The following is a 142531-nucleotide window of genomic DNA, read 5'->3' as shown; positions in this document are numbered from 1 at the left end:
CCCACCCCCCCCCCCCCCCACCCCCCCCCCCCCCCACCCCCCCCCCCCCCCACCCCCCCCCCCCCCCACCCCCCCCCCCCCCCACCCCCCCCCCCCCCCACCCCCCCCCCCCCCCACCCCCCCCCCCCCCCACCCCCCCCCCCCCCCACCCCCCCCCCCCCCCACCCCCCCCCCCCCCCACCCCCCCCCCCCCCCACCCCCCCCCCCCCCCACCCCCCCCCCCCCCCACCCCCCCCCCCCCCCACCCCCCCCCCCCCCCACCCCCCCCCCCCCCCACCCCCCCCCCCCCCCACCCCCCCCCCCCCCCACCCCCCCCCCCCCCCACCCCCCCCCCCCCCCACCCCCCCCCCCCCCCACCCCCCCCCCCCCCCACCCCCCCCCCCCCCCACCCCCCCCCCCCCCCACCCCCCCCCCCCCCCACCCCCCCCCCCCCCCACCCCCCCCCCCCCCCACCCCCCCCCCCCCCCACCCCCCCCCCCCCCCACCCCCCCCCCCCCCCACCCCCCCCCCCCCCCACCCCCCCCCCCCCCCACCCCCCCCCCCCCCCACCCCCCCCCCCCCCCACCCCCCCCCCCCCCCACCCCCCCCCCCCCCCACCCCCCCCCCCCCCCACCCCCCCCCCCCCCCACCCCCCCCCCCCCCCACCCCCCCCCCCCCCCACCCCCCCCCCCCCCCACCCCCCCCCCCCCCCACCCCCCCCCCCCCCCACCCCCCCCCCCCCCCACCCCCCCCCCCCCCCACCCCCCCCCCCCCCCACCCCCCCCCCCCCCCACCCCCCCCCCCCCCCACCCCCCCCCCCCCCCACCCCCCCCCCCCCCCACCCCCCCCCCCCCCCACCCCCCCCCCCCCCCACCCCCCCCCCCCCCCACCCCCCCCCCCCCCCACCCCCCCCCCCCCCCACCCCCCCCCCCCCCCACCCCCCCCCCCCCCCACCCCCCCCCCCCCCCACCCCCCCCCCCCCCCACCCCCCCCCCCCCCCACCCCCCCCCCCCCCCACCCCCCCCCCCCCCCACCCCCCCCCCCCCCCACCCCCCCCCCCCCCCACCCCCCCCCCCCCCCACCCCCCCCCCCCCCCACCCCCCCCCCCCCCCACCCCCCCCCCCCCCCACCCCCCCCCCCCCCCACCCCCCCCCCCCCCCACCCCCCCCCCCCCCCACCCCCCCCCCCCCCCACCCCCCCCCCCCCCCACCCCCCCCCCCCCCCACCCCCCCCCCCCCCCACCCCCCCCCCCCCCCACCCCCCCCCCCCCCCACCCCCCCCCCCCCCCACCCCCCCCCCCCCCCACCCCCCCCCCCCCCCACCCCCCCCCCCCCCCACCCCCCCCCCCCCCCACCCCCCCCCCCCCCCACCCCCCCCCCCCCCCACCCCCCCCCCCCCCCACCCCCCCCCCCCCCCACCCCCCCCCCCCCCCACCCCCCCCCCCCCCCACCCCCCCCCCCCCCCACCCCCCCCCCCCCCCACCCCCCCCCCCCCCCACCCCCCCCCCCCCCCACCCCCCCCCCCCCCCACCCCCCCCCCCCCCCACCCCCCCCCCCCCCCACCCCCCCCCCCCCCCACCCCCCCCCCCCCCCACCCCCCCCCCCCCCCACCCCCCCCCCCCCCCACCCCCCCCCCCCCCCACCCCCCCCCCCCCCCACCCCCCCCCCCCCCCACCCCCCCCCCCCCCCACCCCCCCCCCCCCCCACCCCCCCCCCCCCCCACCCCCCCCCCCCCCCACCCCCCCCCCCCCCCACCCCCCCCCCCCCCCACCCCCCCCCCCCCCCACCCCCCCCCCCCCCCACCCCCCCCCCCCCCCACCCCCCCCCCCCCCCACCCCCCCCCCCCCCCACCCCCCCCCCCCCCCACCCCCCCCCCCCCCCACCCCCCCCCCCCCCCACCCCCCCCCCCCCCCACCCCCCCCCCCCCCCACCCCCCCCCCCCCCCACCCCCCCCCCCCCCCACCCCCCCCCCCCCCCACCCCCCCCCCCCCCCACCCCCCCCCCCCCCCACCCCCCCCCCCCCCCACCCCCCCCCCCCCCCACCCCCCCCCCCCCCCACCCCCCCCCCCCCCCACCCCCCCCCCCCCCCACCCCCCCCCCCCCCCACCCCCCCCCCCCCCCACCCCCCCCCCCCCCCACCCCCCCCCCCCCCCACCCCCCCCCCCCCCCACCCCCCCCCCCCCCCACCCCCCCCCCCCCCCACCCCCCCCCCCCCCCACCCCCCCCCCCCCCCACCCCCCCCCCCCCCCACCCCCCCCCCCCCCCACCCCCCCCCCCCCCCACCCCCCCCCCCCCCCACCCCCCCCCCCCCCCACCCCCCCCCCCCCCCACCCCCCCCCCCCCCCACCCCCCCCCCCCCCCACCCCCCCCCCCCCCCACCCCCCCCCCCCCCCACCCCCCCCCCCCCCCACCCCCCCCCCCCCCCACCCCCCCCCCCCCCCACCCCCCCCCCCCCCCACCCCCCCCCCCCCCCACCCCCCCCCCCCCCCACCCCCCCCCCCCCCCACCCCCCCCCCCCCCCACCCCCCCCCCCCCCCACCCCCCCCCCCCCCCACCCCCCCCCCCCCCCACCCCCCCCCCCCCCCACCCCCCCCCCCCCCCACCCCCCCCCCCCCCCACCCCCCCCCCCCCCCACCCCCCCCCCCCCCCACCCCCCCCCCCCCCCACCCCCCCCCCCCCCCACCCCCCCCCCCCCCCACCCCCCCCCCCCCCCACCCCCCCCCCCCCCCACCCCCCCCCCCCCCCACCCCCCCCCCCCCCCACCCCCCCCCCCCCCCACCCCCCCCCCCCCCCACCCCCCCCCCCCCCCACCCCCCCCCCCCCCCACCCCCCCCCCCCCCCACCCCCCCCCCCCCCCACCCCCCCCCCCCCCCACCCCCCCCCCCCCCCACCCCCCCCCCCCCCCACCCCCCCCCCCCCCCACCCCCCCCCCCCCCCACCCCCCCCCCCCCCCACCCCCCCCCCCCCCCACCCCCCCCCCCCCCCACCCCCCCCCCCCCCCACCCCCCCCCCCCCCCACCCCCCCCCCCCCCCACCCCCCCCCCCCCCCACCCCCCCCCCCCCCCACCCCCCCCCCCCCCCACCCCCCCCCCCCCCCACCCCCCCCCCCCCCCACCCCCCCCCCCCCCCACCCCCCCCCCCCCCCACCCCCCCCCCCCCCCACCCCCCCCCCCCCCCACCCCCCCCCCCCCCCACCCCCCCCCCCCCCCACCCCCCCCCCCCCCCACCCCCCCCCCCCCCCACCCCCCCCCCCCCCCACCCCCCCCCCCCCCCACCCCCCCCCCCCCCCACCCCCCCCCCCCCCCACCCCCCCCCCCCCCCACCCCCCCCCCCCCCCACCCCCCCCCCCCCCCACCCCCCCCCCCCCCCACCCCCCCCCCCCCCCACCCCCCCCCCCCCCCACCCCCCCCCCCCCCCACCCCCCCCCCCCCCCACCCCCCCCCCCCCCCACCCCCCCCCCCCCCCACCCCCCCCCCCCCCCACCCCCCCCCCCCCCCACCCCCCCCCCCCCCCACCCCCCCCCCCCCCCACCCCCCCCCCCCCCCACCCCCCCCCCCCCCCACCCCCCCCCCCCCCCACCCCCCCCCCCCCCCACCCCCCCCCCCCCCCACCCCCCCCCCCCCCCACCCCCCCCCCCCCCCACCCCCCCCCCCCCCCACCCCCCCCCCCCCCCACCCCCCCCCCCCCCCACCCCCCCCCCCCCCCACCCCCCCCCCCCCCCACCCCCCCCCCCCCCCACCCCCCCCCCCCCCCACCCCCCCCCCCCCCCACCCCCCCCCCCCCCCACCCCCCCCCCCCCCCACCCCCCCCCCCCCCCACCCCCCCCCCCCCCCACCCCCCCCCCCCCCCACCCCCCCCCCCCCCCACCCCCCCCCCCCCCCACCCCCCCCCCCCCCCACCCCCCCCCCCCCCCACCCCCCCCCCCCCCCACCCCCCCCCCCCCCCACCCCCCCCCCCCCCCACCCCCCCCCCCCCCCACCCCCCCCCCCCCCCACCCCCCCCCCCCCCCACCCCCCCCCCCCCCCACCCCCCCCCCCCCCCACCCCCCCCCCCCCCCACCCCCCCCCCCCCCCACCCCCCCCCCCCCCCACCCCCCCCCCCCCCCACCCCCCCCCCCCCCCACCCCCCCCCCCCCCCACCCCCCCCCCCCCCCACCCCCCCCCCCCCCCACCCCCCCCCCCCCCCACCCCCCCCCCCCCCCACCCCCCCCCCCCCCCACCCCCCCCCCCCCCCACCCCCCCCCCCCCCCACCCCCCCCCCCCCCCACCCCCCCCCCCCCCCACCCCCCCCCCCCCCCACCCCCCCCCCCCCCCACCCCCCCCCCCCCCCACCCCCCCCCCCCCCCACCCCCCCCCCCCCCCACCCCCCCCCCCCCCCACCCCCCCCCCCCCCCACCCCCCCCCCCCCCCACCCCCCCCCCCCCCCACCCCCCCCCCCCCCCACCCCCCCCCCCCCCCACCCCCCCCCCCCCCCACCCCCCCCCCCCCCCACCCCCCCCCCCCCCCACCCCCCCCCCCCCCCACCCCCCCCCCCCCCCACCCCCCCCCCCCCCCACCCCCCCCCCCCCCCACCCCCCCCCCCCCCCACCCCCCCCCCCCCCCACCCCCCCCCCCCCCCACCCCCCCCCCCCCCCACCCCCCCCCCCCCCCACCCCCCCCCCCCCCCACCCCCCCCCCCCCCCACCCCCCCCCCCCCCCACCCCCCCCCCCCCCCACCCCCCCCCCCCCCCACCCCCCCCCCCCCCCACCCCCCCCCCCCCCCACCCCCCCCCCCCCCCACCCCCCCCCCCCCCCACCCCCCCCCCCCCCCACCCCCCCCCCCCCCCACCCCCCCCCCCCCCCACCCCCCCCCCCCCCCACCCCCCCCCCCCCCCACCCCCCCCCCCCCCCACCCCCCCCCCCCCCCACCCCCCCCCCCCCCCACCCCCCCCCCCCCCCACCCCCCCCCCCCCCCACCCCCCCCCCCCCCCACCCCCCCCCCCCCCCACCCCCCCCCCCCCCCACCCCCCCCCCCCCCCACCCCCCCCCCCCCCCACCCCCCCCCCCCCCCACCCCCCCCCCCCCCCACCCCCCCCCCCCCCCACCCCCCCCCCCCCCCACCCCCCCCCCCCCCCACCCCCCCCCCCCCCCACCCCCCCCCCCCCCCACCCCCCCCCCCCCCCACCCCCCCCCCCCCCCACCCCCCCCCCCCCCCACCCCCCCCCCCCCCCACCCCCCCCCCCCCCCACCCCCCCCCCCCCCCACCCCCCCCCCCCCCCACCCCCCCCCCCCCCCACCCCCCCCCCCCCCCACCCCCCCCCCCCCCCACCCCCCCCCCCCCCCACCCCCCCCCCCCCCCACCCCCCCCCCCCCCCACCCCCCCCCCCCCCCACCCCCCCCCCCCCCCACCCCCCCCCCCCCCCACCCCCCCCCCCCCCCACCCCCCCCCCCCCCCACCCCCCCCCCCCCCCACCCCCCCCCCCCCCCACCCCCCCCCCCCCCCACCCCCCCCCCCCCCCACCCCCCCCCCCCCCCACCCCCCCCCCCCCCCACCCCCCCCCCCCCCCACCCCCCCCCCCCCCCACCCCCCCCCCCCCCCACCCCCCCCCCCCCCCACCCCCCCCCCCCCCCACCCCCCCCCCCCCCCACCCCCCCCCCCCCCCACCCCCCCCCCCCCCCACCCCCCCCCCCCCCCACCCCCCCCCCCCCCCACCCCCCCCCCCCCCCACCCCCCCCCCCCCCCACCCCCCCCCCCCCCCACCCCCCCCCCCCCCCACCCCCCCCCCCCCCCACCCCCCCCCCCCCCCACCCCCCCCCCCCCCCACCCCCCCCCCCCCCCACCCCCCCCCCCCCCCACCCCCCCCCCCCCCCACCCCCCCCCCCCCCCACCCCCCCCCCCCCCCACCCCCCCCCCCCCCCACCCCCCCCCCCCCCCACCCCCCCCCCCCCCCACCCCCCCCCCCCCCCACCCCCCCCCCCCCCCACCCCCCCCCCCCCCCACCCCCCCCCCCCCCCACCCCCCCCCCCCCCCACCCCCCCCCCCCCCCACCCCCCCCCCCCCCCACCCCCCCCCCCCCCCACCCCCCCCCCCCCCCACCCCCCCCCCCCCCCACCCCCCCCCCCCCCCACCCCCCCCCCCCCCCACCCCCCCCCCCCCCCACCCCCCCCCCCCCCCACCCCCCCCCCCCCCCACCCCCCCCCCCCCCCACCCCCCCCCCCCCCCACCCCCCCCCCCCCCCACCCCCCCCCCCCCCCACCCCCCCCCCCCCCCACCCCCCCCCCCCCCCACCCCCCCCCCCCCCCACCCCCCCCCCCCCCCACCCCCCCCCCCCCCCACCCCCCCCCCCCCCCACCCCCCCCCCCCCCCACCCCCCCCCCCCCCCACCCCCCCCCCCCCCCACCCCCCCCCCCCCCCACCCCCCCCCCCCCCCACCCCCCCCCCCCCCCACCCCCCCCCCCCCCCACCCCCCCCCCCCCCCACCCCCCCCCCCCCCCACCCCCCCCCCCCCCCACCCCCCCCCCCCCCCACCCCCCCCCCCCCCCACCCCCCCCCCCCCCCACCCCCCCCCCCCCCCACCCCCCCCCCCCCCCACCCCCCCCCCCCCCCACCCCCCCCCCCCCCCACCCCCCCCCCCCCCCACCCCCCCCCCCCCCCACCCCCCCCCCCCCCCACCCCCCCCCCCCCCCACCCCCCCCCCCCCCCACCCCCCCCCCCCCCCACCCCCCCCCCCCCCCACCCCCCCCCCCCCCCACCCCCCCCCCCCCCCACCCCCCCCCCCCCCCACCCCCCCCCCCCCCCACCCCCCCCCCCCCCCACCCCCCCCCCCCCCCACCCCCCCCCCCCCCCACCCCCCCCCCCCCCCACCCCCCCCCCCCCCCACCCCCCCCCCCCCCCACCCCCCCCCCCCCCCACCCCCCCCCCCCCCCACCCCCCCCCCCCCCCACCCCCCCCCCCCCCCACCCCCCCCCCCCCCCACCCCCCCCCCCCCCCACCCCCCCCCCCCCCCACCCCCCCCCCCCCCCACCCCCCCCCCCCCCCACCCCCCCCCCCCCCCACCCCCCCCCCCCCCCACCCCCCCCCCCCCCCACCCCCCCCCCCCCCCACCCCCCCCCCCCCCCACCCCCCCCCCCCCCCACCCCCCCCCCCCCCCACCCCCCCCCCCCCCCACCCCCCCCCCCCCCCACCCCCCCCCCCCCCCACCCCCCCCCCCCCCCACCCCCCCCCCCCCCCACCCCCCCCCCCCCCCACCCCCCCCCCCCCCCACCCCCCCCCCCCCCCACCCCCCCCCCCCCCCACCCCCCCCCCCCCCCACCCCCCCCCCCCCCCACCCCCCCCCCCCCCCACCCCCCCCCCCCCCCACCCCCCCCCCCCCCCACCCCCCCCCCCCCCCACCCCCCCCCCCCCCCACCCCCCCCCCCCCCCACCCCCCCCCCCCCCCACCCCCCCCCCCCCCCACCCCCCCCCCCCCCCACCCCCCCCCCCCCCCACCCCCCCCCCCCCCCACCCCCCCCCCCCCCCACCCCCCCCCCCCCCCACCCCCCCCCCCCCCCACCCCCCCCCCCCCCCACCCCCCCCCCCCCCCACCCCCCCCCCCCCCCACCCCCCCCCCCCCCCACCCCCCCCCCCCCCCACCCCCCCCCCCCCCCACCCCCCCCCCCCCCCACCCCCCCCCCCCCCCACCCCCCCCCCCCCCCACCCCCCCCCCCCCCCACCCCCCCCCCCCCCCACCCCCCCCCCCCCCCACCCCCCCCCCCCCCCACCCCCCCCCCCCCCCACCCCCCCCCCCCCCCACCCCCCCCCCCCCCCACCCCCCCCCCCCCCCACCCCCCCCCCCCCCCACCCCCCCCCCCCCCCACCCCCCCCCCCCCCCACCCCCCCCCCCCCCCACCCCCCCCCCCCCCCACCCCCCCCCCCCCCCACCCCCCCCCCCCCCCACCCCCCCCCCCCCCCACCCCCCCCCCCCCCCACCCCCCCCCCCCCCCACCCCCCCCCCCCCCCACCCCCCCCCCCCCCCACCCCCCCCCCCCCCCACCCCCCCCCCCCCCCACCCCCCCCCCCCCCCACCCCCCCCCCCCCCCACCCCCCCCCCCCCCCACCCCCCCCCCCCCCCACCCCCCCCCCCCCCCACCCCCCCCCCCCCCCACCCCCCCCCCCCCCCACCCCCCCCCCCCCCCACCCCCCCCCCCCCCCACCCCCCCCCCCCCCCACCCCCCCCCCCCCCCACCCCCCCCCCCCCCCACCCCCCCCCCCCCCCACCCCCCCCCCCCCCCACCCCCCCCCCCCCCCACCCCCCCCCCCCCCCACCCCCCCCCCCCCCCACCCCCCCCCCCCCCCACCCCCCCCCCCCCCCACCCCCCCCCCCCCCCACCCCCCCCCCCCCCCACCCCCCCCCCCCCCCACCCCCCCCCCCCCCCACCCCCCCCCCCCCCCACCCCCCCCCCCCCCCACCCCCCCCCCCCCCCACCCCCCCCCCCCCCCACCCCCCCCCCCCCCCACCCCCCCCCCCCCCCACCCCCCCCCCCCCCCACCCCCCCCCCCCCCCACCCCCCCCCCCCCCCACCCCCCCCCCCCCCCACCCCCCCCCCCCCCCACCCCCCCCCCCCCCCACCCCCCCCCCCCCCCACCCCCCCCCCCCCCCACCCCCCCCCCCCCCCACCCCCCCCCCCCCCCACCCCCCCCCCCCCCCACCCCCCCCCCCCCCCACCCCCCCCCCCCCCCACCCCCCCCCCCCCCCACCCCCCCCCCCCCCCACCCCCCCCCCCCCCCACCCCCCCCCCCCCCCACCCCCCCCCCCCCCCACCCCCCCCCCCCCCCACCCCCCCCCCCCCCCACCCCCCCCCCCCCCCACCCCCCCCCCCCCCCACCCCCCCCCCCCCCCACCCCCCCCCCCCCCCACCCCCCCCCCCCCCCACCCCCCCCCCCCCCCACCCCCCCCCCCCCCCACCCCCCCCCCCCCCCACCCCCCCCCCCCCCCACCCCCCCCCCCCCCCACCCCCCCCCCCCCCCACCCCCCCCCCCCCCCACCCCCCCCCCCCCCCACCCCCCCCCCCCCCCACCCCCCCCCCCCCCCACCCCCCCCCCCCCCCACCCCCCCCCCCCCCCACCCCCCCCCCCCCCCACCCCCCCCCCCCCCCACCCCCCCCCCCCCCCACCCCCCCCCCCCCCCACCCCCCCCCCCCCCCACCCCCCCCCCCCCCCACCCCCCCCCCCCCCCACCCCCCCCCCCCCCCACCCCCCCCCCCCCCCACCCCCCCCCCCCCCCACCCCCCCCCCCCCCCACCCCCCCCCCCCCCCACCCCCCCCCCCCCCCACCCCCCCCCCCCCCCACCCCCCCCCCCCCCCACCCCCCCCCCCCCCCACCCCCCCCCCCCCCCACCCCCCCCCCCCCCCACCCCCCCCCCCCCCCACCCCCCCCCCCCCCCACCCCCCCCCCCCCCCACCCCCCCCCCCCCCCACCCCCCCCCCCCCCCACCCCCCCCCCCCCCCACCCCCCCCCCCCCCCACCCCCCCCCCCCCCCACCCCCCCCCCCCCCCACCCCCCCCCCCCCCCACCCCCCCCCCCCCCCACCCCCCCCCCCCCCCACCCCCCCCCCCCCCCACCCCCCCCCCCCCCCACCCCCCCCCCCCCCCACCCCCCCCCCCCCCCACCCCCCCCCCCCCCCACCCCCCCCCCCCCCCACCCCCCCCCCCCCCCACCCCCCCCCCCCCCCACCCCCCCCCCCCCCCACCCCCCCCCCCCCCCACCCCCCCCCCCCCCCACCCCCCCCCCCCCCCACCCCCCCCCCCCCCCACCCCCCCCCCCCCCCACCCCCCCCCCCCCCCACCCCCCCCCCCCCCCACCCCCCCCCCCCCCCACCCCCCCCCCCCCCCACCCCCCCCCCCCCCCACCCCCCCCCCCCCCCACCCCCCCCCCCCCCCACCCCCCCCCCCCCCCACCCCCCCCCCCCCCCACCCCCCCCCCCCCCCACCCCCCCCCCCCCCCACCCCCCCCCCCCCCCACCCCCCCCCCCCCCCACCCCCCCCCCCCCCCACCCCCCCCCCCCCCCACCCCCCCCCCCCCCCACCCCCCCCCCCCCCCACCCCCCCCCCCCCCCACCCCCCCCCCCCCCCACCCCCCCCCCCCCCCACCCCCCCCCCCCCCCACCCCCCCCCCCCCCCACCCCCCCCCCCCCCCACCCCCCCCCCCCCCCACCCCCCCCCCCCCCCACCCCCCCCCCCCCCCACCCCCCCCCCCCCCCACCCCCCCCCCCCCCCACCCCCCCCCCCCCCCACCCCCCCCCCCCCCCACCCCCCCCCCCCCCCACCCCCCCCCCCCCCCACCCCCCCCCCCCCCCACCCCCCCCCCCCCCCACCCCCCCCCCCCCCCACCCCCCCCCCCCCCCACCCCCCCCCCCCCCCACCCCCCCCCCCCCCCACCCCCCCCCCCCCCCACCCCCCCCCCCCCCCACCCCCCCCCCCCCCCACCCCCCCCCCCCCCCACCCCCCCCCCCCCCCACCCCCCCCCCCCCCCACCCCCCCCCCCCCCCACCCCCCCCCCCCCCCACCCCCCCCCCCCCCCACCCCCCCCCCCCCCCACCCCCCCCCCCCCCCACCCCCCCCCCCCCCCACCCCCCCCCCCCCCCACCCCCCCCCCCCCCCACCCCCCCCCCCCCCCACCCCCCCCCCCCCCCACCCCCCCCCCCCCCCACCCCCCCCCCCCCCCACCCCCCCCCCCCCCCACCCCCCCCCCCCCCCACCCCCCCCCCCCCCCACCCCCCCCCCCCCCCACCCCCCCCCCCCCCCACCCCCCCCCCCCCCCACCCCCCCCCCCCCCCACCCCCCCCCCCCCCCACCCCCCCCCCCCCCCACCCCCCCCCCCCCCCACCCCCCCCCCCCCCCACCCCCCCCCCCCCCCACCCCCCCCCCCCCCCACCCCCCCCCCCCCCCACCCCCCCCCCCCCCCACCCCCCCCCCCCCCCACCCCCCCCCCCCCCCACCCCCCCCCCCCCCCACCCCCCCCCCCCCCCACCCCCCCCCCCCCCCACCCCCCCCCCCCCCCACCCCCCCCCCCCCCCACCCCCCCCCCCCCCCACCCCCCCCCCCCCCCACCCCCCCCCCCCCCCACCCCCCCCCCCCCCCACCCCCCCCCCCCCCCACCCCCCCCCCCCCCCACCCCCCCCCCCCCCCACCCCCCCCCCCCCCCACCCCCCCCCCCCCCCACCCCCCCCCCCCCCCACCCCCCCCCCCCCCCACCCCCCCCCCCCCCCACCCCCCCCCCCCCCCACCCCCCCCCCCCCCCACCCCCCCCCCCCCCCACCCCCCCCCCCCCCCACCCCCCCCCCCCCCCACCCCCCCCCCCCCCCACCCCCCCCCCCCCCCACCCCCCCCCCCCCCCACCCCCCCCCCCCCCCACCCCCCCCCCCCCCCACCCCCCCCCCCCCCCACCCCCCCCCCCCCCCACCCCCCCCCCCCCCCACCCCCCCCCCCCCCCACCCCCCCCCCCCCCCACCCCCCCCCCCCCCCACCCCCCCCCCCCCCCACCCCCCCCCCCCCCCACCCCCCCCCCCCCCCACCCCCCCCCCCCCCCACCCCCCCCCCCCCCCACCCCCCCCCCCCCCCACCCCCCCCCCCCCCCACCCCCCCCCCCCCCCACCCCCCCCCCCCCCCACCCCCCCCCCCCCCCACCCCCCCCCCCCCCCACCCCCCCCCCCCCCCACCCCCCCCCCCCCCCACCCCCCCCCCCCCCCACCCCCCCCCCCCCCCACCCCCCCCCCCCCCCACCCCCCCCCCCCCCCACCCCCCCCCCCCCCCACCCCCCCCCCCCCCCACCCCCCCCCCCCCCCACCCCCCCCCCCCCCCACCCCCCCCCCCCCCCACCCCCCCCCCCCCCCACCCCCCCCCCCCCCCACCCCCCCCCCCCCCCACCCCCCCCCCCCCCCACCCCCCCCCCCCCCCACCCCCCCCCCCCCCCACCCCCCCCCCCCCCCACCCCCCCCCCCCCCCACCCCCCCCCCCCCCCACCCCCCCCCCCCCCCACCCCCCCCCCCCCCCACCCCCCCCCCCCCCCACCCCCCCCCCCCCCCACCCCCCCCCCCCCCCACCCCCCCCCCCCCCCACCCCCCCCCCCCCCCACCCCCCCCCCCCCCCACCCCCCCCCCCCCCCACCCCCCCCCCCCCCCACCCCCCCCCCCCCCCACCCCCCCCCCCCCCCACCCCCCCCCCCCCCCACCCCCCCCCCCCCCCACCCCCCCCCCCCCCCACCCCCCCCCCCCCCCACCCCCCCCCCCCCCCACCCCCCCCCCCCCCCACCCCCCCCCCCCCCCACCCCCCCCCCCCCCCACCCCCCCCCCCCCCCACCCCCCCCCCCCCCCACCCCCCCCCCCCCCCACCCCCCCCCCCCCCCACCCCCCCCCCCCCCCACCCCCCCCCCCCCCCACCCCCCCCCCCCCCCACCCCCCCCCCCCCCCACCCCCCCCCCCCCCCACCCCCCCCCCCCCCCACCCCCCCCCCCCCCCACCCCCCCCCCCCCCCACCCCCCCCCCCCCCCACCCCCCCCCCCCCCCACCCCCCCCCCCCCCCACCCCCCCCCCCCCCCACCCCCCCCCCCCCCCACCCCCCCCCCCCCCCACCCCCCCCCCCCCCCACCCCCCCCCCCCCCCACCCCCCCCCCCCCCCACCCCCCCCCCCCCCCACCCCCCCCCCCCCCCACCCCCCCCCCCCCCCACCCCCCCCCCCCCCCACCCCCCCCCCCCCCCACCCCCCCCCCCCCCCACCCCCCCCCCCCCCCACCCCCCCCCCCCCCCACCCCCCCCCCCCCCCACCCCCCCCCCCCCCCACCCCCCCCCCCCCCCACCCCCCCCCCCCCCCACCCCCCCCCCCCCCCACCCCCCCCCCCCCCCACCCCCCCCCCCCCCCACCCCCCCCCCCCCCCACCCCCCCCCCCCCCCACCCCCCCCCCCCCCCACCCCCCCCCCCCCCCACCCCCCCCCCCCCCCACCCCCCCCCCCCCCCACCCCCCCCCCCCCCCACCCCCCCCCCCCCCCACCCCCCCCCCCCCCCACCCCCCCCCCCCCCCACCCCCCCCCCCCCCCACCCCCCCCCCCCCCCACCCCCCCCCCCCCCCACCCCCCCCCCCCCCCACCCCCCCCCCCCCCCACCCCCCCCCCCCCCCACCCCCCCCCCCCCCCACCCCCCCCCCCCCCCACCCCCCCCCCCCCCCACCCCCCCCCCCCCCCACCCCCCCCCCCCCCCACCCCCCCCCCCCCCCACCCCCCCCCCCCCCCACCCCCCCCCCCCCCCACCCCCCCCCCCCCCCACCCCCCCCCCCCCCCACCCCCCCCCCCCCCCACCCCCCCCCCCCCCCACCCCCCCCCCCCCCCACCCCCCCCCCCCCCCACCCCCCCCCCCCCCCACCCCCCCCCCCCCCCACCCCCCCCCCCCCCCACCCAGCCTTATATTTCGCACTTCAGCAAAACCTCTACTACGTCTTATTTTCAGGGGATGTCTTATATTCGGGGAAACAGGGTAGTATATCCCAGGCTTTGGGGGGGGGGCAGTGGCCAGGGTGCCCCCAGGCAGCCGGTGCCCAGATCAGAACCCCTCCCTTGCACGCACCCCCCACTACACTCCTGCAAACCACCTCTGTTGACCACCACACCATCCTGCCTGTATAGATTTTTGAAGACGTTGCTGAGGCATTGGCCGTTGGAGATTTGAAGAAGAGGAGTTTGGATTTATACCTTGCTTTTCGCAACTGTAAGGAGACTTCAAGCCGCTGACAAACTCCTCCCCTTCCTTTCCCCACAACAGACACGTGGTGAGATAGGTGGGACTGAAAGAGTTCTGAGAGAACTCAGAACAGGCCCAAGCACCACAGCACCAAGTTAAGAACATGAGAACATAAGAACTAGCCTGCTGGATCAGACCGGAGTCCATCTAGTCCAGCTCTCTGCTACTCGCAGTGGCCCACCAGGTGCCTTTGGGAGCTCACGTGCAGGAGGTGAAAGCAATGGCCTGCTGCTGCTGCGGCTGCTGCTCCCGAGCACCTGGTCTGCTAAGGCATTTGCAATCTCAGATCAAGGAGGATCAAGATTGGTAGCCATAGATCGACTTCTCCTCCATCAATCTGTCCAAGCCCCTTTTAAAGCTATCCGGGTGAGTGGCCATCACCACCTCCTGTGGCAGCACATTCCAAACACCAATCACACGTTGTGTGAAGAAGTGTTTCCTTTTATTAGTCCTAATTCTTCCCCCCAGCATTTTCAATGGGTGCCCCTTACTTCTGTGTTCTTACTTCTGTGACTGAAAGTAAGTAGCGGCAGCCATTTTGTGGCTGGCTTTACCTCCTGTAGCAGCCATGGGTGGGCTGTGCCCACCACGCTGTGTCAGACTCCCAAAGGTGCCTTCAGGGTCAAAAAGTCGGGGAACCCCTGCCTGAGGGAAGATCTTGTTGCAGTGTTCTCCGAGCCTCTGTGAGATGTTCTGTTTCGCCTTTAATTGCGCCTGTAATTTTGAGCCACCACTAGCCAGGTTTAACGGGCTTTCCCTTTTGCTCTCTCCCCTCCGCCGTCGCCTTCCCACAGCAACTCTTCATGTCCGCCGGCAGCTCCGGCCCTTCATTGAGCGACCCCCCGTCCGGAGAGACCGCCGAGGACCGCGCCCTGCTCGAGAAGGCCGGGCTGGCTGAGGAAGAGCCGACACCAACAGAGGAAGGCAGCAAGGACTGCGTCGTCTGCCAGAACCAGGCGGTCAACTGGGTGCTGCTCCCGTGCCGCCACACCTGCTTGTGCGACAAATGCGTGATGTATTTCCAGCAGTGCCCGATGTGCCGGCAGTTTGTCAAGGAGTCCTTCCCGCTGAGCGGCCAGACGGAGTGAGGACGAGAAGAACCCTGCGGCGTAGAGCGGGAGATAGAGCTTTCTTCCGGGATTCTGGGATATTTTCCGAGGCATTCTCCTCTCTTGTCCCCTTCCACCCGAAATGGTGGTCCTTCGGTTGGCCAGGAGCTAAACAGCCTTCCCCCGAAAGGCGCATTCTGCAGCCTATGGAAGCCATGCAAAAGAGTCGCTGTTGCAGTCGCGGTGTGTTCAGCCCCATACCCAGGGGGACCGCTACACCCACTGGGATTTATACATACATGCGGCCACGCAGCAGTCTGCCCGAGTCATTCCTATTTCGACCCAGTGATGCAGAGACTGTCGTTCCAATGAACAAATGAGAAGCCGTGGAATGCTCTTATTTATTTATTTTGTAAAAAATGCAAAAGCGTGACCCGGGCGTAAGCTCACATTCCGGTTGAAGCACGGCGCGTTGCGAAATGGGGAGAAACGCAAGAGGGGGAGAATTAATATATATGAAGATTTTATTTGCAGCCCTTCAAGCAAGTCTCTGATCTTCTTGGGTCTTGGGCAGAGGTGGGATCCAGCAGGTTCTCACAGGTTCCCAAGAGTAGGTTACTAATTATTTGCGTGTGCCGAGAGGGGGTTACTAATGGGTGATTTTGCCACGTGATTTTTGCCTTAGTTACGCCCCTCCTCTCAGCAGTAGTGCGCAGAACTTGAAGCAGTCTAGCAGGAGGTGCACCGGCGTGCGAGGCAGCCTGCGCCTGCTTGCATTCATTTCCCGCCCAAGGACCGGCGCAGCGGCTGCGTCCTTGTCACAGCCTTGCCCAGGAATGCCCCGCCCCCGGAATGCCTGGCCACGGCCCCGTTGTGCCCCACTCAGCCCCATTGGCGCTACGCCTCAGTTTGAATCCCACCACCATGGGAACCTGTTACGAAAATTTTTGGATCCCACCACTGGCCGGGTGACAATTGGAATTCGCTGGGGAGGGGAGAGAGGAGCGCATTTATTTACATCGTATACAGTCTGCCTTTCTCACTTGGACTCAAGGCGGATGACCCACGGTGAGTCGATACCATTGACAGGAGGAGATATTCAAGAAACAATAGGATTTGGGCTGTAGAGACAATTGGAAATCTAAAAAGCAGCGTTGAAGCATGGCAAAAGTCTTCACACAACACATTAAATGATGCCAAAAAAAATCACACAATAGCATCCTGGTTTCAGTTGGCTAAACGCTGTAGTATAGACCGCAGACCCATATAATCTCAGTTGCTTTGTGGATAATTTGGTACAGTGCAAATACACCCTGAGGACATCTGCGGATGAGAAAGGGTGGGAAATAAATTGAATTGGATAAATAAAAGTTAATTTGGGTCCACTTTTACCGAGCAGACAAAGGGAGTAAGCTTCAGTGGAGCCTAGAAACAGATCAGTAGCAGAGGTGGGATCCAGCAGGTTCTCACAGGTTCCCGAGAGTAGGTTACTAATTATTTGTGTGTGCCGAGAGAGGGTTACTAATGGGTGATTTTGCCACATGATTTTTGCCTTAGTTACGCCCCTCCTCTCAGCAGTAGCGCGCAGAACTTGAAGCAGTCTAGCAGGAGGTGCACCGGCGTGCGTGGCAGCCTGCACCTGCGTGCATTCGTTTCCCGCCCAAGGACCGGCACAGCGGCTGCGTCCTTGCCACAGCCCCGCCCAGGAATGCCCCGCCCCCGGAATGCCCGGCCACGCCCCCGTCGTGCCCCGCCCAGCCCCATTGGTGCTACGCCACAGTTTGAATCCCACCACCATGGGAACCTGTTACTACAATTTTTGGATCCCACCACTGATCAGTAGCCAGTGAAGTTGTTCTGCAACAGGTGGTGTATGAGAAATATAGGTTTGAGGCCCAGGCTAGCCGTGACTTTTAGGAAGGGCGGGGGCGACCCTACTGGGGTTTCCCTGCTTTAACTCGCATTTCCTGCAGTTACATGGGTGCTGCAGGAAACTACTTTTGAATTTCCTAATCATTTATGGACCAAAGTGTGGGGCCAGAAAGGGTTTCACCCCTGCCCCCCAACCGGTGACATCGTCCTGACCTGAAATACCCCCGAGTGTGTTATTTTCTTCCTTGGAACATTTATATCCCACCAGAGGTGGGATCCAGCAGGTTCTCACAGGTTCCGGAGAGTAGGTTACTAATTATTTGTGTGTGCCGAGAGGGGGTTACTAATTGATGATTTTGCCACGTAATTTTTGCCTTAGTTACGCCCCTCCTCTCAGCAGTAGCGCGCAGAACTTGAAGCACTCTAGCAGGAGGTGCACCGGCGTGCGTGGCAGCCTGCGCCTGCGTGCATTTGTTTCCCGCTCAAGGACCGGCACAGCAGCTGCGTCCTTGCCACAGCCCCGCCCAGGAATGCCCGGCCCCCGGAATGCCCGGCCACGCCCCCGTTGTGCCCCGCCCAGCCCCATTGGCGCTACGCCACAGTTTGAATCCCACCACCATGGGAACCTGTTACTAAAATTTTTGGATCCCACCACTGTATCCCACCTTTCCTTGTGGCTCAAGGCAGCTTGCAATAGTAGAAAACAAGTTCAGTTTCAACGCAAAAATAAGACAGCAGGCCCCAAATGTATCGCCCACTCCCTCCTTAGAAGATGCCTGCCATTCAACCTCCTCCGTTCCATGTGAAAAACCCCAGCAGGGCTTGCTGAAGATCTCTGCTGTGCTGGAGCCACCGTGGGAAAGTGCTCTAGGTAATGCTAGATGGGCTACCCTAAATGGTGGGATGGCCAATGGATGGCGGCCTGAAGACCACAGTTGGCACAGAGGGGCATATGTGTCAGGATGGAGTTGGACATCAATAGTTGGGGCTTAGGTGCAAGGACTCACACCTGCCTGTGATGAGGGGGCGGGGGAAGTATCTTCACCTCTGATATGTTAATGGTTCTTTCCTGTTCTTTCATTTTTCTTGGATGCTTGAAACCGTAGCTAAACTAGGAGCGACCCTGGTGACTTCCCAGCAGGTGGCTGAAAATTATCCCTGCGTTGTCCTCGAGATGCTCCACTCCCAAACATCTTTCTTTCCATTGTGTCGTTCTCACATTTCGTGGGAAACGGGGAGGTGGGTTTTATGGCAGGAATTCTAGGGGATAAATGTAACCGTACTTCCATAGCCCAGCAGAACTGGGTTAATGTCAGGTCTTCAGACCGAAGTCAATAAACGGACTCTGGATTCTTTTATTGGACAGCTAGAACTGGCTTTAGTCAATAAAATGTTCTGATCAAGAATCCAGAGTCCGTTTATTGACTTCAGTCTGAAGACCTGACAATATGGCAGGAGACGGTCCTAAAATAATAGTCACCCCATCAGCAAGGGGAAGAAGAGTGAGTTTTGGATTTATAACCCACCCCCCTTTCTCTCCTGCAGGGGCTTACAATCTCCTTGCCCTTCCCCCCTCACAACAAACACCCTGTGAGGTAGGTGGGACTGAGAGAGCTCCGAGAAGCTGTGACTAGCCCAAGGTCACCCAGCTGGCGTGTGTGGGAGTGTACAGGCTAATCTGAATTCCCCAGATAAGCCTCCACGGCTCAGGCAGCAGAGCTGGGAATCAAACCCGGTTCCTCCAGATTAGATACACGAGCTCTTAACCTCCTACGCCACTGCTGCTCCTCACCCGACTTGTTTCAAAAAGCCACAACTAGTTTTGATATCGTGCGTCTGTGAATCAGGAATGGGTCTCCAAAGACTCAGAGCCCAACGAGAGACTTTGGAGGTGAGAGCTGTAAAAAAATTTAATGATTTATTAAGCTGCAGTAGAGCAGTAGGCCTCTGGCCGAGGGAGACGCAGAGGATACAACTGAGGCGCTTCGTTTTATAGCAGTTTGTACATTCGGGAGCACCCAATTGTGTGGACAGGAAGGGGTGGCGTGATGCCATGAGTCCCTCTGGCTTGAAATTGTGACATAAGAAGAAGTGTTTGGATTTATACCCCCCACACACCCTTTTCTCTCCTGTAAGGAGACTCAAAGGGGTTTACAATCTCCTTTCCTATCCCCCACACCCCACAACAAACACCTTATGAGGTAGGAGGGGCTGAGAGAGCTCCAAAGAGCTGTGACTAGCCGAAGGTCACCCAGCGGGTAATGGCATGTGTTGGAGTGCACAGGCTAATCTAGTCTAGAGAGGGCACTGTGACAGGCGACTCCTGCAAACACTGAGCGACGACCTGGTTTCCCAGGACGGAAGGGTCCCCTAAGCGAGGCTTCGACAATGCTCTTAGTTTCAGCCTAAGTGGTAGAATTGCTCACAATGGGAGCAGAAGTGGCGTAGGAGGTTAAGAGCTCGTGTATCTAATCTGGAGGTACCGGGTTTGATTCCCCGCTCTGCCGCCTGAGCTGTGGAGGCTTATCTGGGGAATTCAGATTAGCCTGGGCACTCCCACGCACGCCAGCTGGGTGACCTTGGGCTAGTCACAGCTTCTCGTAGCTCTCTCAGCCCCACCCACCTCACAGGGTGTTTGTTGTGAGGGGGGAAGGGCAAGGAAATTGTAAGCCCCTTTGAGTCTCCTTACAGGAGAGAAAGGGGGGATATAAATCCAAACTCCTCCTCCTCCTCCTCCTCCTCCTCCTCCTCCTCCTCCTCCTCCTTCTTCTTCTTCTTCTTCTTCTTCTGTGTACACCAGACCTGCTTTTTGGCACTTCTCTCGAAGCCGGCAAATGCAGAATTCCCCTTCCCTCCGGCTGCAGCATGTTCACAAGTCATCAATTCCGCCGTCTGCCACTTCGCCGCCACCTCTGGAGCACCATCTGTGCCAGGAACATCTCGGCAAAGAAAAGCCCGGCCTCCCCAAAAGGCAGCAGCCAAGCCTGCGTGGCAGATAACTCCCGCGTTGCTGGCGAGGCCCCTTTCGTATTGGCTCAGTTAGGGGCGCATCGTTTTGAAAGCCAAAAACACATCTGTGTGTCGTACTTCAACTCCAGCGTGAGGGGGAACCCTCCGCTTGGACACACAGGCACCGTGCTCAGAGCGCCATTTTCACAAGGACCTCAGTGAGGTAGGCCGGGCGGAGAAACAGCAAATGGTCTGACATCGTCTTGCGCAATCTGTGGCACAGTGGAGGATTCGAACCCGGGTCTCCCAGATATGACACACCAACCCGTCCGCGACGTGGTGACCGTGAACACCGTGTTGGCAGTGACCCCCTTTCTTGGCGCCTGCTAGGTGTTTTGAGGAAGGGGGGCAGGACTTCTGATAGCCCTCTGAAGACCAAATTGGCTGTACAGATTAAAACAATATTTTTTTCAGCAGGAGGCAATACCATAGCATTTTGCATTATTCTCTCTCCAATCCAATCCCAAACCTTTATCAGGCATTAAATATCTTCTCTCCAAAGAGAACCGTAGTATATGTACAATTTCTCTCACAGTAACGTTACGAAAGCATTTCCAAAAGAGAATATTACATAACATTTAAGATACATGAAGATAAATACAAAATACGTGACATTTGAAACGTGGTTATAAAACATAACACATAAAATACAAAGCACATAACATTTAAAATTTGGTTATAAACTAAGGTGACCAGATGATCACCTTTGTGAACTGGGAAGGGCGGGTAGGCGGCCGGCCGCACGCACGGCCTTCTGTCACAGGGCGGGAAACGGGAGTGCCCCAGAAGGCAGTGCGCTCCTGTGGCTGCACGCGCGGGAGGCTGCCGCACTGCCTTGCGCCCCAGAAGGCAGTGCGGCAGCCTTCCAAAAATCGGGACACTTGAAAAAACCTGCGGGACGCGGGACAAATTGTTTTAAGGTGGGACTGTCCCGCCCAAAGTGGGACGTCTGGTCAGCCTATTATAAACATGTTGTGTACCTATCCTATTAAAACTTACAATAATAGGCAGTGTATAAGGCATTAAGGCAACAGAAATACATAGAATAAGTGTATTTCAGAATTTGAATTCTGGTTCTTAAAGCTCTGGCTAGGAATTCAGCCACTCCTCCTTCCCACTGTTTTTAAAACATTAATCCTCTTACAACTGTGGACTTCCTTTGTATGTTTGGCTCCACTTCCTGTGGCCACCATTTTGTGATTGACCCCTCCACCACCACCACCACCACCCTGTGGCTCCCCTTTTCAGGTTGCACTCTGCACTAGAATTCCAAAGTGCCCATGGATTTGAGAACATTGGGACCAGAGGTGGGATCCAGCAGGTTCTCAGCAGTTCCCGAGAGTGGGTTACTAATTATTTGTGTGTGCCGAGAGGGGGTTACTAATTGGGTCTGGTTTTCCGTTAGAAATTCCATTCGGTCCAAAAATCATAAAGTCCTGTCGTTTCCTATGTGGCTGGTTAGCGAAGGTAGAAAACGGGATCATTCTCCCTGTTGGGCTGTTTTAAAAACATGTTTTAGAAATATGGTCAAGTTCCTTGTTTAAGGAAAGTATCCTTCTTTTGATTTCGAGAAACAAAATTAAGTATTTGAAAGTATTAAGTATTTGACAGGTAGTCAATTAGAGGAGAAGTGGTTGTTTCTGTTGGCATCACAGGGCGATCGGTCAGCGCCTGGGTTGGGTTGGTCGCTGGATCCAGTGGGGCTTTCCTAGCAGATCTAAAGATCCATCACAAGTCCAGTGATTCTGGTCTCCATCCACTAGATGGCGATGCTCTCCAACTAGACATGGAATTTCTGGCGTTTTAAGTAACTGCGCTTTCCCCAACAGATGCGGTTTATGCTCCACAATGGCCCTTCCGGCACAAATATTTTAAAACGTTTCGAGGCAGGAAATAAAACGTTTGTGTGACCTGCAGCCAGTTACTCGGTTTCATCCTAAACAACTTTACATGGTTGCGAGGCTAAAATGAAGAACCGTGGCATTTTTAGAACTTGGCAGCTTAACTCCTATTTCTCGTGCCCATTGGGGTCCCGCTTTGGATCAGCCACACAAAGAGAAGGGGTGAAGACCTCCTTCGGTACCGTTCCCCAGACCCCAAAGAGACTTGCTACTATCTCAAGGGTCTTCAACCTTTTCGGGCCCAAGAGCGATCCTGGAATTGCAACACAGCGTGGTGGGGGTTCTAGAAATGTTCGGCTGTCCTCCATCATGGACAGAGCCTTTTTGTTTCTGGCCCCAGCCTGGTGGAACAATCTTGTCGATTCTGCACAGCAAACGTATGACAGGTTGCAGTCGTAAAGGAACCCGTTTCCCTTTTTCCAGTTCACGAGAGTGCCGAAAAGAAGAAGAGTTCATATTTACATCCCCCCTTTCTCTCCTGTAAGGAGACTCAAAGGGGCTTACAAACTCATTTCCCTTCCCCCCTCACAACAAACACCCTGTGAAGTACCCTGTTTCCCCAAAAATAAGCGTCTTATATTAATTTTTGCTCCCAAAGATGCGCTATGTCTTATTTTCAGGAGATGTCTTATTTTTCCGCTCCACCGCTGCATGCTCTGGTCGACGGGCACGCTTCCAAACAAAAACTTTGCTGCGTCTTACTTTCAGGGGATGCTTTATATTTAGCACTTCAGCAAAACCTCTACTACGTCTTATTTTCAGGGGATGTCTTATTTTCGGGGAAACAGGGTAGATGGGGCCGAGAGAGCTCAGAAGAACTGTGACTAGCCCATGGTCACCCAGCTGGCATGTGTTGGAGTACACAAGCTGATCTGGTTCACCAGATAAGCCTCCACAGCTCAAGTGGTACAGCAGGGAATCAAACTTGGTTCTCCAGATTAGAGTGCACCTGCTCTTAACCACTACACCACGCTGGCTCACAGAGACACTGATCTCTTTTTTAACTTCCTGCAACGCATGCGTAACTCCGCAGGCATACAGAAATGAACTCCTGCGCTCATGCGGATCGCCCCACAATAAGATCAGCATCTGTGTAACTGCGCATGTGCATCTGTGTAACTGCACATGTGCTTTAGCGATTTTTGAAAATCCTGCGTCGAGTGAAATGAAACGGGGCAGACTCATTTTGGGGGTGGGACCTGGGCCAAGTCTCCCCCTCCCAAAACGGTTTATATAGCTTCCTACAGCCGTTGCATTTGCCCCGTGCGGAATTCACCTCTGTCGATTGAGCCCTATGGGACTTAGTTCCACTCTCCTTTACATCTTGGGTCTCTTTGACACCAATTGAGCCCAATGGGACTTAATTCCCTGCTCTCCTTTACATCTTGGGTCTCTTTGACACCAATGAGGCCCACCATTCCCACCCCCCGGAGGGTTTTTTACTGAAGGTTTTAATGTTGGACGCCGACAAATTTGTACGGCACGCTGTATTTTAATAGGTTTTAGTATCTTATGATTTATGGAGCCTGTAATTTATTTATCATTTGTTTTTTGTTACGTGCTCCATCTGTTTGTTGTTGTATTTTGCTGTTCACCGCCCAGAGCCCTTCAGGGGAGGGGCGGTGTATAAAATTAATAATAAATAAAAAAAATAAATTTTTGCTAGGCCTGTAAAACGAAGATGTTCCACCAGGCCCATGGTTGAGGCGACCGTGGTTACCTCATGGTTGACTTCCCTAACCCTATCCTTTTAATGTGATTTTTATGTGATTTTTCTCGTTGATGGTGGTTTCGTCCCTCCCTCCCGGGTTGGTCATCCTGAAACTTTAAAATATCACCAAATGTCTATAGAGCAGTGATGGCGAACCTTTTCAAGACCGAGTGCCCAAATTGCAACCCAAAACCCACTTATTTATCGCAAAGTGCCAACACGGCAATTTAACCTGAGGTTTTAATTCAGATAAAAAAAGTTGGCTCTGAGGCGCATGTTACTTGGGAGTAAGCTTGGTGAAGCAACTGTGCAACGCTTCGAATGGATGAATCACGACCCTAGGAGGGTTTACTCAGAAGCAAGCCCCATTGCCAGCAACCGAGCTTACTCCCAGGTAAAGGATCATGCCCAGGCCAGCCTAGGGGTGTGTGGGGTGTGTGTGATTTTCCGCCCCCCCCCTATTGTTGAACTCTGTGCACGCGTGCCCACAGAAAGGGCTCTGAGTGCCACCTCTGGCACCCGTGCCATAGGTTCGCCACCACGGCTATAGCATCAATCAGGATCCATTAATGGGATCTTAAACTGTTTCTTGTATTTTAACTGATAGTATATTTTTTGTATGGTCAGCTGCCTTGACCCTGCTCTTGGCCAGAGTGGGGCAGGATATAAATCCAATATAAACAAAAATGAAAACTTAAAATGGCCGTCGCAGGAGGCGGAGCCAAGCACAAAATGACTGCAGCAGCAAGGGCAGCAAACCGCAAAATGGCAGGGAGTGAGGGGATGCATAATTATAACAGTCACCGTGCTTAATTCTAACAGTAAACCTTCCAGGATTTCAGGCGGAAGCTTAATTTGACAGGGCGCCTTTGAAAAGGAGCATACCGTTTAAAAATAGTGTTTTCCTGCAGGCACGCAGCTTATTTTCGGTCACACAGTGAAGACGCTTGTCATAAGACATCTTTTAAAAATAAAATCTACACAGCTAATCAGATCCTCAATGGGCGCCGTTCCGAAAACACGAGGGCGGCACTTGAACGCCTTCAAACCGGCAAAATCGGCCTCTGTGGGATTGAGAAGGCAGCCCCGTGGGATCCACATGAAAACTACGCCGATACATTACAATGTCCTAGGCTGCTGGGTGAGGCTCGAGTTGCAATGAAAGGCCAGCAACCAGCTAAAGAACTGGCAGTTGTGGCATTAAACAAAATTAAATAACAACAACAGCAGCAGCAACAACTTGAAACATCGGTCAAATTCAGAAGGCAGTCCTGCTGGGATCTGCACAAATACTACGCCATTACAACTTCCTAGGCCTCTGGGTGAGGCTCGGATTGTAATGAAGGCCAACAACCAGCTAAAGATCTGGCAGCTGTGGCATTAAACAAAATTAAATAACAACAACAGCAGCAACAACAACTTGAAACATCGGTCAAATTCAGAAGGCAGGCCTGCCGGGATCTGCACAAATACTACACCGATACATTACAACTTCCTAGGCCTCTGGGTGAGGCTCGGATTGTAATGAAGGCCAACAACCAGCTAAAGATCCGGCAGCTGTGAAATCTACCGTAATAGTAATAATAATCGTCGTTATCGCCATTATTGTGTTGTACAGGTTAAGAGCAGCCGACTCTCATCTGGAGAACCGGGTTTGCTTCCCCACTCCTCCCCAGGAGCGGCGGATTCTTATCTGGTGAACTGGATTCGCTTCTCCACTCCTCCACGTGAAGCCTGCTGACCTTGGGTCAGTCCCAGTTCTCTCCGAACTCTCTCAGCCCCACCTGCCGCACAAGGTGTCTGTTGTGGGGAGAGGGAGGGAAGGAGTTTGTAAGCTCCTTTGAGTCTCCTTACAGGAGAGAAATATAAATCCAAACTGTTATTATTATTTAATTGTTGTTATCTCCACCTGTCAATTACAAAAGCCCACACTGATTGGATATTCTACGCCAATGCATTGCGACATCCTCGGTGTTTGGGAAACCCCTGATGTGTATGAAAGCCAACCCCAGCTGAAGATCCAGCCGCTGCGATTTCACAAAATAATATAAAATAAATAAGTCAGCGTCAACTGCCATTTGGTTGACCTGGAACACAGGTGTCAAACTCGCGCCCCTCCAGATGTTATGGACTACAATTCTCATCAGTCCTTCCCAACATGCGCATTGGCTATACTGGCAAGGGCTGATGGGAATTGTAGTTCATGAACATCTGGAGGGCCGTGAGTTTGACACCTGTGACCTAGAACCTCTGCATTAGTTAACGTTTTTACCACTGTTTTAGGTCGCTTTTGACCGAGACCGATCTTTCGGTTCATTGAGCATTTTGGTAACTTTTGATGATGATCTGCGTGCATTGTGTATTATTTATTTATCTACCAAATGTAATATGTTGCCCACCCCCAAGGGCTCTGGGCAGCGTATGCGATACATTAAGACTTTACAAACGAAACCAATAACAACTAACATCAAACCACGAATACAAAATAAAAACAATTGAAGTTATAGCAGAAAGGCAAGCGACAAATCTCGTAAACCGTTGCCTCAGGAGGGGGGCCTTGATCTCTGGGGCTATCAAAATAAAACCTGAGACCCCCCCACCCATTCCAGTAAGGACTAGCTGAGTGTGACTTTCAAGTGAACAGGCTCAGTCTTTTTCCAGATTGGCGGTCCAACGCCTGGTCAGAGTGCAGCCAGGACACTTCTCGGCCCCTTGCCAACCTCCAGGGGGTGCCCGGAGATCTCTAGGAAAGGCTGCTGATGCAAGTGACCGGGATCTGGGGTGGCCTCTAGGGAAGGGTGGGGGTCAAACAGGCTGGGGGACCAGATGCGGACCCTTGAGGCCCCCACCCTTTCACTCCCGATCTGGCCCCGTGAGCCCACTGACTATAGGCTTGCCAGTCCATGGAGAAGGAAAAAACCCTACACACTTCTGGGCTGGCAAGGGGGGGCTGCAGGCTGTTGGGGTGAGGCAGCCCGTACTGGTGGTGCCAATCTGAACTGGCAAGCAGCTCCTTCCCCCCTCCCAATTGCCAATCCGACCTGACCAGCCACTCTCCCCCCGCCCCGCGACACAATCTGTGCGCTTGCTCCCCCCCCCCCCACTCCGCAGCGCCACTGCCCACCCCCAGCGTCGATCTGGGCTGGCCACCAGCCCCTGCCCCCCCCTTGCAGGACCTCCCCCCAGCCGAGTCACCCTGATGCCATCTCCAGCCCTGGCAGCAAATGAGTCCCCCCCCCCCGCCCCTTGGCGGCAGCAGCTGCAGCTCCGGCCCCCCGCCCCCCCGGAGAGACCCCGGTCTCTGGGGCTGCCGGGGCGGCGGGGCTGAGTCAGCGGCGGAGGAATGCGCGGAGGAGGGCGGGCCTGGGGAAGGCAGGAGCAGGCACCGTGACGTCAGGGGCTGCCGGGCTCCTCCGGGGGCGCCTCCTGCTCGCTCGCTCGCTCGCTCGCCCCGCCAGCCGGCCGCTGCCCTCCCTGCCAGCCCGACGGCGCGGCCGGACGCAGCGGGGGCGCCGCCGGCTCGCCATGGCCCGGCCCGGGAACCGCCGCCTCGGCCGCCGGGGGGGAGGCAGGCCAGGGCGCGGCAGAGGACCCCCCCTTGCAGGCACTGCTGCTGGGGGGGGGGTTGGCAGGACCCCTTTGGGACTGTGCTGGGGTCCCCGTGGCCAGGAACTGCACAAGTGGGGAGGACCCTCTCGAATCCTGGGGGGCTTTTAGGGTCAGTGCCGGGGGGTCTTTGGAGGAACCCCCTTTCGGACTGTGCTTCTGCGGTCCCCGTTTCGAACTGCTGGGGGGTATTTTTTTGGGGGGGGGTCCCCTCTTCGCTGCGTTGGGGCATTGGGAGGACCCCTCTCGAGGCTCCTGGGGGGGGCTTTGGGAACCACCCCTTTCCCGAGGCAATGCCGAAGTGCTAGGAGGAGCACCTTTCGGTTGCTCCTGAGGTCCCCTTTCGGGCTGTGCTTTGGGGTCCCCTTTCGAGAACTGCTGGGGGGGTATTTGGGAGGCCCCTGTCCAGGCTCCTGGGGCCCAGGGTCCCCTTGCAGGTCGCAGGGTCTTTCGGACTGTGCTGGGCAGCAGGACCCCAGCCTCGGAGCTGCGCGGAGGATGGCGGTTGCGGGTGCCTTTCATTACTGAGCGGAGGAGGGGTCTTTGGGGGGAACCCCTTTCGCCCCCAGTGGGAGGGGAAAGCGAAGGAGAGGAGCTTGCTAGGGGAGGGTGGGGGTCCTGTTCCTGTGTCATAGACGACCCCCCAGACTCCCCAGTTTTGGGGGAGATCCACCGAGTCTCCTGGGCCCTTAGCCCTGAAAGGACCCCACCCCCACCCCTCCCGCGGGCAAGACGTCCCCAGATACCGGGGTGGGGGGGGGGGGGGGGCGAGACTTGGGCTGCCTCGTTGCAGCCATTCACAACCGGGGCGAAGCTGGCTGGAAACTCCCAACCGCAGGCAGAGACACGCGGGTGCGCCTCCAGACACACGCGCACGTGTGTCTCGATGCACGCCCGCCCGCCGTCGGAGTTTGCACGAAACTCATACGCGTGTCGCGTGTGAATCCTCTGCGGTGGTCGGGGGAGGGAGGGATCGCTGAGTGTCTTTTTAACCCTTTGGGACCCTCTTAGGCGGGAGGGGGGCTGCAAAAGGCTCCCTGTATTGCAGGCAAACTATATTGAGGGGGGGGGGGCGCCTGGCAGAGTTTATTTGGGTCCCTCGCTTGCCGGGGGGCCTGATTCGAGGGGGGGGGGTTTGTTTGCAGGATGCCTGGGAGATGCTCAGATTCCGGGGCTGCAGATGGACCCCCCCACTGTGTTTGTGGGGGGGGGGGAAGTGATGGAGAGGGGACCGCCACTCTTGGCGCTGGGTTGCACGAAGCTCTGGTCAGCTGGGAGTCTCAACTGGTCCAGCTGCAGTTCAGCCCCGCCCCTTCGCCAAGCGCGCCCACCCCCCTGTGCTGAATAATCCACCGCATCCCCTCGCCTTCCCCCCCCCCGCACACACAGGTACGTTCCTGCCAGAGAATCTGCCTGGAATGTACAATCGGCCCAAGCAAGCCTCTGCACCAGGTGTGTGTGTGTGAGATGGGGGGAGGGCGTCAGGCTGAACCCCAAACCCACTCTGTCCTCCTGCCTGCGGGGCGGGCTGCGTTGGTGGAGCATCCCTCCTTCCCCCTCCTCTTCCTCCTCCGTGAGCTTACCCCCGATCCCCCCCTCCCTTGAGAAAAAAGCTACCGCACCCCACCCCGTTATCCCCAGACCCCAAGCTGCCCCTCTCTGCCGGGCGAAGAAGGAGCCAGCCGTGCTTTCCTGTGTCCTGCTGAATCATAGCAGTTGCTTTGCGGGAGTGTGTTACGGGGCGCATCATCGCAGCCACACATTCTTTTCTCCCTCCCTCCCCACACAGTTGTGAACCGGGTTTTTTTCCGCTTGCGCCAAGAGGAATGCTGCGGCTGCTGAGAGCGGACGACCCAAGGCGCGGCTGGGCTGAAAGAACCAGGCGAGGAAGAGGAGGAAGAAGAAGAAGAAACGGCAGAGATAAGTCTCCCTCTCTCTCTCTCCCCACCCCCCCTCTCTCTCTGTGTCTCTCTCATGCGCGCGCACAGACGCAGACACTCTTCCAACCTTTGCCGTGCCTTGTGGAGAAGCAGAGCCCTCTCGGTAGGCGCACACACAGCCATGGCCTCTCTTGGCGGCTGAGTGTCGTCATCTCGGGGAGGGATTCGCCAGGAGCCCCCCATACCCCCGCCCGAGGGTGTCCAAAAGCAGAGAAACCCCCCCCCAAACGCCATCCTCCCGGCCTCCCCGAAACCTCTCCGGGTCACGCCAACAGCCTGCCAAGGAATCATCGTGAAGCTTTGCAGCGGGGACTTTGGGAAGGTTTTTTTTAAGCCCCTACACACACACACACTCTTGAAGACACGTACAGATCCCCCCCACCCACACCCTAAATTTCCACCGGACGCCGGACGATGATGTTTCGAGACCAGGTCGGGGTGCTGGCCGGCTGGTTCAAGGGCTGGAACGAGTGCGAACAGACTGTTGCGTTGCTGTCCCTGTTGAAGAGGGTCACCCGGAGTCAGGCTCGCTTCCTCCAACTCTGCTTGGAACATTCCTTGGCCGATTGCACCGAATTGCACATTCTCGAAAATGAAGCCAACAGCCCTGGTAAGTCTCTCTCTCTCTCTCTCTCTCTCTCCCTTGTTCCCCCCACCCCATGCTGCATGCTGCAATATTCCCAGGTCCAAGTCTCTGGGGACATTTGGGCTCCCGAAAGAGGACATGGGGGCTGCCCTGAATCTTGCTTCTCCCCTGACCCCATTGTCGAAAGACAATGGGGTCAGGAATCCAGAACCCATTCTCTTTGGGGAGGAATTCAACAAGCTGACGACCCAGACACTGGTTAGGTCCCCCCCTCCAAAAAAAACCCTCTTCCACCCTGTAAGCTCCAAGGCTGGTATTTCTCTATGCCTCTTCCTCCCCTACAGCTGTCTGTCACATAAGTATGTCAGGTCACGTAGAGTCTGGGTTTTCTCCGGCTTCCTTTTGGGGCTCCGTGGTTCGTGCCAGCGTTGGGGCGGGCGGGCGGGAATGCCAGCCACCTTGCCCCGGCGTGTGGGTGGTGGGATTCTTTTCCCCACCCCCTTTGGGTGACGTGAGGTTTGAGCATGAGGGGCTGCAGTTCTGGGGGTTGGTGCTCCCCCCCCCCCACCTTAAGGCCGCTCCGAACGTGTGTGTTTTCGCAAGGAAAGTGTGTGTTTTGTGCATGTGCACAGCGGAGTGTGCAAACTCTCTGGAAAGGCCGTTTTGGGAAACTCCGGGGAAATCTCGCAGCGGATGCTCGGAATCCTTGTGAACGGGCGGTCTCGAAAATGCTTTGCTTTAATGCATAATTCACTATATACATGTTGAATAGACAGATTTTGGTCTGGCGAGGGGGGTATTTTTCTCTGCCCGGTTCCTGTCAGTGGATTCATTCCTGGCTCATAGCGTAAGAAAAATCCCAGGCATTTGGTCCCCCAGGAACTGAAAAAGAATTGCACGTAGGAATTTTGTACGCTTTTATCTTTGCACGTGGCTGACGCCTAAAGTTAGGATGCCGGCCCCCCTGCTCTGCTTCGGGTGTTGAGAAAAATATTTTGTAGTTCTTAGCACGTATAGCTCATGTGTTTCTTCTCGTGTTCCATGTTGGCATTCCTTGCTACAGCCCTAGAAGGCAGGACACTATTTCCCCCTCGTTGTATCAGCAGGGGCGCAAAGTTTGAGAGGCACTGACTTGCGGAAAGATTTGTTTGGTTTGCCAGTGAAATATTGCTTGAAAATGAAGGCTTCACAGTTTGTCCTCTCGAGCGTTTGTGTGTCTTGACCGGTCAGCATGTTTCACGCAGAAAAAAAAATGTAACACAATGCTCTTCAGTCTCCGTGCCAGCCATACAGAGATCCGAGAGAGAGATTTTCAGTTTTCCGAAGACTGGTTTCTGCTGGGTGGCTCAGCTACGGATCAGGTTCAGATTATGAACTTACAAAGGGGTTGCGGGTAGGTGGTAGCTCAGAGGTTTAATGTATTATACACCTATTTCAAATATTCGTATTTTATTAGATTGATACCCCTCCCTGACCAAGTTTGAGACCGGGGCAGCTAACAATTCAAAAAACATCAACCATTAAATACACCAGTTAATTAAAAACTCCATCACAAATTTCCACATTTGGGGCTACCATTATTACATTGAAATTCTAGTTCCCAGCATGACCAACCCAGGAGGGAGGAACATACAGTAAAACCAAAAACCAAGGTTTTGGTATATAGTATTGTAACCTAGCATATAATGAATATCTTTATTTTATTGTATTAGAAGAAGAAGAGTTTGGATGTATACCTCATCTTTATCCCCTGTAAGGAGACTCAAGGTGGCTTACAAGCTCCTTTCTCTTCCCCCTGCCCCACAACAGACAGCTTGTGAGGTAGGTGGGGCTGAGAGTGTTCTGAGAGAACTATGACTGGCCCAAGGTCACCCAGCAGGAACGTAGGAGTACAGAAACTCATCCGGTTCACCAGATAAGCCTCTGCCACTCAGGTGGAGGAGTGGGGAATCAAACCCTGTTCTCCAGACTAGAATCCACCTGCTCTTAACCACTACACCACAGTAGATTGATACACTTCCCCGCCCCGACCAAGGTCGAGACCAGGGCAGCTAACAATACAAAAAATATCAACAGTGCAATACATAAATTAATTAAAAACCCTTAAAATTATTACATTAAAACCAGAAACCGAGGATTTAGTGTATAATATTATAACTTAGCATATAATAAATATCATTATTTTATTAGATTGATACCCCTCCCTGACCAAGGTTGAGGCGTAGGAGGTTAAGAGCTCGTGTATCTAATCTGGAGGGACCGGGTTTGATTCCCCGCTCTGCCGCCTGAGCTGTGGAGGCTTATCTGGGGAATTCAGATTAGCCTGTGCACTCCCACACACGCCAGCTGGGTGACCTTGGGCTAGTCACAGCTTCTCGGAGCTCTCTCAGCCCCACCTACCTCACAGGGTGTTTGTTGTGAGGGGGGAAGGGCAAGGAGATTGTCAGCTCCTTTGAGTCTCCTGCAGGAGAGAAAGGGGGGATAGAAATCCAAACTCTTCTTCTAACAATACAAAAAAAATCAACACTTCAATACATAAATTAATTTAAAACCCCATCGATCAAATTTCCCCCATTTGGTGCTACTGTTCTTACATTAAAATTCTCATTCCCAGTGTGACCAACCCAGGAAGGAGGAACATAAACCAAAAGCAGAAACCCAACCGTAATCAAGTATAGAATCAAATAATATCGTCAATAACATGAAAGATATAAGTGGGGTAGGGGTAGAGAGACCAGAAATATGAGGTAACCGTTGTTGCCTCAACCATAGGCCGGGGGGGGGGGGATATGTCCATCTTACAGGCATTGAACAAGGTGGCGCGAAGTCCAGATCAAATGAGAGAGTTCCACCAGACCGGGGCCAGAACTAAAAAGGCTCTGACCCTCGTTGAGGACAGCCGGGTGGTTCTTTGGCCAAGTTTCCCGAGCAGGTTGTTCCAGCAGAGCGTAACCAGAGGTGGAATCCAGCAGGTTCTCACCAGTTCCCGAGAGTGGGTTACTAATTATTTGTGTGTGCCGAGAGGGGGTTACTAATTGGGTCCGCTTTTCCGTTAGAAATCCCATTAGGTCCAAAAATCATAAAGGCCTGTTGTTTCCTATGTGGCTGGTTAGCGAACGTAGAAAACGGGATAAATTCTCCCTGTTGGGCTGTTTTAAAAACATGTTTTAGAAATATGGTAAAGTTCCTTGTTTAAGGAAAGTCTCCTTCTTTTGATTTCTAGAAACAAAATTAAGTATTTGAAAGTATTAAGTATTTGACAGGCAGTCAATTAGAGGAGAAGTAGTTGTTTCTGTTGGCAGTAGACGATAGGACTTGCTAGAATGAGTTTAAATTATGGACAGAAAGATACCAGCTGGAAATTAGGAACTTTTTTTTACAGTAAGAGCTTTTTACAGTAACAGAGAAATTATTAATGCCCCGCCCCCGGAATGCCTGGCCATGCCCCCGTTGTGCCCCGCCCAGTCCCATTGGCGCTACGCCACTGTTTGAATCCCACCACCATGGGAACCTGTTACTAAAATTTTTGGATCCCACCACTGAGCGTAACGTCTTCCGGAGATTATATCGGGGGAGGCCATCCCACTATATCCCCCGATGAACTTTACATTCGGCAAATGAGAACTTTACATTCATGGTCCTTGGCTCGAAGGAGGTCCGGCTTGCTGGACCCTAGCTTGGTGGGACACTCTGCCCTTTCCGCACACGCGGAATATTGCATTTCCAATGCATTTTGCAGCTGCGCGGAATAGCAAAACCCACTTGCAAGCAACTGTGAAAGTGGATTGAAAGTGCATTCTTCTGCATATGCGGAAGGGGCCTCGGTCGATCAAGACCAAGTTTTTATTGGACGGGGGCTCCCCAACCTGTCACTAAGTGTTGGGTGTTGAGAGCCACCATGTTGTTGTAGCGGGTAAGAGCGGTCGACTCTAAAGTGGAAAACTGGGTTCGATTCCCCACTCCTCTGCGTGAGCCGTGGGTTTTTATCAGATGAACTGGGTTTGTTTTCTTGCTCCTGCACATGAAGCCTGCTGGGTGGTCTTGGGACAGTTCCCATCTCTCTCTGAACTCTCTCAGCCCTACCTGCCTCACAAAGTATCTGTTGTGGGGAGAGGAAGGGAAAGGAGTTTGTAAGTTGCTTTGAGACTCCTTACGGTTGAGGACAGCAGGGTATAAATCTGGACCTGTTCCAGCTTGTCAATATCCTTCTTCAATTGTGGGGCCCAGAACTGTATTCTGCTTAACCTCTGAGGCCTGACAAGATGGGGTTAACCTGGACCAAGTCAGGGCTATTATGACTGTAACTCCTAAATCTACAAGTGGCATTCCCCCCTCCATTCTGGCCTAGGAAGGAAAGCATCTTAGGAGATACTGCTGGCCACGAGAGGTGCACGAATCCAGTGGTGGGATCCAAAAATTTTAGGAACAAGTTCCCATGGTGGTGGGATTCAAACTGCAGCGTAGCGTCAATGGGGCTGGGTGGGGCACGACGGGGGCGTGGCCGGGCATTCCGGGGCGGGGTATTCCTGGATGGGGCTGTGGCAAGGACGCAGCCGCTGCGCCGGTCCTTGGGCGGGAAACGAATGCACGCAGGCGCAGGCTGCCACGCACGCCGGTGCACCTCCTGCTAGACTGCTTCAAGTTCTGCGCGCTACTGCTGAGAGGAGGGGCGTAACTAAGGCCAAAATCTCGTGGCAAAATCACCAATGAGTAACCCCCTCTTGGCACACACCAATAATGAGTAACCTGCTCTTGGGAACCTGTGAGAACCTGCTGGATCCCACCTCTGCATGAATCCTCTAAATATAACAAAGACTGTGTCCATGTCCCGCGCGTGTGTGTTTTTCCCTGTAGAAAACTTTGTTTCATAGACTAACCATTTATGCAGATTTAATCGAGTTACGTAGCTGGCTCAATTCAAAACGAAACCAAGTGACAGCCGTCGCAATAAGCACTTTGTCGAAGGGGAAGAAGGGAAGCCGGCCTTCTGGATGGCATGCGCTGATTTCCCACTTGCCGAGCGGTTTTGAGAGGTTGTTTCCATGCTCTGAAGCAAAAAAAGCCCTTTGCGCATGCTCAGGGACACTTTTGGGTGGCTCGCACGTCGCGGGGAGTGTCTCTGCTTTTAATTAGATGCCAGGACAGGATCCCCTCTTGTCGGAAGCTGTTGCTCAGTGGCTTTTACTGTGTTTCTCCGTTTCACCAGACGTATGCTGGGGCAGGTTTTTGTTTTATCTACTTACCTGATTTGCAGTCTGCCTTTCTCAGTGGGACCCCGGGGCAGCTTACGCAGAGCGAGTTGATATCATCAACAGGAGGGAGCGATTCAGCAAACAGTGCACTAGGATTCGGGGTGTAGAACCGACCGAGAATCTAAAAACAGAATTGAAGCACAGCATAAGTGTGAACACGACGCACGAAATGATGCAAAATTACATCATAGGAGCCTGCTTCCAGCAAGCTGTGCACAGTAATATAGGACGTAGTGTCTAGTCCAGTGGTGGGATCCAAAAATTTAAGTTCCGCCCATGGGGGCGGAATTCAAACTGTGGCGAAGTGCCAATGGGGCTGGGTGGGGCATGACGGGGGCGTGGCCGGGCATTCCTGGGCGGGGCTGTGGCAAGGACGCAGCCGCTGCGCCGGTCCTTGGGCGGGAAACGAATGCACGCAGGCGCAGGCTGCCACGCACGCCGGTGCACCTCCTGCTAGACTGCTTCAAGTTCTGCGCGCTACTGCTGAGAGGAGGGGCGTAACTAAGGCAAAAATCACGTGGCAAAATCACCAATCAGTAACCCCCTCTCGGCACACACAAATAATGAGCAACCTACTCTCGGGAACCTGTGAGGACCTGCTGGATCCCACCTCTGGTCTCGTCATTTATCTGAGCAGAGGCGTATCTAGGGAAAATGTAGCCCAGTGGAAAATCCGAGTTTTCCAGGGGCTGCCCTTTCCCACCCCGACCAAACAACTTTTTTTTGCACCAGGTCTTGAAGTCAGTGTATGAACCCAGGGGGGAGGACGAGAGGTGTGGGGGCACGTGACTAAATGGCCACAGCCTGGGGACTTTTGACCCCATATGTACCCCCGGGAGGTATACAGCTGTATCCGAGTAACTTGGTGTATCATTTCTGCAACACTACTGCCTGTGTAGAAAAACCCTCTTGAATAATTCAGTCCTGCGTGGTTTGCGAACGGCCGGGATAGCAGGAGCCTTGCTGACCTCCTCAGGCAGGGCTTTCCTTGGTTACTTTTGCCCATCTTGCCGACTGGATCCTCCAGCTGATACGAGTGAATGATGAGGAACGGAGTCCAGATGTTCCGTGGGTTGGTGATTTGTGTCTGTCCCGGCACGCGGTGGAGTGGTTAAGAGCAGGTGCATTCTAATATGGAGAACTGGGTTTGATTCCCTGCTTCCACTTGAGCTGTGGAGGATTATCTGGTGAACCAGATTGGCTTGTGCGCTCCAACACATGCCAGCTGGGTGACCTTGGGCTAGTCATGGTTCTTTGGAGCTCTCTCAGCCCCACCCACCTCACAGGGTGTTTGTTGTGGGGGTGGAGGGAAAGGAGATTGTAAGCTCCTTTGAGTCTCCTTACAAGGGAGAAAGGGGGGCTATAAATCCAAACTCCTCCTCCTCCTTTCCTTCTTCTCCTCCTCCTCCTCCTTCTCCTCCTCCTCCTCCTCCTCCTCCTCCTCCTCCTCCTCCTCCTTCTTCTTCTTCTTCTTCTTCTTCTTCTTCTTCTTCTTCTTCTTCTTCTTCTTCTTCTTCTTCTTCTTCTTCTTCTTCTTCTTCTTTTTCTTCTTCTTCTCCTTCTCCTTCTTCTTCTTCTTCTTCTCCTTCTCCTTCTCCTTCTCCTTCTCCTTCTTCTGGGCTGCCCCTACCCCGCTCACCTCTGAAGAGGTCGGGACAGCCAGACGGACTTCCCCCTCTGACCTCAGTGCCCAGGCAGGAATATATGGGCGGATGCGCTCTCTCAAGTACCTAGTAGCGAAGCCATCTAGGGATCTATAGGCTAATACCAGTGGTTTGAATTGTGCCTGGCAGCCCATTGGAAGCCAGTGCGAACTCTTCAAAGCTGGGGTGTTGTGATCCAAATACGAAGCTCTGCTCAACAGACGAGCTGCTAGATTCTGCGCTAGCTCGAGCTTCCGGACCGTCCTCCAAGATAGCCCCGCAAATAGCACATTACAATAATGTTGCCGCTTCTTCGGTTCTTCATTTTAATGTCTCTTTATTGCTAGTGCTTTAAAAAAAAAGAATGCTGTTGCTCTCAGAAACATTATACACTCTTAATTGTTTTTAATTGTATATTTTACTGGGCTTCCCTGTTAAGAACATAAAAACATAAGAACATAAGAACAAGCCAGCTGGATCAGACCAGAGTCCATCTAGTCCAGCACTCTGCTACTTGCAGTGGCCCATCAGGTGCCTTTGAGAGCTCACGTGCAGGATGTGAAAGCAATGGCCTTCTGCGGCTGTTGCTCCTGAGCACCTGGTCTGTTAAGGCATTTGCAATCTGAGTTCAAGGAGGATCAAGATTGGTAGCCATAGATTGACTTCTCCATAAATCTGTCCGAGCCCCTTTTAAAGCTATCCAGGTTAGTGGCCATCCCCACCTCCTGTGGCAGCATATTCCAAACACCAATCACACTTTGCGTGAAGAAGTGTTTCCTTTGATTAGTCCTAATTCTTCCTGTTGCAAGTGACCTGTGGAATTTCATGCCATGTCGAAGAGGGAGCAAGCTTGTTTTCTGCTGCTCCAGAGACTAGGACCGGGAGTCATGGGTTCAAGGTGAAGAAAAAGAGATTCCATTTAAACATCAGGAAAAACTTTCTGACAGTCAGAGCTGTTCGACAGTGGCATTCGCTGCCTCGGAGTGTGGTGGAGTCTCCTTCTTTGGAGGTCTTTAAAGAGAGGCTGGATGGCCATCTGTCAGGAGTGCTTTGATTGTGTGTTCCTGCATTGCAGGGGGTTGGACTGGATGGCCCCTTGGGGTCTCTTCCGACTCTATGATTCTGTGGTTCTATGATTCAAGACGGCAGAAATGTTTGAAGGAAGCGTAGAAGAGGGATTCCCAGTGTGGTATTCCTGGGCACCTTCTGCCCACTGATACCTTTCTTGGTGCCCGCCAAGTGCTTTAGGAAATAGGCGGGGCTAGGTAGGCACTTAATTGTTTCCAGTTTTTGAAAACAATCTGTCATCAAATCGCGGCCTTCGTGCGCTTCAGACTTCGTGACGGGAGCAACTGCTCAGCTGCTTTCCGGCGGTTTCCTTTGCCTTCCCCCACCGGCTTTTCATCCACCTGTCGGCTCTTATTCTTAGCAGTTGCAATCTGTGCTCCGGCTTTTTCTTTCGGAGGTGCGGCTGTCGAGTTTCTTGTGTGCAGCCGGCGCTTCTGTACCCCCACAGCTGCAGAAAGTGAGAAAGCTATCCGCCTATTGGCGTGCCTCGTGTCATTAAAAAAATATGATGCTTTTCAGAGGAATGGATCGAAAAGACAGATCCTGACCCTAAGAAAGTTGCCCCTAAAGTTTCCACCGAGGTGAGGAGATTGGCTTTAAAAAAATAAACCTTTAAAACCTGCAGAAGGAACAGAACTGAAAGCGATGCGATCTGGATTCCTTCTCAAAGACGTGGTAGAACAAGAAGGCTGATTTCCACAGCACTCGGGGCAATTGCTGAAAAGTCCCCGCTGCCGTAGGAATGCCTCCTCTCACCTGCACAAAAAATTATGTCTAAAAGAGGGCGTGTCTTAAAGTTGGGCTGAGCAGTTGTGCGTCAAATCCGACACCTTAAATTGGTCCTAGAATGTTATGCTTAGCTGGTGGAGGAAGAAGAGGAGTTTGGATTTATCCCCTGCCTTTCTCTCCTGTAAGGAGTCCCAAAGTGGCTTGCGATCCGTTCCCCATCACCACAACAGACACCTTGTGAGGTAGGTGAGACGGGGAGAGTTCTGAGAGAACTGTGCCTGGCCCAAGGTCACCCAGCAGGCTTCATGTGCAGGAGCATGAAACAAATCTGGGTCACCGGATAAGACTCTGCCACTCAGGCAGGGAAGCCGGGAATCAAACCCAGTTCTCCAGATTAGAGTCCATCTGCTCTTAACCACTACACCAGTGATGGCGAACCTTTTCGAGACAGAGTGCCCAAATTGCAACCCAAAACCCACTTATTTATTGCAAAGTGCCCACACGGCAATTTAACCGGAATACTGAGGTGTTAGTTTAGAAAAAACGCTTGGCTCCAAGCCATGCGTTACTCGGGAGTAAGCTTGGTGGTAGTTGGTGGCTTTGCTTTGAAGCGATTCCCCCCCCCCCCACATGATGAACTCTGTTTGTGCGTGCCCACAGAGAGGGCTCTGAGTGCCACCTCTGGCATCCGTGCCATAGGTTCGCCATCACTGGACTAGACAGACCACTGGTCTGATCCAGCAGGGTTCTTTGGATGTTCTTATGAAGACCTTAGCATCTGTGCCCTGTTGTAGGACCTCCAGAGGAACTGGTTGGCCACTGTGTGAGACGGGATGCTGAACTAGATAGACCCTCAGTGGTCTGATCCAGCAGGGATCTTCTGATGTTCTTATGAAGACCTAGGCCTCTCTGTCCTGTGGTAGGACCTCCAGAGGAGCTGGTTGGCCACTGTGTGAGATGGGATGCTGGACTAGATGGACCACCAGGGCTCTTCTGATGCTGTTCTCTCAAAACACAACCTGGTATGGACGGAATGTGCCAGAAGGCCCACAGTGTTGAATGCAGTGGAGAGTCATTTAAAGGAAACTGGGAAGGGGGAAATTGGCCTTCTCAAACCTGACAGATTTGTGAAGGAGGGTATGATGAGGGGTGGGTTCCTCAAAGCCCCTGTCCCATGATTCCTAGCGGGTCCCCGCTGGTTAAGAGCTCATGTATCTAATCTGGAGGAACCAGGTTTGATTCCCCACTCTGCCGCCTGAGCTGTGGAGGCTTATCTGGGGAATTCAGATCAGCCTGTACACTCCCACACACGCCAGCTGGGTGACCTTGGGCTAGTCACAGCTTCTCGGAGCTCTCTCAGCCCCACCCACCTCACAGGGTGTTTGTTGTGAGGGGGGAAGGGCAAGGAGATTGTCAGCCCCTTTGAGTCTCCTGCAGGAGAGAAAGGGGGGATATAAATCCAAAACTCTTCAAATCCAAATCTTCTTCTTCTTCTTCTTCTTCTTCTTCTTCTTCTTCTTCTTCTTCTTCTTCTTCTTCTTCTTACTTACTTACTATGGTTAAATATCATGCAGCCCCACAGTTCCTAAAAGCACTCACACCTCCCCATGCTGAGGGGGTGGGAGGGCAAAGGCCATCTGGACAGCCCGCACAAAATGTGTTGCTTCGGGGCCCGCACAAAATTTGACCGGGAGACTCCCTTGTTCACCCTCCAGACTACACCTGCTCAACAGACACACTTTGACAGCCAGTGCGACGACGAAGCGCTGACTAACCGGTGCTAAAAATAGAAGGGAAAAACGTCCCGGCTAATTATTATTACAGTTACTCAGGCTGATTGCGCGGCATAATGCAATTCTTGGCGGGGAAAGAATGTCAAATCCACCTTGGTTGGGCCACAAGGGGAGGTGGAATTGAGGCTGCCGAAAGGAAGGGTGGGAGGGGAGCCATTTGTAGCCAGGAAGCAACGGCCACGGTAGCAGATTCGACCACAGAATCCGGAACATTATTATTGTTACTATTTAAAAAATAATAAATAGCAACTGCAAGGGAAATCCTGACACTACTTGGGGTTGTGTCCAGAGAGAAGAAGAGTTTTGATTTGAACCCCGCTTTTGTCAACAGGCGGGGAAAGCGATGGCAAACTACCCCACTCACGGCTTGCCTATGAAACCGCTGCTCGCAGTGGTACCCCAGGGTCGGATACAACTGAAGGGGAAACTTTACCTTTTGTCAACAGTCAGGAGTTTCAAAGTGGCTTACATACTCCTCTTTCTCTCCCCACAACAGACACCTTGTGACGTAGGTTGGCGTGAGAGAGTTCTGAGAGAACTGGGACTGGCCCAAGGTCACCCAGCAGGAACGTAGGAGTGCGTGAACGCATCTGGTTCACCAGATAAGCCTCCGCCACTCAGGTGGAGGAGTGGGGGATCAAACCTGGTTCTTCAGATTTGAATCCACCTGCTCTTAACCACTACGCCATGCTGCGGTCCTGGAGGCTTTCCCCCATCTTCTGTGCGTAGGCTTCATGTCCAGGAGCGGGGGAACAAATCCGGTTCACCAAATTAGAACCCGCTGCTTATGTGGAGGAGTGGGGAATCCAACCCTGTTCTCCAAATCAGAGCCCACCGCTCTTAACCGCTACACCATGGTGGGGTTCAGGGAGAGGTTGACTCTCAATGGCGGCTCACTGAGATTGTCCACTGTGGTTTGGGGAACAGGTAGAGGTTTTGAGAACGTCACCTGGGAAGGGTGGGGGTTGGGGAAAGGAAGGATGTCAACGGAGCATAATGCCATAGCCTGCACAGGTGTCAAACTCGCGTCCCTCCAGATGTTGTGGACTACAGTTCCCATCATCCCGATGATGGGAACTGTAGTCCATAACATTGGGAGGGCCGCGAGTTTGACACCTAGGGGCTTTCCGCACTACAGAAGGGAGCTAAGGTCGACTCGGTTCCCTTCAGTGGGGGGCGATTCCAGGCTGTCCGCACAGCAACTTACTTGGCCCCCTGGAACCGAGCTAAGTGGGCGGGATCATCTTGGTGTCTGTTTCGCTCCTCGATCGTGATTGAAGCTTGTGTTACCATGAGAAACAGGAGCGTTCTTTTTTTTTACAGTTTTTTGTTTGAGTTATATGCCCGCCCGCGACTCTCCCGTTCTGCGCATGCCACAAAAGCGGCTCCTGATTGGTTGAACGGATGAGGTGTCGTTTCGATGTGTCCGCACTTCGAAGCTTCAAAGCGGTATCGACCTTGTTCCAGCAGAAAGGTGCAGTCCATAACTGCGACAGGGATGTCGCAGTTCTGAGGGGGGGAACTGAGACAAAACAACGTTGAGCTCAGTTGCAGTGCGGATACACTGAGGTGAACCTAGATAGAAACCAGTACAACTCTGTCAGTGCGGAAAGCCCCCTTTAGAGGCTACCTTCTGAAGTGGCCATTTTCTCCAGGGGAATTGATCTCTGTCATCAGGAAATCCCAGCGGATCTCCAGCTACCACCTGGAGATTGGCAACGCTGGTGGTAGAGCATCAGTGTGGCATGGAAAAGATCTCAGGTTCAATCCCAGCATCTCCAGTTGAAAGGACAAAGTAGACTGGGGGATTAACTCAGTAAAGCCAGTTTGCCAGTGTTGTATAGTGCAGTGGTGGCGAACCTATGGCACGGGTGCCAGAGGTGGCACTCAGAGCTCTCTCTGTGGGCACGCACAAACAGAGTCACCCCCACCCCCAACACATCTAGGCTGGCCTGGGCCACTGGGCTCGATTATTAGCATTAAACCTAAGACCTAGTTTTGGGGAAGCAGGGTAGGTAACCCTGTTAAGCGCTGTTAAACCCCACTGATTTTCATGCAAAGAACTAAAGTGCGATCCTTTACCTGGGAGTAAGCTCAGTTGCTGGCAATGGAGCTTGCTTCTGAGTAAACCGTTCTAGGGTCATGATTCACTTGTTGGAAAAGTTGCATGGTTGCTTCAAAGCAAAGCCACCGACGACCACCAAGCTTACTCCCAAGTAATGCACGCCTCGGAGCCAATCGTATTTTCTGAACTAAAACCTCAGTATTCAGGTTAAATTGCCGTGTTGGCACTTTGCGATAAATAAGTGGGTTTGGGGTTGCAGTTTGGGCACTCGGTCTCGAAAAGGTTTGCCATCACTGGACCAAACCAATTTCTCTGGAGGGCCAACAACCGGGCGTGGAGGCCGTGGCCTTCATTAGAACATGCCGGACCAGACCAGGGGTCCGTCTAGTCCACCATTTGTCTCACACAGTGGTCAACCTACGAGGCAGGTTTGGCTGAGATTGTACGATTGGACCAAGGTCGGTATATCGAAGTTCCCTTTAGTCACCATGGCTACCAGACTCTGATAGGTTTCTTTTATGGTTTTTTTTCCTGATTAATGTACAAAACCCCGATTTTCCTCCATGTCTGACAAGTCTCCCTTGTCCGTGGGTGGCCTTTCCGTGCTGCGTTTGTCATAAATGCCGAGACCATGCGGTTTACTATCACGGTAGATACCATAGTGCTGATGGTGAGGATAATAACAATAATGATGTACTAGCGACTGGTTAAGGAAGAAGGGAATGTTTACTTGCGTTACTTCCGGAAACCCAGGCCTTTTCCTTGTGAATATTCCCGCAAAAGTCTTTTCCAGTAACTCGACGGCAGATTATTATTTTTTTCCACTCCGAAAAAGCTTTTACTACATTTTTATATAATAATTGGTTAGATCACTGGGAACGCGGATGCCAAATTCCAGAGCTCTGACGTGCTGCTCGCTGTAAGAAAGAAAGCGTTTGCTGGACACTTACATAAACCGTTGTTCTCTCCAGCCTTGTGTTTCTGGTTCTGGTGAATCTGTTTGCTCCACAACGTTCTGTATTAAGAGTGTGCCACGGAGCAAATTGTATTGTTGCTTCTCGACCGAGCGGGTCAAATGTGAAATTCAGAATCAGCGCACCTGGGTTCAAATCCAGGGTTTGGCAAAGTGGTGTGGGGGGTCTGTACTGGCACGTGTGGCCAAATTCTCATCTTCACTGGTGTCTGAAGTGGGCTTGCGAGCACAGACCATAAGGAGGCCACCGTGGTTAGAGTTTGTCCTGCGTTCCTAAGCCAGGGGCCTCCAATGCAGTGCCCATGGGCTCCGTGGAACCCACTGAGATCTTTCCTAATGCCCAACCAGTGTTTTTAGAAGGTAGGGGGAGCCAGCCCAGGTGAGAGCCAGCATGGTGTAGTGGTTAAGAGCAGGTACAGTCTAATCTGGTTTGATTCCCTGCTCTGCCACTTGAGCTGTGGAGGCTTATCTGGTGAACTAGATTAGCTTGTACACTCCAACACACGCCAGCTTGGGCTAATCACAGTTCTCTGAAGCTCTCTCAGCCCCACCCACCTCACAGGGTGTTTGTTGTGGGGAAGGGGAAGGGAAAGGAGAGTGTAAGCCCAGTGGCGTAACGAGGCAGCCCTGGGCAAACTGTAGCCCTGGGCAAAACCTGAGTTGGATGCCCCCCCCCATGGGCGGCCACTCCACCATGACCAAAAATGTTTTTGCACCAGGACATTGGTGCCTGCAGGGGGTGCCTTTTTAGACATATCAGCACCATAATTTCAGCATATCATCAGGAGACTGTCTTTATGCTACTCCCCAAGTTTGGTGAGGTTTGGTTCAAGGAGTCCAAAGTTATGGACTCCCAAAGGGGGTACCCCATCCCCCATTGTTTCCAATGGGAGCTAATAGGAGATGGGGGCTACAGTTTTGAGGGTCCATAACTTTGGCCCCCCTGAACCAAACTGCACCAAACCTGGGGGGTATCATCAGGGCAGTCTCATGATGAGACCCTGAAAGTTTTGAGACTGTGCCTTCAGAAATGTCCCCCCCCCAGCCTGCAACCCCCATGGGGTTGGGCGGTCTATAAGACTGAGAAATAAATAAATAAATAAATAAATAAATGGACAGCAATACAGAAAACTCAATGCATAACAAAGATTCTTGGGCAAATTTCTGGGATGTTCCTGCAGGGGGCGCATTTTTGGATGTATTGGCACCAGAATTTCAGGGTATCATCTGGAAACTGTCCTGATGGGACCCCCCCAAGTTTGGTGCAGTTTGGTTTAGGGGGTCCAAAGTTATGGACCCTCAAAGGGGGTGCCCCATCCCCCATTCTTTTCTAAGGAGATGGGGGCTACCCTTTGAGGGTCCATAACTTTGGCCCCCCTGAACCAAACTGCACCAAACTTGGGGGGTGCCATCATCTCCAGATGATACCCTGAAATTTTGGTGCCGATACATCCAAAAATGCACCCCCTACAAGAACATCCTAGAAATTTGCCCAAGAATCTTTGTTCTTCATTGAGTTTTCTGCATTGCTGTCAATGGGGGTTGCAGGCTGTGGAGGGCACATTTCTGAAGGCACAGTCTCAAAACTTTCAGGGTCTCATCAGGAGACTGCCCTAATGATACCCCCCACGTTTGGTGCAGTTTGGTTCAGGGGGGCCAAAGTTATGGACCCTCAAAACTGTATCCCCATCTCCTATTAGCTCCCATTGGAAACAATGGGGGATAGGGGCACCCCCTTTGGGAGTCCATAACTTTGGACTCCCTGAACCAAACCTCACCAGACTTGGGGGGTAGCATAAGGACAGTCTCCTGATGATACGCTGAAATTCTGGTGCCGCTAGCCTAGAAACTGCGCCCCCTGCAGGCCACAAATGGAAAACCACTAAAATACCCAAAAACGAACCCAGCATTTTGATGCCCCCCACAAGGTGATGCCCTGGGCAGCTGCCCACCTTGCCCAATGGGCATTACGCCAGTGTGTAAGCCCCTTTGGGTCTCCTCCAAAGGGATATAAATCCAAACTCCTCCTCCTCCTCCTCCTCCTCCTCCACTTCTTCTTCTTCTTCTTCTTCTTCTTCTTCTTCTTCTTCTTCTTCTTCTTCTTCTTCTTCTTCTTCTTCTTCTTCTTCTTCTTCTTCTTCTTCTTCTCCTCCTCCTCCTCCTCCTCCTCCTCCTCCTCCAACCTCAGAAGGCCATTGCTTTCACATCCTGCATGTGAGCTCCCAAAGGCACCTGGTGGGCCACTGCGAGTAGCAGAGAGATGGACTAGATGGACTCTGGTCTGATCCAGCTGGCTTGTTGTTGTTGTTGTTGTTGTTGTTGTTGTTGTTGTTGTTGTTGTTGTTGTTCTTCTTCTTCTTCTTCTTCTTCTTCTTCTTCTTCTTTTTCTTCTTCTTCTTCTTCTTCTTCTTCTTCTTCTTCTTCTTCTTCTTCTTCTTCTTCTTCTTCTTCTTCTTCTTCTTCTGCCCAACAAGGCCATTGGAAATTTGATCAGGTGTGCAGATTTTTAAAAAATGTCACCCAGGCATCAATTTCTACCTGAGTGCTGAGTAACTGAAGGTAAGCTGTGGCCGCCATTTCGTGGCCATGGCCACCACACTGTGTCGAAGTTGCAACGGCGCCCGCAGTCTCGAAAAGGTTGGGGATCCTTGGCGTAGAGCATGGTTAAGGCAAGCAAAGGGTGGCTGCTGGTGACGGAAGGAGGCATGATTTTTGAACTTGGGTCTTGATTTGCAAGAGGACCTTTCTCAAAAGAAGAATGTCTGTAAGTTCTGTAGGAAAATTGGGAAAGGATGGAAAGCCACCCAATTGTATTGGAGCTGGAGTAAGGTGGCTGCCTCATTTCCCTTCTTCCAGTTTAGAAATTGACCCTTTTTCCATATTGTAAACATGTGTGTAATTTTTGGAGATAATTGCAGTTCCATATTTGGGTTATGTGTCCCTACATCCCAGATAACAGCTGGCTGGGCTGTCGAACACACTTGTTCTTCTGTAGCTATTGGCAAAAATATTTACCCCCGCCCCCAACTGAAGAGTTTCCAGAACCTTCAAGTAAGGTCAGCATGGTTGCTAATTTGTGCCAGATCATCTTCTCTTTGGACCCAAGGCTGGCCAGCTGAAAATACCCAGGATTTGTGTATATTCTGAACTGTAAAATTCATTTTCTGCACGTAAAGAACTGAATTCTTTAATCAGCTTTTAATTGATTCAGATTGAACAACTCGGCTGTGGCTGCCTATCCTCTGGGAGGAATGGTGTGCGTGTGGATCGGTGCCTCAGCTCATGACATCACTTCCACTGAGAACCGGAAGTGATGTCATTACTTCAGAGCCATCTCTCTAGGGTTCACCTGAGGTGCCCTCCGTTTCCCTCCCATTTTTCTGCCCAAACATCTCTTGTTTTTATTCAGTTTTGATGGTTTCTGAGACGTCAGTTTATTGCATATATTCTTAACCTGCTAGTGGCCCGGATACGTTCATATAGTTTTTGAATTGATTTTCTCAAAATAATTATGCCAAAGAAGAAAATAATAAACAAAAAACAAGAAAAATAATAAGAAACCGAAAAAATACCTATCCGTAAAAAAATAAAATACAGCCACCAAATGGAACTTAATACTCTTAACAAATTAAGATATAAACATAATACAACTTTAAGAGAGAGCCTTCTATCTTCTTTTATTCCATCCAGCATTCTATTCTTAAATGATTTCATTGCCATCTATTGATATATATCAATGTAACAAATGCTTATCACCTCAACTGTTAACATATTTATGTTATCGATTCAGCCTCGTACTGAAAAAAAATGCTTCCCACTTCTCATCAAACTCAGATCTTTCTGTCTACGGAGTTTGTCCGTTTTGCCATTGTAGCATATTCTTTTACTTTATCCTCCCAAGTTTCCAAATTTGGGCTGCTCTCGGGCTTCCAGCTCGATGCTATTAATACTCTGGCAGCCGTTAACATAGGCACACATAATTCATTAAGTTCTCATGGCCCCTATGAGGGCGGAAAGGTGGGGTATAAGTGTTGTAAATAACAAAAAATCAATCTATTGGGAGACTTGGCCCTCCTACAGCCCCTTCCGCACATGCAGAATAATGCACTTTTGATCCACTTTCACAACTGTTTGCAAGTGGATTTTGCTATTCCGCACGGCTGCAAAGGGCATTGAAAGTGGATCGAAAGTGCACTATTCTGGGTGTGCGGGCCCCGGTTAGCAAAAACCCCTGAGAAATATTCACTCGTGGCTCAAACGACTGTGTTTCCCCGAAAATAAGACAGTGTCTTATATTAATTTTTGCTCCCAAAGATGCGCTATGTCTTATTTTCAGGGGATGTCTCGTTTTTCTGTGTTCTGTTCGTCGGGCATGCTTCCAAACAAAAACTTTGCTACGTCTTACTTTCGGGGGATGTCTTAAATTTTGCACTTCGCCAAAACCTCTACTACGTCTTATTTTCAGGGGATGTCTTATATTCGGGGAAACAGGGTAGCGTGGACTCCCCTCCCCTTCTGAAATGAGCCACGGGTGCCAGGTTCGATATATAGCCACTGCTCCGTTTTAAAAGGGCTTGCATTGTGGCCTCTGCTAAACGAGGTCTTTTGTCGTTGCAAGAGGGGCGTGGAGGATCCGTCCCTCTGCTAGGAGGACTAACCTAGGAGCTCACACAAAGGACAAGTGGTCAGATTCAAGGCCCGTTGTGTACCCAGCCGGCTGAAAGTCCCCTCTGTCTGCCTATCTGTAGCAGGTGTCCTTCCCTGGGGTGGAGTTTCTGTTTCCCCGCAAAGCAAATGGCAAATGGTTGCTCCCAGGGAGAGGGGCTTCCACGGTGCCGCACACGTTCGGAGAGGCAGCTTTCTTTCCTAACCCCCTTCCTGGGCTAGCCCTAGTCCCCTCGAAGCGGGGAGGCTGGTGGTGTGAGTGACATCCTAGGAGAACGGGCACAACAGCTGAAGGAGCCGGGATTTTTTTCATCAGAGAGGCCATTGTTCAGCTCCCTGGTGCCCGATTCGGAAGCGGAGTTAACTCTTTGCCTGCTGCCTCCAACATAAATGGGGGGGGGGGGAGGGCAGGAAGAGGAACTCTCCGCAGAACTGACCGGGTCTTTAGAAAATGCTCTTTAAGAGCACCGCTGAGTTTGGTTAGCAGAGGTTGTGCATAGAACTCCAGCCCATTCCCCTTGTGGGTGAATCCCCCCTGGCCTTCTGTCTGCAACATCCACCATGGCCACCAGCAGATTTAACCATGGTTCTCCTCATGGGTTCCCCTTGTGGGTGAATCCCGCCCCTGGCCTTCTGTCTGCAGTATCCACCATGGCCACCAGCAGATTTAACCATGGTTCTCCTCATGGGTTCCCCTTGTGGGTGAATCCCCCCTGGCCTTCTGTCTGCAACATCCACCATGGCCACCAGCAGATTTAACCATGGTTCTCCTCATGAGTTCCCCTTGTGGGTGAATCCCCCCTGGCCTTCTGTCTGCAACATCCACCATGGCCACCAGCAGATTTAACCATGGTTCTCCTCATGAGTTCCCCTTGTGGGTGAATCCCCCCTGGCCTTCTGTCTGCAACATCCACCATGGCCACCAGCGGATTTAACCATGGTTCTCCTCATGAGTTCTACTTGTGGATGAATCCCCCCTGGCAACCTCTATGCTGGGGGTCATTAGGAAAGGAGTTGATAATAAAACTGCAAGGATTGTCATGCCCTTATATAAAGCCGTGGTGCGACCGCACTTGGAGTGCTGTGTTCAGTTCTGGTCGCCACATCTCAAAAAGGATATTGAGGAGATAGAAAAAGTGCAGAGAAGGGCAACGAGGATGGTTGAGGGACTGGAGCACCTTCCTTATGAGGAGAGGCTGCAGCGTTTGGGACTCTAGTTTGGAGAGGAGACGTCTGAGGGGGGATATGATTGAAGTCTATACAATTATGCATGGGGTAGAAAATGTTGACAGAGAGAACTTTTTCTCTCTTTCTCACAATACTAGAACCAGGGGGCATTCATTGAAAATGCTAGGGGGAAGAATTAGGACTAATAAAAGGAAACACTTCTTCACGCAACGTGTGATTGGTGTTTGGAACATGCTGTCACAGGAGGTGGTGATGGCCACTAACCTGGATAGCTTTAAAAGGGGCTTGGACAGATTTATGGAGGAGAAGTCGATGTATGGCTACCAATCATGATCCTCCTTGATCTGAGATTGAAAATGCCTTAGCAGACCAGGTGCTCAGGAGCAGCAGCAGCAGCAGAAGGCCCTTGCTTTCACCTCCTGCAGGTGAGCTCCCAAAGGCACCTGGTGGGCCACTGCGAGTAGCAGAGAGCTGGACTAGATGGACTCTGGTCTGATCCAGCTGGCTTGTTCTTATGTTCTTATACAGCCGCTTTGTTGATCTCTTGGCATAGGCCCCTTCCACACATGCAGAATAATTCACTTTCAATCCATTTTCACAACAGTTTGCAAGTGGATTTTGCTATTCTACGCAGCTGCAAAGTGCACTGAAAGTGGATTGAAAGTGCATTATTCTGCTTGTACGGAAGGGGCCTTAGTTTGTTTCTTTCATTACAAGCGATCTCTGGCCCCTTGGTAATTATTATTTGCGAGCCTAAGTGTTATCGAGTTAGTAACCACCTTAGACAATCAAGGAGACGCGTAGCTGCAAAGGGGACATCCAGGGCGGCTTGTCCCAGGCGCCGTCATTGCAGTCGCGTGGGGGCAGGGAGAGGGCAGGGAGGGCGCGCACGGACTGTTCATGCCCTGGGCACAGTTCCCCCTCCCTTCATCACTGCAATCGAGCTAGACGAGATTCAGTTTAACGGGCTTTTAAAAAGTGTTTACCTACTCGGTTTACATTCTACCTTCCCTGCTGAGACTCAAAGCGGACTGCTGAAATGGAATTAAAAACAATGCAGGAAGAGCAGCAGAGGTGGGATCCGGCAGGTTCTCACAGGTTCCCGAGAGTAGGTTACTAATTATTTGTGTGTGCCGAGTGGGGGTTACCAATTGGTGATTTTGCCACATGATTTTTGCCTTAGTTACGCCCCTCCTCTCAGCAGTAGCGCACAGAACTTGAAGCAGTCTAGCAGGAGGTGCACCGGCGTGCATGGCAGCCTGCGCCTGCGTGCATTCGTTTCCCGCCCAAGGACCGGCGCAGCGGCTGCGTCCTTGCCACAGCCCCGCCCAGGAATGCCCCGCCCCCGGAATGCCCGGCCACGCCCCCGTCGCGCCCCGCCCAGCCCCATTGGCGCTACGCCACAGTTTGAATCCCACCACCCTGGGAACCTGTTGCTAAAATGTTTGGATCCCATCACTGAAGACCAGAGTAAGACTTGCAAACGACGCGATAAAACTGGCTTGCAAAATTAGAGGGCGGCGCACCCAAAATTGCGGACTGCAAATTTAAAACGCTAAGGCACGTGCGACAACGCAACGGGATCGCGGCAGAGGAAATAAGGCTTTTTCCAAACCACTGCTGCCACCCCTTATGGACAGGCAGGCGGACTCTCTGGCATGTTCTGTTTGATTCATCTGCGTCTTATCTCCTATCTCCCCATCTGCTTCTTATCCCCCAACTCCCGTGTAAACCACTGAGCTGGGGAGTCGTAGAAGGTGTGAAGGTCTAAGTCAGTCCGTGGCCTCAAACGGCCCATCGTTCCGTGTGGATACAGGGACTTCCAGAGAGTTGGTTTCCCCACAAGAACGGGCTTATCCGGTTTCCCGTTGTTGGAACGGCTTCTAGTGTAGCACAATGTCAACAGGGCTTCCTCTTGGCAGATTTCCCTGCAGTTTGCTTCCCCGGTAATTTGGCAGCTGCCATCCCCCAAGGCTTTTTATTTTAACAAACAAACAGTGATCCTGAATATTGGGGTGTTGTGTTGTTTCCGGGCTGTGTGGCCGAGTTCTGGTAGCATTTTCTCCTGACTTTTCGCCTGCATCTGTGGCTGGCATCTTCAGAGGATCTGATGGCAGTAAAGCAAGTGGAGTATATATACCTCTGGACACTCCACAGGTATATATATTCCACTTGCTTTACTGCCATCAGATCCTCTGAAGTTGCCAGCCACAGATGCAGGAGAAAATGCTACTAGAACACGGCCACACAGACCGGAAACCACAGTGATTCCGGCCGTGAAAGCCTTCGACAATATATATATATCCTGAATATTATTACAGCAATATAACGTTATAACAATATGTGTATCAGGTTTTCCGAATTCTCGGCTTTCTGTCTTTTAAGAGTCTCTGGACTCTTCTGTTGTGAATCTATGCCTTTCCCTTTATATCTCTGCAATGAAAGGGCCCCAAAGATAATATGGGAATCCCATGGTGTAGTGGTTAAGAGCAGGTGGCCTCTGGTCTGGAAAAGCAGGTTTGACTCTCCGCTCCTCCATACGAGTGACGGAGTCTTGTCTGGTGAACTGGATTGGTTTCCCCGCTCAACCCATGAAGCCTTCTGGGTGACCTTGGGGTGGTCACAGTTCTCTTAGAACTCTCTCAGCCCCACCTACCTCACAAAATGCCTGTCGTGGGGACAGGAAGGCAATTGTAAGGCGCTTCGAGACTCCTTAAAGGTAGAGGAAAGTAGGGTACAAAAACCAACTCTTCTTCTCCTACTTTAGGAAGACAACATCCATCAGAGCGCAGAGCAGGTAACCTGCCTTCCAGGTAAGGTCTCTGGCAAACATAGCTGTCATTCAGCAATCCTAGGCAAAGCCCACTAAACTCCTTCTAAGTAGACCCACGCTGGACACCAGGGGCGTACCTAGGCAAACTGGTGTCTGGGGACAAAACCTGAGTTTGGCGCCCCCCCCCCCCCCGGCCCGGCGTATGGGCGGCCACCCTGAAAGTCTGGTGCCTCTATCTTCAAAAATGTGCAGCCTGCCTACACACTCAGAAATTCCCCATTTTCTACAATGGAGCAAAGTCACTGCAAAACAAAGAATCTTGGGCAAATTTCTTGGGGTGCCTGGAAGCGGTGTATTTTTAAAGCTAGTGACACCAAATTTTCAGGGTATCATCTGTTAACTATTCTTATGATGCCACCCATGTTTGGTGAAGTTATGTTCAGGGGGACCAAAGTTATGGTCCCTCAAATGGGTAGCCCCCATCTCAGGTTAGCTCCCATTGAAAACAATGGGGATGGGGCACCCCCTTTGGGGGTCCATACCTTTGCTGCCCCTGAACCAAACATCACCAAATTTGGGTGGTATCATCAGGACAGTCTCTGGATGGTACCCTGAAATTTTGGTGCCACTAGCCTTAAAAATGCGTCCCCTGCAGGCTGGGATGTGAAAAAACACTTAAAATTTAAAAACACACAAAACGACCCTGAAATGTTGGCGCCCCCCCCCACGTGACCAAATGGGGGGCGCCCGGGGACATAGGGTACCCCCTGTCCCTAGGCAGGAACGCCACTGCTGGACATGGTATTGCAAGATAACAGTGCCCCTACTTTTCTTTGCATGAATATTGTATGGAGCGATGAAGACTGTCCCCTTGTGTGGAGCACTGAACGAATTAATTGGCTCGCTCAAAATGCATTTGCGGTTCCTGCAGCGTAGAAATGCGGCTTTCGCAGGCTAAGCGACGGAGACGGGGCTCGCTGCTGCCTCTTTCCCCCAAGAGAGTCCATTAAACCCAGCAGGCGGCAGAGAAAGTGTCCGGGAAGCGACTGTAAATAAACTCCTAATAATACAATTTTTTTTTAACAAGGGATGACTCCGAGGCAGTAGTAACGGATGGGGAGGGCTACTGTCTTATTTACAGCTCTCCCCCCCCCTTTTTTTTTACAGCATTCAACAAGTAACCTTTTAATTTGGCTTTTTTAGCGCCGCGCAGGTTGACATACCCGATGTCACGCCAGGCGGAAATTAATTGCCGTTTAAGCCGTGTGGGTGTTCTTCGCTTTCTCGATCGTCCCCCGGTCGCTGGAAAGAATATTTACGCGCTTCATAAAAGGGCTGGATCAAAAACAAAGCACAAGAAAGAAAAGATACTCCGGCAGCAAATGAAAAGGGAACTTGTTCTCTTGTGCCTATTGTTGCTCGCAGTGAGGAGTTTGGGAGCGAGGCCGGCGGCTTTGGCGTTCTCTGGAGGAAAGAGCACTGGAGATTTCTGGTGTCTTTCGGAAGTATTTCCTTCATTTACAAATAGGCGAGTGGAACATCGTGGAGCTAAATGCATTCTCCCCCCCCCCCCCCCCAAAAAAAAACAGATTACAAAATTGCTGATTTTGCAGTAGGGCCCCAGGGAGAACAGATGCCTTGGCCAACTCACAGCTGCCTCCACATCTCTGTCTCGCATACACACAGGTGCTCGCACACACAAATGCACACGCTCCCTCCCAAGTAGAATGGCTCTAGCAATGTCTCTTTCTCGGCACCCTGATTTTTCTCCTGTGGTTATTCCCTTCTCTGATGGATATTGCGTTCCAAACGCTGGAAAAAAAATTCTCAGCTATCAGGAGATATCTCCTGCCATTCATTCAGGTAATTATCAAACAGCCATTTCTTTTTCTGGGGTGCTGTGTGGTTTCCGGGCTGTATGGCCGTGTTCTAGCAGCATTCTCTACTGACGTTTCGCCTGCATCTGTGGCTGGCATCTTCAGAGGATCCTCTAAAGGTGCCAGCCACTCTGAAGATCCTCTGAAGATGCCAGCCACAGATGCAGTCCCCCCCCACCCCCCCCCCCCCCCACCCCCCCCCCCCCCCACCCCCCCCCCCCCCCACCCCCCCCCCCCCCCACCCCCCCCCCCCCCCACCCCCCCCCCCCCCCACCCCCCCCCCCCCCCACCCCCCCCCCCCCCCACCCCCCCCCCCCCCCACCCCCCCCCCCCCCCACCCCCCCCCCCCCCCACCCCCCCCCCCCCCCACCCCCCCCCCCCCCCACCCCCCCCCCCCCCCACCCCCCCCCCCCCCCACCCCCCCCCCCCCCCACCCCCCCCCCCCCCCACCCCCCCCCCCCCCCACCCCCCCCCCCCCCCACCCCCCCCCCCCCCCACCCCCCCCCCCCCCCACCCCCCCCCCCCCCCACCCCCCCCCCCCCCCACCCCCCCCCCCCCCCACCCCCCCCCCCCCCCACCCCCCCCCCCCCCCACCCCCCCCCCCCCCCACCCCCCCCCCCCCCCACCCCCCCCCCCCCCCACCCCCCCCCCCCCCCACCCCCCCCCCCCCCCACCCCCCCCCCCCCCCACCCCCCCCCCCCCCCACCCCCCCCCCCCCCCACCCCCCCCCCCCCCCACCCCCCCCCCCCCCCACCCCCCCCCCCCCCCACCCCCCCCCCCCCCCACCCCCCCCCCCCCCCACCCCCCCCCCCCCCCACCCCCCCCCCCCCCCACCCCCCCCCCCCCCCACCCCCCCCCCCCCCCACCCCCCCCCCCCCCCACCCCCCCCCCCCCCCACCCCCCCCCCCCCCCACCCCCCCCCCCCCCCACCCCCCCCCCCCCCCACCCCCCCCCCCCCCCACCCCCCCCCCCCCCCACCCCCCCCCCCCCCCACCCCCCCCCCCCCCCACCCCCCCCCCCCCCCACCCCCCCCCCCCCCCACCCCCCCCCCCCCCCACCCCCCCCCCCCCCCACCCCCCCCCCCCCCCACCCCCCCCCCCCCCCACCCCCCCCCCCCCCCACCCCCCCCCCCCCCCACCCCCCCCCCCCCCCACCCCCCCCCCCCCCCACCCCCCCCCCCCCCCACCCCCCCCCCCCCCCACCCCCCCCCCCCCCCACCCCCCCCCCCCCCCACCCCCCCCCCCCCCCACCCCCCCCCCCCCCCACCCCCCCCCCCCCCCACCCCCCCCCCCCCCCACCCCCCCCCCCCCCCACCCCCCCCCCCCCCCACCCCCCCCCCCCCCCACCCCCCCCCCCCCCCACCCCCCCCCCCCCCCACCCCCCCCCCCCCCCACCCCCCCCCCCCCCCACCCCCCCCCCCCCCCACCCCCCCCCCCCCCCACCCCCCCCCCCCCCCACCCCCCCCCCCCCCCACCCCCCCCCCCCCCCACCCCCCCCCCCCCCCACCCCCCCCCCCCCCCACCCCCCCCCCCCCCCACCCCCCCCCCCCCCCACCCCCCCCCCCCCCCACCCCCCCCCCCCCCCACCCCCCCCCCCCCCCACCCCCCCCCCCCCCCACCCCCCCCCCCCCCCACCCCCCCCCCCCCCCACCCCCCCCCCCCCCCACCCCCCCCCCCCCCCACCCCCCCCCCCCCCCACCCCCCCCCCCCCCCACCCCCCCCCCCCCCCACCCCCCCCCCCCCCCACCCCCCCCCCCCCCCACCCCCCCCCCCCCCCACCCCCCCCCCCCCCCACCCCCCCCCCCCCCCACCCCCCCCCCCCCCCACCCCCCCCCCCCCCCACCCCCCCCCCCCCCCACCCCCCCCCCCCCCCACCCCCCCCCCCCCCCACCCCCCCCCCCCCCCACCCCCCCCCCCCCCCACCCCCCCCCCCCCCCACCCCCCCCCCCCCCCACCCCCCCCCCCCCCCACCCCCCCCCCCCCCCACCCCCCCCCCCCCCCACCCCCCCCCCCCCCCACCCCCCCCCCCCCCCACCCCCCCCCCCCCCCACCCCCCCCCCCCCCCACCCCCCCCCCCCCCCACCCCCCCCCCCCCCCACCCCCCCCCCCCCCCACCCCCCCCCCCCCCCACCCCCCCCCCCCCCCACCCCCCCCCCCCCCCACCCCCCCCCCCCCCCACCCCCCCCCCCCCCCACCCCCCCCCCCCCCCACCCCCCCCCCCCCCCACCCCCCCCCCCCCCCACCCCCCCCCCCCCCCACCCCCCCCCCCCCCCACCCCCCCCCCCCCCCACCCCCCCCCCCCCCCACCCCCCCCCCCCCCCACCCCCCCCCCCCCCCACCCCCCCCCCCCCCCACCCCCCCCCCCCCCCACCCCCCCCCCCCCCCACCCCCCCCCCCCCCCACCCCCCCCCCCCCCCACCCCCCCCCCCCCCCACCCCCCCCCCCCCCCACCCCCCCCCCCCCCCACCCCCCCCCCCCCCCACCCCCCCCCCCCCCCACCCCCCCCCCCCCCCACCCCCCCCCCCCCCCACCCCCCCCCCCCCCCACCCCCCCCCCCCCCCACCCCCCCCCCCCCCCACCCCCCCCCCCCCCCACCCCCCCCCCCCCCCACCCCCCCCCCCCCCCACCCCCCCCCCCCCCCACCCCCCCCCCCCCCCACCCCCCCCCCCCCCCACCCCCCCCCCCCCCCACCCCCCCCCCCCCCCACCCCCCCCCCCCCCCACCCCCCCCCCCCCCCACCCCCCCCCCCCCCCACCCCCCCCCCCCCCCACCCCCCCCCCCCCCCACCCCCCCCCCCCCCCACCCCCCCCCCCCCCCACCCCCCCCCCCCCCCACCCCCCCCCCCCCCCACCCCCCCCCCCCCCCACCCCCCCCCCCCCCCACCCCCCCCCCCCCCCACCCCCCCCCCCCCCCACCCCCCCCCCCCCCCACCCCCCCCCCCCCCCACCCCCCCCCCCCCCCACCCCCCCCCCCCCCCACCCCCCCCCCCCCCCACCCCCCCCCCCCCCCACCCCCCCCCCCCCCCACCCCCCCCCCCCCCCACCCCCCCCCCCCCCCACCCCCCCCCCCCCCCACCCCCCCCCCCCCCCACCCCCCCCCCCCCCCACCCCCCCCCCCCCCCCCCCCCCCCCCCCCCCGCCCCCCCCCCCCCCCACCCCCCCCCCCCCCAAGGGAGGGAGGGAGGAGGAGGAGGAGTGGAGGAGGGAGGAGGGAGGGAGGGAGGGAGGGAGGAAGGAAGGAAGGAAGGAAGGAAGGAAGGAAGGAAGGAAGGAAGGAAGGAAGGAAGGAAGGAAGGAAGGAAGGAAGGAAGGAAGGAAGGGGGAGAGAGAGAGAGAGAGAGAGAGAGAGAGAGAGACTTACATCTGGACAGGAGAAATCCCAAAGACTGCAATCTGGATATGTGTGCAAACCTGTTGTTTACTTTGCTTCTGTGGATCTACAGGGAGAGCTGAAAGAGCTCTGACACTTTTGGTTTCTTTCCCTTGAAAGTGTTTCTGACACCTTTCGCTGGTGACAGAGATTTTTTTTTTATCAAGCATCCCTAAAGGTTTAGATTTTTTTTAAAAAGAAAAGGAAGCAGAGGTTTCTAAAGTCATGCCAGATCATTGAATCCCAATGGCGGATGAGTCGATTATTCGTCCCAGGTGGTTGCATTGCCCTGACCTGGACTCTTCAGGGTAACCCGATCTCCTCTGATCTTGGAAGATAAGCAGGGTTAGCCAAGGAAGTCAGGGTTTTCTAAGCAGGGGCAGGCAACGCAAACCACTTCCGGACATCTCTTACCTTGAAAACCGCATGGGGTCACCATAAGTCACTTCCCACAATGGAGGGGTGTGAGCAGTGGGATCCCTCGTGGATCTGTGTTGGGATCAGTGCTCTTCAACCTGTTCACCAATGACCTGGCGCTGGGGGTGAACAGCGTGGTGACCATGTTTGCAGATGACACCAAATTATTTAGGGTGCTTAAAACAGTAATAGATCGTGAAGAGCGCCAGAATACCTATGTATATATACACACACACACACACACACCTATATATGTATATATACCTATATATATACCTCTCTCTCTCTCTCTCTCTCTCTCTCTCTCTCTCTCTCTCTCTCTCTCTCTGTATGTGTATATATACATATATGTGTATGTGTGTGTATGTATGTGTGTGTGTATATATATGTATGTGTATATATATACACACACATACATACATATACACACATATATACACACACCTATATATACACCTACACACACACACCTACACACACACACCTATATATACCTATACACACACCTACACACACCTATACACACACCTATGTATACACCTATGTATACACACCTATATATACCTATATATACACCTACACACACCTATATACACACCTATACATACACCTATATATACCTGTATATACACACGCATGCCCGCACGCACGCACACACACACACACACACACATAATTGAGCAAGCTGAGAAGGGGTGGCGACGACCCACTCCCAGCCAATTGTAACATAGGGAAGGCTTGGCCAATCACAATTCAGAAAAGCCTTGGGGGCGGGGCTTCAACAGAAGGGGAAAGAGTGACAAGGAGCAATGGTTACTCAATATTCTGCTTAATGTGCATGGCCCCTCCTCCCCATAGCTGGATAACAGGAGGGTACAGTACTAGGGCCTGGGCCCTCCTCCAGATGCAAGGAGCAGGGAGGTGCTCCCAGGCCCTATCTCCATTGCTTACAGCGGTGCAGGTATCTGTGGGGAGCATCCAAGGCATGACCAGCTGAGCGTCCTTTCCTCTTAATCCACCCCCCCAACCCAAAACAAAGGCAAAGACTTAAAGGCTCCTTCCGCACACGCAAAATAATGCACTTTTAATCCACTTCCACAATTGTTTGCAAGTGGATGTTGCTATTCCACACAGCTGCAAAGTGCATTGAAAATGGGTTGAAACTGCGTTATTCTGCAGGTGCGGAAGGGGTGCTAGAGAAAGTCACTGTTCTCCACCCACCAAGACTTTTCTAGAGCCCACTGTATTTCTTTATTCCATGGGCTATGCTGTTAGTATATAAATAAAATAAATCTCTGCAAACTGGAGGAACGGGCATTAAAATGGCGAATGAGGTTCAATGTTGGCAATTGTAAAGTGATTCACACTGGGGCAAAAAAAATCCTGGCTTCACACCTACACTGGTGGGATTTGTGCTGGCAGTGAGAGATCCAAAAAGGGATCTTGAGGTGGTAGTAAACAGCTCGATGATAATACCAACCTAGTGTACGGCTGTTGCGAAAAAGGCAAATTCCACACTGGCCATAATTGGGCGAGGAATAGAGAATAAACCTGCCAGGTTGTATCCAGAGGTGGGATCCAGCAGGTTCTCACAGGTTCCTGAGAGTAGGTTACTAATTATTTGTGTGTGCCGAGAGGGGGTTACTAATTGGTGACTTTGCCACGTGATTTTTGCCTTAGTTACGCCCCTCCTCCGCTCCTCAGCAGTAGCGTACAAAACTTAAAGCAGTCTAGCAGGAGGTGCACCGGCGTGCGTGGCAGCCTGCACCTGCATGCACTCGTTTCCAGCCCAAGGACCAGCGCAGTGGCTGCATCCTTGCCACAGCCCCGCCCAGCAATGCCTCGCCCCCGGAATGCCCGGCCACGCCCCCGTCGTGCCCCGCCCAGCCCCATTGGCACTACGCCACAGTTTGAATCCCACCACCATGGGAACCTGTTACTAAAATTTTTGGATCCCACCACTGGTTGTATCCCGTAAGATAGTCGCCTTGGTTCTGTTGCAGTATGCCGGATCCATGTTCGCTAGAGATGAAGGCAAGGTTAATTTATAGCCGTTCTCTCTTTTTTTTAATGTTGTAAACGAGACTATGGAGAAGATTACTGAGGCGGAACTTGGCTCCTGTCTCGGAAAGCTCTGAACAGAAGGAAGAATTTGTAATTGACAGGTCATCTGGATTTTAACTAGTCAATTTAAATACTTGCACATGTTCGCAAAACCTTTGTGGGCTGGTTAGATATGAAGGGGAATCGGATGATCGCTTGCAGTTCAATAAGAATTGTGTTGATATGACGTGAGTTACCCCGATAGGGGAAGGACAGCATAGAAATCTAACAAATAAAATAATAAAAAGACTCTGAATTTATACCCCGCTTTTCTCAACTAAGGAGGTTCAAAGTGGCTTACAAATTTGTTCCTTTCCTTCCTTCCTTCCCATAGAAACATTTGCCATTTCAGAGTTACTTTGAAGATGAAAAAGACATTCTCTCCTTTAATGAGACACAAGGCGACTGACACACTCCTTTCCCTTTCTCTCCTCACAACAGACACCTTGTGAGGTAGGTGGGGCTGAGAGAGTTCGGAGAGAACTGTGACCGGCCCAAGGTCACCCAGCAGGCTTCATGTGTAGGAGCAGGGAAACAAATCCAGTTAGAGTTTACCTGCTTTGAACCACTAAGCCACGCTAGGCCACAAAAACCTCCAGGCCAACTTCTCAATTTCCCTTTCGAATTTTTAAATAAAAACGCTTGATTTTCCAAATAGTTGGGTCCAGTCTTTTCGCCGGTTCCCGAGTGCCGATAATAGAACTAGTTCAGGCCTTTTGTGGGCAGAAGGGCCCCATGCAGCGTTTCGAGGGACGGTTTGTGTTACAAATCTCCGTTTTGAAACGAAATGACAGCGCTCGGGGTCAGCGAGCACAAAGGGCTACTTCCTGCCTCGTTTTCCATCCAAAGATAATAACAGATCGGGGCCTGTCCCCCATTAAGCGGCAGGGGGTTCGGGTTATTCTGAGCTGGGAGTTTTTGGCAGGAACAAATCTCCGCCGGCCTTGAAGCGAAAAAGATACAAGTCGCTGATCCGGGTTGTGTTTTCTTCCTCCGGAGTGTTAAAATGACACCCAAGCCTTTTCACGCTTGGTCGCTCCAGAAGGATCATTTCTTCAGTGGGGTGCTGGGTGGTTTCCGGGCTGTATGGCCGTGTTCTAGCAGCATTCTCTCCTGACGTTTCGCCTGCATCTGTGGCTGGCATCTTCAGAGGATCTGATAGTAGGAATGGAAAGCAAGTGGAGTATATATACTGTGAGGTCAAAAGGTGAGGCCCTCTGAATAGAGTAGCCTGGCATGTGAGTCACAAAGAAGTCTGTAGCCTGGGAGTAACAATGAAGATAGCAAGGTCAATAGGTGAATGCCTCTGAATAGGAGTATCCTGGTCTTTGTTTCCTTGGTTGCTATTGTCTATAGTTGTCCTGTGTTTGTGTGGAGCTGATGGTCACTGTCTTGATTCTAGAGTTTTTCAACACTGGCAGCCCGGAAACCACACAGCACCCCAGTGATTCCGGCCGTGAAAGCCTTCAACAATATATCATTTCTTCAGTTTAGCTCTTCTTGCAGTCTTGTTTATTTGTTTGTTTCTAGTCACAAGCCTCGTTTTCAGTAAAATATTAAACATTTCAGTCGGAGCCTTTTTGGTTAAGTAGAACACATCACATCTTTCCTCAGCAAGTGTCAGGGAGCAACTGGTTCCATCCGTCACCTTTAGAACGTTCCTAGAGATCTCCCAGAATTCCCTGCTACTGCATGCAAGCAAGGCTGCAAAATCAAACACAGGTCTCCTGTCCCCGGGGATCCCTGAGGATAAAAGTGTACCCCTCTGATGCCCTCCTTCACTTTACGTGCACAGGGCTAGCATGCCAGCCACAGTGGCGCGGGCAGAAGTTTGACCTTTGGCAGAAGAAATATTCTTTCCAGCGTGGCATAGCGGTTAAGAGCAGTGGACTGGACTCTAATCCGGAGAAGCAGGTTGGATTCCCCAGCAGGCTTCATCGGGAGTGGTGGGCTCTTATCTGGTGAACTGGATTGTTTTCCCACTCCTACATTTCTGCTGGGTGAACTTGGGCTAGTCCCAGTTCTCTCAGAACTCTCTCAGGCCCACCTACCTCTCAAGGTGTCTGTTTTCGGGAGAGGAAGGGAAGGAATTTATAAGCCACTTTGAGTCTCCTTAATGGTAGGGAAATGTGGGGTATAAATAGAAACTCTTTTTCATCCATATGAAGCCTGCTGGGTGATCTAGGGCTAGTCACAGTTCTCTCAGGGCTCTCTCAGCCTCACCTTCCTCACAAGGTGTCTGTAGAGGGGAGAAGAAGGGAAAGGAGTTTCTAAGCCGTTTTGAGTCTCCTTAAAGTCTGATTTTTTTCTTTTCTTTTAAAAAAATATATACCATAATATATTTTATTTAAAAAATATATACCATATCTATATATATAAAAATGGAACCATGTGTTTGTTGCTTCGAGAATAACCCCGTACCTGCTGGCCCAAACGCTCTGAAAATTTCACAGACACTTACCCATTCCCCCAACTGAGTTCTTACGTACCTCCCGCTGTCAGACAACACACCTGAGCCAGGTAAAACATCTTTTTCCTGGAACCAGGCCATGAAGCTGCCTGTGTGTAACTGTCACCCTTAGAATGTTCGTGCCCTTAGAATGTTCGCTCGGACGGCCAGATATGAGCAGTGGAAACAGTACATAGGCAATAACTCGAGTGGAAGCGAAACACATACACACGTTGCCGTGTGAGACGTTAGGTGGGGTTCCCCCCCCCCATCACATGCAGGTACCTTTCACTCTCTGTGCCTCACCCACTACTAACTCACAACAACTCACCTACTCTCCATACACATTCAGAGGGAGGGAGAGGGAGGGAAGGGAGGGGAGGGGAGGCATGCAAGGGAAGAGAAGTGAGGGAGGAGGGACAGAGGGGGAGAGTGTGGCATGCAATGGAGCTGGAGGCGGAGGGGTGCCCAGCATCTGGATATGACCCACCCACCTAGCAGAGGGAGACGGAAGGGAGGGAGGGGTGGCATGCAAGAGGGAAAGGAGAGGGGTGGGAGGAGGGGAAGGGACGGAGGGGACGGCATGCAAGGGAACAGAAGTTAGGGAGGGGAGAGAGTGAGGGGTGGCATGCAAGGGAGGGGAGGGAGGGGGCTCAGCATCTGGATATGACCCACCCACTCTAGCAGAGGGAAAGGGGAGGTAGGTAGGGGGAGGGGTGCCATGCAAGGGAAGAGAAGTGAGGGAGGATGCGGTCACACACATCAGTGGCATCGCACAGAATCAGCCTGCGTGTTTTCATGAGCACGTACTGCTGGCTTCTGCAGTTGATTTGCTGCTACTGTTCCTTTCCCATTTCACCACAATAAGCCACAGCAACGCGTGGCCGGGCCCCGCTAGTATGTATATATATTGTTTAATACAATATGTATAGTATTAAACAATAAAATATGTTGACTATACAGTACTATGCATATATATGATTCATTTCTGAATTTCTGAGCCTTTTCTGTGTCGCCTTCTGGCCTTGGTGTCGTCCGCGCCTTCCTCAAAACTCTCAAAAAATTCCCATTTAATTTCTTATGCCGACCTGCGGTTGGGGAAAGTCACAATGTGGAAAAGATAAATGTAATAATATTAATGGGAAACCGCCTCATGCCTGCTGCAGAGTGTGGTCTATGCACATATTGAATAATTAAATACACGGACTGCTGGTTTCGAACATGTGGTGACCTTAACATAGGAGACTGAATTCAGATATTCGCTGCTTTATAGACCTGACCATGTGTTCGTAAATGTACATTCTGGGATGAGCCAAACTGCATTGGTTAGACCTCACATGGAATACTGTGTACAATTCTGGGCAACACAATTCAAGAAGGATATTGACAAGCTGGAACGGGGCTGGAGGAGGGCAACCAAAATGGTCAAAGATCTGGAATCCATGCCCTACGAGGAGAGACTTCGGGAGCTGGAGATGTTTAGTTTGGTGAAGGGAAGGTTAAGAGGTGACATGATAGCCATGTTTAGGTATTTGAAGGGATGTCATGTTGGTGAGGGAGCAAGCTTGTTTTCTGCTGCTTCAGAGACTAGGACCAGGAGTAACAAGGTGAAACAAAAGAGATTCCACCTAAACATCAGGACAAACTTCCTGACAGTAAGGGCTGTTCGACAGTGGAATGCACTACCTCGGAGTGCGGTGGAGTCTCCTTTGGAGGTTTTTAAAGAGAGGCTGGATGACCGTCTGTCAGGAGTGCTTTGATTATGTGTTCCTGCATGGCAGGTGGATTGGACTTGATGGGCCTTGGGGTCTATTCCAACTCTGTGGTTCTATGATCCCCTAACAGGGTCACAATTTGAGTTGACTCCATTGTTTGCTGGTTCTCACTTGTGTGTACTGTACAGGCAAAGCTGTGGCACAGTAGAACAACCTCGTCCAGAAGGCCCCAGGTTCTATCCCTGGCATTTCCAGTCAAAAGGATGAACTTCTCCACAAGACTGTGGGGAGCGGCTTCCAGTCTGAGTAGGCAATAGAAGAAGAAGAGGAAGAAGAGGAAGAGGAGGAGGAGGAGGAGGAGGAGGAGGAGGAGGAGGAGTTTGGATTTATATCCCCCCTTTCTCTCCTGTAGGAGACTCAAAGGGGCTGACAATCTCCTTGCCCTTCCCCCCTCACAACAAAAACCCTATGAGGTGGGTGGGGCTGAGAGAGCTCCGAGAAGCTGTGACTAGTCCAAGGTCACCCAGGTGCCGTGTGTGGGAGTGTACAGACTAATCTGAATTCCCCAGATATGCCTCGAAAGCTCAGGCAGCAGAGCTGGGAATCAAACCCGGTTCCTCCAGATTAGATACACGAGCTCTTAACCTCCTACGCCACAATACACGGTGGACCACAGTATAAGGCAACTTCACATCTTCATGTGACTTCACCTAATGTGTACACAGCTCAAAACTGGACTGAATTAGAGATGACACTGGGCAACATGGATGCGTTCTTTTCCATTTATGCCCTTCGATTGGTTTTTTCGTTGGCTTGAGGTCGGGGCTGCTCTCAGTGAGTTTGCCCGTTTCCATTCTGCTGCGTGAAATTCCTGGCGGGACTTGCTGCGTCAGCGGCTTCAAACTGTTCTGCAGGAGCTAGAAAGCGAATTTTGAAATAAAAAGGCCGGGAAGGAACAGCGCGCCCTCCTGTGAAAGGCAATTCCAGCGATAATTACACCCCTGCAAACAGAGGGAGATTTCTCATGTCAGCCAGGCCTGAAGTTAAAAAGTCCTTGTGATGTTAAACTATATCTTACTCAGCGAACTGTTTTCCACATTTCGCTTTTGAGGGTAAATTGATCCTCGTCGTTTAAATAACAGAAACAAACTTTCCTTGCCAACGAAGGGGGTTCTGCAATTGCCCTTAGGGGAATTTCTATCCCCCCCCCCCCAAAAAAGGGGTTGGAAACTCTCTACGGCCACTGTACATAAAGCAGAACTTTTTAATGTTACCTTTGATGCATTTTTTTCAGATGCAACCACTAATTTGGACTCCCTTTTACCATTTTCTGGCATTTAGGGAAATTTTGTTTCAAGGGATTTCTCCCCCTTCCCCCTGTTTTAACTGGGGCAATGAGAGAAAATATAAACCGCTTTTTGAACAGATTAAATAAATATGTCCATTGCAAATACCTCAGGGAAGGGGATCCTTGGTGGGAAGGAGTGAAACACGTTTTGGTTTGGAAAGGAAGAGGACATTTTGGTTCGTAACGCGGTCCCACAATCTTTCTTGAGCCTGTAGGCCAGGGGTCTTCAAACTATGGCCCTCCAGACGTTCATGGACTACAATTCCCATCAGCCCTGCCACTTGACCATGCTGGCAGGGGTTGATGGGAATTGTAGTCCATGAACATCTGGAGGGCCATAGTTTGAAGACCCCTTCTGTAGGCGCATTTGGAATTCTGACGCAGCATGGGCACAATTACAAATTATGTCCAAAAATGGCTGCTGCAGGAGGCGGAGCCTGCCACAGAATGGCCGCTGCGGGAGGTGGAGCCTGCCACAAAATGGCCGCTGCAGCTGATCTTCAACTGCACGGTGAAGGTCCTTGTGCCGAGGTGGCGGCTGTTGCCAAATCAATGCTTTTAAAAATCAGATCTCCAGAGGCCAATAAGACGCCTTCCTGGACAAAAGCACCAACCACTCTGTAATGACCTTTGGTAGGCACCTATGTTGGCGGACATCACGACTCCTATGGGCATCATGCTGGTAACCCCGGCTCATAATAATGCATATTTGTATGTATTCTAACGTTAGCCGGAGGAGCCTTCCTTCAACTTGAGTGGAAACCACTCCCACTGGCCATAATCGTTTCCTCAAACGGCTTGCAACAGGTATGAGCTGAGTGTGAATTCCGCCCATTTCCCCCTTCACGCTGTACTACTCAGCCTTACATCCCGTACTGTTCTCCTGATCTGCAGAGACAGGTTTTCGGGGATTGCAGGGGAATCAGAAGGGGAGATCGTAGCCACGAGCACCTTCCCTACCAATCTATAAGATCCGACTTACTATTTATTTCTTTAAATATTTATACCCCACCTTCCCTCATGGTTCAGTAGAGTACAGCAATAGTTAAAAACATTTCTAGTTAACAACCAAAAATAATAGTGGTTAAGAATTGTAGACTCTTAATTTGGAGAACTGGGTTTGATTCCCCACTCCTCCACATGAGCAGTGAATTCTTATCTAGTGGACTGGATTTGTTTCCTTGCTCCTGCACATGAAGCCCGCTGGGTGATCTTGGGCCAGTCAAAGTTCTCACTGAACTCTCTCAGCCCCACCTGTATCGCAAGGTTCCTGTTGTGGAGAGAGGAAGGGAAAGGAGTTTGTAAGGAAGGCGGGGTATAAATCCAAACTCTGTTTATTTATTTATTTAGATTTAATATGCTGCCCCTCCCCTGTTGGGTTCAGAGAGGCTATAGAATTTCTTATAACAATTGAAACATTTAAAAACTTAGCCAATTATCCCTAAGATGGCGGTTAAACAGATGAACAAACTCATTGAGAGCAGGCGGTGGACTTCTTCAAAACCCAAATCTCTCTCCCCCTTTTGAAAGATGTTTGTGATTCAAACCCCCTCCTGACGATCACCGAGGACGGGGCCCCCTTATCCCTTCAGGGAGGTCTGTCCCACAAAACTGGAGCCCTGATAAAGAAGGCGTGGCCTGAACTCTGGTTGTTCCTGGATAGGCCACTCTTGGCGGTCGGATCGCCAACAGATGGCTGGCTGACAACCACAATTGGCACATGGAGACACAACAGCCCTGTGAGGTAGGGCCGACCTGTCCCTAGAATGGCAGATTGGTGGGGAAAGGCTTATGCTTAGAGGCAAAGTAGGTTGCTTCAAGTCATCTGATGAGGGACAGACTGCCTTTTAACTTGAATTTAGTTCAATTTGAAAGCTAGTGTTTGGGGCCGAGGGTCTGGGAGACGTTCACTCAAGCTACTGTTTTCGCATCTTGCCCAGAATTCAGAAGGATGGAAACTGAGCCTTGGTAGAGAGAGGGGGAAAAATAAAGAAAAAAATTTTACCGAGAAAATGAGTGGTTTGTTTGTGCCGTGCCTGGAAAACCTGTAGAGTCCCTTCTCTGTTTCTCTGTGTGTATGTCTTTTCAGCCGCCAAACATGAGTTCTCTTTGGATTCCCTTGTCTGGTTGTTTAAAGGTCGCAGACTTGAAGGGTTCCCAGTCAGCAGCCGCATCTCTTGGTTTTTCCGCGCGAAGTTTGCCAGCAAACCCTTGTGTCGATTCAGCCTTCTCTGATCCATCCTTCCACTGTAAAGCTCTCGGGAACACTTTCCGACAGGCATCAAAATATTTGCTCTGAGTCACCCCGTGCCAAAAAATCCCGGCGTCAGAAGGAAGCCTTTGTGTGTACCTGTGTACGACTCAGAGCCAGGTTGCGGATCCAAATTGGAGCGGTGGTCTCGTTACCCTTCGCCAAGAGCTTCGCGCCGCCTGATCAGGCTGCGTCCCCTGACTGGCTCGTTTGAATTCTCCGTCGGTTTGCGTTTGAGCTGAATATTTCTTTTATTTATTTATTCTTTACATTTATGTCCCACCAATTCTCCCGTAGGACTCGGGGCGGCGCACAATAAAAGCATACACAATCCATACAATAAATATGATAACTAGCGTAAAAATAGGCATTTAAAACATTATAAATAACACAATCTGAAAACGAGTTACAAAAACGGATGGCGTAAAAGAAAATAATAGATGGGAAACCCGGAACAGTTTCAAGATAGCTGAGAAAGGGGGACGTGATAGGATCAGAAGCAAGGGTGTCGCTTCGTAAAAAAGCTGTGCCTCCACCAAAGGCGTAGCTAGCACGGGGCTGGGTGGGGACTGGCGCCCCAGGCAGTTGCCGTTCAGGTCACGTGAAGGGTGGAAAATTGACCCCTCACCCCTCCTCCTTCCCCCCTCGCCCTGCCCCACCAGGCCCCACCGCCGGCTAAGATAAGCGGGGCATGGGGGCAGTGGTGGGATCCAAAAATTTTAGTAACAGGTTCCAATGGTGGTGGGATTCAAACTGTGGCGTAGCGCCAATGGGGCTGGTCGGGGCACGATGGGTGTGTGGCCGGGCATTCCGGGGGTGGGGCATTCCTGGGCGGGGCTGTGGGCGGGAAACGAATGCACGCAGGCGCAGGCTGCCACGCACGCCGGTGCACCTCCTGCTAGACTGCTTCAAGTTCTGGGCGCTACTGCTGAGAGGAGGGGCGTAACTAAGGCAAAAATCACGTGGCAAAATCCCCAATTAGTAACCCCCTCTCGGCACACGAAAATAATTAGTAACCTACTCTCGGGAACCTGTGAGAAGCTGCTGGATCCCACCTCCGCATGGGGGGCGGTGCAGGGGCCCATGGGGGGGGGAACCTTGGAGTCTGCCCTGGGCTCCATTTCCCCTAGCTACACCACTGGCCTCCACCCTGAACTCCCAGTGAAGTTCAGGACCAAGGCGTGAGAGGGAGGCGTGGCCCTGCAATGCACCCCCAGGAAGTGGCTTCTGGGGCTCCAGCCCCCCAGTCCTGCTTTGCTACGTCACTGGCTAGAAAGGCCACAAACCAGAGATATGTGTGGTAAGTCCAGGGAGCTCAGAAGGAGTCCGGCAGGGGCGATGCAAGGTCTCGAGTAAATGCTTAATTCACTCAGTGTCCAGTTAAACAATGGCATAGCGGTGCTCATGGGCAGCGTGGCACCTACCAAACATCTTTCTTGGCACCCGTGGCATATTTTTAGATGGCAGGTGGGGCTTTTGCCCAGCAAGGCTTCCAATTGGTCACTGAAGATAAGATTGGCGGCGAAGATTTTTAAAAATATTGCTTTGGCAGTAGCTGCTGCCGAAACATAAGAATCCTGCGTCCAATGGTAAGCTGAGGCAGCTGTATTTGTGGTTGGAAGCCCCTCGCTTCCTCTTTGGTGGCGTTTGGTTTCATTTTGGTGGCTGGGCCCACCGTGTTCTGTCAGAATTCCAACGATCCCCATGGGATCAAAAAGATTGGGGAGCCCCAGCCCATGCAGTTCTTAGCCACAACAACCTATTTTTGTTGTAAAACTGCTTTGATCCCGTTTTGGGACAGGCAGGGGATAATCAGTTCAAAGAAATGATGCTACTGTTGTGGAAGAGCCTTGTGGTTTTGGAAGAATCGCATCCATCTATTTTGAGTCAGCTGTGAAGTACAAACTCGTCTGGAACTCTTCTCTGGAAGAACTTGCCTCTCTAGGTTTTTTTGAATGTGGGCCTTTTCTTCTCACATTTTGAGCTCCCTGAGATCACGACAGGAAATCGAAAGGCTGATTATTTTTTCGCCTCTGCTGAGGTTATCTTCTGTGATATCAAACAATATAATAATAGCAGCATCACCCATGAGTTCTAAGCTATGGTGTTCTTAAGTCCTTTCCAAACTGTTCATGTGAAGAAGAAGAAGAAGGAGGAGGAGGAGGAGGAGGAGGAGGAGGAGGAGGAGGAGGAGGAGGAGGAGGAGGAGTTTGGATTTATATCCCCCCTTTCTCTCCTGTAGGAGACTCAAAGGGGCTTACAATCTCCTTGTCTTACCCCCCCTCACTAAATAAACACCCCAGGAGGAAAATATGAGAGAGCTTCTATAAGCTGTAGATCTAGCCTCGGCGTCACTCAGAAGCCATGTGTGGGAGTGTAGTTTGGCTACCCTGAATTCCCCAGATGCAAAGCTTTCTAAGAAAGCTCAGGCGGTGCAGATTGAGAATCAAACCCGGTTCCTCCAGATTAGATACACGAGCTCTTAACCTCCTAGGCCACTGTCAGAGAGGAATCAAGCCAAGAAATACCAGGGACATAATGTGGAGACAAAGTTCAGGGCTCCTTAAAGAACTTGAGGCAATCTCTGCTGTAAAGCACAAGTAACGACTAGACCCCTCTCCAGTTAATAAGAGCACCAAATGTATGCTTTATGGTGGATTCAAATTATACTTTGTTTAGCACAGTTGGCTGTGTCTTCTTAATCCAGGAGAGAAGATGTTGATAGCTACTTGGGAAGGTAATTTAAATCAAGCGCTTGTGACTGATGGGAGCGTCAGTTTATTTATTTATTTTATTTATACTTTAAATTTCTATCCCGCCCCGTCCCCGAAGGGCTCTGATGGGCGGAAGCTCTTGGCCATTCGTGCTTCGGGATCGTCCAATAGGAAAGGAAGATCTTTTCTCACTGCCTGAACACTTAACTAGAAAGGGCTGTTGAGAGGGTCCGAGAGGCAAATTACATGTGCAGTGTCAGACAAATGGAGTTTAGAAACTTGACTTGGGTGGCAATTAAAGGAAGCGATGCGACATCTAATGTTGTTGTTATTGTTATTATTAATAATAATAATGGGACAAATACGATCAAGGCCAGAATTTTTAAGGGGGGGGGCATCTTACATTCAGGGTCAGTAAGGGTATACTCAATACAGGAACACTTTTGAGTAAGAACGGGCACGCCCATGCAGACTGGCCATGTGGGGCAGCCAGATTTTTTTCTCTTCAGGATCTCGTTGTGTGATTCTGTGAAAACCAAAGTATCAAAACCTGTGCGTCATCTGCAGGAACGTGAACCCTCCGGTGGTGTGTTGTGTCCGACCGGCTCTTTGCAAAGACCACTGTGCTAGCAATGCCAAACAGGCATCGGTTGCGTAAAGTAGGAAGCCCCTGCAGGTCAGAAGGACAGTCCAATGGGTCAGGGCAGGCGGCAGGCAAAAGCAGTCAACTGGTCAGTCCCTGCTGGAACGCAAAATAGGAGATCCGATATGCTATGCCGAGAAACAGCGGTAGAGGCAGGCACGAAGCATGTAAAATGTAACACACTCCATTGCAATCCCAGGCAGAAGCAATCTCACAAGAAGAAGCTCAGCAGAGCTCTTCTGCCCACGGGGTTGGCCAGATTCGGCAAGGAGTGAATCTTGTTCAGATGGCATTACACTCCTTATTCCTTTCCTAAGACCCTTTCTGCTCTTGACGGTTACCCTCCTTTTTTACTGCAGCAGCTGCCTCTGCTTCTGCCTCCTGTGCACAGCTGGCTCGCTACTGGGTTCTCTGGCGATTCCGCAGAGATGTCAGTTTCCTGCATCCGAGTCCTGGCAACCACCCAATGTAATGGCTCATGCACAGTACTTACGGTTCCTGAAGCCTTTGATCCGCGAGTTCCCGGGCGGTGGCTTCAAGCTGGCACACCTTAGGTCAACTCCTAGTGCGTCGGTTTACAGTCCCGTAGGTTGTCGGGGCAGCTGCTGCAGGAGCAGTTTTTCTAGCAAATAACATCTTAAACTATTGGGAATATCATCAAGTAAATATCATCATGAAACAATATGAATAAACACAGATGGTGACTTATCCTTCTATAATCAAACAACAACATGACCATAAACATCTTCTACTGCAGAGTCAGAATAATAAACTAAGGCTAGTAACTAGTCTAGAATAGCATCTTCTCACTCCAACTACACCTAACACTACCTACAAACTACCAGCAGTATGACAGATTCACTATCTAGAATACTAACACTACCTACCTAATACAACCTAACATGTTCTAACAATGATGAGAGAATAAATTTTGATTGTGTGTATGGCAGGGTGTCAGACTGGATGGCCCTTGTGGCATAGGAGGTTAAGAGCTCTTGTACCTAATCTGGAGGAACCGGGTTTGATCCCCAGCTCTGCCGCTTGAGCTGTGGAGGCTTATCTGGGGAATTCAGATCAGCCTGTACGCTCCCACACATGCTAGTCACAGCTTCTCGGAGCTCTCTCAGCCCCACCTACCTCACAGGGTGTTTGTTGTGAGGGGGGGAAGGGCAAGGAGATTGTAAGCCCCTTTGAGTCTCCTGCAGGAGAGAAAGGGGGGATATAAATCCAAACTCTTCTTCTTCTTCTTCTGATTCTGAACTGAGCACTTTGATGGATGAATAGGATACAAATGTATTGATTGAGGAGGTATTGGCCTTTAATCTCATCCAGCAAGGATGCTGGCTGAGGGCACTTCCGCACGTGCGGAATAACGCACTTCCAATCCTCTTTCAATGCAGCTGGATTTTACTGGGCGGAATCGCAAAACCCACTTGCAAACAATTGTGAAAGCGGATTGAAAGCGCATTATTCTGCATGTGCGGAAGTGCTCTGTGTCTGGCTTGGAACAAACTTGGAACAAACTTGGTCGCATATAGCAATCGCTGAGCGTTCCCGTTGAAACTCATTCACAGCAGGGGATTCTCTCTGGAAAGTTTCCGTGTAGCAAATCACCTTTGGCCTGCCTATTCGATTCCACCTGTTCTCATCTTTTGGTGGCAGGGTGTCCGAAAAGCCTTAAAATGTGAGGTCCTTTCCCTTCTTCCCGTGCGCTCTTCTCCTCCACGCACACCCCCTCCTGGTTTCCACTGCCGTGCTTTTCTAAACGGGGATCGGTGATCTCCGTCCGAAAGAATGCAGCTAACCGCTGTCATTTGGGATCCTCTGATGCAGAAGCCTACGGAAACGCCGCATTCTCCAGGCCCGGCGTGGTGTGCCAGAGCATTCCGATGCTGTGAGCTGGAAAGTAATAACGGGTTGTGTGTGCCGCGATTTGAACGCCGGGGCGGAGAGAGGCACTTTTTTCTTTTAAAGCAAAAAAAAAAAAGCGTAATTATATTCTTTCTCAGCAAGAGAGCTTCCATACCATTTTTAGCTTGTTACGGTTGCTCTGATTTTCTCTCTCTCTCCTCTCTCTCTTTCTTGCCCTCCCCTAATTTCTAAATCGGACCATTATCTTATTGACCTCATTCTTTTAAAAAAACAACAACAAGCAAACCTCATCTTGCTGCCAAAAGGCTTTTATTTTTAGACTCTGTGAGAAAAAGGGAGCCAAGCGTAGTCGTGTTCGGCTGATGCTCAGTGTGGGTTTTTTTTAAAAAAACACAAGTAGCCAAGCAGTGGCTCCGGCTTGGGTTTTTACTAAGGTTGCCAGCTCCGGGTTGGAAATTCCTGGAGGTTTGGGGGTGGAACCTGCGGAGGGCGGGGTTGGGGAAGGGGAGGAGCCTCACAGGATATAATGCCATAGAGTCCACCCTCCAAAGCATAGGTGTCAAACTCGCGGCCCTCCAGATGTTATAGACTACAGAACCCACAAGCTGAGGTTACACTGGCAAGGGATGATGGGAACTGTAGTCCATAACATCTGGAGGGCCGCGCGTTTGATACCTGTGCTCCAAAGCAATCCATTATCTCCAGGGGAATTGATCTCTGCTATTTGGAAGTCAGTCGTATTTCTGGAGGGTCTCCAGGCTCCGTGTGTGGGCTGACAACTCTAACCCTTGACCTCTTAATGCTCTTGACACAAACTGGCCATGTTGCTTTGTCAGTGGCTGTAGCCAGGGGTTTCCACTGGAATGGGACGCAGCAGTGGTGTAGGAGGTTAAGAGCTCGTGTATCTAATCTGGAGGAACCGGGTTTGATTCCCAGCTCTGCCGCCTGAGCTGTGGAGGCTTATCTGGGGAATTCAGATTAGCCTGTGCACTCCCACACATGCCAGCTGGGTGACCTTGGGCTAGTCACAGCTTCTCGGAGCTCTCTCAGCCCCACCTACCTCACAGCGTGTTTGTTGTGAGGGGAGAAGGGCAAGGAGATTGTCAGCCCCTTTGAGTCTCCTGCAGGAGAGAAAGGGGGGATATAAATCCAAACTCTTCTTGTTGTTGTTGTCGCTGGTGTCAGTTAGGCCGAACAGTGTGGTTTAATCTGTCGCCTTGGTATCCGTCTTCCAGTTCTTCTGCAGTAATTTAGTTTCTTGCTATTTTTATTTATTTTATCTTTATATTTCTACCCCGCCCATCCCCGAAGGGCTCAGGGCGGCATACAACACTGTAAAAACATTTAAGTGTAAACAACAATGAATAGTAACTTTAAAATACAGTAAAACCCAAAAGAGATAAAAGATGGTGACTTCAGCCCCAGCCCCCCCACCCTCACGGGAAGCCATTCCGGGGGCGGGGCATTCCTGGGCGGGGCTGTGGCGAGGACGCAGCCGCTGCGCCGGTCCTTAGGCGGGAAACGAATGCACGCAGGCGCAGGCTGCCACGCACGCCGGGGCACCTCCTGCTAGACTGCTTCAAGTTCTGCGCGCTGCTGCTGAGAGGAGGGGCGTAACCAAGGCAAAAATCACGTGGCAAAATCACCCATGAGTAACCCCCTCTCGGCACGCACAATTAATTAGTAACCTGCTCTCGGGAACCTGTGAGAACCTGCTGGATCCCACCTCTGCCACAGGGTCCTGATCTTGCTTGGGAGTTCAATCCCCCAGGTCAGGGCCAGGACGGAGTAATGTGCCCTCCACCCAGAGAGCTTAAAGGTAGATGAGAATATGACCGTCTCGTTGCCAGATCCAAGGACATGTTTACAGTGGCATAGCACCCAGCGAGATACGGATGGATTCCGCACAGCACGAATATAACATCTTTAGAATGTTATAAATAGTGTTTGGGAGAAGAACTTCGCACAGTCCTCTCCCCCAAAACGAGTTCGGCCCGTTATATTCCCCTCGACCTAGGTTTTTCAAAGATTGCTAAACTAGCAAACTTTTCCTTCCATCCTGGGTTGAAGATGCATCCTGCTTGCGGAGTCAACACCAGCAGCCAGGAAACGCTTTATTTCTCCCGCCCAAACTTCTTGGTTTCATTTCTGCTGTTTGCGCCCGCCATTTTATGTGCCACAGAAGATTCTCTGTGAAGACTTCCCACGGAGGTTTTCTCTGCTTGCAGCTCATCAGTTCCTTCCGCACATGCAGAATAATCCACTTTCAATCCGCGTTGAAGCTGGATTTTACTGTGTGGAATAGCAAAATCCGCTTTCAAACCATTGTGAAAGTGGATTGAATGTTAATTATTCTGCATGTGCGAAAGGGGGCATCCGTTTGGTATTTCGCTGTAAGAAGTAGATGAGTACAGTTTCTTTAGCCTAGCGATCCCGTGCACATGTCGTTTTTCCCTTTTTTTGTTTCAAGGGGGGCTGTCTGCGAAACTGCGGACCCACAAATATGCGCGTGTTGCAGCATTTTGCATCTTCTGTTGTCGAAGCTTCGCAGACAGCCCCTCGAAACAAAAAAAGGAAAAGGACAAACAACATGTGCACGGGATCGCTAGGCTAAACAAACTTTATTCATCTACTTTTGACAGCGAAATTACGCGTGGATGTAAGGAGACTCGAAGGAGCTTACAATCTCCTTTCTCTTCCCCTCCCCTCCACAACAAACACACTGTGAGGTAGGTGGGGCTGAGAGAGCTCCAAAGAACTGTGGCTAGCCCAAGGTCACCCAGCTGGCATGCGTGGGAGTGCATAGGCTATTCTGGTTCACTAGATAAGCCTCCGCACTCAAGTGGCAGAGCGGGGAATCAAACCTGGTTTTCCAGATTAGAGTGCACCTGCTCTTAACCACTACACCACCCTGCCTCTGTGCAGCAAGCAGGAGAAAAGATCTGTTTTGGCTGGCAATGTTTGCATTCTTCCACGCTGCAGGAACACAAAATCCCACAACGGATTTTTTAAATAATGTCCTAAAGGCGTTATATTGTTTAAACTGTGCGGAACCCACCACGGACTCTTCTTGTCACAATCCGTCTGGTTAAATGAGAAAATAAATGCTGGTGGCAGTTCTGTGTATCGCACAGACCTCCACACGTCTGGGGCGTGCTGTTTAAAAAACCGTGTGCCAGGAGGGGGGAAAGGCTGGAAGTTGGCAAGCAGCTGTTTCTCTGCGGGTGCACCAGGAAGGAAATTCTTCCCATGATGCCCTGGGGTGGGGAAGGGGGAGAAACAGAGGCAAGGCCTCAGAGATGGAAAGGAAGCTGGGGGGTCCTGTGGGGAATTCCTATGATGCAGGGGGTCGCCGCAGTTACCCTACAGAGAGGAAGAGAGAAGCCCCTCCGGGGGAATTGGGGACCCCTGGGACAGGGCTGGGTGGAATAGAACCTGCAGGTCAAAACTGGTCTGGTCCACCAATGGAAGGCAACGTCAAGCCATGTGGAAGCTAGGCTCAACAGCTTGGACCTTGTCCATCCTTTCTGCTCTTGCTCTTCTTCCTCGGTTGCAGAGTGCGAGTGCGTTCCTCTTGCTCAGCCATGAGTCTTGTGTGAGCAGAAATGCCTGGGGGCCGAGCAACATTCATTCCATGTTTGGAGGACCACTTCCTGCGTGAGCCAGCGTGGTGTGGCGGTTAAGAGCAGGTGCACTCTAATCTGGAGAACCAGACTTGATTCCCCGCCCTACCACTTGAGCTGCGGAGGCTTACCTGGTGAACCAAATTAGCTTGTGCACTTCAGCTAGTCACAGTTCTTCGGAGCTCTCTCAGCTCCACCCACCTCACAGGGTGTTTGTTGTGGGGGGTGGGGAAGGGAAAGGAGTTTGTAAGCCCCTTTGAGTTTCCCTTACAGGAGAGAAAGGAGGGATATAAATCCCTCCTCCTCCTCTTCTCCTTCTTTTCCTTCTCCTTCTCCTTCTCCTCCTCCTTCTTCCTCCTCCTCCTCCTCTTTCTTCTTCTTCTTCTTCTTCTTCTTCTTCACTTTATTCATTTTTTTCAGGACATGGTTTTACTGGAATAAGGTTGGGGGGAAAATTATGTGGGGCAATATGCAAGTGATCATTTTGGCTGCTTTGACCAGAGTCTGACGCTCAGTCCATTAAGGCCTCAGCCCAGAGGTGGGATCCAGCAGGTTCTCACAGGTTCCCGAGAGTAGGTTACTCATTATTTGTGTGTGCCGAGAGGGGGTTACTCATGGGTGATTTTGCCACGTGATTTTTGCCTTAGTTACGCCCCTCCTCTCAGCAGTAGCGCGCAGAACTTGAAGCAGGCTAGCAGGAGGTGCACCGTGGGCGCATGGCAGCCTGTGCTCATGCGTGCATTCAAGCTTCTCAGCTTCCAAGCTGCCCCTAAGTACAGCCCCACCTAGGGAATGCCCGGCTACTGGTCAGTGTCCTCCCAGCCCCATTGGCGCTACGCCACTATTTGAATCCCACCACCATGGGAACCAGTTACTAAAATTTTTGGATCCCCCCACTGCCACAGCCCCTCTCGGACTGAAGACAGCTGCTCTGGCGTCTCTAGCTTTTCACTGCTGGCTCCGCCCCCAAGCTCCACCTTTGGTCAGGTGGAGCTTGGGGGCGGAGCCAACAGTACAAAGCTAGAAGAATTGTGCAGCTGGCCCCAATCTGAGCTCAGCTGAGTCCAGGGTTTCCGAGCAGGTCTTAACTAAGGTTACCTTAGCAGGCTCCAGATGTTCAGGGACTACAGTTCCCATCAGCCCCAATTGGCCATGCTGGCAGGGGCTGGTGGGAATTGTAGTCTGTGAACATCTGGAGCACCATAGAGTGGCCACCCCTACCCTAAGCTGAAGGCCAGGGCCTTTGCTGCTCCCATCGCCACCTGGAGATCAGGTGTGGCGCATCCGACCTCCGTGTGGAGATGGGGGCGGGGCAGACCTGGCCGGCCTTGTTTACAGTCTCCATGTAGAGATCGCAAACAGGGCACACCCCGCTCAACAGCCTTCAGCTGCGTTCCCGTATGGGGGTTCCCAACTGGGGCGCAGTTGGGATGACCGCAAAACGTGCCCCCCCCCCCCAGAAGTGGTCCTGCTTTCCCTTGTCGGATCACTTTATTTTCAGATCCAGTCGATTTAGTTGGAGGAAATGGGCTTTTGTTAATCGTTCTATGTATGTATGTGCTCGATATTTTTTTTAACTCCACTGTTTTATTCATTCTACTCGCTACACTGTGTATTTACATGATGCTTAATAAAGGTTTTGAATTTGTTAATAGTGTCCGATAGTGGTACGTGCCACTGCCAAATTATTTGTGTATTGGTAAAAAAGGCTTACTGGAAAGGTGAGCAGGTTGAAGCATTTGTCCTTTCACTAAGTATAAGGGGAAAAGAAACTCGGAAGAACAGTGGCATAGGAGGCTAAGAGCTCGTGTATCTAATCCGGAGGAACCGGGTTTGATTCCCAGCTCTGCCGCCTGAGCTGTGGAGGCTTCTCTGGGGAATTCAGATTAGCCTGGGCACTCCCACACATGCCAGCTGGGTGACCTTGGGCTAGTCACAGCTTCTCGGAGCTCTCTCAGCCCTGCCTACCTCACAGGGTGTTTGTTGTGAGGGGGGAAGGGCAAGGAGATTATAAGCCCCTTTGAGTCTCCTGCAGGAGAGAAGGGGGGGATATAAATCCAAAACTCCTCCTCCTCCTCTTCTTCTTCTTCTTCTTCTTCTTCTTCTTCTTCTTCTTCTTCTTCTTCTTCTTCTTCTTCTTCTTCTTCTTCTTCTTCTTCTTCTTCTTCTTCTTCTTCTTCTTCTTCTTCTTCTTCTTCTTCTTTATTCATTCTACTCGCAACACTGTGTATTTACATGATGCCTAAAGCAGGTTTTGAATTTACATTAGTGTCTCGATAGGGCAACGTGGCCCAAATGATTTGTGCATTGGCTTTAAAAAAAAAAAGCTTAATTGGGAGAGGTGGGGAGCAGGTTGAAGTTATCGGTCCTCTCAATGGGCATAAGAGGAAAAGAAACTCGGAGGTTGGTGTTCTCATTAATTTACTATAAACGTTCATCTACTGGTTCTAGAGGGTTTTCAGGGCTGTGTGGCCATGGTCTGGTGGATCTTGTTCCTAACGTTTCGCCTGCATCTGTGGCTGGCATCTTCGGAGGTGTATCTCAGAGAGAAGTCTGTTTCTCGCTGTGTCTTCGACACGGCCTTCGACACTACGTTCATCTGCTGCTTTTACGAGGCTTAAATTGGGCTTCCAGTTGCTCCCCTGCAGCTGAAAATATGGCTGGCGGGTTCATCAGCATGTAAAATTACGGTTGCCTCCTTAGCCTCCCCCAGACTCTGAGGTCCTGCCCCAATTCAGTCAGTCAGCTTTGCGGCCTTCGCTTCCGCAAGCACAATACACCGTGTCGGTTTTGTCGGCTTCTGTCTGCAGTGTGTGTTTTCCCCTTTCTTTCTTGTCTTTCTGGGAATCATGGGCGCTGGCAAAAATACGCGAGGATCAAAACAGAGCCGCGCGGTCACGCAGGAGCCGGTTGCGCCCCCGGTTTATTTCTGGTTTCTCGGTGAGACCGCACGTGTATTTTTAGAAATGCAGTCATATGTTTGCTGGAGCAGGCATATGCCTGCACCCCCCCCCCCCCCCCCATCCACTCGAGAGGGTTGCGGTCTTCCTTGCTAGTCTGCTATCCATAGGGATTATTTGCCCAGGCGTATTGAAAACAACGTCGGCTCCCGAGAGGAGTTTTAGACCGTTGTTCTCTTAAGCCCCTTCAAGATATTACAAATCACCCTGCTGCCGAAGGAATGGTGAGGTTACCCTGCCAAAACACTGTCGTTATATATTTTCCCCAAAACAGAGAGGAGGCTGGGAGCACCTTAAACAAAGAGAAGTTTTTAAATAAAATAAAAAACTTGTTATCCGCTAAGGAGCCCTGTGCTCTTCTCTGTTTTTGGTGCAACAAGACTCGCACGACTACCTGTTCTCTCCAGGTTATTACCATAGGCCTTGTCGTCGCAAGAATCACAAAGGGGCCATAAAGACCATCTAGTCCAACCCCAGTGTGGTGTGGTGGTTAAGAGCAGGTTCACTCTAATCTGGAGGGCCAGGTTTGATTCCCCGCTCTGCCACTTGAGCTGTGGAAGGTTATCTGGTGAACAAGGTTAGTTTGTGCCCTCCCAACACACCCCAGCTGGGTGACCTTGGGCTAGTCACGGTTCTTCGGAGCTCTCTCAGCCCCACCCACCTCACAAGGTGTTTGTTGTGGGGGGGGAGGGGAGAGGAGATTGTAAGCCGTACTGGAGAGAAAAGGGGGATATAAATCCAACTCTTGTTCTTCATGCAGCCTAAATCATTCCTGGCTGATTACCCACCGGCACAGATGTTTGTGGTGGGACAGGAAGCCCATTGGACAGAGGTATAGGGAAGGGAAACAGAGCCCAGGGCAAAATGGCTGCCATGTCCCTCCTGCTAGGCCACACGGCCAGAGGTGGGATCCAGCAGGTTCTCACCGGTTCCCAAGAGTAGGTTACTAATTATTTGTGTGTGCCGAGAGGGGGTTACTCATTGGTGACACCGGCGTGCGTGGCAGCTTGCACCTGCGTGCATTCGTTTCCTGCCCAAGGACCGGCGCAGTGGCTGTGTCCTTGCCACAGCCCCGCCCAGGAATGCCCCGCCCCCGGAATGCCCAGCCACGCCCCCGTTGGGCCCCCGCCTAGCCCCATTGGCGCTACGCCACAGTTTGAATCCCACCCCCATGGGAACCTGTTACTAAAATTTTTGGATCCCACCACTGGCCACACCTCCTGCCTGGCCAGAAACAATATCCTCAGAAGCCGAGACTACACACAGCCCCACTGCCTCTGTGCATTTAAAAAGCAGGCCTGGCCCTACCTTTGGCCTACATTTTAAGTTATGGCGAGCATTTTTAAAATGATGATTTTTAACTGCAATGTAGATTTAGCACGTTGTTGTCGCCCTGAGCCCTTCTGGGATGGGCAGGGTATAAAACCAAAAATAAATTTTATTTTTTTTAACAGCATGCCCATGAGCCTTTGCTAAATATGCAGATTGATAATTTTGCATATTTAGCAAAGGCTCGTGGGTATTCTGTTAAAATAAATTAATTCATTTTTAGTTTTATACCCTGCCCGTCCCAGAAGGGCTCAGGGTGGCAGCAACCACAATATCCGCTATTGTTGGCCCTCCGAAGGAACTTGTTGATCACTGTGTGAGACAGGATACTACACTAGATCAGTGATGGTGAACCTTTTCGAGACCGAGTGCCCAAATTGCAACCCAAAACCCACTTATTTATCGCAAAGTGCCAACACGGCTATTTAACCCGAATACTGAAGTTTTAGTTTAGAAAAAATGGTTGGCTCCGAGGCGTGCGTTACTCAGGAGTAAGCTTGGTGGTAGAAGGTGGCTTTGCTTTGAAGCAACCGTGCAACTCTTCCAACGGGTGAATCACGACCCTAGGAGGGTTTTCTCAGAAGCAAGCCCCATTGCCAGCAACTGAGCTTACTCCCAGGTAAAGGATCGCGCTTTAGTTCTTCGCATGAAAATCAGTGGGGTTTAACAACGCTTAACAGGGTTGCCTACACTGCTTCCCCAAAACTAGGTCTTAGGTTTAATGCTAATAATCGAGCCCAGCGGCCCAGGCCAGCCTAGATGTGTATGTGGGAGGAGCCCACAGAGAGGGCTCACAGAGGAGCCCACAGAGAGGGCCCACAGAGAGGGCTCTGAGTGCCACCTCTGGCACCAGTGCCATAGGTTCACCACCACTGCACTAGATGGACCACCAGTCTGATCTACCAGGGCTTTTCTTATGACCCAGTGAAGGCCTCGGCCACTGTGCTCAGTTTTTTGGGTCAGCCACGGTGTGAGACAGGATGCTAGACTAGATGGACCACCGGTCTGATTCAGCAGGTCTTACATTCTTAAATATTTTACCTGGTGAAAAAGCACCGCAAGGAACGGCTGATAACAATTTTTAACCTGGAGGCTGCTGAATTCTCTTCAGAGATGGAAATTTGTGCAGGACAAATAAGTCAGCACTCGCCGGCAGAATATGTCGATAAGGGTAGCAATAAAACAGATTGTGTCTGCACACTCACTGATGGAAAATCGTTCATTAATCACCCGGGAATAACTCATATTTCAAAAACAGCCTGTCTTTAGGCAGAAGTCTGTGGATGCAGTGGGCAGATAGATAGTACAATAGTGTTGACACAGAGTAAAATAAGAGAACACGGAGCGAAATAAAATAAAACTCGTGCTTCGTGCTCCTAATAGCAGTATTTCTACATTACATTTCTATTGACTGCTTTTAAAATAAGAAGCAGGGGGGCAGATCTCTTCATTGGGAAAGCTTTACGCTGAAGATGAGGCAGCAGTGGGCACGTGTGTTTATCACTTGAAATGCTGCCTGTTGAGTCTGGTATTTTTGATGAGTTGTTCGTACTGAACAAGGTGAAGGCTTATGACAGGAAAGTTTTGGGTCATAGAATCATAGAGTTGGAAGAAACCTGAACGGCCATCAAGTCCAACCCCCTGCCATGCAGGAACACACAATCAAAGCACTCCTGACATATGTCCATCCAGCCTCTATTTGAAAACCTCAGAAGAAGGAGACTCCACCACTCTCTGAGGCAGTGAATTCCACTGTCAAACAGCCCTGACTGTCAGGAAGTTCTTCCTAATGTTTAGGTGGAATCTCTTTTCCTGCACCTTGAACCCATTACTCCTGGTCCTAGTCTCTGGAGCAGCAGAAAACAAGTTTGCTCCCTCTTCAGCATGGCATCCCTTCAAATATTTAAACATGTTGGGTGCTGTGTGGTTTCCGGGCTGTATGGCCGTGTTCTAGCAGCATTCTCTCCTGACGTTTCGCCTGCATCTGTGGCTGGCATCTTCAGAGGATCTGATGTTGGGAAAGCAAGTGGAGTATATATATCTGTTGGAGTGTCCCGGGTGGGTGAAGAAACATTGTCTGTGAGTAACAAAGAAGGCAACCAGGTCAATAGTTGAGGGCATCTGAATAGAAGTATGAGTAACAATGAAGTCTATAGCATGGGAGTAACAATGGAGATAGCAAGGTCACTGGTGGGAGCATCTGAATAGAAGTATCCTGGCCTTTGTTTCTTTTGTCTATGGTCATCCTGTGTTTGTGTGGAGCTGGTTAGACACTGTCTTGACTCTAGCTACGCCACAGTTTGAATCCCACCACCATGGGAACCTGTTACTAAAAAATTTTGATCCCACCACTGGGCGCAAGACATCGCAGGGGGGCTGGGCTGGGCACCATTTTGCCCTGGGCGCCAATTCCTCCCCCTCTACGCCACTGGCGCAAATGCTTGGCCAATCTCAGGCTTTCTCAACAAAATGTGTACTGGTAGGAGATGCTGGAGAACCTCAGCCTGAGAGGCTAGAGATCCAGTATCAGTCAGCATAGAGATTGATTAGTGTCCTGGAGGAACCAAAGCAACTAAAAAAAACCATTTTTGTCAATAGCATGATGTCATTTCCAGGGTGAGCCCAGGAGTGGCATCACACTGCTCTAGGATTCAGTGGGAACTCTGTTGTGAAGCCATAGAGTTCGCACCAGACTCTAGTGTGGTGTGTGTCAATTCTGGGTTTGCCCCAGAAATTATGCCATGGGTGTCAATGTAATATTGTCCCATTGCTCCTAGTCTCCTGCCAGGGGGTCAGCCCACCCACCTACCCCGGAATTTCCTAAAGGTGGCAACACATGCCCCACCTGACTTCGTTTATTTCCTAGCATTATGGTGGTAGCTATTAGTGGCAACAGTATTGTCGAAGGCTTTCACGGCCGGAATCACTGGGGTGCTGTGTGGTTTCCAGGCTGTCTGGCTGTGTTCTAGCAGAATTCTCTCCTGACGTTTTGCCTGCATCTGTGGCTGGCATCTTCAGAGGATCTGATGGTAGGAATGGAAAGCAAGTGGAGTACATATACTGTGAGGTCAAAAGGTGAGGCCCTCTGAATAGAGTAGCCTGGCATGTGAGTCACAAAGAAGTCTGTAGTATGTGAGTAACAATGAAGATAGCAAGGTCAGTAGGTGAATGCATCTGAATAGAAGTATCCTGGTCTTTGTTCCCTTTGATTTCCATTGTCTATAGTTGTCCTGTGTTTGTGTGGAGCTGATTAGTCACTGTCTGGATTCTAGAGTTTTTCAACACTGGCAGCCAAATTCTGTTCATTTTCATGGTTTCTTCCTTCCTGTTGAAATTGTCCATGTGCTTGTGAATTGCTTCTTGACCTTGCTATCTTCATTGCTATCTTCTGGAGGAGGGCGGTATATAAATATAATTAATAAATAAATGAATAAATAAATAAATAAATAAATAAATAAAATGGCTGCTGAAGGAGGTGGAGCCTGCCACAAGATGGCTGCTGGAAGAGGCGAGGCCAACTACAAATGGCTGCTGGAGGAAGTGGAGTCAGCTACAAAATGGCTGTGGGAGGAGGTGGAGCCAATAACACAATGCCGTCACAGGAGGCAAAGCCAACCACAAAATGGCTGCTGGAGGAGGTGGAGCCAATGACACAATGCCGTCACAGGAGGCAAAGCCAACCACAAAATGGCTGCTGGAGGAGGTAGAGCCAATGACACAATGCCGTCACAGGAGGCAAAGCCAACCACAAAATGGCTGCTGGAGGAGGTGGAGCCAGCCACAAAATGGCTGCCACCCCTGACTTTCAGTCACACAGTGAAGATCTTTGTGCTGTGGTGGCAGCTGCTGCCAAAACAATGTTTTTTAAAACCTGCCCAGCCAATCAGTAGCCTTGATGCGCAAACACCTCACCTGACGCTGCCCACTTTCTAAAAACACAGGGCGGGCACCAGAAAAGGAGTCAGCAGGTGTCATGGCAGCCGCCACGTGCACCACACTGAAGACCACTGCTATAAAGTTTACCCTCTGAAGCGTCCATTTGTTAATCTCTGTAGCCTGAAGATCGGTTGTAATTCTGAAAGGACTCCAGGCACTCCCTGGAGGTTGGCAACCCCATCTGCTAGTAACAGTTCTCCTGCCACTTCTGGGGCTGGCACCCGGCTTCTGTCAGCTGTTATTCCGAGAGGGGAGCTCTTTAAAAAGGAAAGAAAAAAAAGCCCTTCCAGGTCTCCTGGCTGCTGGGGCTAAATCCAGATCAGATGCCAACTTTAAATAACTTTCGCTGCATGTAAACAGTGGCAGCAGCGGCCGGGCCTGAAATCTAAACTCGGCGTCAGGCGGGTGACTTGACCACCCCGCAATGCTGATTTGACTTTATTCTTTTAAAAGTAACTCGGGACGCATTTGTTTCCCCGACGCTCGGGGCTGCGATCCGGAGAGAGCCTCGTGTCGCCGCCCCCCCAGGTGGGGCCCACAGATCTCCCAGAATTGCAGACAGCGGAGATCTGATCGGCTGACTAAAACGGGTGCTTTAGAGGATGGGCTTGTAGACCCTGCTGAAGACCCAACCCTCCCTAAACTGCACCCTCTGCAGACCCCCCCCCTCCCAATTATCCAGGGATTTCCCAAACTGAGTCAGGAGCCTTAAAACAGCTGCTTAGTGGCTGCCTCAGCTGGAGGCGGATCACAGCTGCCCAGTTCTCTTCCTGTGTCTCCAAGAAGGAGAAGGAGAAGGAGAAGAAGAGGAGGAGGAGGAGGAGAGGAGGAGGAGTAGGAGGAAGAGTTTGGATTTATATACCCCTTTCTCTCCTGCAGGAGACTCAAAGGGGCTTACAATCTCCTTGCCCTTCCCCCCTCACAACAGACACTCTGTGAGGTGGGTGGGGCTGAGAGAGCTCCGAGAAGCTGTGACTAGCCCAAGGTCACCCAGCTGGCGTTTGTGGGAGTGCACAGGCTAATCTGAATTCCCCAGATAAGCCTCTCCTGCAGGAGAGAAAGGGGGGATATAAATCCAAACTCTTCTTATTCTTATTCTTCTAATACGCTGTAAAGTTTTCTGACCTGGCCAAATGACACTATTTGGGGCAACACAATGAAGAGGCCATTGAGGTACCAGAGGAGTTCAAATCAGGTGCTCACTCAACCGTAGTCAAGTGTGGGGAAAATCACAACAGCAATACCCAGAATGCACTGGACAAAGGAAGCCATATTGATGGAGGTATCCTAGGGATGCCAGCAGGATTTCTGAGCGCCATCACAGAAGGTGATCGAGAAAACGTCTTTTCTTCTTCTTCTTCTTCTTCTTCTTCTTCTTCTTCTTCTTCTTCTTCTTCTTCTTCTTCTTCTTCTTCTTCTTCTTCTTCTTCTTCTTCTGCTCCTCCTCCTCCTCCGCCTCCGCCTCCTCCTCCGCCTCCTCCTCCGCCTCCTCCTCCTCCTCCTCCTTCTTCTTCTTGAGTCTGCCTCCCAAAGCAGCCATTTTCTCCGGAGGATCTGGTCTTGGTTGTCCAGAGATCAGTTGTAATAGTGGGAAATCACCGGGATCTCCAGGAGCCACCTGGAGACTGGCACCCCGGAGGTGAAATACAAAATGAACAGGCGTGTTTATCTCACACTTGCTTCATGATTCATGGTTGGCCGGTGGCGCGTCTGAGGTTGTGAGTAGGGATCCGTTCCCACCTGCCAGAGCTGGGTGTGTGCAAACAGAGATGACTCGCTGAGCTGTCGAGATCGGCTGGCAGTTTTTCTCTCTGCCAGGAAACGTTTAGCTGACACAAATTCTGCAACCTTGCCAGCAACCACGCGTGCTTTTCCCGGTCCCTGTTTTACAGCTTCTGTGACACATTTGGCCATTTCTCTTCAGGGAGGCAAATCCCGAAATATTTTTGTCCAGGTCAACCATGCGAGTTTCCCCCCCCCCCCCAAAAAAAAATCCTTTAAAAAACCCTGAATTATTTCTTTCTTTAGCACGTAGAGCTTAAGAACATAAGAACATAAGAACAAGCCAGCTGGATCAGACCAGAGTCCATCTAGTCCAGCTCTCTGCTACTCGCAGTGGCCCACCAGGTGCCATTGGGAGCTCACATGCAGGATGGGAAAGCAAGGGCCTTCTGCGGCTGTTGCTCCCGAGCACCTGGACTGTTAAGGCATTTGCAATCTCAGATCAAAGAGGATCAAGATTGGTAGCCACAAATTGACTTCTCCTCCATAAATCTGTCCAAGCCCCTTTTAAAGCTATCCAGGTTAGTGGCCATCACCCCCTCCTGTGGCAGCATATTCCAAACACCAATCACACGTTGCGTGAAGAAGTGTTTCCTTTGATTAGTCCTAATTCTTCCCCCCAGCATTTTCAATGGATGCCCCCTGGTTCTAGTATTGTGAGAAAGAGAGAAAAATTTCTCTCTGTCCACATTTTCTACCCCATGCATAATTTTATAGACTTCAATCATATCCCCCCTCAGACGTCTCCTCTCCAAACTAAAGAGTCCCAAACGCTGCAGCCTCTCCTCATAAGGAAGGTGCTCCAGTTTAGGAAGGGATCTTTAAGCCTTTCCCTCTGAATCCCTGAATGGGGTGTTGTGCGGTTTCCGTGCTGTATAGCCGTGTTCTAGTAGCATTTTCTCCCGACGTTTCGCCTGCATCCGTGGCTGGCATCTTCAGAGGATCCTCTGAAGATGCCAGCCACAGATGCAGGCGAAGCGTCGGGAGAAAGTGCTACTAGAACACGGCCATACAGCATAGAAACCGCACAACCCCCTGGTGATTCCGGCTGTGAAAGCCTTCAGCAATACAATCCCTAATGGGTGATAGGGTTTCTTTGGCTTATGAAGGAGAGTCGCAATTGACTCATGACTACTCCATCCGCAGGGCGTTCCAGACAAGAGAGGAACGGAGTTGTTTGTCGTTGCCCGTCAATCCTGGACTTACGTGGTGGACTCCCACCCAAGTACTAACTAGGACCGACCCAATTTAGTTCCCGTAGTCTGACCAACTCACTGTATCTCACAAAGGACGCTGCAGAGCTGGAAAAAGGACAGAGGAGGGCAACCAAGAAGAGAAGAAGAAGAAGAGTTTGGATTTATATCCCCCCTTTCTCTCCTGCAGGAGACTCAAAGGGGCTTACAATCTCCTTGCCCTTTCCCCCTCACAACAAACACCCTGTGAGGTGGGTGGGGCTGAGAGAGCTCCGAGAAGCTGTGACTAGCCCAAGGTCACCCAGCTGGCGTGTGTGGGAGTGTACAGGCTAATCTGAATTCCCCAGATAAGCCTCCACAGCTCAGGCGGCAGAGCGGGGAATCAAACCCGGTTCCTCCAGACTAGATACATGAGCTCTTAACCTCCTACGCCACCAAGACAATTAGGGAATTGGCATTCCTTCCCTATGAGGCAGGGCTGAAAAGTTTTGCTTAAGAAAAAGATGTCTAAGAGGGGACATGATAGAAGTTTATAAAATTATGCACAGAATGGAGAGAGTTGACCAAGAGCACATTGTGTCTCCAAATACTAGAACTGAAGAAGCAGAAAAGAAGAGTTTGGATTTATATCTCCCCTTTCTCTCCTGTAAGGAGAGGGGCTTACAATCTCCTTTCCCTTCCCTCCCCCCATAACAAACACCCTGTGAGGTGGGTGGGGCTGAGAGAGCTCCGAAGAACTGTGACTAACCCAAGGTCACCCAGCAGGAATGTAGGAGTGCGGAAACACATCTGGTTCACCAGATAAGCCTCCACAGCTCCAGTGGCAGAGCGGGGATTCAACCCAGTTTCTCCAGATTAGAGTGCACCTGGTCTTAACCACTATACCACGCAGTCTCTCTTTAATGAGTGACTAAAATGTGGAATTTGCTGCCCGAAAATAAGACATCCCCGGAAAATAAGACGTAGTAGAGGTTTTGCTGAAGTGCTAAATATAAAGCATCCCCCCAAAGATAGACGCAGCAAAGTTTTTGTTTGGAAGCATGCCCGTTGAACAGAACACCAGAGCATGCAGCTGTGGAGCAGAAAAATAAGACATCCCCTGAAAATGAGACATAATGCATCTTTGGGAGCAAAAATTAATATGAGACACTGTCTTATTTTCGGAGAAACACAGTAGTGATGGCCACAGGAGAGTTCCATCAATGACTGAAGAGAACCTCCACTTTCAGAGGCAGTCAACCTTTGAATCCCAGTAACAGGAGTCAGGGCTTTGCAAAGCTGGTAAAAAGCCCAGGCCAGGTGAGATATTTGGGATTCGTTTCAAACTACTCATTAAGTATTTCTGTTGATTTCTGTTACCTGCATTTATCTTCATTTTATCTGTATTAATCTTTCATTATTATGAATCTTCATTAAAATATTAATATTCTGTGCAAAAGGATTCCCACTCAACTCTCTTTATAGTATCTGTTACCAAAGGATCCACTTTGCCTCTACCTGAGGAAGTAGATGCCCTCAAAATCATAGTCCCATGCCAACTGGCCCATGTTCCCCTCCCCCAACCCCCCGCAGTCTGGCTTGGTGGGAGGCAACATCAGGAGAAGGTCTTGGCCTTTATGGTTTGTTGTTGGTCCTCGAGAAGAACTGCTTGGTCATTGTATGAGATGGGATGCTGGACTAGATGGACCACTGGTCTGATCCAGAAGGCCTCTTCTGATGTTCTTATGAAGGCCCTGGCCTCTATGTCCTGTTGCTGGACCTCTGGAGGAACTGGTTGGCCACTGTATGAGATGGGATGCTGAACTAGGTGGACCACTGGTCCGATCCATCAGGGTTACTTGGATGTTCTTATGAAGGCCCTGGACTATGTCCTGTTGTTGGATCTCCAGAGGAACTGGTTGGCCACTGTATGAGATGGGATGCTGGACTAGGTGGACCACTGGTCTGATCCATCAGGGTTATTAGGAAGTTCTTATGAAGGCCTTGGCCTCTATGCCCTGTTGTTGGACCTCCGGAGGAACTGGTTGGCCACTGTATGAGATGGGATGCTGGGCTAGGTGGACCACTGGTCCGATCCATCAGGGTTATTTGGATGTTCTTATGAAGGCCTTGGCCTCTATGCCCTGTTGTTGGACCTCCAGAGGAACTGGTTGGCCACTGTATGAGATGGGATGCTGGACTAGGTGGACCACTGGTCCGATCCATCAGGGTTATTTGGATGTTCTTATGAAGGCCTTGGCCTCTATGCCCTGTTGTTGGACCTTCGGAGGAACTGGTTGGCCACTGTATGAGATGGGATGCTGGACTAGGTGGACCACTGGTCCGATCCATCAGGGTTATTTGGATGTTCTTATGAAGGCCTTGGCCTCTATGCCCTGTTGTTGGACCTCCAGAGGAACTGGTTGGCCACTGTATGAGATGGGATGCTGGACTAGGTGGACCACTGGTCCGATCCATCAGGATTGTTGGATGTTCTTATGAAGGCCTTACATGCTCTATGCCCTGTTGTTGGACCTCCAGAGGAACTGGTTGGCCACTGTATGAGATGGGATGCTGGACTAGGTGGACCACTGGTCCGATCCATCAGGATTATTTGGATGTTCTTATGAAGGCCTTGGCCTCTATGCCCTGTTGTTGGACCTCCGGAGGAACTGGTTGGCCACTGTATGAGATGGGATGTTGGACTAGGTGGAACACTGGTCTGATCCATCAAGGTTATTTGGATGTTCTTATGAATTCCCTGGCCTCTATGCCCTGTTGTTGGACCTCCAGAGGAACTGGTTGGCCACTGTATGAGATGGGATGCTGTAGATGGACCACTGGTCTGATCCAGAAGGCCTCTTCTGATGTTCTAATGAAGGCCTCGGCCTCTGTCCCTTGTTATCGGACCTCCATAGGAACTAGTTGGTCACTGTGTGAATGAGGATGCTAGACTAGATGGACCAATACTGTGATCCAGCAGGGTTATTCAGTTGTTCTTATTGGTCTATCAATGACTATTACCTGTGATGGTTAAATGGAACCGCCATATTCAGGAACAGTGTACCTTGAGTGCTCATTGCAGAGCATAAGGAGCATCTCAGGGAGATTCAGGTGCTGTGCCTTGTTTGTAGGGTTCCCAGCGGCACCTTTTTGCCCAGTGCGGGATGTAAGTCTGGGTGAAACATATTCTGATCCATTGGGGTGCTCTCACATACATGGACATGGAAAAGGGGGGGTTGCAGAAAAGCCACTGGAGAAAAGAGTTAGGGGCCAGCGGGATGTAGTGGTTAAGAGTAGGTGGATTCTAATCTGGAGAACCGGGTTTGATTCCCCACTCCTTCACCTGAGTGGCAGAGTCTTATCTGGTGAACCAGATGTGTTTCCACACTCCTACATCCCTGCTGGGTGACCGTGGATCAGTCGCAGTTCTCTCAGAACTCTCTCAGCCCCACCTGCCTCACACGGTGTCTGTTGTGGGGAGAAGAAGAGAAAGGAGCTTGCAAGCCACCTTGAGTCTCCTTCCAGGAGAGAAAGGTGGGGTCTAAATCCAAACTCTTCTCAATTCTGTGCAAATGGGCTTGCTCATCCCACAAACCATCTTCATGTGCCAGAATAACCATTCCTGGTGCTTTTTCCCCAGGGATAAAAAATCAGAATCCTTCCCATGGAAGTGACCCACCTGAAATAACAATTATAAATTGTGCTCGGGAGCAACAGCCGCAGAAGGCCCTTGCTTTCACCTCCTGCATGTGAGCTCCCAAAGGCACCTGGTGGGCCACTGCGAGTAGCAGAGAGCTGGACTAGATGGACTCTGGTCTGATCCAGCAGGCTCTTTCTTATTTTCTTATGTTCTGATTAATCTCACATTGCAAGCTGGAAATCCCAAGGTGTCCTGGAAGATGCACACAGGTCCCCCCCCCCCTTTTGCATTCACTTAGGCTTTTTGGCACTTGGAGGAAGATAAGCGGAGACACAGCTGGGGAAGCGAGAGACGCTATGTCGAGCGACGGCCCTTCCAAGACTTTTCCTGGTTTCCGATTGGCCGGGGAGAGCCCAGCCAATCATGTCCCCTCGGGCAACGTTTTCCTTCCCAAACTGGCTGAGAGAGCCGATGATTTCACCCTGTCCTTTTTTTTCTTCTCTAATGTGGAAGTCATGTGCGTCATATGGCAGCGGATTCAGGCAAATTTTTATTTCCACGTTGAGTCATCCCGCTTGTCGAGCTTCTAATGTCACACACTTGGAATTTTGTGCTCAATCGTCTCCTCTTTGCTCCAGTTGTGCGTGTGTGTGTGTGTCTGTGTGTGTGTGTGTTTCATTGATGTCATTTGCTTTGGGGAGAAGTCTCTGGCAGCACTATCTGATCCAACTGTGTGGAAATCGGTGGACTTGAAGGGTGTGTCTTTTGCCTCTGATTGCATTGTTTAGTCCAGGGGAAGCCTGATTTCTATATCCTGGGATTCTACAATGTTTCCCCGAATATAAGACATCCCCTGAAAATAAGACGTAGTGGAGGTTTTGCTGAAGTGCGAAATATAAGGCATCCCCCGAAAGTAAGAGGTAGCAAAGTTTTTGTTTGGAAGCATGCCCGTCGAACAGAACACAGAAAAATAAGACATCCCCTGAAAATAAGACGTAGCGCATCTTTGGGAGCAAAAATTAATATAAAACACTGTCTTATTTTCAGGGAAACACGGTATGTCCTGCTGTTGCCCCTCCAAAGGAACTGATTGGCTACAGTGTGAGGCAGGATGCTGGACTAGATGGACCACTGGTCTGATCCATCCGGGTTCTTCTTTTGTTCTAATGAAGGCCTTGGTCTCTGCGCTCTGCTGTACACTCAGTGGTGGGATCCAAAAATTTTAGTAACAGGTTCCCATGGTGGTGGGATTCAAACAGTGGCGTAGCGCCAATGGGGCACAACGGGGGCGTGGCCGGGCATTCCGGAGACGGGGCATTCCTGGGCAGGGCTGTGGCAAGGACACAGCCGCTGCGCCGGTCCTTGGGCGGGAAACGAATGCACGCAGCGCGCAGGCACCTTACGCCGCATAAGGTGCACCTCCTGCTAGACTTCGCTTCTGCAAGATTCTGGCTGCTACTGCTGAGGAGGAGGCGTGCTTAACGCTAAGGCAAAAATCGTGTGGCTTAAAATCACCAATTAGTAACCCCTCGGCACACACAAATAATGGTGAAATAACCTACTCCTAGGGGAACACTGTGAGAACCGGCGACGGATCCCTACTCACGGGTACACTGATGAATTCTGGGGTACAGTTCTTGGCTGTTCTAACGGGGGAGGTTTGTGCAAACCCCGCGTTTGCCATCACAGAGTTCTCCGCAGAGCACTGGGATTCCTCAGGAAATAAATAAGCCCGAACACCGTGAAAGAAGGGCTTTGTGCACATGAAAAGCGAGCGAGAGTCTCTCGGCCGTTTGTATTTTTGCTTTGCGGGGCGGAGAGAGGCCAAGAGAAACTGTGTGATCTAATTTTGGAGCAGTGTTATTACAGGTCACCGGGACTCGGGTAGAAGCTTCAACAGAGCGAGCGCTCGGGCGCACAGGGCCGTCACATGACAGTCGAGTTGCACACACAGAGGAGGCTTGTGAAAGGTTTTTTTATTTGGCCGAGAACACAAAAATAGTTCATGCACCTTTTTTTGGAAGGGGGGGTGGGTGGGGAAGAGATTCGGCGGCAATAGCATTTCCTTTCCTCCAACACAGCCCTTCACCCTGGGGCATTTGCCAACCCTCCGGACAGATGCGTTTATATTTAGTGCCAGCGACACCGGTCTTTGCCCCCTTCGCTTTGCATTATTTTTGTACCGGAGGAATCTGGCCCAGCGATTAGCCGACTAAGTCTCAAGCTGTGTATTGCACATACTCTTTGTATCTTATTTTTAACACCATTTTGGGGGCCCCCAAGCCTCGTGCGGATTAATCCGGTCAGCGCTACCCACTGGGTTCTAGGGTTGCCAACCCGCGACTGGTAAAGACAAGGACAGGGGGACTGATGTCACGTTGACAGCAGGACATAATTTCCGGCCAAAGGTGAACATCAGAACTAGCCTGCTGGATCAGACCAGAGTCCATCTAGTCCAGCCCTCTGCTACTCGCAGTGGCCCACCAGGTGCCTTGGGGAGCTCACGTGCAGGAGGTGAAAGCAATGGCCTCCTGCGGCTGTTGCTCCCAAGCACCTGGTCTGTTAAGGCATTTGCAATCTCAGATCAAAGAGGATCAAGATTGGTAGCCATAGATCGACTTCTCCTCCATAAATCTGCCCGAGCCCTTTTTAAAGCTATCCAGGTTAGTGGCCATCACCCCCTCCTGTGGCAGCATATTCCAAACACCAATCACACGTTGCGTGAAGAAGTGTTTCCTTTTATTAGTCCTAATTCTTCCCCCCAGCATTTTCAATGTATGCCCCCTGGTTCTAGTATTGTGAGAAAGAGAGAAACATTTCTCTCTGTCAACATTTTCTACCCCATGCATAATTTTATAGACTTCAATCATATCCCCCCTCAGCCGCCTCCTCTCCAAACTAAAGAGTCCCAAACGCTGCAGCCTCTCCTCACAAGGAAGGTGCTCCAGTCCCTCAATCATCCTTGTTGCCCTTCTCTGCACTTTTTCTATCTCTTCAATATCCTTTTTGAGATGTGGCGACCAGAACTGAATGCAGTACTCCAAGTGCGGTCGCACCACTGCTTTATATAAGCGCATGACAATCTTTGCAGTTTTATTCTCAATTCCTTTTCTAATGATCCCCAGCATAGAGTTTGCCTTTTTCACAGCTGCCATGCGTTGAGTTGACATTCCCATGGAACTATCAACTAAGACGCCCAAATCCAGTCAGCGCTATCCACTGGGTTCTAGGGTTGCCAACCAGCGACTGGTAAAGATGAGGACATGGGGACTGATGTCACGTTGACAGCAGGACATAATTTCCGGCCAAAGGTGGAAGCCGTGCTGCTCCGCTCTAGGAAACTCTGTGGATTTACCTCATGGTGTTACGTATTCTATAGTTTTATCCTGTGACGTTTTGCTTCAGAGAGTCAGCACGGTGAAATGGATAAGAGCTGCGGACTCTAGAGAACCGCGTTCGATTCCCTACTTCTTGCGGTTACCAAAGTGGGGTATAAATACAAACTCTTATTCTCTTCTTGAACCCTACCGTGAGGACTCAGGGAGGGGAAATCCTCAATTCATTTCCCCCTCTTGTCCAGTTTTCTATTTTGTTCCTTTCTCTTATCTGCTCTGTCGCCTTTCCCTCTCTGTTCTCTTCCCCTGCAATAATTTCTTACCCGTCCCTGCACCTTTTTGCAAGCCATTTTATGTTGCTTAGCAACCGCTTCCATTTTTCTGCCCTGTTTACCAAGGTGAGTTCCCCTAATTAAAAAAAAAAAACTTTGCATGTGTTCTGCAAGTTTGGGGATTGTCTTGGATTTGCCGAAACATATGCCATAGCCCTCCTTACATACCGTGTTTCCCCGAGGATGCGCTATGTCTTATTTTCAAAGGATGTCTTATTTTTCCGCTCCACAGCTCCATGCTCTGGTGTTCTGTTCGACGGGCAGGCTTCCAAACAAAAACTTTGCTACGTCTTACTTTCGGGGGATGCTTTATATTGAGCACTTCAGCAAAACCGTGACTATGTCTTATTTTCAGGGGATGTCTTATTTTCGGGGAAACAGGGTACTTTTATTCCAACCATACAGTGAGCCCGTGCACCTCTGTTAGATACGTGATGCCCTGACCCCACTTGTGTTACGTCGTATTCTAATAGTCGAGCGAAGGGGTCTGCAATTTGCGGCTCTCCAGATGTTCATGGACTACAAATCCCATCAGCCCCTGCCAGCATGGCCAATTGGGGAGAAAACATGATTGGGGGACGTTTGGGAAATGGTGGGCTATGAGAGAGTCAAACCGGCTGGCCAGAAACAAAACTGAAATGACGTAAGGAAGGTGGGAAAATGGGAGGCAGTTGGGAAAAATAAAGTGTTTGACGGCTGTGCCATTCGCTCAGGAGCGGGTTGGTTCGGGTAAAAAGATCGCTAGTTTAGCGATTTTTGGAAAATCCGGGTTGAGGGAACTATAACAGGCCGATCCCATTTTGAGGAACCGACCAGAAGAAGAAGAAAAAGAAGAAAAAGAAGAAGAAGAAGAGTTGGATTTATATTCCCCCCTTTTTCCCTTGTAAGGAGACACAAAGGGGCTTACAATCCTTTCCCTTCTCCCCTCACAACAAACACCCTGTGAGGTAGGTGGGGCTGAGAGAGCGCCGAAGAACTGTGACTAGCCCAAGGTCACCCAGCTGGCATGTGTTGGGGTACAAAGACTAATCTGAATTCCCCAGATAAACCTCCACAGCTCAAGCAGCAGAGCGGGGAATCAAACCCTGTTCCTCCAGATTAGAGTATACCTGCTCTTAACCACTACGCTGCTGCTGCTCCCCGGTCGGAAGAACTTGTACGAAGTACTTCCACAAACTGGGATATTTCCCTTTGTGAGCCCCTTATATTTCTACTGTGCGGAATCTACCTATGTCCCTTCTTGGTGGACTTTTGCCCTGCCTCAGTTGTCTTTCTGTTTTTGTCGATTTCCCTTACGGGTTTGGAAGACGCGCTTAGTCGATTGGGGTCGATTTTCCTTGGCGTGGGCGGTAATTGAATTTCTAATTTTCCCCTTGAAACTCCGTCCCCCACTGACGCGCAGCCCTCTTTCAGCCACGCTACGAAGCTATTAATTTTGTTTTTGCTGAATACCTTTCCAGACACGCACGCCTAATTCTCAGCTGTTCTTCGTGCCCCAGGAAATTATCCGAGTGCTCGTTGGAGAAAAATGTAACAGTTCGGGGAGTATGTTGTTAAACTGAAAACAATGGTGTAATAAAACAGCAATTTAAGGGTAATTTACTAACAACCGGAGACCCTTAAATGCTTTGCCGGGGCATTGTGCGGGAATAATACCCAGTTTGATGCCGTGTCACTCTTTGCTTTCCGGGGGCGGAATATCTTTTTTCCCCTTCTGTACGGCCCTTTAATTATAGCTCTTGCTGATGGTTATAAATTGCTGTCTTGTTTTGGCAATTGGTGGGAGATCGCTGGAAGGTTTTTGTGCCTCTTTGGCTGAAACTCCCAGCAGAAACTCGTACGCATTCTGACATAAGCATGCAATAGTCTTACAATCTGTGTATTTTTTGTTCTTCCCTCTCCCCCACCCCCCCCACCCCCCGGAGGTGTTTTGTGAGAGATGGTGCTGACATTTGTTTGGTAAATGTTTTGCTGGGGGTGATTTGTGAGAGATTTACATGCTTAATACCCACTTGCACTAGCTTGGAGTTGTTTCTCAGGCTAACAACCTACCTCATAGGGTTGTTGTGATTAGGAAATTAGGAAAAGAGTTGGTGGGGAGAGAGCCATGTATGTTTTGCTGGGAGTGGGAGGTGATTTGTGAGCTGGTACAAAAAATCATTGTTTGGTCATGGTGGGGGAGGGTGGCCGCCCATACACCGGGCCGGGGGGGGGGCGGCGCCAAACTCAGGTTTTGTCCCCGGGCGCCAGTTTGCCTAGGTACGCCCCTGCCCTCCCCCCCAAAAAAATCCAGTAACTACCAACTGGTTCCATAAGAATAGCTGCCAGTTATGTTGATCTCTTTCGTATGGCTTGCCAACTGTAGATTTCAGTGGCAGTTATTTTTCCAAATTTTTGCTCTGCAATCAAAACAAAAGAAAGACGTTTTCTCTATCACCTTCCGTGAAGGCGCTCAGAAATCCTGCTGGCATCCCTAGGATACCTCCTTCAATATGGCCTCCTTTGTCCAGTGCATTCTGGGTATTGCTGTTGTGATTTTCCCCACACTTGACTACGGTTGAGTGTGCATCTGATTTGAACTCCTCTGGTACCCCAATGGTGTCTTCATTGTGTTGCCCCAAATAGTGTCATTTGGCCAGGTCAGAAAACTTTACAGCGTATTAGAAGAATAAGAATAAGAAGAGTTTGGATTTATATCCCCCCTTTCTCTCCTGCAGGAGACTCAAAGGGGCTGACAATCTCCTTGCCCTTCCCCCGTCACAACAAACACCCTGTGAGGTAGGTGGGGCTGAGAGAGCTCCGAGAAGCTGTGACTAGCCCAAGGTCACCCAGCTGGCGTGTGTGGGAGTGCCCAGGCTAATCTGAATTCCCCAGATAAGCCTCCACAGCTCAGGCGGCAGAGCTGGGAATCAAACCCGGTTCCTCCAGATTAGATACACGAGCTCTTAACCTCCTACGCACACCAAAGTGCGCGTCTGCTTTTTATCCAGAAATACTGCCTTATACTGAATAACACTCTTGGTCCCCCAATATCAGTATATCCGACTCAGACTGGCTGCTGCTCTCCAGAGTTTCAGATCGAGTTTTTCACATCACTTGCTGCCTGGTCCTTTAAAATGGAGATGCCGGGAATTGAACCTGTCATCTTCTGAGAGCCGTGGCCCCAAATGGTCTGTGTTGTTTCCTGTCTGACCCTAAAAGAAGCCAAATTAAGCTAATTGTTTTGATGTGGGTGTGAAACTTGGGGGGGTGGGGGCTTGGCGCTTGTGTGTCTGACCCTGAAATAGCCAAGTGAATTTTAAGCTCATTCTTTGGGTGTGGGTATGAAATTCAAGAAGAGCCGCGTGGCGTAGTGTAAGTGCTTGCACTGCCACTCACACGGTCAGGAGTTCGAGCCCCCTGTGGGTCACATATCCTGGCAGCTGGCTCATGATCAACTCAGCCATCCATCCATTTCTTGGTTGGTAAATGAGTACCTAGCTCATAGCTACCGTGTTTCCCCGAAAATAAGACAGTGTCTTATATTAATTTTTGCTCCCAAAGATGCGCTATGTCTTATTTTCAGGGGATGTCTTATTTTTCTGTGTTCTGTTCGTCGGGCATGCTTCCAAACAAAAACTTTGCTACGTCTTACTTTTGGGGGATGCTTTATATTTAGTACTTCAGCAAAACTTCTACTACATCTTATTTTCAGGGGATGTCTTATTTTCAGGGAAACAGGATAGGGGGTAAAGAATAGCCAGAGAAAGCAATGGCAAACTATTCCACAAAAGAGGCTTTCCTATAAAATCACTGCTCGCAGTGGTACCCCAGGGTCGGACACGACTGAAGGGAAACTTTACCTTTTATGGAACTCAAGAGGGGTGGTTCGGCTTCCTTGTTAAAGTTGAGGTTTTAATCTGAGATTGTAAATCACCCTGAGCCTTTTAGGGAAAGGCTATGAAGAAATCGGATGGATGGATGGATGGATGGATGGATGGATGGATGGATGGATGGATGGATGGATGGATGGATGGATGGATGGATGGATGGATGGATGGATGGATGGATGGATGGATGGATTAGATGGATTGGATGGATGGATGGATGGATGGATGGATGGATGGATTAGATGGATGGATGGATGGATGGATGGATGGATGGATGGATGGATGGATGGATGGATGGATGGATGGATGGATGGATGCTTGGATGGATGGATGGATGGATGGATGGATGGATGGATGGATGGATGCCCTTGTATTTCTGCCTCTAAACTCTTCCCAAACTCTTCATCCAAATTCTGCCCTAAAACTCACAACCGTCTGATTGCTAGTCCCCAAATTGGTAGGCACATCCAGTGGCACCTTTTCTAGGGTTTTCATCCTCCTGGTGGGGCCTAGTGTCAGGACTACGTTTCCCAGAATCCACCATTTCCCGCCGATACTCGGCGGCGGGGGAATGGACCAATTGCAGCTGTGACCACCTGTTCAAATACTCTATGGGCGATTCCGCACACGAGTAAAATAGGTTCGACCCAGTTCCCTGAGAAGGGTACTGACCTAGGTCGAAGCCATTGTTGTCCCCCACTGCAACCAGCTTGGTCCCAGCTCGGAGGGCGGAATCATCCTGTGCCTCTTCATTGCTCCGTTCCGATTGGCTACTGTTCTACAGCCATGTTCCGTCTATGCCCATACACGTTATAAAAAAAGCTTCATGCCACAGGAATGAAGGGACAAAGGTGGCGTTTTTTGCCAGCTGTACGCATGCCTGAAACACTCAGCTGTGATTGGCTGAATGGGGGACTCCTGGCACCAGAGATTCCGCACTTTACTGGAATCGAGCTGAGTTCGAGTGTGGTTCCCTGGAAAAGTAGTAGTTCCCAACTGGCGTCGGAAATTTGACCATTACGCGGGGCGAAGCTGGTACAAAACCACATCGATCCCAGTGGTTAGGTCGAACGCAGCTCGAACTTAGGTCGATAACGCAAGTGCGGAATCGACCTATATATACTGGGACTGAGGGCAGGAACCTTCAGTACCAGCACCCTGTAGCTAGGGCGACATGGATCTATACAGTTCGTTCCTTTTTTATAAAGTCGACTTTGTTTGAATGTGTTCAGCCTTACACCTAGAGCCTTGAATGTGTTCAGCCTTACACCTAGAGATTTCCCAGAATTATAGCTGATGTACGAATGACAGCGTTTAGAGACAAAGGCTGCTTTGGTGGGTGGACTCTTGGCGTTGTACCAGCCTGAAGCCCCTCCCACTACCCTCCCTAGGCCCCACCCCTAAATCCCCAGGGACCCTAACTTTGTATAAGGAATTATATGCCCCTCTGTATATACTGCAACACTGCGCACACTGCATTGCACACACTGCCACAGAAAGCTGGGCAGTGAAAGTTTTTGTGCTTTAATAACGTTGGGGTGCATGTCAGCAAGGGTGGAGTTCAGATTGCAGTGGATCGGGAAGAAACCCGGGAAGAAACCCAGGATTTCATTTCATACGCAAGGAACAGTTGTGTCAGGTACGGATGTTGTGCTGCGATTTCATTGCTCTTGACGAGATCGCGTCTGAACGAGCAGCCGTTTATGTATTATTTATTATAAACGTCGTTCCGCCAAGCCCTTCCTGTATTACACTTGGGTCCTATGTAGTATTGTTTCCCGTTTTTCAAAAACAACAGTGTATATTCGTTGTACCTTTTGCTTATAAAACCTGAAAAGAGGCATTTTGCATATATATTTTTTTCCGGCGCAGCTCTTATTCTACCAAGCCCTTCCTGGTTTATACTCAAGAATTTATTTCCTCGCCTCTAGTTCAATAGGGAGCTTGTATATGTCATCACAACGGAAAGGCTATAATCCGGACATGGGGAGAGATTTTCCCAATAGGACAGTTGTCTGTTGATGCAGCGTTCAGCGTGTGTGTGGGTTTTTTTGCACGAAGCTTCAGGGTGATTCAAAAACCTGAAAGCACCAGTGGAAATCTGGGGCCAAGCTTTCTCCTCCCCACCCCCCACCCACCTGTGTTGCCTGGAGCGGAATACCTGCATGATGCTCTCTTTCTTGCTCTCTTTGAACACTACCTTTTCCGTACCGATCTTTGGTATAGCTGCATATTCCCCATCCATCCCCTGAAATTAAGCCACTGCATGGGTGACTGTGAATGAATTTCCTCCCCCATTTATCCCCCTGCCTGTCTTCTCCTCTTTGTGGTGGTTGTTCAGATTGTCAGTTCCCTGGGGCAGGGGCCCCTCTTAGCCTTCTCGGTGAATCGCTATGCACATAGAGGGCAGTATGCAAAGGACAGGAATTACAAATCACCGTGGATCCGATTCAGTGTGGTTTATAAATCAACATGGATTCAGTGAGAAAGACAGGATTTAAATGTCATGAATAAATAAAAGAACCAGAAAGGGGATGTGGGAAAGTGCCCCCCCCCTTCAAAATTTGCAGACAGTTGGCCAATATGCTCTACTACTAGGGGCGTACCGGCCAGGGGGGCATATGGGGACAAATGTCTGCAGGCTGCTGCCATTTAGTCACGTGGGGGGGGGCAGAAAGTCGGCTCCTCCGACTCTCCTCCTCTCCTCCGGGTCTATACATTGACTTCAAGACAAACGTTTGGTCGTGGTGAGGGAGGGCGGCCACCCATATGGGAGGGGGCGGAAAACTCAGATTTTGCACCGGGCACATTTTCCCTAGATATGCCTGTGCCCAGGGGTGGGATCCAGCAGGTTCTCACAGGTTCCCGAGAGTAGGTTACTAATTATTTGTGTGTGCCGAGAGGGAATTACTAATGGGTGATTTTGCCACGTGATTTTTGCCTTAGTTACGCCCCTCCTCTCAGCAGCAGCGCGCAGAACGTGAAGCAGTCTAGCAGGAGGTGCACCGGCGTGCGTGGCAGCCTGCGCCTGCGTGCATTCGTTTCCCGCCCAAGGACCGGCGCAGCGGCTGCGTCCTTGCCACAGCCCCGCCCAGGAATGCCCCGCCCCCGGAATGCCCGGCCACGCCCCCGTCGTGCTACGCCACAGTTTGAATCCCACCACCATGGGAACCTGTTACTAAAATTTTTGGATCCCACCACTGCCTGTGCCTACTATTTAACCTTTCCCCCTATTTCCCATGTTAGGGGTTTCTTATCTTGAGGGACTAGTGGTGCAAAACTGCCTAAAATGGACCATGTTTGCATCTTGTTGTTTGTCTTCTGATTTCTCAACTTCTGTGTATTTTCCCCCCTCTGGCCCAACAGGAATCATTAACCAGTGGCAGCAGCAATCAAAGGACAAAGTGATTTCTCTCCTCCTCACTCATCTGCCTTTGCTGAAGCCGGGCAACATGGAGGCGAAAGTGGAATACATGAAGCTGCTCCCGAAAATCCTGGCCCACTCGATTGAACACAACCAGCACATCGAGGAGAGCCGGCAGCTCCTCTCCTACGCCTTGATACACCCCGCCACGTCCCTGGAGGACCGGAGCGCTCTGGCCATGTGGCTGAACCACTTGGAGGATCGCACGTCGGGGACCTTCGGCGGCCAGAACCGAGGCCGGTCCGACTCGGTGGATTACGGGCAGTCGCACTATTATCACCAAAGACAGAACTCGGACGATAAGCTGAACGGGTGGCAGAGTTCGCGGGACTCCGGCATATGCGTGAACGCCTCCAGCTGGCAGGATAAAAATCTGGGGTGCGAGAACGGCCACCTGCCCCTCTACTCCTCTTCCTCCGTCCCCACAACCATCAACACTATCGGAACCAGCACAGGGACAAGTAAGTGGGCGCCGTTGTAGCATTTGGTCACCAGAGTGGAGGATATTTTGGTCACTGCTCATTTGAGGGCATTCCAGTTGTTTGAAGTGGGACGGGGAAGGAGGGGCGCTCCTGCTAGCAGTGGCGTAGTGGTTAAGAGCAGGTGTACTCTAATCTGGAGAACTGGGTTTGCCACTGGAGCTGCCACTTGAGCTCTGCCACTTGAGCTATGGAGGCTTATCTGGGGAACTAGATTAGCTTGTGCACTCCAACACACGCCAGTTGGGTGACCTTGGGCTAGTCACAGTTCTTCGGAGCTCACTCAACCCCACCCATTTCACAGGGTGTTTGATGGGGGAGGGGGAAGGGCAAGGAGATTGTCAGCCCCTTTGAGTTGGTGGAAAAGAAAGGGCAAGATAGCAGAATGGAAGAGAAACAGGAACCGGGTTAGCCAAACCCAAACAAAAACTTGCCACAGCACAAGGAAGCATATTAAATTGATGAACTGTAATAACTATTACTCATATACTAGTCAGCAATCAATGAACAGAAATCATGTGAAATGTCCAATAAATACTGTTGAAACATAGTCCGTTTCTACTCATTCATGGTCCACTTAATACAATTTAATTTTAGATCCAATTTAATACGCTTCCTTGTGCAAGTTTTTGTTGGGGTTTGGCTAACCCGGTTCCTGTTTCTCTTCCAGCCCCTTTGAGTCTCCTTACAGGAGAGAAAGGGGGGGGTATAAATCCAAAATCCTCCTCTTCCTCCTCCTCCTCCTCCTCCTCCTCCTCCTCCTCCTCCTCCTCCTCCTCCTCCTCCTCCTCCTCCTCCTTCTTCCCAGACAAATCCCAGTCATACCTTCTCCCAGTTGTGGCTGTAGTGGGTTTTTCGGCCTGGGTGGCCGTGGTCTGGTAGTGTCGGCCCCCAACGTTTCGCCTTCATCTATGGCTGTCATCTTGAGAGGCAGGTCACAGCGAAATGTGTTTCTCTCAAGAGCGAAACACGTTATACTGTGTCATGCCTCTGGAGATGCCAGCCACGGATGTGGGTGAAATGTCAAGAGCAAAAACTACCGGACCACTGCCACACCGCCGGATAAACCCACGACAGCCAGCTGATTCCAGCCACAAAAGCCTTCGACAGTACAACGAAATTATGTGCTAGACTGAGCTGTTGGGGCTGCAATCCTGCCTTGTTGGTCTACCAAAAGTCAAAGGCTACCGTCCATTTTGAAGTTCTTCGGTATAAGCGTAATCGAGACGACTGCCTTCTTTGCTTTCTTTCAGGCACCAGGTCAAAACCCAGCTTTTTATTGTACCGTATATCATATATTTAATTTATAAAGCGCCCTCCCCTAAAAGGCTCAGGGCGGTGTCAGTGGTGGGATCCAAAAATTTTAGTAACAGGTTCCCTCGCCAGCCCCCCCCCCCCCCCGGCAAAGGGGGCAGAGGCAAACCTGAGCCCTGGGCAAAAACTGAGTTGGATGCCCCCCCATGGGCAGCCACCCCACCACGAACCCCCCAAAATTTTTTTGCACCAGGTCATTTCTAAATCATCATCACATTATAGAAAATGCCCCAACTCACAAATCTGAACACAGCAATGGTGAAACACACAGGTTCTTGGATAGAGACTGGTGAGATAAAAGGTACGAAAGGCTGAGAATCAATGAATTGCAGTACCTGGAAGGGATTAACCCAGTTCAGGGAGTGACGTTATTAGTCGCAATTGCTATACGGAACCTTCACGTTCAAAGGCAGGATGCCTCTCGGGGAGGCGAAGGTGTGGAGATGGAAAAGCGGACCCAATTAGTAACCCCCTCTCGGCACACACAAAGAATTAGTAACCCACTCTCGGGAACTGGTGAGAACCTGCTGGGTCCCACCTCTGGGCGGTGCACAACAAAAATAACAATTTCAGCAGTCAAAACATCAACATCAATTAGGGACAGACGATCAACAGCATCAAGTAAGCATAACATTATGAATAGCAAGATATCAGACAAAACAGTGTAATCAGCAATTAGCAATAATCATAACATTACACATTATAAAGCTATCATAAGCATACAATGGAAAACATCAATAAACGTAGCACGTTAGCATATAATGTAACAGGAGGGTCTGCAGCGAGGAGACATCTGAGGAGGGATATGATTGAAGTCTATAAAATTATGCATGGGGCAGAAAATGTTGACAGAGAAAAGTTTTTCTCTCTTTCTCTTTTATGTCATAAGAACGAATATAAAAGTGATAAGAAAATATTGGATTCCTGTGACTATTGTGAGGATTTAGATTAGCCTGCCTGTGCGCCACACTTTTTCTGGGATTAGTTGTTTGGAATATGCTGCCACAGGAGGTGGTGATGGCCGCTAACCTGGATAGCTTGAAAAGGGGCTTGGACAGATTTATGGAGGAGAAGTCGATCTACGGCTCCCAATCTTGATCCTCCTTGATCTGAGATTGCAAATGCCTTAGCAGACCAGGTGCTCAGGAGCAGCAGCAGCAGCAGAAGGCCATTGCTTTCACATCCTGCATGTGAGCTCCCAAAGGCACCTGGTGGGCCACTGCGAGTAGCAGAGCGCTGGACTAGATGGACTCTGGTCTGTTCCAGCAGGCTCTTTCTGATGTTCTTATGTTCTAACAATGTAAAAAGGTAACAATAATCATAACAGTACACATAGATGACACATGCCAGCATAATAATAGCAACATTTAACAAAGACGTCAATCCTAACCTAACAAATAATCCAAGTGGGCATACTTCCTCTTCTATAAGGCGACTTCCTCTTCTATAAGGAAGACTACAGCATATCGCAACCTCCTGCTAAACAGCTAAGCAGTTCATAGCAATGATCCATTAACATAGGTCCAGTTGGGTAGCCCAATCAGTTTGCCATGGAAGAGCAAGGCTCAAACTTGGCAGCACTTAAAAGCCCAGCAAGATTTCCAGGGATTTAGCTTTCGAGAGTCAAAGCAACCTTCAGCCAATATCTGACAAAGGGAACTCTGAATCTCGAAAGCTTGCACTCTAGAAATGTTGCTGGTTTTGATGGCACGGCGGCATTCGAATCTTGGTCTTTCCCCCCGGAATTTGAATTAGGAGTTTTATTAGGAGTGAGCAGCAGTGGCGTAGGAGGTTAAGCGCTCGTGTATCTAATCTGGAGGAACCGGGTTTGATTCCCAGCTCTGCCGCCTGAGCTGTGGAGGCTTATCTGGGGAATTCAGATTAGCCTGTGCACTCCAACACACGCCAGCTGGGTGACCTTGGGCTAGTCACAGCTTCTCGGAGCTCTCTCAGCCCCACCTACCTCACAGGGTGTTTGTTGTGAGGGGGGAAGGGCAAGGAGATTGTAAGCCCCTTTGAGTCTCCTGCAGGAGAGAAAGGAGGGATATAAATCCAAACTCTTCTTCTTCTTATTTTGTGTGTCAGCAACTGGGCATGCAGCTTTGAGGCTCAGTTTATGTATTGATTTCTTGCAAATTTTATTCTGCCGGGGCCCTCCTGTTTTACACTTGAGCTCTCTGCTGCCTGCGCTGCCCCAGAACAAAACAGGGAAAACCCACAACAGTCAGTGGACTCCGGCCACGGACACCTTCATCAAAACTATGTGAATCATGATTTACAGTGCAACTGTGTTACCTGTGCAGAAACGCCCCCCCTGAATAATTCAGTTTTACATAGTTTGCAGAAAGTCAGGAGAGCAGGAACCTTCGGACTTCGGGCGGGCCACGCCGTCAGATAAGAGCCGCAGCAGAGAAAGTCCAGCCGAACGCAGGGTCATGTAGGAAAGTTACGTTCCAAGCAGGAAGCTAGGCAGACAGACAGTGCCAGTGACCGTCCGAATCGGAAGACTCTGTGTGCATGGCCAGTCATAGTCTTTATTTAGAAAATCGATACGCCGCTTCTCCAGAGACCTGTAAAAGCACTATAATAAAATCATAAGAAACAGCAGCCGTAATATTATCAATATTAAAACGGATAATGAATACGAAACTACAGCAAGAACCCAGGTACATAGTACGGAAGTACTTTAAAGGCCATAGAAGAGTCTCCACGCGAGGAGGAGGAGGAGGAGGAGTCGATTTATGGCTACCAATCTTGATCCTCTTTGATCTGAGATTGCAAATGCCTTAGCAGACCAGGTGCTCAGGAGCAACAGCCGCTGAAGGCCATTGCTTTCACATCCTGCCTGTGAGCTCCCAAAGGCACCTGGTGGGCCACTGCGAGTAGCAGAGAGCTGGACTAGATGGACTCTGGTCTGATCCAGCAGGCTTGTTCTTATGTTCTTTCTTATGTTCTTACAGAATGGCCCACATTAAATATTGTAACTGCAGACCTGAGATGCTGCCATTGAAAACACATAACGCACAAACTGGTTTCAAGATTGTGGGGAAGGACGTGCAAAGGGAACAGGGCTCCAACAAAAACAGCAACGTTCTTGGCTCTTTAATTGTGGGTTCCTACATTCTGATGTGCTGGTCAGCCCGCTCCAAACCACAAAAAAATATCTCCACCCCCTGTGCTTCCATAAGACCACTAGTATTGCTGTTCTGGGCACAGCTACAACCGTAAAGCCTTTCTGACATCACAAACGCAAACGCCAGCTGAGCTCCTGTCTGCTTGACGCTTCTCCCGAAACATGCTTGTCTCGGACAGCAAAAGATATGAATTAGTAAAAAAAAAGGGCGGAGGGCGAGCTTATTGTACGTGGATCCACAGCTCTGCTTCTCGAGTGGCAAATAACTCTTTGCCAAGGGGACTTGGGAGATCTGAGATAAACAGATTAGTGTCTGAGCATACGGTGAGGGAGAAGTGCAGAAAAACGATGCGCATCTTCACTTCCCACCACGTTACCCTCTAAATTCCTTCACGCTGCGCTGAGCAGAAGAGGAAGAATTGGTCTTTATACCTAACTGTTCTCTCCCTTTAAGGAGCCTCAAAGCGGCTTACAAGCTCCTTTCCCTTCCTCTCCCCACAACAGACACCCTGTGAGGTTGGTGGGGCTGAGAGAGTTCTGAGAGGACTGTGACTGGCCAAGGTCACCCAGCAGGAATGTAGAAGTGCGGAAACACATCTGGACTACCAGATAAGCCTCAAAGCGGCTTACAAGCTCCTTTCCCTTCCTCTCCCCACAACAGACACCTTGTGAGGCAGGTGGGGCTGAGAGAGTTCTGACAGAACTGGGATTGGCCCAAGGTCACCCAGCAGGCTTCATGTGGAGGAGTGAGGAAACAGATTCGCCAGATAAGAATCCGCTGCTGATATGGAGGAGTGGGGAATCAAACCCGGTTCTTTTAATCACTAAACCCCACACTGGATCTACGTACAACTCCAATAACTCTTCAACATTTCTGGCAGAAACTCCATTTGACAGGATGTCTTTTCCATATTCCCAGCCAATCAGAAGAACTGCTGGGCCAAAGCCCCGCCCCAATACTGGCCATTTTTTCTAAAAGTCCTTCTGGCATCAGGAAGTGTTGCCGTGCGCCATGGCGCCCCCGGGCACCATGTTGGGGACCCCTGTGTTATTGTGACCATCTAAATTGCTGAGAGCCAGTGTGGTGTAGTGGTTAAGAGTAGGTGGATTCTAATCTGGAGAACCGGGTTTGATTCCCCACTCCTCCACTTGAGTGGCGGAGGCTTATCTGGTGGACCAGATGTGTTTCCCGCACTCCTACATTCCTGCTGGGTGACCTTGGGCCAGTCACAGTCCTCTCAGAACTCTCTCAGCCCCACCTCACAGGCTGTCTGTTGTGGGGAGAGGAAGGGAAAGGAGTTTGTAACCCCCCTTGAGTCTCCTTACAGGAGAGAAAGGTGGGGTATAAATCCAAACTCTTCTTCTTCTAAGTGTAAGCCACTGCAGTGATGGTAGTTAGGGTTTGTCAAACTAGGTTTGAGACTGATTTATTAACCACAGTTCATTTACCTGTGGTTTTTCCACAAGGTGTGCGAATGTTCAGGCTCACAACTTGTTCTTCAGGAGCAGCAGTGGCGTAGGAGGTTAAGAGCTCGTGTATCTAATCTGGAGGACAGGGTTTGATTCCCAGCTCTGCCACCTGAGCTGTGGAGGCTTCTCTGGGGAATTCAGATTAGCCTGCACACTCCCACACACGCCAGCTGGGTGACCTTGGGCGAGTCACAGCTTCTCGGAGCTCTCTCAGCCCCACCCACCTCACAGGGTGTTTGTTGTGAGTGGGGAAGGGCAAGGAGATTGTAAGCCCCTTTGAGTCTCCTGCAGGAGAGAAAGGGGGGATATAAATCCAAACTCCTCCTCCTCCTCCTCCTCCTCCTCCTCTTCTTCTTCTGAGATGGCCTCACGTGCTCACCAGCCACCAAAATGCCTATACTTTGTTCCACAGAAAGATGATAGTAGGGATGCACATTCCTCCGCCATAGAACAAAGCATGCTTGACAGTCTTTGTTGTAGAATGCTCCACCCGGGTTCTATAGTGCTGACCTAGCCTTCCCCCCCCCCCCCAAATCCCTTTGAAAGTCTGAAAGTAAAAAACACATTTCGACATACATACTCTTAAATCAAAGTACCACGTTCAGTAATGCGCAACATAATAGTTTTGACCAAGGCTGTGCATGAAAATGAATGATAATTCTAATATTTGTTTGGGGCTATATTCTAATGCGGAAGCTTACAGTTTTCTTGGCCATTGCAACTCAACCGACCGAACTATCATCTTTCTGTGAAACAGAGTATAGTCACTACAAAGACGCTGGAATTAGCACTTGTCGAGTGGAGAAGTAGCGTTTTCAGGTTCCCTTTTGGTCTTTGTGTCTGTGTTATCCTTCAGTCCCATGCAGAGTTTCTCCTGTCCCCCACCCACAGATTTCAGGAGTAACTCCTTTTCTTAAAGATAGTTTCAGGTGGATAACCGGGTTTGGTCTGCAGCAGAAGATCTGGATTCGAGTCCAGTAGCACCTTAAAGACGAACAAGATTTACCAGGTGTAAGCTTTCAATACCGAAAGCTTCCTTTGACATATGCTAGAACCATAGAATCAAGGAGTTGGAAGAGACCCTAAGGGGCCATCCAGCCCAACCCCCTGCCATGCAGGAACACGCAATCAAAGCACTCCTGACAGATGGCCATCCAGCCTCTCCTTAAAAACCCCCAAAGAAGGAGACTCCACCACACTCCGAGGTAGTGCATTCCACTGTCGAACAGCCCTGACTGTCAAGAAGTTTTTCCTGATGTTTAGGTGGAATCTCTTTTCCTTCACCTTGAACCCACTACTTCTGCAGAGTCCTGGTCTCTGGAGCCGCAGAAAACAAGCTTGTTCCCTCACTAACATGACATCCCTTCAAATATCTAAACATGGCTATCATGTCACCTCTTAACCTTCTCTTCACCAAACTAAACATCCCCAGCTCCCTCAGTCTCTCCTCGTAGGGCACGGATTCCAGACCTTTGACCATTTTGGCCGCCCTCCTCTGGACCCGTTCCAGCTTGTCAATACTCCTCTTGAATTGCGGTGCCCAGAACTGTACACAATATTCCAGGTGAGGTCTAACCAATGCAGAATAGAGAGGTACAATTACATCCCTGGATCTTGACACTTTACTTCTATTGATACAGCTCAGAATCGCATTGGCTTTGTTAGCCGCTGCATCACAGAGCTGACTAGTAGCAGCGGAGATCGGCGGCCATTTCTGCACAAATCCCGAAAACGCTTCTAAAATGTTTTCAATCCCCCCCCCTTTACAATGATGCATGTTTTCAATCACCCCCTCAAAATGATTACTGACTGCCATTACTTGACCCCCCCCCCCTGTTTTGAGTTCTGTGTTGAATCGATGCTTCAATGCGTCACAACCTTTTGCTGAGATTCTCTGCTCCTCGGATACTCGATGCTTCGAAGATTGCTTCCTCCCCCCCAAATAAAAGGACAAAAAGAGAAATGCTGCAAATAAACAATTGAAGGGGAACGGAGTGAGCTCAGAAAATGGTACCAAGGGGAAAGTTCGGGGAAGCAGAGAAGCGGGGGAAATGTCGTCGATAGATCGCACAGCAACTGAAGACGTTTTCAAAATGCTTCGCCGTTTTAAAAGGGGATTCGTTTAAAATGTTTGGAGGCTGGAAGCGAAACGTTTGGGGGCAAAAACCACGCGGAACTCCACAGAGGAAGAGTTTTTATTTCCTGCCTCCAAACATTTTTAAAAGCTTGGGAGGAAAGGGCCTACATCTGACCATTGGACCTTTGGCTTTGTATTGTCCAAGGCTTTCACGGCCGGATTCAACTGGTTGTGGTGGGTTTTCCGGGCTGTGTGGCCGTGGTCTGGTGGATCTTGTTCCTAACTTGGGTGCTGTGTGGTTTCCGGGCTGTATGGCCGTGTTCTAGCAGCATTCTCTCCTGACGTTTCGCCTGCATCTGTGGCTGGCATCTCCAGAGGATCTGATAGTAGGAATGGAAAGCAAGTGGAGTATATATACTGTGAGGTCAAAAGGTGAGGCCCCCTGAATAGAGTAGCCTGGCATGTGAGTCACAAAGAAGTCTGTAGTATGTAACAATGAAGGTAGCAAGGTCAATAGGTGAATGCATCTGGATAGAAGTATCCTGGTCTTTGTTCCCTTTGATTGCTATTGTCTATAGTTGTCCTGTGCCATAAATCGACTTCTCCATAAATCTGTCCAAGTATATATACTCCACTTGCTTTCCATTCCTACTATCAGATCCTCTGAAGATGCCAGCCACAGATGCAGGCGAAACGTCAGGAGAGAATGCTGCTAGAACATGGCCATACAGCCCCAGAAACCAGACAGCACCCCAGTGATTCCGGCCGTGAAAGCCTTGTTCCTAACGTTTCGCCTGCATCTGTGGCTGGCATCTTCAGAGGTGTATCGCAGAGGGAAGTCTGTTACACACTGTTGGAAACCTATTCTCTGAAAACCTTGCTGTTCTTTTGGCTGCTTAGGAACGCGAAGCTTGCTCCCCTCTTGGGGAGTTTTCCGTTCAGCTCCGCTTGCTGGCTTTCTGCGGCATTCGCCACCGAAGCAGCGCTCGGCGTGCTGTTTTCCCCCTCTTGCTTGCCACAGCGTTCCCTCCGTGCCCTCCCTGCGCAAACAGTCCGTCTCCCAGGCCCAGGTACTTCCTGGCCTGCTACAATGAGGGCATTCTGCTCTCCACCCCAACACGTAGCTCTCGCTCCGCCAAGAGGTTTATAGAATCTTTCCCTCACTAGAAGCTTTCAGGCAGAGTTTCCAACACAGGATGTACACAAAGGACCGACAGTCACTTCCCCTTGGCTCGGTCGGCAAGGCCTGGAAGAGTTCTTTCCATGATCCTAAATTCCACAGGTTCAGGAAGGATGTGCTAGCCTGCCAGCGGCTTCCCCCGAATGGTACGGATCTGATCGATTTCATTTGTCCAGAGAGTTGCATTGTGGGGAACAACGGTGCCCGCTTTCCCGTGCTCTTAGCGCGAGCTTGTTACCCCGGTTCGCAGTGTGCGTCAGCTTTCAGGTTACACCAGAGGTGGGATCCAGCAGGTTCTCACAGGTTCCCGAGAGTAGGTTACTAATTATTTGTGTGTGCCGAGAGGGGGTTACTAATTGGTGATTATGCCACGTGATTTTTGCCTTAGTTACGCAGCAGTAGCGCGCAGAACTTGAAGCAGTCTAGCAGGAGGTGCACCGACGTGCGTGGCAGCCTGCGCCTGCGTGCATTCATTTCCCGCCCAAGCACCAGCGCAGCGGCTGCGTCCTTGCCACAGCCCCGCCCAGGAATGCCCCGCCCCCAGAATGCCCGGCCACACCCCTGTCATGCCCCGCTCAGCCCCATTGGCGCTACGCCACAGTTTGAATCCCACCACCATGGGAACCTGTTACTAAATTTTTGGGATCCCACCACTGGGTTACACATTCAAGTTGTGTTCGAGATGTAAAATAATGATTGGAGAAAGCTCTTGAGCGAGAAATGTGTACCTTCCTGTTTAATCTAGTGGTTAAGAGCAGTGCACTCTAATCTGGAGAACCAGGTTTGATTCCCCACTCCTCCATAGTTTCATAGAATCGTAGAATCCTAGGCCTCTTCTGCACGTGCAGAATAATGCACTTTCAATCCACTTTCACAATTGTTTGCAAGTGGATTTTGCTATTCCGCACAGCTGTAAAGTGCATTGAAAGTGGATTTAAAGCGCATGTGTGGAAGGTACGTGCAGAAGGGGCCCTAGAGTTGGAAGAGACCCCAAGGGCCATCAAGTCCAACCCCTGCCATGCAGGAACACATAATTAAAACACTCCTGTCATCCAGCCTCTCTTTAAAAACCTGCGAAGCAGACTCCACCACACTCCGAGGTAGTGCATTCCACTGTCGAACAGCCCTGACTGTCAGGAAGTTTTTCCTGATGTTTAGGTGGAATCTCTTTTCCTTCACCTTGAACCCATGACTCCTGGTCCTCGTGTCTGGAGCAGCAGAAAACAAGCTTGTTCCCTCACTAACATGACATCCCTTCAAATATGTAAACATGGCTATCATGTCACCTCTTAACCTTCTCTTCACCAAACTAAACATATCCAGCTCCCTAAGTCTCTCCTCGTAGGGCAGTGATCGAGACCGAGTGCCCAAATTGCAACCCAAAACCCGCTTATTTATCACAAAATGCCAACATGGCAATTTAACCTGAATACTGAGGTTTTAGTTTAGAAAAAAACAGTTGGCTCCGAGGCGTGCGTTACTCTGGAATAAGCTTGGTGGTAAACAGTGGCTTTGCTTTGAAGCAACCGTGCAACTCTTCCAACGGGTGAATCATGACCCTAGGAAGGTTTACTCAGAAGCAAGCCCCACTGCCAGAAACCAAGCTTACTGCCAGGTAAAGAATCGCGCTGTAGTTCTTTGCATGAAAATCAGGAATCACTGCTTCCCCAAAACTAGGTCTGAGGTTTAATGCTAATAATCGAGCCCAGCGGCCCAGGCCAGCCTAGATGTGTAGGAGTGGGGGTGGGGGTGACTCTGCTTGTGCCCACAGAGAGGGCTCTGAGTGCCACCTCTGGCACTTGTGGCATAGGTTCGCCATCACTGTCATAGGGCATGGATTACAGACCTTTGACCATTTTGGTCACCCTCCTCTGGACCCATTCCAGCTTGTCAACGTCCTCCTCGAGCGGTGGAGTGATTCTTATCTGGTGACTCGTGTTCGTTTCCCCACTCCTCCGTGTGAAGCCTGCTGGGTGACCTTGTAGTCACAGTTCTCGCAGGCCTTTCTCGGCCCCACCTGCCTCACAAAGTGTCCGTTGTGGGGAGAGGAAGGGAAAGGAGTCTGCAAACCGCTTTGGGACTCCTTACAGGTGAGAAATAAAGGGGTAGAAATCCAAACTCTTCTTTCTTCTCTTCTTTAAACGTTAAACTGTAGCTTTAAAAGCACTTTCCGTTACAGGCCTAACTGTTTGAAGGACAGTCTCCTTACATATGTCCCCGTGCGCCAACAACACTTGTCTGGCAACCATCTGTTGGCTATCCCACCTCAAAGGGTGACACGTCTGGCATTGAACAGCCCACGTTTTTTTCCTTTGTGTCTCGGCTCTGTGGGGCTGGTGATAAAATAGCCAACTCCAAATTTCTCCCTCCACACCACTTAATAAAATGCCTGCCATTCAACTCCCCTCAAAAGCCCTGGCAAACAGGCAGACCTTGCGGTGCCTCCTAAAGATTTCCAAGGATGGGGAGTTTGAATTTATACCCCAGCTTTCTCTCCTGTAAGGAGACTCACGGTGGCTTACAAGCTCCTTTCCCTTCCTCTCCCCACATGTCTTGGCAGGGAGTGGTGGGGGCCGAGAGAGTTCTGAGAGGCAGGTTCTAGCCCGAGATGCCCAGCGGGAATGTGGCAGTGTCGAAGCACATCTGGCTCACCAGACCGGGCCTCAGCCACTCAGGTGGAGGAGTGAGGAATCAAACCCGGTTCTCCAGATAAGAATCCACCTGCTCTTAACCGCTACACCACGCTGGCTCGAAAGGCCTCCCTCCACCTCTTTCGGGTGTCTGTTCCACAGAGCCATGATGGTCAAGGTCCTCGCTGATGCCAAATGGGCCATTCTAAGTGATTCAATCGTCAACAAATGGCTGGCGATCATAGTTGGCTCACAGGAACATATGGCAGAAGCCAATCCTTCAAATGTGTGGGTCCCAGGTTGCAAAGGGTTGCAAATTAAATGTCCAGGGAGATTAAAATGCCGCCCCCCGCCCCCAATTTCTGCGTGCGTCTATTTTTAATGTCTAGTTGGTTTATTGCCGTGGTGGCGAACCTTTGGCACTCCAGATGTTATGGACTACAATTCCCATCAGCCCCTGCCAATTGGCTGTGCTGGCGGGGGCTGATGGGAATTGTAGTCCATGACATCTGGAGTGCCAAAGATTCGCCACCACTGGTTTATTCTCTGGCATAGAGATTCTTCAGAATGCATGAACATACGAAGCTGACTTCTGCTGAGTCAGATTCTTGGTCCTTCAAGGTCAGCATTTCCTACTCAGACTGGCAGCCGCTCTCCAGGGTTTCAGGAAGAGGTCTTTCGCATCAACAGGGTGTAATGGTTAAGAGCGGCAGACTCTAATCTGGAGAACTGTGTGTAGTTCCCCACTCCTCCGCAAGAGCGGCGGACTCTTATCTGTTGAATCGGGTTTGTTTTCCCCGCTCTTCCACCTGAAACCTTCTGGGTGACCTTGGGCCAGTCACAGTTCTCTCAGAACTCTCTCAGCCCCACCTACCTCACAAGAGGGTCTGTTGTGGGGAGAGGAAGGGAAAGGAGTTTGTAAACCAACTGGAGATTCCTTAACAGTTGAGGAATGTGGGGTATATATCCAGTGCGGTGTAGTGGTTAAGAGCAGGTGGATTCTAATCTGGAGAATCTGATTTCCCTCTCCTCCACCCGAGTGGCAGAGGCTTATCTGGTGAAGGAAGGGAAAGGAGCTGGTAAGCCACCTTGAGTCTCCTTACAAGTGGGATATAAATCCAAACTACTCCTCCTCCTCCTCCTCCTCCTCCTCCTCCTCCTCCTCCTCCTCCTCCTCCTCCTCCTCTTCTGTGTTGCGACATTGGACTTTCCTTGAGGTCTCGCATCCAAATACTAACCAAAGCCAACCCTGCTTAGCTTCCAAGATCTAACTAGCTTGGGCCGTCTAGGTCAAGGGGGGGGCCTTGGATATGCCCCCAAATTCTTTGCTGTGAGCCATCGTTGGCCAGCTCAGTCAATCTAGAGGCCATTCATTGAATGCAGAACTTTTTAAAAAGCTGCCATCTGGCGCAACCTTCCTTATGAGGAGAGGCTGCAGCGTTTGGGACTCTTTAGTTTGGAGAGGAGACGTCTGAGGGGGGATATGATTGAAGTCTATAAAATTATGCATGGGATAGAAGATGTTGACAGAGAGACATTTTTCTCTCTTTCTCACAATACTAGAACCCGGGGGCATCCATTGAAAATGCTGGGGGGAAGAATTAGGACTAATAAAAGGAAACACTTCTTCACGCAACGTGTGATTGGTGTTTGGAATCTGCCGCCACAGGAGGTGGTGATGGCCACTAACCTGGATAGCTTTAAAAGGGGCTTGGACAGATTTATGGAGGAGAAGTCGATCTCTGGCTACTAATCTTGATCCTCCTTGATCTGAGGTTGCAAATGCCTTAGCAGACCAGGTGCTCAGGAGCAGCAGCAGCAGCAGCAGGCCATTGCTTTCACATCCTGCATGTGAGCTCCCAAAGGCACCTGATGGGCCACTGTGAGTAGCAGAGAGCTGGACTAGATGGACTCTGGTCTGATCCAGCAGGCTAGTTTTTACATTCTTATGTTCTTAACCTCTGCCTGCAAATGGTGACCCACGTTGGTTTCAGGTTACAGGCGATCCGTCTCGGGGTCAGTTTTTCCAACAGCAGCATCTTCGGCCGCCGGCATCTGTCACACCTACGTGCTCGGACTTCATCCCCTAAGCTCCCAAGCATCCTTCGCACAATATTTACCAGGCGTGAGCAAGGAAAAGCCGGAGTCAGAGGCTGCAAAACAAACACCCTGAGTCAGCCGTTGTCGTGGCCCCGGCTCCGATCGATACGTCTGCTAATCTTCCTCTCCAAAGTAAATCTCTCGGCTCTTTCATGTTTGCTCTGCTGAGATTTCTGATTCCCCCCTTTTCCCGTGGCTGCCTCTGTATCTCTGGCCACATTTCCCCCGCTTAAAAGCAGTCAGAAGGCTCGTGGGATATAGAGCTGGCAGACAAAATCCGGAAAGGTCTTATCCTGGGGGAGGAGCAGGGAACCTGTTTCCCACAAAATTAGTTTCAGAGAGTACAGCCTGCCGTGCATGTCCCAGGCTGGCCTGATCTCCAGAGACCTCAGTATGTAAGCAAGATCCTCCCTGGTTAGTACTTGTGTGGAAGACCAATAAGGAAGCCAATGACAAAAATGTATGATTATGATTATGGATTAGATGGCCATCAGCTTAACAAAAGGCTCTATAGGATTGTACGAGAAAACGTGGAATCCATTCGTCTCCTACTTGTTAAAGAAGGAAGAAATTGGAAATACCAAACAAGGAAGTCCTGGGTGCAATGACAAACCGCCTCTATTTGTCCAACCTGGCCTGGATGGCCCTGACTAGCCCGATCTCATTAGATCTTGGAAGCTAAGCAGGGTTAGCCCTGGTTAGTACTTGGATGGGAGACCACCAAAGTCCAGGTTCACTATGCAGAGGCCTCTGTTTGTCTCTTGTCTAGAGAACTCATCGGATCATCCTAAGAGAGACGAGACTTAACAGCACTTTATACATACATCAGAGTGGAGGTCAGAGGTGATCCACGGGGTGGTCCGAGGAGGGGCAGTGGCAGATGGTCAGTTCCTTAACCATATGCCTGGTGGGACAAGTCTGGGCACTTCCACACATGCAGAATAATGCACTTTCAGTCCACTTCCACAATTGTTTGCAAGTGGATTTTGCTATTCCGCACAGTTAAATCCCCTGCAAAGTGGATTAAAAATGGATTGAAAGTGCATTATTCTGCATGTGCCAAAGTGCCCTGTCTTACAGGCAGGGGCGGAGGGGGAACTGTGCCCAGGGCATTCATGCATCCTGCTTCCCTCCCACACCCCACGCCCCGGAAGGCCCCGCACCGGCACGCACCTAGTGCATCATGCCCCACCTGTCCCCTTGGTGCTACGCCACTGCTTACAGGCCCTATGGAACCGCATTAAATCCACTCTGTCAACCTCCTGTCTCCTCCTTCTCTTCAGTCCCTTCAAATTCACCTCTTTGTCCTTCAGAGAAACCCCAAGATATGAAACAAGAACATCCGTTTTCCTTTGGTGTGACATCGGTATCTAGGACTGCGTTACAGGCAGTTTTGCTAGGGAGCTATTAATTACTGGGAATCCCAGGAGCAATAATTGGTCCTACCCTATTTGAAGAGAGAGATTGTCTCGAGAAAAACTCAATATGTTCAAGGGTGAAAATTATTTAGCATGTTTAGCCTAGGCGCTGGTTTGATGAATGCGTTAAGGATCTCTGGCGTGTGTCTGGGTGCTTCTTGTAAATCACAAGGATTTAGCGGTTGTTATTTTAGTTCCATTTTGCTCACAGTACTCGCCTTCATGGCTTATTGCAAAAGACCCTATAACGGACGTCAGTAGATTAGGCCTGCCTGCTCTTGATGCTCACTCAGTAGTATCTCCAGAATATGAGGCACATAGACGGATTCCCCACCAGTGCTCTGGGGAATGGTGGAACCGGAAGCACATCAGGGCAAGAAATCTTAGAATCATAGAATCGTAGAGTTGGAAGAGACCCCGAGGGCCATCAAGTCCAACCCCCTGAAATGCAGGATCACACAATCAAAGCACTTCTGACATATGGCCATCCAGCCTCTCTTTAAAAACCTCCAAAGAAGGAGACTCCACCACACTCCCAGGTAGTGCCTTCCACTGTCGAATAGCGCTGATGGTCAGGAAGGTTTTCCTGATGTTTAGGTGGAATCTCTTTTCCTGCACCTTGAATCCACTACTCTGTGTCCTAGGCCCTTTCCGCACAGGCCAAATATAGCGCCCTGGGGACGGCAAAAACGCCATCCCCAGAGAGCTGTTCGCACGGGGGGGGGGGCACAGCTGCTTCGCAGCCGCGCCGCCCTCGCTCCTCCCCAGCAGCGCGAAGCCGCCATTTTCCCAGCTGCGCAAAGCCGCCGTTTTGGAAAACGGCGGGTGGAAGGCGCCATCCCTCCCCCTTTGCCCAATCGACCTACCTTCTCTGCGACCGTCCGGCGCGTCGCCAAGGCCTGGGGACACCCCCCCCCCGGCCTACGACTCCGGAGTTGTCTCACAGGGCAGGGGGGGGTGTCCCTTGGCCTCGGCAACGCGCCGGATGGTCACAGAGAAGGTAGGTTGATTGGGTGATGGTGCTCCGCGGCGCTGTCTTCCCTTTCGTTACCGGGACCATTTGTGCGAACGGTCCCGGGGGGGGGGGTCGGCGTCATGTGCGCCGACCCAACCCCCAGCGTGGCCGTGCGGAAACGGCCCTAGTCTCTGAGGCAGCAGAAAACAAGCTTGCTCCCTCACCAACATGGCATCCCTTCAAATATTTAAACATAGCTATCTTGTCCCCCCCCCCCCACCCCCCCCCCCCCCCACCCCCCCCCCCCCCCACCCCCCCCCCCCCCCACCCCCCCCCCCCCCCACCCCCCCCCCCCCCCACCCCCCCCCCCCCCCACCCCCCCCCCCCCCCACCCCCCCCCCCCCCCACCCCCCCCCCCCCCCACCCCCCCCCCCCCCCACCCCCCCCCCCCCCCACCCCCCCCCCCCCCCACCCCCCCCCCCCCCCACCCCCCCCCCCCCCCACCCCCCCCCCCCCCCACCCCCCCCCCCCCCCACCCCCCCCCCCCCCCACCCCCCCCCCCCCCCACCCCCCCCCCCCCCCACCCCCCCCCCCCCCCACCCCCCCCCCCCCCCACCCCCCCCCCCCCCCACCCCCCCCCCCCCCCACCCCCCCCCCCCCCCACCCCCCCCCCCCCCCACCCCCCCCCCCCCCCACCCCCCCCCCCCCCCACCCCCCCCCCCCCCCACCCCCCCCCCCCCCCACCCCCCCCCCCCCCCACCCCCCCCCCCCCCCACCCCCCCCCCCCCCCACCCCCCCCCCCCCCCACCCCCCCCCCCCCCCACCCCCCCCCCCCCCCACCCCCCCCCCCCCCCACCCCCCCCCCCCCCCACCCCCCCCCCCCCCCACCCCCCCCCCCCCCCACCCCCCCCCCCCCCCACCCCCCCCCCCCCCCACCCCCCCCCCCCCCCACCCCCCCCCCCCCCCACCCCCCCCCCCCCCCACCCCCCCCCCCCCCCACCCCCCCCCCCCCCCACCCCCCCCCCCCCCCACCCCCCCCCCCCCCCACCCCCCCCCCCCCCCACCCCCCCCCCCCCCCACCCCCCCCCCCCCCCACCCCCCCCCCCCCCCACCCCCCCCCCCCCCCACCCCCCCCCCCCCCCACCCCCCCCCCCCCCCACCCCCCCCCCCCCCCACCCCCCCCCCCCCCCACCCCCCCCCCCCCCCACCCCCCCCCCCCCCCACCCCCCCCCCCCCCCACCCCCCCCCCCCCCCACCCCCCCCCCCCCCCACCCCCCCCCCCCCCCACCCCCCCCCCCCCCCACCCCCCCCCCCCCCCACCCCCCCCCCCCCCCACCCCCCCCCCCCCCCACCCCCCCCCCCCCCCACCCCCCCCCCCCCCCACCCCCCCCCCCCCCCACCCCCCCCCCCCCCCACCCCCCCCCCCCCCCACCCCCCCCCCCCCCCACCCCCCCCCCCCCCCACCCCCCCCCCCCCCCACCCCCCCCCCCCCCCACCCCCCCCCCCCCCCACCCCCCCCCCCCCCCACCCCCCCCCCCCCCCACCCCCCCCCCCCCCCACCCCCCCCCCCCCCCACCCCCCCCCCCCCCCACCCCCCCCCCCCCCCACCCCCCCCCCCCCCCACCCCCCCCCCCCCCCACCCCCCCCCCCCCCCACCCCCCCCCCCCCCCACCCCCCCCCCCCCCCACCCCCCCCCCCCCCCACCCCCCCCCCCCCCCACCCCCCCCCCCCCCCACCCCCCCCCCCCCCCACCCCCCCCCCCCCCCACCCCCCCCCCCCCCCACCCCCCCCCCCCCCCACCCCCCCCCCCCCCCACCCCCCCCCCCCCCCACCCCCCCCCCCCCCCACCCCCCCCCCCCCCCACCCCCCCCCCCCCCCACCCCCCCCCCCCCCCACCCCCCCCCCCCCCCACCCCCCCCCCCCCCCACCCCCCCCCCCCCCCACCCCCCCCCCCCCCCACCCCCCCCCCCCCCCACCCCCCCCCCCCCCCACCCCCCCCCCCCCCCACCCCCCCCCCCCCCCACCCCCCCCCCCCCCCACCCCCCCCCCCCCCCACCCCCCCCCCCCCCCACCCCCCCCCCCCCCCACCCCCCCCCCCCCCCACCCCCCCCCCCCCCCACCCCCCCCCCCCCCCACCCCCCCCCCCCCCCACCCCCCCCCCCCCCCACCCCCCCCCCCCCCCACCCCCCCCCCCCCCCACCCCCCCCCCCCCCCACCCCCCCCCCCCCCCACCCCCCCCCCCCCCCACCCCCCCCCCCCCCCACCCCCCCCCCCCCCCACCCCCCCCCCCCCCCACCCCCCCCCCCCCCCACCCCCCCCCCCCCCCACCCCCCCCCCCCCCCACCCCCCCCCCCCCCCACCCCCCCCCCCCCCCACCCCCCCCCCCCCCCACCCCCCCCCCCCCCCACCCCCCCCCCCCCCCACCCCCCCCCCCCCCCACCCCCCCCCCCCCCCACCCCCCCCCCCCCCCACCCCCCCCCCCCCCCACCCCCCCCCCCCCCCACCCCCCCCCCCCCCCACCCCCCCCCCCCCCCACCCCCCCCCCCCCCCACCCCCCCCCCCCCCCACCCCCCCCCCCCCCCACCCCCCCCCCCCCCCACCCCCCCCCCCCCCCACCCCCCCCCCCCCCCACCCCCCCCCCCCCCCACCCCCCCCCCCCCCCACCCCCCCCCCCCCCCACCCCCCCCCCCCCCCACCCCCCCCCCCCCCCACCCCCCCCCCCCCCCACCCCCCCCCCCCCCCACCCCCCCCCCCCCCCACCCCCCCCCCCCCCCACCCCCCCCCCCCCCCACCCCCCCCCCCCCCCACCCCCCCCCCCCCCCACCCCCCCCCCCCCCCACCCCCCCCCCCCCCCACCCCCCCCCCCCCCCACCCCCCCCCCCCCCCACCCCCCCCCCCCCCCACCCCCCCCCCCCTCCCCCCCCCCCCCCCCCCACCCCCCCCCCCCCCCACCCCCCCCCCCCCCACCCCCCCCCCCCCCCCCGCCCCCCCCCCCCCCCCGCGCCCACGCGCGCCCCCCCCCCCCCCCCCCCCCCCCCCCCCCCCCCCACCCCCCCGCCCCCGCCCCCCCCCCCCCCCCCCCCCCCCACCCCCCGGAATCCCCCCCCCCCACCCCCCCCACCCCCCCCCCCCCCCCCCCCGCACCCCCCCCCCCCCCCCCCCCACCACCGCCCCCCCCCCCCCCCCGCCCGCCCCCCCCCCCCCCCCCCCCCCCGGGGGCGGGCCCCACAAGCCCCCCCCCCCCCCCCCCCCCCCCCCCCCCCCGCACCCCCCCCCCCCCCAAGCATGGCCAATTGGCCATGCTGACAGAGGCTGATGGGAATTGTAGTTCCTGAACATCTGGAGAGCCGCAGGTTCCCTACCCCTGGACTAGAACATGGAGTAATGAATTCAAGGTGCAGGAGAAGAGATTCCTCCTAAACATTAGGAAGGACTTCCTGACTGCCAAGGCTGTTCGATAGTGGAATTCACTGCCTTGGAGAGTGACGGAGTCTCCTTCTTTGGAGGTTTTTAAACAGAGGCTGGATGGCCATCTGTCAGGAGTGCTTTGATTGTGTGTTCCTGCATTGCAGTGGGTTGGACACGATGGCCCTTGTGGTCTCTTCCAACTCTATGATTCTATAAGAATGCTAAACTCTCCATTATCATTAAAAGAGAATCCACAGAGAGGATGCAGTAGAGATACATGGTGGAAGGGAGGCTAGCTGTCATAGATCGCCATCTGCTGGTTTGGATCATTATTACAGGAACCATAGAGTTGGAAGGGGTCATTCAGGCCATCTAGTCCAACCCCCTGCTCAATGCAGGATCCGCCTAAAGCATTCCTGACAGGTGTTCATCCAGCCACTGCTTGAAGACCACCAACTCCCACCTTACTCAGCAGCCTAGTCCATAAAGTTCTCGTATAAAACCATCAGGGATGCTTTAGGCTGATCCTTCATTGAGCAGAAGGTTGGGCTAGATCAGAGGTGTCAAACTCTGGGACCCCACCCAGAGTTTGTTTTGTCTCCAGGCGCTGTTTGGCCACCTCTGGCATAGATGGGCCACTGGTCTGGTCCAGCAGGGCTCTTCTGATGTTCTTATGTAGGCCTCAGCCTCTATGCCAGTGGTGGCGAACCTATGGCACGGGTGCCAGGGGTGGCACTCAGAGCCCTCTCTGTGGGCACATGCAAACAGAGTGCCCCCCCCACACACACACACACATCTAGGCTGGCCTGGGCCTCTGGGCTCGATTATTAGCATTAAACCTAAGACCTAGGCCCCTTCCGCACACGCAAAATAATGCGTTTTCAAACCACTTTCACCACTGTTTGCAAGTGGATTTTGCTATTCCGCACAGCTTCAAAGAGCACTGAAAGCAGTTTGAAAGTGCATTAATTTGCATGTGCAGAATGGTTTTGGGGAAGCAGTGTAGGTAACCCTGTTAAGCGCTGTTAAACCCCACTGGTGTTCATGTGAAGAAAATCCTTGTGAAGAAACTCCTTTACCTGGGAGTAAGCTCGGTTGCTGGCAATGGGGTTTGCTTCTGAGTAAACCTTCCTAGGGTCATGATTCACCCATGAGAAGAGTTGCACGGTTGCTTCAAAGCAAAGCCACCGACTGCCACCAAGCTTACTCTCAAGTAACACACGCCTCGGAGCGAATTGTTTTTTCTAAACTAAGAAGAAGAAGAGTTTGGATTTATATCCCCCCTTTCTCTCCTGTAGGAGACTCAAAGGGGCTTACAATCTCCTTGCCCTTCCCCCCTCATAACAAACACCCTGTGAGGTAGGTGGGGCTGAGAGAGCTCCGAGAAGCTGTGACTAGCCCAAGGTCACCCAGCTGGCATGTGTGGGAGTGTACAGGCTAATCTGAATTCCCCAGATAAGCCTCCACAGCTCAGGTGGCAGAGCGGGGAATCAAACCCGGTTCCTCCAGATTAGATACACAAGCTCTTAACCTCCTATGCCACTGCTGCTCCTAAACCTAAGTATTCAGGTTAAATTGCAGTGTTGGCACTTTGCAATAAATAAGTGGGTTTTGGGTTGCAATTTGGGCACTCAGTCTTGAAAAGGTTCGCCATCACTGCTCTATGCCCTGCTTTTGGCCCTCCAGAGGAACTGATGGCCACTGTGTAAGTCAGGATGCTGGGCTAGATACACCCTCACTGGTCTGGTCCATCAGACCAGATCCATCTTCTGGTGTTCTTAATATTCTTATCTATTTTGCCAGGTTGTTTGCAGGGAATGTGAATTCCTAGATAGGTATCTAGTCTTACAGCCTTTACCCTCCAGCCAGCCTCCAGTACCCCCACCGATATAGTTTTGTCTAACTCCCCTCCAAATCTTGCAGATGGCGTCGACAGAACCTCAACCATCTAGGCGACAGAGGAGTCTTCAGCGAGATCGCTGGCTGTGATGGAGCAACTGCCGCTGGACCAGTGGCAAACTGGGGAACGAGTCCCCCCTCCGTGCTCCGAGGATCTCTGGAGATGTTTTGTACCTCTTTCCATCTCCATTTTCTCCCCGCCTTGCCCTTTCCCCCTTGTCTCCCCGCCTCGTTCCCCATCTCCGTTTCTACGTCCGTAAAAAGTGGCTTTTCTCACAGATAATTTTGTCAGAAATGGAAACCTGGGATTGCTGGGTTTCTCGCACATTTGGAGGGGAGGATAAATTTAGGGGAATGGCCGAAAACGGGGGCGTTCCCCTGCGTCCGAGCGGTTTCTTATAGCATCTAAGGGCAGGTATCTTAGGGGCTAGTGAATAGCCATGAAGAAATCTCCAGCAGGAATGAGGAGAGCCCCAGAGGGGCCCAGTTTGTGTGGAAACGGACATTTTGCAGTACGTCACAGAAGCGCCGTCTAAAAGGAAGGGAGCTTTATGCGGCCTGTTTGTAAATACGTCCTGCGTTTCGTTGACGTCCAAAAAACCAGGATTGGAACTGTTGTGATTTAACGGGAGGGGTGTCCAGAGCAGGAAATGAACGAGGCAAACTGGCATCGGAGAAGTCAGAAAGAGTGGCTTCGGGTTCGGTGCATTGTTTACACAAAGGCGGGTCGAAGAGGGCGCCTCCGACCGTTCTGGGCGCGCCACGCTCTTTCTCGCATTGCGGCATGACTCAGTTGAACTGCCAGGGTGGGCTAGCCCCCACCTCTCCAGACCTGCCACCCCAGGGGCTGCCGCCCCCGCCTCCAGCTCCTGGTACTCAGTGGCGCCCTGCCTTCCGCGGCTGGATCCCCTTAGGATAATGTCCACGCGTGTGCGGATGACGCATCTGATGGAAACTCAACGGCAGGGACAAACTGGGACACGGATGCTGCCCGAAGAAGCGGACAAATCTGCAGGGGCCCCATAGCAGGAGGAGAGCGGCTCACGTCTCTGCGTTCCAGAACACTTCCTGCCTCCCGCTTTGAAGAAGCGGGGCCCTTAACAGTTACCTGCTCCTCTTGCTGCCGCAAAGGATCACTTGCATGGTATCTCTGTGTGTGTGCGTGTTTTCGTGTGTCTTACTAAGCAGCAGGGTTTGCATTTTCAAATAACTGCCAATTTACCGCTTCTAGAGGGCCCCTGGGGCGCTTGTGGATTTTTTTTTCCGACTTTCCAAGCTGGGGTGGAGAGGGGTGCCAACGATGGGCACGGGAAAGTCACCGAGCGGACAGATATGTCTGGAGGGCTGTGCTGAAAAAGTCCCGTTCCTTTTATTTTGTGTGTTTGTGTGAGAGGGAGAGAGGATGTGAAAGGGTGTTGCATCTAGGTTTTACACACCGGGGCTCACTTCCTAGTGGGAAAGGGATGTCTGTCAAGTCGAGCTGAGGTATATCCACTTTAGGGGGGGGGTGAATGTCCACGCTCTTGGTTTGGTTCCGTTAACGCAAAACCAGAAGTGCGGGGCAGCAACGCACAAAAAAAAAGAAATACCACAGAGCCTAATGTTTTGTGCAGATTTTCCCCGCGTGCTTTTGCACGCAGAGCGAAAGAAATATCAAAGCGGACTCCTGCTTGCATCGAGGAAGGCGTCTTGCATTGGGGAAAGCGCCCACCTTAGCTTAATGAATCTGTGGAGATTCCGGACAACCATGCAGGCCTGAACTTCCCGTGGTGAATTCAACGTTGCGGTTTTGATGGCAAAATGGGGTAATTGATCGGGGAGGGGGGATCCTAGAACACCCCGCGCACACACGCTTCTTTTATGGCTCGAGCTCTGTTTGTTTGGAGGGAAATGCAGCCCTGGAGAAACCAGCGGACCTGAATTTCTTACTTTAAAGCTGCAGTTTTGACGACAGAACGGAGGTGTATCATGGTACCTCTCCCTGCACAATCTCTGTTTTTTTAGCACAGGTCTCCGCTGAAGTAGCCGCCTTCAAATGGAAGGGCCAACCATACCCCTTGAGGGTAGGGACATTTTGACTTGGAATGACTTGACCTTCGCAGCGTGATAAGGCCTCGTGACTTCTCTCACGGAAGCCGCTGGGATTTCCTCACAAGGCTGAGGGCGGGTTTCATGCATCTTGAAGAGGTGGGCTGCGAGGAACGAAATCCTCAGAGCCTTCCCGAAGAACCCCCCTCGCAGAGCCCAACTACTTAAAGGGTCCTTGTGGTGGGGGGGTCAGTGTCCTCAGTTACCTCAGCAATTTGGAAGCCACTGTGGTGCGCATAAGAGGTAGCCTCGTCAAAGACGCCTGCAGCATGATCTTGGCGTTACCGGGGTGACGTGAAAAGGAGCCATCTGACATGACTCCCACGCCACCTTGGTCATCTTGGAAGCGGGTAGACCGGGGGTGTCCAACTCTGGCACTTCAGATGTTCATGGACTACAATTCCCATCAGCCCCTGCTGGCATGGCCAAGATTCCCAAACAAGCAACGTAGATCGAGAAGGTATATGTCAGTGCATTTGAGATGCCTGCTTCCATTTGCCAATTGGCCATGCTAGCAGAGGCTGATGGGGATTGTAGTCCATGAACATCTGAAGTGCCAGAGTGGGACACCTCTGGGGTAGACCATTACTTCCGAGTAAGAACTGAGTGACAGCAAGCGTCTTGGCTGGGCAGTTCTTATGGTATTGGTGAGGCTGTCTTCCCGTAAACACGTTTGGGGTATGTGGTCATTCCAAGCCAGTCAAAGCACATATGACAGAAAGGGTGTTTTACGCCCCTGTGAAGTAATGGGAGAGGCGTTGGCAGCGGGGGGGACAGAACGGGCCCTTCCCTGTGCCAAATAACCGGCTAAGAGGAGAGGCTAAGCAAAGCGTCTTCAGGCCGTCTAAATAGGGACCCTGTTTGGAGGAGTGTTTGCTTTGGAGGGGAGATAGAGCTGCCTTTTTCCAGACCTCGACAGATGCGGGTCGAACTTGAGGCCGGGAAGGAAAGGAAGCCAGCTAGCCTGACTGCTTTTCCCAGAAACCAGGAGAGGCCGTGCCTGTCCGGCGTGTCACCAGAAAGGTTTCAAAGGGTGCCGCGTTTGGGGGCTGCTTGTTTTCAACCACAACTCCTGCCGGGCCCGAAAGCCGCATATGCCCGCCTGGAGTGCATTTGAAGGCACTGTTGTTCGAACCTGAAAATGTTGCAAGTTCACCCGGGAGGTTTTGTGTGGATCCGGGAGGAGTTGCGTGGTCTGAGCCGGGGCTGAAACGTTTGGGGCAGACTTTGTGGAAGTTCTCCAGGGGAGGCAATAGTAAAGGATGAAAAGGTGACGACGCGGCCTCGTAGTCTTCTCAGCCATCCGCCAGAGCTTCTCTGTGACTTTGGGAATTAGAACTGCAGTCACTGATGGGAAGATGCGGATTTTTCTGCCGTTTGAAAGCACCACGTCGTGGTGGATCGTGTCCTACTGGTAGATATTGCAATACGTGACTCATCTAAGCAGGTTTCGTTTCAGGAGTCTGAGCCCCATTTGCAGGTTTCTTGTTGTAGCCGTCCAGGATGGCACCATTTGCCAGCTGTGCTGGTATCTGCCAATCCAGGACAGCTATATAGCTGTGATGTTGCACAAAGAGAGTTGTTTTATTATGGCTTGTGTGTTCTGCCTGGCTTCCCACCTTCTTCCTGGAAAGAACGTCCCACAACCCCATGGACAATCCTCGGTCGTGTGCAACAGCCCCAAACGCTGGGGATCTCTACACTACAGATATTAAGGCTGGTTTGAAATGAGTTGCAATAGTCAAAGTTCGATACCATCCTCGATGAACTAGGAGGACTGTATTTTAGTAAAGGTGCTGAGTAATCCGTGCGAATTTGTACAGCGGATTTCAATTGGGTCGAGACCTAGTTTTGAATTAACGTGATTTGCCTACCCAAATAATTCCCAGAGACTAGGACTGCCAGGGGATTCCTAGCAACCGGCAGGCAGGTTATGTGGGGGCAGTGTCTCAGGAAACTCTATGGTCCTGAGACACTCAGGAAAATTAAAAAGAAAAATAAGGCCTTGGCTGCTTACCGGCAGGTCTGACCATAGAGTTCCTAGTGATTCCTAGAGCGACCAAGAAGTGACAACGGTATCTCTAGGAATTGCCAAAAACTCTGTGGTAAGGCTCAGAACTTCCTGTAAGTAGACATAGGTTTATTCTTTTTAATTTTTTTCCCCACAGGACAATTACAAGCTCATTGTTTTCCCCAGTTTCTACCCACCAATCAGGCCAGGATGGAATTGTCTGGAAATCTCACCCCATAAGCAGGCAAATGGAAGAAGGCAAATGGGAATCTCACCCCGTAAGCAGGCAAATTACTTGACCTTTCACTGTTGCGTATCCTCCCTCGACTTCATCTCAAAACTACAGTTTCCAGAGTTTCCTAGTTGGGAGCCACGACAGTTCACTCAACTTGGAAAATGGCTTAAATGTGTGGAGTGGCTGTCCCTAAGAAACTGTGGAGGAAGAGTTCTCCCCCGCAACCCCCCCCCCCAAGATGAATCTGCAGAGCTAGGTGCAATGAAAGATTTTTCTCTCCTACCTCCCCCCCCCCCGCCCCCCAGCAATGCATCCGTCAGTCAGTTTTTCATCAGGGAAAAGAATTCAGATTCTCTGCATCCGATCAAAGAAGGTAACTTAGTGCCAAACATTTGATGTGAGTTATTTTTTTCATAAGTAGGTGGAAGGAGGGTGGGGGGGGTGGGGAGGGGAGGGAACAGGTTGTCCCTGCGCAACTAGATCCGTAGATCAAGAAGATATATGTCAGTGCATTTGAGATGCAGCATTTTAAAGTCTTTTTAAAAAACACGTCTATATATCTATATCTATATCTATAAATAAATGAAAGTGCCAAAATGCAATTTTCGATTCCAGGGTTCGCATTTCCCAGAATGCACGGCGACGATGAAAAGGGAAGCATGTTTTGAGAGGTGCCAAGGACTTTGGTAGGGGAGGGGAAGATTTTGGAAAGTGGGTTGTAAAAGATTTGGTGGAAGGGGTGCAGTCTATCGAGCTTTGGTCTCCCGCGCTAACCGCTTTGTAACAAATGGGGTTTGCGCATACGTTTGTTGAAAAGCGGTTAGTGTGGCAAACCAGCTCGGTGGTTTGTTGCCAAAGTTCGCATTGAGAAAGGCGATGTAAGAATTAGACAGAGATGCTGAGAAAGGGGTTCTCTTTGGTGTTTTCGAGTCTACAGAACTGTGTGGCATTGCTTGTTTGGGAATCTTTTGTGGTGGGGCGAAGGAAGAGGTCCCCCAAAGTATTTACAAAATCAGAAAGTTATTTATTCCTTTGCTGAATATAGAAAACAAAGGTGATCTGATTATTAAGATATATTATTTTGGATATATATATATATGATATATAACTTGCTATGGCTGGTGACCATGATAAAAATCCCAATATTAACACCCATGTAATTTTGTCCCCCTTGGCTCTTCTTTGTAATAAGAGAGCTTTTCCCCCACTAGGTACTATTATCTTCGTGTGTGTGTGTGTGTTGCTGCTTCTCGTATAATCGAAAGAGGGCTCCAGATACATTTTGAGAAGCCCGTCCAAATTTCCCTCTTGAGTTCGGTATCAGCTGGAGGTAGAAAAGACAGATCTGAAAAGACAAATCTGAAATGAATCTGAATCTATACTGAGTGGGAAAGTCATGGAAATCAAACGTTTTGTATCACACCACAACTGCAGTGCCTTCCTTTTTTGTTCAATCTACCCATTTTATCCCCGTTTTTTAAAATAAGCAATTATATGATAACGTGCAGTGTCGCGGGTTACCTGGAAATATATGTTCTGCTTTCTTTCCCCCACCCCTCTCGTTTGCTTTCATTACAAGGCGGTTGTTTAGCTGGTGGTTTCGGCCTACTCTGCCCGAGAGACCATGTTTATTATGCAATTATCATGTACAAGATTTTTATACCGGTGCTTTTTATTTGTTAATTGTTTATAACCATTGTCGGATGGGGAAACAGGGCCAGAGTTGTACTTTGCGCTGAGGTGTAGGGGGGAGAGCAAGCATTGCATCCAGATTTCTTGTTCCTTGTGGAAATTTGTTTGGGGACAGCAGCTGACAAGAGAACCAAAAGGGATTTGGAGAGTTTGCTGTCTGCATCGGATCCAAAAACTGACACAGAACTTCCAAGTGCCCTTCACTTTCTCTGTCCACTACAGGGGCCAAGTCATATGAGACTACAGGTCCAAGCAAGGTCCCCTTTGGCTACCTACAGGACTAGAAAAAAATTGTTCACTGAACCCAGGGCAGCCATAAGGTAATATGCAGCAGCCACTTCAGGCAAAAGTAGTGTGACCAGACGTCCCGCTTTTGGTGGGACAGTCCCGCTTTTAAGCAATTTGTCCCGCGTCCCGCAGGGTATTTTAAATCTCCCGATTTTTGGAAGGCTGCCGCACTGCCTTCTAGGGCGCTCCCCTTTTCCCGCCCTGTGACAGGACGGGAAACCTGGGAGCGCCCCAAAAGGCAGTGCACTCCTGTGGCCCCAAAAGGCAGTGCCCCAAAAGGCAGTGCGCACGCGCGTCCCACTTTAAAAAGGTGAAAATCTGGTCACCTGAGGCAAAAGTTTTCTGACAGCCCTTTTAAGCACCCTAGAGGTTTGTTTTAAATAAGTGGCCCATGGATGGTGTTCTCCTTGGGATGCCATTTGGATTTGTTGAGGCACCAGAAATGTTTCAGGTCAACCTGGGTCATCACAAGTGTGCACGTAGGCCTAGGTGCTTTGTTTCAGAAATCTGATTCTCTTCAGATGACCGTCCTAGTGTCGTAACCTTCTTCTTTTACGATGAGTCCCTTCTTGTTTAGTGAGGATTAATCCATTGCTTCAGAGACAGTGTTGTCAATGAAAGGGCTTCTGCGCTCCTAGTAGAGCTTATCACAGGTTTAAGGCCTACGCTTGTTCACACAGAGCTTCTTGTCTATGACAGAGTCCCACAGGACTCTAGCTGAAAAGAAAGGCCGGGAGAAAGCCAAAACAAACGAGGCCCACAGTTTTTGCCATGAACTCAGAGCCTCACAAGGGTCTGAAATCTAGATTCGAATCCAGGGGCCCTTTGGAGGCTAACAGGACTTTCAGGGCATAAACTTCCAAGAGGCAAAGCTCTGTTCATCAGATAGCACAGGCTTTTGAAAGCTTATATCCTGAAAATGTTATGCCTTTCTCAGGGGCTACCGGACTCAAGTCTACAGACCATACAGACCAACAACTACCCTGTAAAACCTTATTAAGCTCTTTGTGGTCATGATGCAGGATTCCCCGGGGTAAAAATTACTTAAATTTCTTTCTGGTGTGCATTCTCTCATCTTGGGGGGCTTGAAGCAGAACTCGGCAGGGATTGCTTTAGCCACTTTCCTAGTAGCATTCAGTACCACACTATACCAGCTTACTTTTACCCCTAAGTACCCCTTACCAGGCAATTTGTTTTGGTAGCAGTGATGCACACAGCAGCCTTTCCAGATCTTGGCACGATTGTCTCTCCCAGCCAAGAAAGAAAGGCGGGGGCAGAGAGAATGATACAGATAGAAACAAGCTCTTCTGTTGAGGTGTCATCTGCTACCCATTTTGCGCAAACAGTATCCGTTGTCCAGTGTTGGGATTCAAATAATTTAACAACCGGTTCCGGCGGTGGGATTCAAATAATTTAACAACTGATTGTTTACAAGCACCATTTTAACAACTGGTTCTGCCCAAGTGGTGCGAACCTGCTGAATCCCACCGCTGCTGTTGTCCTAAGAGTGCAGAGGAAGCCAACTTCCACCTGGTGGCTCATCTCCAGGCTGTAGAGATCTGGGCTTCTGGAAAAAAATAGCCACTGCAGAGGGTGGACTTTATGGCATCATAACCTGCCGAGGTTTGCTCCTCAAAATATTCCAGCATTTCCAAACTCAGACATGGCAGCCTTACTCCAACAGCTGCAACCATCGACAAGGGATTTATGAATCCACGGCAGTTCCAAACAGTCTGGGCTGGAGAGCTGTCCTCTGCCTCTAAGGGGCTTGCGCTGGGCATCTAGAACCTGCAATTCTGCTCAAATGTGTCTCTTGTCAACTTCTCTCCATGGTTCCTGGGGGCTTGGCTCAACATTGCAAGAGACATAGAGCTCCCCCCATCTGTGTTTCCCCCCCCCTCTCAAAATGTCCAGGTGAATACGAGAGGTGAGATCTCTGCACATTGCTCCACTCCTAGATTCCATCGGTGGCGTTGTCTGCAACAGCCCAACAACGGTGTGGTTGTTTGCATGTTACTCGTGTGTAGGGGAGGAGGAGACAGTGTGCGACAACAATCCTTCCATGTCTCTCCCGACACCCAGGGATAACCCACCAAACCGGCGGTCTTCCCCTTCCCCAGTCTTCCAGATTTCCTGGATGTGCCTCATTTCACAATACGGAAAGGCAGACCTCGTAGAAAAATATAATTTGCAAACAGCTACTGTCACACTAAAGTTGATTTTATATACAAGTCATTGGAGTTGGCAAAACGAGTTTTATTTTATTTTTTGTATTCCTTTACTCGTTACTTAAAAGGCGAATGTGGATTCCTCTGGGAGGAATTGCAAAGGGGGGAGGGAACCTAGGAATGTTAATAAATGTTAAAAAGAGAAACCTTCCTCTCTTAATATATAACCCTTATGTATTTATGCCTCTTTTAAGCAAATGAGAAGGGGGCGGGGGGGAAGGCTTGGATTTCCATTCTGTTGCATGCCAGCTATCGGCAAAAAAAAAACGAAAATAAAAAGCCCTCTATTGTACATGCATGCCTTTAGCCTTGACCTTTTGAGGTTTTTTGTTTTTATTTTTTTCAAGGGGGTGTATTTCCCCCCTGTATAAAAATTAGTGCACAAAGAAATATTTTTGCCTAGTTAATGTTGCCGAGCAATGCATATTTTTTAAAAGAAAAAAAATGTCATATATGGGAATAGCATGTTTGTTTACATGTATCAGCTTCCTGATTATGCAGAAGAAGAAAGGGGGGGGGGGAGAGACACTACATGTTTGGAGATGCTGTTCTTTGCAACTGTACAGTTTTCAGTTTGTCGTTATTACCGGTGAAACACTCTCGTGATTTCAACTCGCTACACTATATATAAAGATATATTTATTATTTGTTTTTTTTCCTCCCGTGTAACTTGGAATCATGCCTACGTTTCATATCGCCGTTATATTGAAAGCCAAGGGAGGCGATTAATACAAGATTTTGTAACACTTGGGTGTGTCGGCTCTTCATTTGGTTTTTAGAAAGGGAAGGGGATGCATCTTTCCTACCTCTTCATTGCTTGAAGCTCCTTGTGCTACTGGAAAACCTCTCCGGCACAACCTCACTGGAAGGCACCAAGATGGAGACTGATGTTTTCCAGACGTTCTTCTCCTGAGAGTGTGTTAGGTCCTGGGCCAGACCACAATAAGCAGACTCTAGATTTTGGAATCGGAAGTCTTTATTGGGTTGGCAACAGACACTCAGCTTCAGAAAGTCAGTTCTAAAGATCCTGGCTTGTACAGTAACAGTTATCCCTTCCCGATTCCTCCAGCTCCCCTCTATCCCAATACTGAGAATGTCAGAACAACGAGGTGTGAAAGAATTTGTTTTGGAAAGCGAGAATCCCAAGGCCACAGTGATAGTCTCCTGGTAGGCAGCAGCCAGGGCCTCCAAACTTCCCTCCTCCCATCCGGAGTCCAACAGGGGGGCTCTAGTTGTCTACATTTCTAAGTGTATGAATGCAGAACAAAAGATCCATTGGGGGGCTGTGTGGTTTCCGGGCTGTATGGCCGTGTTCTAGCAGCATTCTCTCCTGACGTTTCGCCTGCATCTGTGGCTGGCATCTTCAGAGGAGATCCTCTGAAGATGCCAACCTGTCTGAAGCAATCGAAACGTCAGGAGAGAATGCTGCTAGAACACGGCCATACAGCCCGGAAACCACACAGCACCCCAGTGATTCCGGCCGTGAAAGCCTTCGACAATACATAAAAAGATCCATTAACATAAGACAGGTGATTACATAGAAGGTCAGTGTTTAAACTCTTGCCCCAGCCAAATCGATTTCCCCTAGCCCAGATGTGCCTTTTGGCGCCTCCTGGTGCGAGATCTAGAGGGGGCAGATGCCACTCCTGACAGAGAGGCAGTGGACATGTTGTGTGCAGAGTGTGAATGGGTATAGCTGCTTTATACTTAGTTTCACTGGTCCATTGAGGTCAGAACTGTCCATTCCGAGTGGCAGCTGATTGCCATGCTCTCCTTCAGTTGTGATCCTTGAATTGTCAGGGATAAAACCCATGGGAATTTTTGCGCACAGACCATGTGATCCGCCACCACTTGGTCTAGGGCAGTGATGGAGAACCTTTTCGAGACCGAGTGCCCAAATTGCAACCCAAAACCCACTGATTTATCGCAAAGTGCCAACCCGGCAATTTAACCTGAATGCTGAGGTTTTAGTTTAGAAAAAAACGGTTGGCTCCCTCTTCCTCCGCCCCACCCGCTTGAGTAGGGACCAGCCTGCTCTAGTCTCCAGCAAGTCCCGCGTGCACCGCTTTGTGCCTCTCTAGCTTCTCTGCCTCCTCTGCGCCCCCCTTCTCAAGCAGCAGCCACCCAGAGCACAGGTACCAGGTCCGCCAGCCGAGTCCTTCCTGCTCACCACAGTGTGCTCACGTCGTGCTCAGTGGCCCAGGCCAGCCTAGATGTGTGTGTGTGTGGGGGGGTGATTTTCCACCCCCCACATGACGAACTCTGTGTGCGAGTGCCCACAGAGAGGGCTCCGAGTGCCACCTCTGGCACCCGTGCCATAGGTTTGCCATCACTGGTCTAGGGCCAACAGTTCACAGAAACCAGGAGGAAGGGTGTTATTTTATCCTTTCTAGGTGTGCTCTGACACCGTGTGTCCACCCCCTGCACCTCCCTCACGTGAGCTCCTGAAGCTGTCTTATACTAAATCAGACCACTGGTGCATCATAATCACACAGTATTGTCTACTTAGACTGGCCGCTGCTCACCCGGATCTCATTCATTTCATTCATTTATTTGACTTGTACCCCGCTTTCCCCAATAGGGCTCAGAGCGGCTAACCACCGACAAAACAGAATAACAAAATCAAGTATGAACGATAAATAAATATGAACAGCAGCAAGTACCCCAAAACCATAGTCCCAGCTTATCAATCATCAAACATGACTAAACATAGCATATCAACATAGCATATCAACAATATTAGCTGGATAGCTTTAAAAAAGCAGGCTTTGGACAACAGATCTATGTGGAGGAGTAAAGCTCAATCTATGGCTATGCCTTCATTCCTCCCCTTGACATCTCAGATTGGTAGAAATGCCTTAGCAGACCAGGGTGCTCAGGAGCAGCAGCAGCAGAAGGCCATTGCTTTCACCTCCCTGTGCATGTGAGCTCCCAAAGGCACCTTCAGGGCCACTAGGTAACGAGAATAGAACAGAATGTCGTTGACTAGATGGACTCTGGTCTGATCCAGCAGGCTAGTTCTTATGTTCTTATGTTCTTATTAACATCTCCATTGTTACTCCCATGCTATAGACTTTATTGTTACTCATACTTCTATTCAGATGCCCTCAACTATTGACCTGGTTGTCTTCTTTATTACTCACATACAATGTTTCTTCACCCACCCTGGACACTCCAACAGGTATATACACTCCACTTGCTTTCCCAACATCAGATCCTCTGAAGATGCCAGCCACAGATGCAGGCGAAACGTCAGGAGAGAATGCTGCTAGAACACGGCCATAAAGCCCGGAAACCACACAGCACCCAAAATATTAACATTTCTTAACAGAATAACAAATAGCAAAAACATATTAGCATATAGCATAAAATATAACTGCATCATACACATAATAAGGTAATAAGATAACAGCATGATTTCATCAGCAATCGTATAGCAATAAACATGAAATTGCAGCAAGGCATACCATATTTCTCCGAAAATAAGACAGTGTCTTATATTAATTTTTGCTCCCAAAGATGCGCTATGTCTTATTTTCAGGGAATGTCTTATTTTTCCGCTCCACAGCTCCATGCTCTGGTGTTCTGTTTGACGGGCATGCTTCCAAACAAAAACTTTGCTACTTTTTACTATCGGGGGATGTTTTATATTTAGCACTTTAGCAAAACCTCTACTGCGTCTTATTCTCAGGGGATGTCTTATTTTTGGAGAAACAGGGTAGCACCACAACATAATACTATTCCTGCATCTTATCCCTCTTTTAAAGGAAGACCAATATGTTAAATTTGTGAGGTCTTGCACATCACCCGCTGCCAGACCCTTTTAACTGAATACGCTGGCAATTGAACTTAGGACCTTGTTCACGCCGAACAGCCCAGCTGCTGTACCACTGAGCCATGGTCCTTCCTTAAAGCTGTCTGTCTGTCTCAATGATAAGGCAGTAGGCATAGACACGGGCACCACCCCTTGAAGAACCATGGGTCTGCCCTTCCTTTTTTGAAGCAGGATCACAATACATCTGTTATCCAAACTGGTAGGATTTGCGTCTTGGAATAGTGCATGAATTAGCTAGAGACAGATTGACTTTGCCGGAGCTAAGCAGGAGATCTAACACTTGTGTTTACAGAGATCAGTTCCCCAAGAAAACCACTAAAAACCAAAATCGCAAGCAAAAGAGGTTACAATGTTATTTAATGAGCAAACTAATAAAAATACACTCGCAGTTTTAAGAGGCCTGAGAAATAAAGAGTTGAATAGGGTTGAAATAAAGTGAGAATAGGTCAGGGTACTGGGGGGAGGGGCAACAATTACCATTTCAAAACTGAAGAGGTCTGGGAGAGAGAGTGACAGAAACACCCATAGTTTTTCTCAGAGAGTGATATTGATCGCAAGGAGGAAGTCAAAGATCAGCGGACTCAGATTGGGGGTGGGAATTGACCCTCTGGCGATGATAAGAAGAGCGATTTCTTGAAACAATACAAAGTTCCATTCCCAGGCATGGACACTGCAGTTGGAAATGATCTGGTGAGATTGAAACCTGGGAAAGCCCAAGACTTGACGAGTATTAGGTTGTGCTGAGGAGATAAAAACAAAGAAACTTGGAAAACTTCATGTTTTTCCCCCAGACTGTTCAGTAACAAGACTCTTGTGTTCAGATGATTTCTTTATTACGAAACAGCATCAGGAATAATAATCTCAACTTCTATTGCCAGAACCAAACATAACCAGCCAAGCAGCCTCCATTATACCCTGCTTCATACCTGTCAGACCTCGGATCTATGCTCAAATCAGACTCTGTACCATTGAGGTTAAGAAGAACCAGGAAGCAGCCAGAACCAGGAAGCCAGAACCAGGAAGCAGCCCCAATATATCAAACCCTCTTCCTCCTTTCCCCTCCTTAACCCATAATACAATACCACAGTTCAGAAAGCATGAAAAGCAGGGATGCCGGTCAAGCCCAAGGTCACAGCACTGACATAAAGATGCTCGCTGTGGAAGCCTCTACACCGGAAAATGAAAGCTCAGTTGAACCCCTCCCCCTTCAGCCTGACAACACCCCACATCACATCACCCCACCCCTGATTACCAGTTCCCAAGTGGGGGTGGCACCCCTCCAATCCCACAGTCCTGAGACGATGCAGCCTCGCTCGGGGTCAAATCACCCGACATTCCATGCTACTGACAGAACAACAACAGCCAGTGTCTAATGAGCAAATAGGACATTTCTTGGGAAGTGAAAGAACAAAATGTGAGAAAATGCAGCCACAGCAAGTAAGAGGGAGCAGGAACGAGGAGAGAAAGGATCCCACATCCCGGGCAGGAGACAGGAGACATGGCAGGATCACACATGGGCCAATCATGATACTTGAAAACCCTCAATCCTTGGACAGGAAGTTTCTAGGATAAAGTTAATGCTCCTTTTTCCGAAGGAAAACAGGTGCCGGAGATTTGCTGATGAGTTTAAGATGCGGATCTTTGCAAGTTCACCACAGGCCTGGAGCCAGATGTTCGGTCCCAAGGTTAGGCTATTATTACCCAGATATGGATGGCTATGCTCTTAAGAGGGGCATTGTCTAAAGCTCTGCATTTCTAATTCAGGGGGAAGGGAAATACTGTCATGTGTCAGGCAAACGCTCTTGATACCACACAATGGCCAGCGTGGGGTAGTAGTTAAGAGCAGGTGGATTCTAATCTGGAGAACCAGGTTTGAGTCCCCACTCCTCCACCTGAGTGGCAGAGGCTTATCTGGTGAACCAGATGTGTTTCTGCACTCCTACATTCCTGCTGGGTGACCTTGGACTAGTCCCAGTTCTCTCAGGACTCTCTCAGCCCCACCTGCCTCACAAGGTGTCTGTTGTGGGGAGAGGAAGGGAAAGGAGCTTGTAAGCTACCTTGAGTCTCCTCACGGGAGAAAAAGGTGGGGTATAAATTCAAACTCCTCTTCTTCTTCCAAGTTGGCATCCATTTTACCCTGTCTCTGTTTCCTTACGCTGGGCGTCATATGGTATCAGTGTTATCGCTGGCAGGGCACTGCAGCTGATCCCAGAATAAATGCCCCCCCACCCACATGTGAGGATAGGTTTGCCACGTATCACAACATAAAAGTTTCCTGCTCACCTTAATCAATCACCCCCACACCACCATGTTGTGGGTGCTTTCCAAAACATCTGAAAACTGCCTTCGTTATACGAAGCTACATCATCCATTTTTGTCCTGCCATTTCTCCAGAGAGCTAAGAATAGGATGCTTGGGTTTTCCTTCCCCGCTGAGGCCTTGGTACAACCCTGCAAGGTAGATTAATCTGAACTGAATAGCAAGGTGGAGATTCAAACCCAGCTATTCCAGATTCTAGGTTAACACGCACCATGGCACCATGCCGGGTCTCAACAACTCTGGTGAGGTGTGATTTCTAGGTCTTATCTGCCATCGCAGTGGATGTTCATTCGCCTCTGAGTTGCTATGCAACCCGCCTACTAAATGCGAGAGAAAGTCCATTTTCCTTATATAGAAGAAGAAGAAGAAGAGGAGGAGGAGGAGGAAGAGGAGGAGTTTGGATTTATATCCCCCCTTTCTCTCCTTTAGGAGACTCAAAGGGGCTTACAATCTCCTTTCCCTTCCCCCCTCACAACAAACACCCTGTGAGGTAGGTGGGGCTGAGAGAGCTCCGAGAAGCTGTGACTAGCCCAAGGTCACCCAGCTGGCGTGTGTGGGAGTGTACAGGCTAATCTGAATTCCCCTGATAAGCCTCCACAGCTCAGGTGGCAGAGCTGGGAATCAAACCCGGTTCCTCCAGATTAGATACATGAGCTCTTAACCTCCTACGCCACTGTTTATTATATAAACAATAAAGGTTTTTCACAGATGTGTCTCGTCTTTGGATTTCAACCTATTTGCTAAGCTGATTCCGTATTTTATTTTTAAACTACCCTGGGTACCCGAAAGGGTCAAGAAATGACAAGTGGACTTCACCCTTCCATGTTTGTAAATCAAGTTCTGCGCTCCCCGGCACAACCGAGAGCCTCGCCAAAATGAATCAGTAACTTTTCAAGGTAAGGGCATTTCCACATCTTCAAATGCCACGTTATCGTGTCGTGCGTTTGAGGGGACATGCCCCTGGTGTTTGTCCAGTGCAAACTTTTGCATGTTTACTCAGAAGTAACTCTTGAGAACATAAAAAGAACTGTGACTAGCCCTCCTCAACACATACAAACCTGTTCCTTCTGCTGAAACCGCTAAAGGGAGAAGAATTAAACACAGAAAGCTATTTACACATTGCATTAGAAAAAGACAACTACAGGAAGCTGCTGCAAAATATGTGAAAACCAACCCATCAGTCCACAGACAGGCTGTGAGGAAATATGCTGCATGTCACCCCAAAGTTCACAAACAGGCTGTAAAGAAGTATGCTGAATGTCACCCCGAAATTCATAGAGAGGCTGTGATGAAGTTTGTATAGCGAAGCATGGGTATCCTGCTAGTTCTATTCTATATGCACAAAAACAATAATAATCAAAATCATATATCCGGACCTCCGTCCTATAAATCCAATAATCTATCTGTAGTCAATATCTTTTGTTTGCTCTATGAGCTATTCCATTCAATGTCTCTTATTTGCTCAATAAGCCATTCCATGTAATAAAGTTCGTGCTAATATATCAGTCCAATGAACAAATTGTAATCTGGATATCGCTATTCCATAATCCCCCAATCCTCTCAAGTGGTATAACAAAAATATCTACATCGGAGCGGGTGTCCAGTAAGGATTAATCGGCCCCTTTAAAACAGGCTTTGCGCTGTTGGGTGATAGTTCGTATCGTTGTCCTTTCATTCATAAATATAGTTGTTGAAGCTATTGGTTTCCCTTTGGAATCACTCCTTATGCTCACAAAAGAGGAAGCCGTCAGACTAGTTAAGAATAGGCTCTTGGATCTTGATTTTCATAATTTGACTCTTGCAGCCAAGATCACCTGTTCTCCGACTACATTGTTAATCCCATGCGAGCGTGGAATTATGGCAGCATATCTTCGTCTGCTGATTAATCCCACCCAGACGAGAGCCTCGGCTACTGCAAGATGTAATGTGCTGCCATCAGCTCTGCTGGAGGGAAGATTCAAGAATATGGAACGTTCTGAAAGAGTTTGTTCATGTGATATGAGTACGGTTGAAACACTTGACCATTCTCTGTTTGTATGCCCTAAATACAATAAGATACACACGAAATACATGAATTCCATTTTCTTGCAATGTTCTCAGTGGCAAGAGTGTTTTAAGATACCCAATCTCCTGAACAGCTCTGATGTGCTCTTTTGTGAAACTGTTGCAAATTTTATACTAGAAATTAGTAATTTTAACTGTATTTCTTAACCTTGTTTGGCTTTAAAATATTGTCCTGTTTTGTATGCCAATAAAGGCTTGTGCGTGTGTGTGTAGTTGCTAGAACGCCTCGTACGTCATGGACGTTTTTGAAGCGAATTTCTTCCTCGGTAATTTCTTCTTTTGTAAATATATCTGCCAAGCGTGGAAGTATTTAGACTCTCATATCTGAGCTCTCTCGTCTCCCTTGGCTAATCTGGATTGTGCTATGGGGAAAGGGGGCGGGACACAGATCCATCCACCTTTTCCATATTTCAAATTGCATCCTGCTAATACCTCTTTTGAAGCCCTGTGTGCGGGTTGCTCCCGACCAATTGGCTGAGGTGGCTTGAGGCTGAATAAAACAAGACTTTGAAATTTAACTGTAGCCGATAGAACTGAGAAAAATTTCTCTGGCACCTCACTGCAAAAAAAGAAAGCATATGCAAAGAATAGATTCACGAGAAATGTGACATCGTTTCCTTATTAAAGCTTGTGGTCTGGATCTTATGAATGAGTTCTGTGTATGCTAGATAGTCTCTGCTGTGGCACGGGCTTCATCTAAGCACTAACAAAATCTGACATTTTTTTAAAAAGCAAAACTAATATGGCTTCTTTATTGTAAGGTTAAGGAGGTTAAGAGCTCGTGTATCTAATCTGGAGGAACCGGGTTTGATTCCCAGCTCTGCCGCCTGAGCTGTGGAGGCTTATCTGGGGAATTCAGATTAGCCTGTGTACTCCCACACACGCCAGCTGGGTGACCTTGGGCTAGTCACAGCTTCTTGGAGCTCTCTCAGCCCCACCCACCTCACAGGGTGTTTGTTGTGAGGGGGAAAGGGCAAGGAGATTGTCTGCCCCTTTGAGTCTCCTACAGGAGAGAAAGGGGGGATATAAATCCAAACTCCTCCTCCTCCTCCTCCTCCTCCTCCTCCTCCTCCTCCTCCTCCTCCTCTTCTTCTTCTTCTTCTTCTTCTTCTTCTTCTTCTTCTTCATGTGAACAGGATAGGATAGAGCAGCGGTTCTCGACCTCTGGGTTGCGACCCCTTTGGGGGTCAAACGACCCTTTCACAGGGGTGGCCTAAGACTCTCTGCATCAGTGTTCTCCATCTGTAAAATGGATAAATGTTAGGGTTGGGGGGTCACCACAACATGAGGAACTGTATTAAAGGGTCGCAGCATTAGGAAGGTTGAGAACCACTGGGATAGAGAGAGGTTTCTAACCTTAAAAGGATGGCGGGAGATGCAAGACCATGTCCCACCCTCATGGTGCCAAGACGGAGAAGGTGAGAGACAGCGTGAAAGAACCAGGAAGGAAGTTTTCCCTGGGAATAACAATCTACCCATCAAAGAGGATAGCCTCAGAGCAGTAGAAGCAGTGGTGGACTTATAAAAATGGCACCTGGGGCAAGTACTGAAATTGCACCCCCCGGGGTGGGGGTGCACAGGAGTGAACTTTGGTTGGCAATTGTGGCCTAGCAGCAGTGGTGTAGGAGGTTAAGAGCTCGTGTATCTAATCTGGAGGAACCGGGTTTGATTCCCAGCTCTGCTGCCTGAGCTGTGGAGGCTTATCTGGGGAATTCAGATTAGCCTGTGCACTCCCACACACGCCAGCTGGGTGACCTTGGGCTAGTCACAGCTTCTCGGAGCTCTCTCAGCCCCACCCACCTCACAGGGTGTTTGTTGTGAGGGGGGAAGGGCAAGGAGATTGTAAGCCCCTTTGAGTCTCCTGCAGGAGAGAAAGGGGGGATATAAATCCGAATTCTTCTTCGTCTTAAAATAAATAAATGTTTGCTTGCTTGCCCACCTGCCCACCACTGCTGCCCCTTTGCTGCTTTCGCAGCCAGTGGGTGGCACAGGGCTGCGC

General features: G+C 55.4%; 1 protein-coding gene across 1 annotated transcript; it reads left to right on the top strand.

Annotated features, from left to right (window-relative positions):
- Positions 1–28664: 28664 nt before the first annotated feature.
- On the top strand, positions 28665–116082 carry SAMD4A (sterile alpha motif domain containing 4A). The gene is made up of 4 exons (XM_048484675.1): positions 28665–29422; positions 101652–102170; positions 111083–111252; positions 115987–116082. The coding sequence occupies exons 1-4, from the start codon at positions 29227–29229 to the stop codon at positions 116080–116082; spliced, it is 981 nt and encodes a 326-aa protein (XP_048340632.1). The 5' UTR covers positions 28665–29226.
- Positions 116083–142531: the final 26449 nt, after the last annotated feature.

Source organism: Sphaerodactylus townsendi, linkage group LG02, assembly GCF_021028975.2.
Source record: "Sphaerodactylus townsendi isolate TG3544 linkage group LG02, MPM_Stown_v2.3, whole genome shotgun sequence".
Taxonomy (NCBI): Eukaryota; Metazoa; Chordata; class Lepidosauria; order Squamata; family Sphaerodactylidae; genus Sphaerodactylus; species Sphaerodactylus townsendi.
The sequence above is the reverse complement of the archived record's forward strand: the minus strand, read 5'-3'. Positions and strand labels throughout refer to the sequence as shown.

Bases quoted from the DNA above. Each gene is read 5' to 3' on its own strand.
- SAMD4A (XM_048484675.1), top strand. From the start codon at position 29,227: ATGATGTTTCGAGACCAGGTCGGGGTGCTGGCCGGCTGGTTCAAGGGC. The intron at 29,423-101,651 runs GTAAGTCTCTCT...CTGGCCCAACAG, and splicing joins AAATGAAGCCAACAGCCCTG to GAATCATTAACCAGTGGCAG. The intron at 111,253-115,986 runs GTACTTCCTGGC...CGTTGGTTTCAG, and splicing joins AGTCCGTCTCCCAGGCCCAG to GTTACAGGCGATCCGTCTCG.